A 136,224-nucleotide genomic window follows, 5' to 3' on the forward strand; every position below is an offset into this window, starting at 1 on the left:
TGTTCGAAGGGTGGTATGATGGGCGTGGTTTCACATCTTATCAGTGCTCGGAGCCTGATATTTTGTGTTTCCTGCAAGACCTCATGGAAAGAGGCAGGTCCTTTTCCACTATTAAGGTCTACCTGGCTGCGATTTCAGCCTGTCATGTGGGTTTTGGGGCTCCACCGTCAGGCAGCACCCTCTAACCCGCAGATTTATGGAGGGTGCACGCCGCTCTTTGCTGGTCATCAGGAGATCTGTTGAATCTGTCCCAGAGTGGGACCTCTCCATGGTGCTGGAAGCGCGGTCTCTGTATCCTTTTGAGCCTCTGGGGAGTATTTCCCTTAAGCTGCTGTCCCTCAAGACAGCTTTGCTCTCGGCCTTGGCATCTGCTAAACGGGTCAGTGAGCTACATGCACTCTCGGTTCACCCCTCGTGCGCCAAATTCTCCCTAAGTGGAGATAAGGTTTTCCTTAAGCCTAACCCGGCCTTCATGCCGAAATGCTTCCCTGCGTTCACGTCGGAGGTTTTGGAGCTATCCGCTTTTCACCCTCCACCCTTTGCCTCCCCGGAGGATCAGGGGCTGAATGCTCTGTGTCCCGTCCGTGCTCTGCAAGCATAATGACCAGGACCAGTGCTTTCCGCAAGAGCGACCAGCTCTTTGTTTCTAGGGCTCCCCTGCACAAGGGGAGTCCCATTTCAAAGCAATGCCTCTCACATTGGCTTGTGGACGCTATACTATGGCTTATGAAGCAAAGGGAGTGCAGCCCCAAGGGGCATCAGAGCTCATTCCACAAGGGGCTTAGCCGCCTCTTGGGCTTTGTTCAGGGGAGTGCCACTGCAGGACATCTGCTCCGCGGCCAGCTGGGCCTCTCCTCATACCTTTGAGCGTTACTACCGGTTGGATGTCACCAGAACTTCGGTGGCACACTCGGTCCTAGGGGTAGGGTCCTCTTAGCCCTTTCCCACAGCCCCGTTTGGTTAACCAACGAGGAGTGAATGGGCCGGCTGGCCATGTTCATTCCTGTCACCAAGCATTCGCATTCCTTCTTGGGTTTAGCTATGTGCATTGGTGGTGCGGGGGCCATTATCATGTATGTGTCTCATGCATGTTTCATGCCCTGCTTGTCCACAGCAGTTAGCGTGGCGGAAAACTTGCAGGGTCATGTTTGTGGGACGTGTCAGGCACCGCCTCTCTGAGGTGACCGTCCTTCTCTGGCCTTCAGAACCTCACTGTGAGTGTATTGGGCAATCGGGGAGCTGTCCATGTCTCTCCCATAGGTGGATCTCGAAACGAGATGATGAAAGAGAACAATAGGTTACTGTCGTAACCCCGGTTCTCTGAAACATCGAGTGGAGAGATCCACCAGCCTTGCCCCGCTTGCCGCACGAGAAGCGAATATACTGACTGAGGAATAGCAGTGCGCCCAGCTGTGATATGCCCGTAGGTAAGGGGGTGTGGCCTCACCTGGCATTGGCTGCGCGCTTCTGTCTGTTAGCCAGACTTGGTGCAATTGGATGCTTCTGCAGAGGTCAGGTACGGATGCCCTTCCCATAGGTGGATCTCTCCACTCGATGTTTCAGAGAACCGGGGTTACGACAGTAACCTATTGACATTACTGCAGTAACAAACCACCGTTTCCACATTGCTAATTCACGACGCATGCTTCAGTGTATTGAAGTGAAATGTGCAAAACTTTGTCCAAAATAATACTGATAACAGTGTGTGTACTGTTTATATTAAGGCGAGACACGGCAGGCAAAAACATCAGGGTTTTTTTACTGGTCAATTTTGAGATTTTTGGATATTTGTCTTCAATAACATGTCTTCTTTCAGACTTGTGGTGAAAAAAAGTCCGAAATACACATTTAGGTCTTTATTTTACTACACTTCGTCTGTTTGCGTCTGTAGATTTCTCATAAATTCAACAAAAGTTTGTGTTCTTAATCAACATACTTCTCCGCGATCTCTGCCGTCACCCTCTCATCACATGCACCGTTAGGAAGCTCTCTCTCTTCTGTACAATCCTGTTGGATCCAAATATGGTCATTTCCTTTTTATCAGCAACCAATCGTGAAAATAAAAAGACTGAATGCGCGATCTCATTGGCTGATGATAAATCTTTAAAGCCCGTTTTGGTTTTCTCAAAATGACCTGCTTCAGCCATTTGCAGCTATGAAAAGTTTGGCGGCTGCAGCAGCCATTTAGGTTTTGGCTGAGCCGGCTAGCCAGCCAATAACTTCATCAGCCAGCCATTATTCTCAAAACAAATGGCTTCGGGCTCTAATTGGGACCGAAACTCACTCTTCAAACCGTTTATAGCTGAAAGAATTACGCCATTTGCGGGTGGAGTATCAGCCTCGGTGTGAGTGTTGGCGCCAACCGTATCAGCTTCAGACGTGAGTCCTACGTCGTCGACAGCCGAATCTGTATTATCTTTTTTATCTCTTTTTCTTTGTTGCGGACGTGAAGACATGCTGACTGTTTTGCAGAGCCACTGTCAAAAAACAAAAACGTTTCTTTTGGTTATCGGGTCTAGATAAAGGTTTAAAAACAGGATTATCCGAGAGCGTTGAAAAACGTGACCGTTCAGCAACCCGACATAACCGGAAGTCCTCAATCAGATATCTTGGTGCCCTGCGATTTGGTCTCAGGTAGTATCGAGGGGTATTTGAAAAGTCAGAGTGTTTTAGGTCGGCGGTAGTGTGCCGTGTGCTTCTTAGTATATTGTCCTGAAACAGGTCTGAATTTGGACCTTTTCCTCTGACGTCATATTCGTCATCAGAGGTTTTGTTCTGCTCGACTGTGAGATGAGATGGGAGTCTTTTGAAAAATAAGTCATTTCTTGTAATCAGGGCCGTTCATCCTAAATATAAGGAAAGGTTACCATATTTCATTTTTAACCAAAATAGCACCATTTATTGTTGAAAGTGAGAAAAAAATGCATTTTATTTAATGTTGCTTGAGTAAAATGTAGCCTGTTTCATAATGAAACACCCCTCTCCTGAAAATGGTCTGAGTAGGCTATTTTTTGTTGTACGTAACGCAAAGTCAAAACGCCAGTGCTTCGCGCCAGTTCGCGGTCAGCAGCGCAAGTGAGTGACACACGATGGAGTGCGCGAATTGACGCGGTAGGACCCTAGACAGTAAAAGAAAAAGTAAGTCCTATTGCTCACCACCTCCCCAGTGTGATTGAAGCAATCGATTGCCTAAAATCGTCCTGTAAATGATCTAATGAGGCCTTATCAGATGCGCGAGGACTGAGAGAATATTTCATGTCATTTACAGCAGTTGTCATGTGCACTGTCCGGCTAAAACTACTCCAACATATCGAAGATAGGATGGAATTTGCTTCTGCAGAGTGGCAGTCTTATGGTGTGTTCACACCGAACGCGAATTTAATTATTTGCGCGAGTAGATTACATACAAAGTCAATGCAAAGACGCGAATAGACGCATCATTTGCGCCGGGCGTTGCGAATGACGCGAATTGGGCGACGCGAATGCCGCGAACGTCCAGCCAGAGCTTCACGTCAGCCACCAAGCCTTCTTCGCAAGTTGAAAACTTTGAACTCGAGCGAATGTTCAAGCGTCTAACTAGACGCGATAGACGCGTATTTGATGTTGGACAGGTCGCGGGAATGGGGTTGTTTCATGACAATTTTCTTTTTTCATTGGTTGTTGCGTTAAATTGTACCCATACAATAGTGCTATTTTCTGATTGGCTTTTGTGTAGCTCGACTTACAACACAGAACGCGCTTGATTCCTGCCGGGTCCAAAGTGAGAGCGGCGTGGCCAGAGACATTTTGCGCGCTGCGGCATATTAAGTATATTGTAAATCGTTTTTCCGCGTGAGAAATACAATGTGTGGCGGGAGTGCGTGACAAAAGATCGAAATGAGTGACTGTCATGCTCAATGCGTGACACTTGAGAGCCCTGGGTGTGTGTGTGTGTGTATAGACCCCATCACTGAGTAAGTCTCTCTCAGTTAAATGTATGTGTTAATGTAGGAGAGAGAGAGAGCACACGCATGATATGAGTAGCCTATTGCAGATTTGGGGAGGGCCCATTCACTGGACCTTTTCAGGGGCCCAGTCATTTCTGTGGGCGGGCCTGCTTGTAATGCATCTTCCTGAACGACTTGCTGTCACCATTGACCCTCTGACCTTGATTATTATGTTGGGTTTTATCTCATATGGAGTCGTCAACTTTCCTGTTGAGGGTTGTCGGCAGAGTACAACGTCACCTGCCTTGATACTGGATTCTTGTGCTCTGTTCCGAAGATCGGCATACCTTTTCATTCGTTGCTTTGCAACGTGATTGTGGTATTCTATGTGCATTGTTTGGTTAGTCTACAAATAATCAGACCGAACGTTGCATACATTGTGTTTATTGCTGGGCTACGTATATCCATACCAACTTAATGAGGTCAACGGTACGTAACAGTAGGTGCACGTTTGCTGATATACTCTGAATGTTACATCACTTCTTTTTTTTTTAACTAATGAACTCAGTTATGTTGTTTCCACTTTCAGTTACTTGAGTAATCAACACCTAAACATTCACTTGGTCTGTGATCAAAACAAAACTCTATGAAGTAGACAAACCGATTGCTTCTGTCACGGTGTGGGTTCATGTCTTGTGTTCCCCCCATTACTGTGTATTTGGTTTAGTCCTGTCTAGTTTTCCCGCTCCTCGTTTGTGTTCATGTTTTCCACCTGTGTTCTTAGTTAATTTGCCCAGCTGTGTCTTGTTTCACTCACCCGGTCCTCTGTATTTAAGCCCTGTGTTTTAGCTCAGTCCTTGTGAGTTCTTAATGTTGTAATGGTTGCTGTTTCCGTGTTCCTGGTCTGTTTGTTTTATTAATAAATGTGCTTGCAATTGGATTCACTTCTCGCTTCATTTTCCCCGCAGTGTTACAGAAGAACTCACCAACACTGAATCCAGCAGCATGTTCGCCAGTGTCTCTTCTCCAGCCACCGAGCGGAGGAGAGGCCACTCTTTTGAGGGGACCCGGTTGGTCAAGTTTTGTTGGACACGTGGTGGCCGAGAGGAGCCCCGACGCCACTCTCCACGCTGGCCATTCTTTGACCCTGGGTTGGTGGTGTCCGGCCCGGGGCCCCATTCGCCGCTGGTCCCGTCCAGGCCAGAGCTTCACGTCAGCCACGTCCAGCCAGAGCTTCACGTCAGCCACGTCCAGCCAGAGCTTCACGCCAGCCACGTCCAGCCAGAGCTTCACGCCAGCCACGTCCAGCCAGAGCTTCACGTCAGCCACGTCCAGCCAGAGCTTCACGTCAGCCACGTCCAGCCAGAGCTTCACGTCAGCCACGTCCAGCCAGAGCTTTACGTCAGCCACACGTCAGCCACGTCCAGCCAGAGCTTCACGTCAGCCACGTCCAGCCAGAGCTTCACGTCAGCCACGTCCAGCCAGAGCTTCACGTCAGCCACGTCCAGCCAGAGCTTCACGTCAGCCACGTCCAGCCAGAGCTTTACGTCAGCCACACGTCAGCCACGTCCAGCCAGAGCTTCACGTCAGCCACGTCCAGCCAGAGCTTCACGTCAGCCACCAAGCCTTCTTCGCCGCTGGTTCCGTTCAGCACCAAGGCCTCTTCACCCCTGGTCCCGTCCAGCCCAGAGCCCTCGGCGCTGGTCCTATCCAGTCCAGAGCCGTCTTCGCCGCTGGACCTGTCCAGCTCAAACCCCTCTTCGCCATTGGTCCAGTCCCGTACAGAACCGCCTTCATCACGGGTTCTGTCCAGTCCAGAGCCCTCACTTCACGTCACGTCTGCACAGCCAGAGACTGTCCACGTCACGTCTGCACAGCCAGAGACTGTCCACGTCACGTCTGCACAGCCAGAGACTGTCCACGTCACGTCTGCACAGCCAGAGACTGTCCACGTCACGTCTGCACAGCCAGAGACTGTCCACGTCACATCTTCGCCGCCCTGGCCGCCTGCGCATCCTGCTCCGCCCTGGCCGCCCGATGGACTGTCACCGCTCTGGCCGCCGCCTGCGCGTCCTGCCCCGCCTACGTTCCATGGCCCATGCCCGCCATTGCAAGGCCCTGGTCCTGTTCCCTGCGCGGACCTGGCCCTCCATCCCTCCCCCAAGACCGCCTCCACTTCACCACCCTCCTGAACTTTTTTGTTTTTTTATGGGTGTCGGGAGCCACCCATAGGGAAGGGCTATGTCACGGTGTGGGTTCATGTCTTGTGTTCCCCCCATTATTGTGTATTTGGTTTAGTCCTGTCTAGTTTTCCCGCTCCTCGTTTGTGTTCATCTTTTCCACTTGTGTTCTTAGTTAATTTGCCCAGCTGTGTCTTGTTTCACTCACCCGGTCCTCTGTATTTAAGCCCTGTGTTTTAGTTCAGTCCTTGTGAGTTCTTAATGTTGTAATGGTTGCTGTTTCCGTGTTCCTGGTCTGTTTGTTTTATTAATAAATGTGCTTGCAATTGGATTCACTTCTCGCTTCATTCTCCCCGCAGCGTTACAGCTTCAGTGTAATAACTCAGTTAAATGTCTTCTCAGAAACAATTTCAGAAATGGGATATAGAGTTGCCTTTACATACATTCTCAGATTCTGAACAAACTTTTTTCTTTTTTTTTTTAGAACACATTCTCTTCACTTAACACTTAACATATTTAACACATAACGGTTGTGTCACCTAGTCCATACCACCTCTAGGGCATTATGTCCATTTCACAGTCCGACTCAGTCCATGTTACCCGTTTTTCAGGCTGTGACAAAGTCTCTGAGGAATTGTGAAGGCTGTCTGTGCCTAGTAGGGTATCTTGCCACCACTGGGACTGTGTCGGCAGTGACTTCATCATCCTCTTCTGCTGTCGATGTGTCACACAGGCCAGGGTCAAGCTTTTTGAAGAAGGATGAATTTCTTGTCACTCGATGTCCATTCCACTCAGCGGTGACCATGGAGCCTTTGACTGTGGTAACTTTGTACGGCTTGCGGTTGTATGGTGCTGTAAGTTTATTGCGCCTGGGTTGGGAGCACAACACCATGTCACCAGGTTGGAGAGAGTAATGTGCAACGTGTCGGCGAGTGTGAGTAAACCTTCATTTTGGCGTTGGCCTTGTGGATGCCAAACATGGAAAAGATTTTATCTATGACAGGGATGACAGAGTTTGCAGAGGTGGAGTGTATGACTTCCACCACGGGGTATCGGGAGTAGTCATCTATGATGACTAGCAGGCGTTCACCTGTAGGTAGTGGGCCGTAAAAGTCTGCACTTACATCATTCCAGACTGTGTCAGTCAGGTCTGACATCTGCAGAGGTTCTGTGTGCGTTTCAGGTGTGGTGGCTTGACATCCTAGACAGTTTCTGACCATTGCCTCGGCCTGTCGGTCGATGCCTGGGAACCATACCTTCTCTCTCAGGAGGGCCTTCGTCTTTGTGATTCCCTGATGTGCCTCATGGGCGAGCTGAAGTACTCAGTACTCGAGGGAGGAGGGAATGACGATTCTGGAGCCCTTGAGTATGATGTCATTTTCTTGTGACACTGTGAGCTCGCTTTTCACATGTTCATACTGTTTTAGCGCAGCGACTTTTGCGACTGTGTGCCATGCATTGTTGCGTATAAGAACACTAACCTTTTGCAATGTTTCATCCTTAAGTGTCTCTGATTTGATTTCATCTGGAGTCATCGCTTTTGGTGTGTTGTTCTGCATGATGAAGTTTACATATTCCTCAGCCACTTTTGTGGCACGGGTGTTTTTGGTAGGCGTCTGTGCTGGGATTGGATGGCGGGACATGTAGTCTGCTGGATTATCAGTCCCTTTCCTGTATTCAATTTTGAGGTTGTATGGCTGCAACCGGAGTCCCCACCGCTCGATGCGGGCAGGCGGCTTGGACCTCGGGTTGTTCCAGATCAGTTCGAGTGGCTTATGGTCCGTCACCATCGTGAACTCCTTGCCGTAGATGTAGAGATGAAAATGTTCACAGCTCCATACAATTGCGAGCGCTTCACGCTCCATTTGAGAGTACCGCCTTTCGACGTCACTGAGTGCTCTGCTTGCATAAGCGATTATGTGTTTCTTTTTTTTGGTCTTTTTGCAGCAGTATTGCCCCTAGCCCGACTGGACTAGCGTCGACGATGATCTCTGTTTCTCTGTTCGGGTCGAAATATGCCATCGTGGTCTCGCTGGTGAGACTCTCTCTCAGTGTGCTCAGTGCTGCATCCTGTTCTGCGCCCCACTGCCAGGTCGTGTTTTTTCTTGTGAGCTTTCTGAGGGGCTCTGTTACTGTGGCGAAATTAGGGATGAAACGTGAGCAGTAGTTTCCCATGCCCAAAAGACTTCTGACCTCCGCAGCATCCTTCGGCTTGTTGGCTTGGTGTATGGCGTCGACCTTCTTGGGATCTGCTGAGACACCGCCAGCAGAGAAAATGAACCCGAAGAACTCAAGTTGCGTCTTGTTGAACTCACATTTCTTTCGGTTTAATGTGAGGCCACGTTCTTTGAGTCGCTGGAATACAGCTGTTAAACTCTTGTCATGATCAGCCTGTGTCGCTCCGTAGACGATGATGTCATCGCTGAGATTCTTCACCCCTGCGATGCCCTGAAGTGTCTGATGGATTGTGTTTTGAAACACCTCCATGGCTGAAGAGATGCCAAAGTTGAGGCGCTTGTACCTTCTCAGGCCCAGGTGCGTTGTGAATGTGGTAATGTACCTGCTGTTGGGATGTAGTTCCAGCTGGTGATATCCCGATGTTAGATCCAGCTTTGAGAATATGGTCGCCCCGTTCAGTTCATGAATAACGTCATCCATAGTGGGAGTCAGGTGACGTTCTCTTTGGATGGCTGTGTTTGCTTGTCGCATGTCGACACATATGCGTACCTTGTCTGGATCTTTGGGCTTTGGTGGCGTTACGATGGGCGAGACCCAGGGTGTTGGGCCTGTCACTTTTTCTATGATATCTTCATTTTCCAGTTTCTGTAACTCAGCTTCAACTTTTTGACGTACATGGAAAGGAACTCTGCGGTGTGGCTGGCATGTGGGCTGTATGTCTGAGTTTATATGTAGTGACACTTGAAAGTCTTTCAGCTTACCAATGCCATCGAACAGCTCGGGGTGGCTGTTCACAAGCTCATCTGCTACTGTGAGGTTCACTGAGGAAGGGCTGATAGAGCGTATGATTTTGATCAACCCCAATTCGTCAGCTGTCTGGTAGCTGAGCAGGGAGCAGCCATCGCCTTTAACTACATAGAACGTCCCATCTGTTTTGGTCTTGTTCTTCGCCTCTACGCGGCCTGTGAATTTCCCTAGGATGGGCAGTGCGTCTTTGGACCCATAGGCAAGTATTTTGAGATCAGTGTGTAGGAGGCGGGGCTGAATGCCCAGCTTGTTGGATGTCACTTCACTGATGATGTTTACAGCAGCTGGCACTGTGTCTCCATACAGCTTGATTTGTGTTAACGGCTGCTTACTGTTGCTATTGCTTTTAACAGTGTATGCATAGGATTCATCGCTGCTTGAAGATGACTTGATTTGAGCTGGTTCACTTTGTGTTTCCACCTGATTGATTTTCTTTCTATAGCTTTTCTTGTATCGCTGTGTCTCTGCTTGCTGCTCTGTGTGTTGTGATTTTGACCTGCACTGTCTTGCAAAGTGGTTTTGCTTCCCGCATGCTTTACATTGTTTACCCTTTGCAGGGCATTCATTTTTGTGTGGCCACTCGCCCCCGCAGTTTCTGCATTGCGTGTTGCTGCCACCCGTTGGACGTTTTTGGTATGTCTTCTTGTGGAGTTTTCTGTGTATTTGATTCACAGCTGTTGTGGGATTTGAACCTTCTTTGATTCCCTTTGACTGCAGTTCAGAAAGTTCTAGAGTCCTGCCGTATTTAAGCAGTTCTTTTAATGTCTTGTTTGCCTCCCTCAAACCATATTTGCGCACCCTGGAGGACGTGCAGCTTTGTATGATCTGTGACTTTATTTCATTGTCTACGTCACTAAACTCACAGTATTTTGCCAGCATACGAAGTCTCGTATTACATGCATCTAGATTCTCACCGGGCTGTTGTGCAGCTTTCCTGAAGACGTACACTTCGTACTGGACATTCCTTTTGGGCGAGAAGTACTCAGTGAGTTTTGCTTTCACGTCTGCATACTTGTCAGCCTCCGCTGCCACTGTGTCGTATTTGTCGTGCACTCTTTCGCCAGCCAGATGCAACAGGAGAGCTTTCAGTCTTGGGTCCCCGGTTATATTCACAGCTGTAGTGTAGTTCTCGAACCGCTGAAGCCACTTATTCCACCTCGGTCCGACAGAGTCTCTGTATCGAACGGTGGTACGGACGGGCCGTGTGCTAGTGCCATGCTAACTGTCCGGTTGCTAACTCGCTAGTTCACTTGCTTTACAGCCGGTTGCTTTCACTCCGAACTTTCTTCCGCACACAAACGTCCGCTGTCCAGGAGACGTTTTCGTTATTGTCGATCCTCGTCGCCAGTGTGGTATTCTATGTGCATTGTTTGGTTAGTCTACAAATAATCAGACCGAACGTTGCATACATTGCGTTTATTGCTGGGCTACGCATATCCATACCAACGTAATGATGTCAACGGTACGTAACAGTACGTGCACGTTTGCTGATATACTCTGAATGTTACAGTGATCAATGTTGCTAAGGTCAGTTTTATTCGTGTCCTGTGGATTTGAAGGTAATGTGGTGTTAATCTTTCATTCTGAACAGTAGTTCTGCTGGTGGTTTTTGGGTGGTCCCATGTGGTGTTGCTCTGTAATTTCTCAGCAAACTATACAAGCACTGCTTCTATGGTTTACCTTCTGCATTGGTGGTCATGACTGTCTTTTTAAGCGTTCTCATGAACCGTTCTACTTCTCTGTTCGCTTTAGGCCAGTACAGGTTTATCTTTCTGTGTTTGAAACCAAGATATGAACTGAAATCCGCACAACAGTGACTATTGAATGGTGGGCCATTATCAGTTTTGACTGTGCTGGGTATGCCAAAAGTTGAGAATATCTTGTCCAGTTTTGGAATCACAGCAGTGGCTGGTGTAGACTTGACTATTTCCACTTCTGGATATCTGGAATGATCGTCAACTACTACCAGCAAGTAGTGACCAGAAGGAAACGGACCAGTAAAATCCACAGAGACTTCTGACGATGGCTCTTTTGGCAGATCAGACCTTTTGAGGGGTTCCGAGTGATGCTGGAGTGTGGCTGCTTGACATGGAATGCATCCTTGCACAGCTTTTTCCACTTCTGCATCGATACCAGGGAACCATACCTTTTCTCTTATCAGCTGTTTAGTCTTCACAATGCCCATGTGTCCTACATGTGCAATGTGCAAGTTGAATGGCTTTCTGATAGGGGTGGGCGATATAGCCTCAAACAAATATCACGATATTTCAAGAATATTTGCGATAATGATATTTATGACGATATGGATCTTTTTTTTGTTGTTGAAAATTTTCTTATTACGTTTATCTCACCTAAATCTTTGATCACTCGTTGCATTTTTACAATGGGGTAATTTTGTTGTTAATAGTTTACACAACACAAGGATTGATGCTTTGAATTAAATTTGAAAGAAAAATAGCTAAATTGTATACAAAATAATAAAGATACAAATAAAGAAAAACGTTTTAGGGTAGGTCTAACACTAGTATTCAGAAATACTACAGAAACTGAAAAAAGTAATCAAATGTAAAATAACACAGTCTTTTAGTTCTGATTGCTGACTAAATTAAATACATAGGCTATTAATTCTCATTCATTACAATTAAAACTATCTTGTTGTTTTGACGACAACATTAATGACAGACACATAGCCTATGGCTGGTGTCACTTTTAGAGCTAGTGCACGGATCCATTGCCGTTTTCATTATACTGTCTGTCACACTGTCACATGCGTTTTATACATAACCGACTGTGTTTATGAGTATACTTACCAAGACCGGAATTTTTACACAATTTTGCGTTTTTCCCCCCATTAAAGTGATATAATCCGCGAAAAATAACTTTTGTTACTCGCTAGCTGTACTGTAGCCTATATATGCACCCAGTGCAACTATCTCTCAGAGAGCGCGCGAGTAGCCTAGCCTACTGGATAGTTTAAAATCGCGTGAATGTTTAAACTGAGAAGACGTGAAAATGATCAACTTTAGTTACGATGTACTAATGGCCCGATGGTGCAAGAGACAATTCAGTCATGTCCCGACTCCTAAACGCGTGTAGTATCGCCGCCTGCAGCGCTTGACGCTTGCCTTGTGCAACACATTTTGAGAGACGCGAGAGAGAAGACGCGCGTCGGCAGCACCGCTGAACACTCAAGCTGTTTGTGAAATTGCTAAATCGTCATCGGAGGCTGACAGGCTGCTCTTACTCTCAGACAGGTGTTGTTGTTTTGTGCGCTATGAAACTTAGGCTAAATGCGCCATATGTCATTGCGTCGCTATCATTGATATCGCGATATGACACTTTTAAATCATGTAAAAATGTATACCGGTATTATCGTGGACGGTATGATATGGCACACCCCTACTTTCTGATACACAAGACAATGTCTTGTGACGCATTAACTGTGAGCTCATGTCTCAGCTTATGAAATGCCTTCAATTTTGCGTGGCATGCGCCTGACATGGACTGCTTCAAGTGTGTCCAGGCTTTACCTTTCAACTCTTTTATCACTGTTTGTAGGACAGAGTATTTTGTAGTTTCGTGTCGTGTTGTCAATTTTGAAGTTGACGTGTCTTTCTGCGTTTTCCGAATAGTTGTCTGTGTGTTGTCCATCCACAGGATGCCTCGACATGTAATCGTCAGGATTGTCTTTCCCTGGTTTGAATTGGACTGTGAAAGATACATCTGTACATGAAAAATACATGTGTATTTTCAGTTAACTTTAGTCAGATGCATTTACATTGTTACTGTGCCTCAGATGTAATCAACTCTATCTGTGTCTGTAAAGGTGTGAACCAAATGGCCCATACAGATTTATGGCCTATTGAAACTGAAAGGCCAATACAGGTTTATGGCCCACAGAAACTGATTGGTGTGAATGTCAAAGAAACAGCATTGCTCAGAGTAGATTGCCGGGTAGATCGATCTCCTGTGGGAGGCCCTAACAGTTTTCTATTGTTTGTAGCCCATTTGTCTTCACGTATAAAGTTCTGTCTCACAGACAGAACTTTGGGTTAAGATGGTTGAAGGGCGACATGCTAACATTGCTGCTGAAGGACTGCTACACTACAAACGTTCAATAAATTCTTTTCCCCACAAGAACTCTGGTCAAGCTTACTTATTTTATGTATTGGAGAAATCTAATACATTGGCGAGCCAGCCAAACCACTGCTCGGCCAAATACAGCTAAATCTAGCAACTGTGAACGTGTAGTGTTGCAATCTCAGTCTCTGGCTGGTGAGGATGCTCGAGGGTTATTGAAAATTAGCTCTAGTGGTTTGTGATCCGTAATGACTGTAAAGTGTGAACCATACAGATATAAGTTTGTGAGTAGCATTGTTCTACAGCTGTGAGCGCTCTACTGGCATTCGCAATTGCTTTGTTACCAGAACTGTCTGTGTTTGGCTGACTTAGTATCGCACCAAGACCAACCAGGCTTGCATCAACAAGTACTTCTTCTTTTGATCGAAGTATGCCATTGTTGCATTCTGAAATAGTTGAGATTTTAGCTTGTCCAGTGCTACTGTTCCAGCCCCCAATTCCATATGTGGTATTTCTGAATGAGTTCACGCAGTGGCTGTGTGGTTGTTGCGTAATCTTGAATGAAACGTGAACAGTATGTTGTCATCCGAGCAGACTGCGTAATTCGGACACATTCTGTGGGGCTGGGAGTTTCTTAATGGCTATTATCTTCATCGGATCTGCAGAAATGAAATTCCATTGTCTGAAAACACATATCCTAAGAAGTCTAGTTTCGTCTTGCTGGGGTGAGGTTTTTTCTCTCTATGTCTCTTGCAGCTTGCAGACAGGCGTTGTGCTCGTCTCGCTATTTACCAAAAACGATGATGTCGTCACTCATGTTTTTGACGTTTGGGATGCCATGAAGGACCTGTTGAATTGTGTTTGGAAACACCTCGGCAGCTGAACTAATCCCAAAATTCAAATGAGTGTACCTCCAGAACCCTGCATGATTCGTGAATGTTGTTATGTACCTGGAATCAGGATTAAGTTCAAGCTGATGATATCCAGCATCAGATCCAGTTTTGTGAAGAGTACAGCTCCGTTTAAGTCATGTTTCAGATTATCCACCGTCGGGGTGACATGACGTTCTCTTTTGAATGGCGCAATTGGGCATGTCCACCACGCACTGTCAGGATTTTGGGGTTTTGGTGCAACAACTATTGGTGATACCCAGGGTGTCGGACTACTGACTTTTTCAGTTCTTGCTCAACTTTCCTTCTGATATAGAATGGAATTTGTCTGTGTGGTTGCACTGTAGGCTTTACGGACTCATCTATGTGTAACTTCACCTGAAAATCTTTCAGCTTTCCGATTCCTTGAAAAAGATATTTATACTCTTCAAGTAATTGATTCACAGTGGAAACTTCAGCTGGTTGGTCAGATACTGCGCTGACTATTTGAAGAATTTCAAGTTATGTTGCAGTGTTTTAGCTCAGCAGAGAACCTGAGTGACCATCAATCACATAGAACGTGGTTGCTGTGTCCGTGTTGTTGAAATGGATTCTGGCTTGAAATTTTTCTTTCAGTGGAAGTGGAGTGGAAGAGCCATATGCGGAAATATTTGCATCTGATGGTTTTAATGCAATCTTGCGTTTTTTTTTGTGATATGCAGTGTCATCAACAATATTTACGCTTGCACCAGAATCGATGATGACCTTCACTGGCACTCCTGTGATATCCACTTGTGACTGGGGTTGTTGTTGCGAATGTTGAACTGTATGCAATTGCAATGAACGGTTATTATAAAATCAGACCATATTTAGATTCACGCCGCATATGCTGCTGTAGTGGTTGATAAAGATGGGTAACATCAGTGTTTGTTTTTGTGTTATTGATTCTTTTATACATGTCAGATGGTGAGCAATAACAGTATTGTCTCTCAATATGGCTGTTGTAGGCTTTTGTCATCTATCTGACTCAAATAATGTGTTTCTAACAGCAAACACTCAGAATAAAGTGAGATGATCTGCTGTTGATGTTGAATGGGTTGTTGAATGAGTGTTGATAGTCTGAGGCTCAGCAATATTAACAGATCTGCTGAAAACACTCTTTATTTCATAACAAAAGTTCCTGTTTTCACCTTATTTATTATGCTGATGTCTTCAGATCTCCTGTAAATGGCCACTTAAAGCTCATTTCACTGGTGTCAGCAGACTGAGGGTATTTGTTGATGATAAATATGTACATTTTCAACAGTTTTTTCTTAACATAATTTATATTTGGTAGAATGTACATTAAGTTTTTATACAGTTTTTCCATATTTCTGAATATTGTAGAATATTTTTTATTGATTAGAGTAACTGACTGGATTGCACCTGCTTATGACTATTTATTTCAGGGCGGGATGGAAATGCTCATATAGATGGTGAAGCCCTTAGTCTCAGTTTCACTGTATATGGAATGTATTCATTACCTTTGAGGACGTGTATACATGTTCGATACTGGACTCTGGAGTTGCTTTTGCAGAAGCATTTGGCTTTGTTAGATAAAATAATTTCTTGGATAGTCAATTTTCTTGCATACAAACCCCAAGACTTCAAGATATCAGGTAAGCTCCTCCCACACCAATTACATCATCAGTGAAGCTCCTCCCACATCATTTCCCAATAAATGCTGGAATATTCCCATCAGCTACGAGTGAAGATGAGCATCAAAGCATCAGGAAGAGCTGAAATCTGCAAAGACTGAGTTTATGAAAGAGGACAGTGAGAACATGAGTGATCCAGAACTCTGCAGAATGAAACACACTGAAGTTACTGAAGAACAAAGAGGTTGGTGTTTATTCTTGAAGTAATTAAGTAACGCAATTAGTTACTTTTTTTAATATTGTAATGCATACATTTAAAAGTAACTTTCCCCGACACTGGGCATTTGTTACTGGGAGAGCAACGTTAATGGCCGGTGGGAAACTCTAAGGGACAATGGCATCCACATGAATAAGTCAACTAAAAAGATTTAAACACAATAATCAATTGTTTAACTAAATTATTGGCGTCCTAACCTAAATTCGAGGATGTGAAAAAATAGTCAGATAAATACCTAATTGGAATTAAATTACTTTGAGCACCAAAAAGACTGAGCATGCAGGAAACCTTCTACCACACCATTGGATTCAGACGTTGGGACAATTGTTTTACCTTGCTTTTTAAAAATGTGTCTACTTTCTGCTATTAAACCAGGGCTCATTTTAAAATCCTTTCACTTCATATTTATCTCTTAGACATGGACTTGCCACCACTTACTGCTGGTTTATTTGTCATATTAATTTATCCACGACAGGCCTGTACTCAACAAAACAGACTCAGCAAAATGGTTTTTAATTATTGTTATTGAAAAATTCCAATAAAATATCGAGAGATTGTAGGCACTATTGTATAAATGTTAATATTACATAAATAATTGTATCATTAATCAAATATATTTAATATTTCTCACTTCAGAAACGTAATTTGTGTCTAAAATGTCTTGAAAATAATAATTGAAATATGAATGAAAACAACACCAGAATTATCATATTTTATAGCAGTTGTCTACTATTACATCACGGCTCACTTTCATATTTGTCTCTTTTCATTATTAATGTGCTGAAAATGAAATGAAACCTTTTCCTTTCATTTCAGACCTGATGGAAGTGAAGGAGGAGAGTGAAGAACTGAGTGAAGTGGAGGAGGAACATCATGTCAAACCTTTGAGTCACTCAAAGACTAAAAATACATTTTTAAAGAAAAGAAGAGCCAAGAAATCTTTCACCTGCACTCAGTGTGGAAAGAGTTTCACAGGCAAACATAAACTTGAGTGTCACATGAGAGTTCACACTGGAGAGAAGCCGTTCACATGTGATCAGTGTGAAAAGAGATTCACACAAAAATCACATCTGACCGAACACAAGAGGATCCACACTGGAGAGAAACCACACACATGTGATCAGTGTGGGATGAGTTTCACGCGATCAGCAGGACTTAAGATTCACATGACAATCCACACTGGAGAAAAGCCACATATGTGTGTTCAGTGTGGAAACCATTTCACACACAAACAACATCTTGTGCGTCACATGAGGATCCACACTGGAGAGAAACCACACACATGTGATCAATGCGGCAAAGCTTTTTTTAGTGCAACACACCTCAAGACACACCTGACAGTTCATACAAAGGAGAAGCCACATTCATGTTCTGTGTGTGGAAAGAGTTTTCCACTGCGCCAGACTTTACATATACATGAGAAAATACATACTGGTGTGAGAGAGTACATGTGTTTTGAGTGTGGGAAGACTTTTACTACAGCTCAACAATTAAAACAGCACCAGAGAATTCACACTGGAGAAAAACCTTACAAGTGTTCACACTGTGACAAGAGATTCAGTAGTTCAACAAGTCTGAAAGCACATGAGAGGATCCACACTGAAGAGAAGCCGTTCACATGTGATCAGTGTGAAAAGAGATTCACACAAAAATCACATCTGACCGGACACAAGAGGATCCACACTGGAGAGAAACCACACACATGTGATCAGTGTGGGAAGAGTTTCACACAATCAGCAGGACTTAAGAATCACATGACAATCCACACGGGAGAAAAGCCACATATGTGTGTTCAGTGTGGAAAGAGTTTCAGACACAAATCATATCTCGAGCATCACATGATAGTTCACAGTGGGAAGAAGTGGCACAGGCTTTCGCTCTGAAATCACATCTGCTTTTCATTCTGAAGAAAGACCATTTAACTGTGATCAGTGCGGTAAACAGTTTCATTGGGCTTCAGTCCTGAAGAAACACCTGAAGATTCACACAAAAGAGAAGATTCATTATTAACATTACAGCAGAAAACACTCAGAGGTGTGTGTTCAGTACACCTTTACTACAGATGATGAACTGAAAGAGTGCCAGAAAATTCACATTTGGAAAGAAGGCCATAACACTTTTAATAGAGACATGAGTCTGATATTATTTTTTAACTCGTTCTACATTGTAGATACAATGAATACACTTAGATACACTTTCAGGTATCTTTAAAACTGGACACTTCTCTTCTCTTCTTCTCTTGAGATACTTTGGCTCTTATACGTCAGTAAAGAGAGAGATCTGTCTCATTCTCTTTCACTTTTACTTAATATTTGTATTTGCTTCATGTATTTATTGATTAAACTCTTTACTCATTTTATCTTATTGTCCATTTCTTCTTCCTGCTGATTCATTTACATTTAGTCATTTTAGTCATTTTATCCAAAGCGACTTACAACTGAGGACTAAACCAAGCGAGTCATCGTGAAGAGACAAAAACAATGCAAGTGCTCAAAATACAAAGTTCAGACATTGCTCGGAGTAGCATAAGCCAGGTAAGCAAGGATTTAAAGGAAAAGGAAATAATTTTTTTTTTTTTTTTATGTTAAGTGCTCACGGAAGAGATGAGTTTTCAGTTGTCTTTTGAATGCTGTCAGGGATTCTGCATTCCGGATGAAGGTGGGGAGATAGTTCCACCAGCATGGTACCGTGAATGAGAATGTTCTGGAGAGTGATTTTGAGGCTCTGTGTGATGGCACCACGAGCCGTCGCTCATTGACTGATCGTAGGCTTCTGGTAGGTATGTAGACTCTTAGGAGCGAGTGAAAGTAGGAGGGAGCTGATCCTGTGGTCATTCTGTAAGCAAGTGCCAATGCCTTGAACTTGATGCGAGCAGCAAGTGGTAGCCAGTGCAGAGAGATGAACAGAGGAGTGACGTGGGCCCTTTTGGGCTCGTTGAAGACAAGACGAGCTGCAGCATTCTGGATCATTTGTAGAGGTTTAGTTGCACATGATGGAAGTCCAGCCAGAAGAGCATTGCAGTAATCAAGCCTAGAAATGACCAGGGCCTGGACGAGAAGTTGTGTTGCATGCTCAGTTAGGAAAGGTCTGATCTTCCTGATGTTGTGCAGTGCAAAACCTGCATGATCAAGCTGTCTTTGTGATGTGGTCTGTGAAGGTCAGCTGGTCATCAAATATTACTCCAGGATTTCTGACCGACCTTGATGGGGTGATTGAGGACGAATCTAGCTGGATAGTGAAGTCGTGCTGTAGAGACGGATTGGCAGGGAGGATGAGGAGCTCAGTCTTTGCCAGGTTGAGCTGCAGGTGATGTTCCTTCATCCATGCCGAGATGTCCGCCAGACAGCTTGAGATCCGTACAGCTACTGTGGGATCATCTGGTTGAAATGAGAGGTAGAGCTGGGTGTCATCAGCATAGCGTTAATCACAGGTTCGCGTTTAAAGTCTGATCATTTCGACGGAGGTGAATCAATCAAAGTTAACTTTAGCTGGAAGTAACATTATTCAAGAACGCCAAAACAATCTGTTACCTTAAATTATATGTTTATCTCTGTAAAGCTGCTTTGAAACAATTCATTGTTAAAAGCGCTATATAAATGAAGATGACTTGACTTGACTAGCAATGGTAAGAGAAACCATGTGCCTGTATGATGGGTCCCAGTGATGTGGTGTAAATGGAGAAGAGGAGCGGTCCAAGAACTGAACCCTGGGGAACCCCTGTGGTCAGTTGATGTGCTTTGGATACCTCACCTCTCCATGTGACCCTGAAGGACCTACCTGTGAGATAGGACTCAAACCAGTGGAGAGGAGTACCTGTGATGCCCAGAAAGGGTGGACAGAAGGATCTGATGATTCAGAGTGTCGAAGGCAGCAGACAGATCCAGGAGGATGAGAACTGATGATTTGGAAGCAGCTTTTGCGATCCGCAGGGCTTCGGTGACCGACAGCAATGCAGACTCGGTTGAATGCCCTTTCTTGAAGCCAGATTGGTTGACATCCAGCTGGTTGTTCAGAGACAGGAAGATTATACTTGGTTGAAAGCAACTCGTTCAAGTGTTTTCACAATGAATGGTAGGAGAGAGACAGATCTGTAATTCACTAAAAGTGATGTGTTTAACGTTGTTTTTTTAAGCAGAGGAGTTACCCGAGCCTGCTTGAATGCTGTAGGGAAAATGCCAGTGTGGAGGGATGAGTTGATGATGTGTGTGAGAGCTGGAAGAAGTGTGGGAGAGATTGCTTGTAGAAGATGTGAGGGGATGGGGTCCAGAGGGCAGGTGGTAGGGTGACTAGAGAGGAGAAGTTTATATACTTCATCCTCGGTTAGTGGAGTGAAGGAGGAGAGAAGGTTATTGGCTGTGGGAGAGGTTAGTCTCGGTTCCTGTGTGTGTGAAGCTGAGAACTGACTGCTGATAGTTGTAGTTTTGTTAGTGAAGAAGTTAGCAAAATCATCAGCAGTTGGCGAGGAGGTGGTTGGTGGTGGTGGAGGTGGACAGAGGAGAGAGTTGAATGTCTTAGAGGCGCTGTTGATCTTGTTGTGGAAATATGAAGATTTTACGGTGTGAACCCCAGCAGAAAAGGCAGAGAATAAAGAATAATTTTATTTCTGGAAGCCATGAAGCATTGTTTGCTTGTTGCACTTTTAATGTTGAAAATTTCTCACAAGCTTTTAAATGCCTAATTAATATTTATATTTCACCCACACATGACTGACATTGAATGAGATTGCTGTCAACAGTTTCACCCTTGATATCCAGTATCATACATTTCAAAGACTTTGTTCTAGTCAGTTTGATGTTTCATTCACACCACGAGGCTTCATGAAGTCAGAACAATTACTATAAACTTTAAACAACACAGTTTTTACAAAATAAACTGAAATTATCACTGCCTCCATCTCACCGCAGCTTTACACAACTAGCAGAAAGAGAGCAACTGGAATAAAGAGAAGCGGCACGTAATCCTTGTTGTTATTTTTGTGTGATTATGTTGATATCTATAGATGTTTTGTTTATGAACAGTATTTGGCACGTCTTATTTTATTATTATTATTTTTAAAATTAATGCCATAAACCGGAACAATACAATGAGACATAATCATTAAAAAAATACAAAGTGATTAAAGTAAAATAAAATAAAACTCCCAGAGGACAATCTTTTTTTATAACAAACAAAAGAAAAAGAACAACAATTCATTCAGACCTGAGCGATTTTGTGTGCTTTTGTGTTCGTTTGTGTGATTGTTTCTATGTTTGGATTGAGAACTGTTACTGAGTGTCAAGTCAAAAGTCAGAGTTTGAGATCTGTGAGGGGAATTGATGGGAATCGATGTGTTGCCATTTTTATTTTTTATTTTATCTCTGATGTTGACATTTATCTTTGGCAGATTACGTTGTTTAAATTGAAATGTATTGAACAGATACCTCTAAATACTTCATATTAACCCTTTAATGAGAACTGATCTAATGATGATCTAATAATTTCATTGTAATTAATGCAGTTATGAGAAAATCAAACAATGTTTAGATTAATATGGACATATAATGGTGTAGTTATTTACCTGAGTGTCATTCATGTTTTTGTATTATTGATCCATGTCACATTGTGAGCAATAACAGTATTGTAGAGTTTTAGGCTTTTATCATCTATTCTGACTCAAATAATCTGTTTAACAGCAAACACTCTGTGAGATGATAAATATATAGTGAGATATAATAAAGTGAGATGATCTGTTGGATGATCCTGAATGGCTTTTTGAATGAGTGTTGATAGTCTGAGGCTCATCGATATTAACAGATCTGCTGAAAACACTCTTTATTTCATGACAATAGTTCCTGTTTTCACCTCATTTATTATGCTGATGCCTTCAAATATCCTGTAAATGGCCACTTAAAGCTCTTTTCTACAGAGCCCCTAAAGGGAGATGGTGGAAAAATATTTGGGATGGGAGTGCAAGTAAAATCTTTTGCATTCCCTCGCAAAACTTCTGTGTTCCCTCTCAAAACTTTTACGTTCCTTCGCAAAGACATCCGCGTTCCCACGAAAAACCTATTGTGAGCTCGGACAAACACGTCCTGTTTAATGTCCCGCTGGCAGTGTATCTGAGATCCGTACGTTAACAATGCACATTCAAGGAGTTTAGTAAAGTTGGCAATATATTCACAGATCTGAACTTCCCGGATCAATAACTCTTGAGCTAAACTTTGTTGAAACACAAATGCCAGCTATTTCCAAATTATCTCTATGAGCAGGCAGTGAGAGACACGTCCTTAGGGAAAGTCTGCAAAGTGCAAATCCCCAAAAAGTGTTACTACAAAAAAAGTCATTAATGTTAAACACTGTAGTGTCACCAAATTCAGTTTACACATCAATGGTCTCCTACTGGTCATACTACAACACTTAGTTTGATAAAATGTGTTTTTAGAAATTGTTATACTATGACTTTGTAACACACCAAATTCAGTTTACACATCACTGCTCTAATGCTGGTGGTGTTAGCCCGCGTACACTGCAAGATGTTTAGCTAAGATAACATTAAATTGCCACTTTATTCTAAGACATTAGAGCATTTGTGGTCTGTATCAAGTCATCTTCATTTATATAGCGCTTTTAACAATGAATTGTTTCAAAGCAGCTTTACAGAGATAAACATATAATTTAAGGTAACAGATTGTTTTGGCGTTATAGCGGTTCTTGAATCGCAATCTGTATCGATTGGCAATCACCATCGCACACCTGCAGGTCATAGGTGCGTGGGAAAAAAGACCAATTGGGTAGGTAAAAAAAAAAAAAAAAAAACAAGGAACTCCAGCACACTATCAATACTTGCAAATGAGTATCAAAATTTTATTAGCAATGTTTTGGTCTCACGACCTTCATCAGGCATGGTCTGTCTATCAGAAACTTATAGACTTGTGCCCTCATCTAAACAGCAAGTAAAAAAGTTCACCCTAAGTCAATCAGCTACATTTGAGGCATAAAGATTAATAAAAGAAAAGTATTAAACACACATTTCAAATGATAATGTATGTTTAATAATGGTAAACACATCAACATGATAATAATGATTTCTTAAAATATGATTCCTTTCAGTAATAAACTCATCATTCCTGGGTAATTTCACTATTTTCAACATTCACTGTGCGGTTAGATAATAAAATTGCTGACTCATTATCTCGATTAAATTTCCAGGAATTCAGATGGTTATGCCCAGGTGCTTCCCCAACAAGCCTCTGCTGCCCTCCCTGCAGACTAGCTGTCCTCGACTACCGTATATGACTCTCTAGAGCACCAGATCTCCTCAGCTAATCAATTCATGAGATTAGGACTGGAAAATACACATTAAAACCTATGATTTTGCCTGGTCTTACTATTCTTCATTCTGTTGCACATGCAGTTTCTACTGTTCCAGTTAAAATTCCTACAGTATGTGCCTTCATCGTCCATTGTTTTGAGTCAAAAAATTGCAGCCGTCATCCATTAAAGCACTAGTATAAGGAATTGAATTCCATCTAAGATGCTTGGTTCCCGAGACGCAAAGATCCTCCAGCCCGATCTCACGGCAATTCGTACAAATTTTACGAGGTGGCTAATTCGTAATTCATACGACCTCACTCGTACAAATTCGTACGATTTTTGCTAATTCGTACATATTTTATGAGTTACCAAATTCGTATGAATTCGTACGAATTACTTACCCCCGACCCCGCCCCTAAACCTACCCATCACGTGGGTTTAGACAAATCGTACGAATTCGTACGAGTGAGGTCGTATGAATTAGTACGAATTAGCCACCTTTTAATCACTCGTACGAATTGGTCGTGAGATAGCGTTACATCCTCCATCGGCCTTCTCCTGGATGGCCTTAAAAAGGAAAATCCAGCAATTAATGATAAACGTTTACCTTTCACACTCCCTATAGTAGTCCATCTGATGATTTCACAGCTGCGCACGGGTTTCTTTGACCCATACACTAACACACTCCTGGAAGCAGTATTTCTTTCAGCTTTTTATGGTTTTCTGAGATTTACTGCATGTTCTAAAAATGTTAAGCCTTCCCAAGACCTTTCACTAGCTGATCTCTCACTGAAATCTAACTATTTTGAAATTCATAAACATTCTAAGTCAGATAAAGAAAAGAAAGGTGTGTTTGTAACCATATCTCGTACTTCTGAATTTTGTCCCCTCTCTTCCATGGTCCAGCACCTGAACTACCGCACTCATTCACATACCAACGAGCCACTGTTGACAAGACATCATGACAAGATGCACACATCACCTACATCTCCTTTGCCAATATTGTAGTCTCGCTAACCTCTAACCTCTATACAGCGCACTCCTTCTGCATCAGACCAGCTAGAACAGCAGCTTCTACCATCCCTTCTCCTATGCTCAATAGAATGGGACAATGGGAATCTGCTTTCCAATGCTACATTCGCCCATGAACTAATGACATATAGCAAGCCCAGAAAACCATGAGCCACCACATAGACTCAACCTCTGTTATGAACAGAACTCGCTAATCCATCACAATGTACCACTTACTCAGTTTTTTGGGGGATTGATAATACATTTCAGAGTAAACAAATTTATTTAAGTACAGTCTTGCTTCTATAGTTCATCTATGCATGCATGGTCAGACTCTGAAGACTAGCTCAGGGAACCGCGTTCCCTACCCTCTTGAGGTACAAGGGGTTAATTTTAAGGGGTTAATCCTGACTTATTGAGTTTGAACTACTTTATTGTGTAGGGGGATTTATGCCTCAAAAATGTATCTCAAACTGTATGGCAGCTGAGCCCCTTGTAGCCTAAGACTTTCGCCAAATCTAAGAATTGTCAAGAAATTTTATTCTTATTCTCAAAAGTGGTCCTGACTGAAATCAAACTGTACGACATGGATCTAATAAACTTGGGTACAACATGTATGTAGACGCTACGATGGTGACATATATTGTATCGTAGGCTACAACGCAAGATAGTATAAAAAATAAAACTTCATCAGCATGTACTAGTAGTAAACAAATAGAGCAAGATTAATCACACTTCGGCAATTGTGGTTTTTATGTGCGTTGAAAAAAAGAGGAGAAAGTGAAAGAGGAGAATATGAATGTGGTCATGGCTAGGGAAAAAGAGGCCAAATGAGGTAAGTAGTTTTAAGTTTTAGCGCCATGCCGTGTTGATCAATACGCCATTTCATGCTGCATTTGTATTGGCTAGTCAGAAGATGTAGGTCGTAGCAGCAAACAAACTGTGAGACGATCATGCTAAATTTCTTACACTATCAGAAAATGATCACAGGCTATCTTTGGTCGCAAGACCATGACAACATCCGTCTTTGAACCTCTCTCACTGTAAATAGCGCAGTTTACAGAGCTCTGGAGTTGTTTCATCTTCTGTACAGGAGTAAACACACAAAGGAAGAGGTTGAACCCAGCTGCAGGATCTTTATTGACAGTAGTGGGAAACAGGTAGTGAACAGGTTTTTGAGCTTAACCTGATCAGATGTCCATCCAACAGTGGATCTGTTGATTAAGATGGATCCATACAGGAGGAATGAATGAAGCAGACGGGAGATTATAACCACAAGGGAGATTGACGAAGATCTGAGTGTTTGAAGAAGTGGGTGCCGGTGTTGTGCCTAATTTCGACCCCCTGCCAAACTATTACCCCCCTCATTGAAGTCAGTACCTGATTGCCTAATCCCAACCCCGCCCCTAATCCTACCCCCTCCCCCACAACTAATCCTAAACCTACCAATGCTAGGGGGGTAATAATTTGGCTGGGGTCGAAATTCGGCACAACACCGGGGAGAAGTGAGTCTTTAGAGAGAGATTGTGATGAGTATACCGTATGTGCAGTATTTGATTAGCAAGTGATGAGAAACAGGTGTGTATCTGCATATCATGGAGAGTGGGCAAAGAGTGAAATGAGCCCAGTGCAGGTGTAACAGGTTTATGAGAGGAATATATTAATACAATATAAAAGACTAAAACCTTGTGAAGTACTAAGGTTGTGCACAATGAAAAATGAGTGACCTGATGCACAGGTGTATGGACGATTGGAATACACCCAAATAATTCACTTTAAATGCTAAAAAGAGGTTCATACTGGGGTTTGATGGTTCTGATTATCATATTATATTTTTCTTTCATGATTGGTGATAGTGGTAAGTTACAATCCCACTAGAAGTGGGCTGGACAATCATTAATAGAAGAGCTTCTTGCATATGTTATTTCTATCCCTGAGGCCGAGTGCATCAGTGTGGTCTATATTTGACACCGAAGTGTTTGGTTCACCCGTTTACTGTGGAGTCAGCTGTGTCAGATGGACAGACTGTAACCTGAGATGAGATTTGAACGTACTTCCTCACTTTACTCTGCACCTTATACCTACCCAGACAACCTGCAGTCAAGCTAGTGAATCTCTTTACCAAGTGCCTGTCTCCATTTATTTTACCGGGTAGAAGACATCCTGTCAAAGAGGGGGGCAAGAAAGATTTGCTGTGCACTCTCTTTGAGAGGGCAAGAGGGCAACAAGGTGGGTTTTTGTCTTTTAACATCCGTTAGCCTTGGTTTTGTCAGCCCACTGGAATTTAGCCCACGCTAACAGGATACACTGGTAAGGCTCCAGATTGTGAAGTACGTGGGACATGTGCAAAGAAATTGTTTTTCTTAGCATGAGAGGTGGCTAATTAGTTGCTTTGACAGAATGGATATTTGTGTAATTAGACATATATATGTTGTTTTGCTCCAAAAGGAATTTGCTCATGTTTGACAGACAGACATTACATGGTTGTGCAAAAACTATATCAGGCTTCAGTGCTGATACTGAAACATCTGTAGGTGCTTAAACTCCATTCCACTATTCAAAAGGTTATCCAGATTATTTTGTGAGGAAATATTTGCAAAACAGTAATCCAGTTGGTTAAAGTAGTAAGCAGAAAAAGTGTATTAGAATACAGTCTTTGATGTAGGGCTACATATTTTTGATATTTGTTATTATCCCATCATGATACTTTTCATGAAATACAATTTACATAAACATTTCCAGTGATTCTTTGCAGCACTTTGCAGAACCCTGTTCTTATCTTTCTGTGTGGGATCTGGAGTTTCTATTTGGTTCTTTGGAGTTCTTGATGTTTCATTTTAGGTTCTCCAACAGCATATTAGTTTTTGTGGGATTTAAGGCACCAGTCCGATTGTCAAAATAACTAGTTCTTTCTCTAAAAAGTTCGAAGTTATGAAATTTCCATGGAATTTATTTCCTTATGGATTCCCCCCTCCAGACTGTAAATCCTTTTTTATTGTAAATGGTACCTTTATTTTTTATCGTGTACCTCACTATTGAATGAATGCACTATAAAAATCATATTCACAAGGTAATTTGTGGAAACAATAATGATAATTATTACAAGATAATTCTTATTATCCCTTGAAACTGACACGGAGAATGAATTTTTCTGATTATTTATTTGATAAATCCTCTTCACTCAAAAAATCTGTTTGCTCAGTTTACTTAACTAAAATGAGCTAAAGCAACACAGATTGCTAAAAAATATAAAATATTTTTACTTAATTGTCGTTTGCTCTCAATTTTATTACGCCAAATAAAACGAAATTTGTCAAATGTTAAGTTAACTTAATCCAATTGTATTGGGACTGCATGAATAATTTTTATTGCATTGACTGAAACTAAGCAGTGGATTTCTATTTCCCAGTATGTTTTGCATAGGGCTGGATAAGGAGTGCACATTTTGAAATTAAGTGCTAATGTGTTTTGAGTGAAGGAAAGACCTGTTAATGTTTAATGTTCAGTTATGTTTGACATTTAAAAAAGTTTTTTGGTTACCATTGTGCTGAAGAATAAAGCTTGTGGTTAGGCTGTGGGTGGCTACATTCAATCCATTTCAATTCAATTCACATTTATTTAATATGCGCTTTTCACAATAGATATCCGTCTAAAGCAGCTTTACAGAAAATGCATGAGTCCACATTACAATTCAGTGTGATCTGTTATCAGAGGTGACTAATGTATCTCAAAAATGTTCATATACAAATCACACAGTTAGTTAACATCATGTATTAAGTTGTGAACATAATGATCACAATATAGAAAAGTTTTCATTGGTGTCTGTTGATTCAGGAGTTGGAGACGTCTCTTCACAGATGTTGGACATCTAAAGTCTTTGTAAGAGGCTAGATCAAAAACTGGAGCTGACACTCTCTAGTTACCTCAGAATGGGCATCCCGAGATAAAACAGAAAAGCAAATGGAAAGAAATTAGAGTAGCTGCTGTTCATAACATTTCAAGCTAAGATAATCATGTGCTTTTGATATGATATAACTGGAGTACAAGGTTATGAGATGCATTATGTGAATGTTTGGCTAAAGAGATGTGTCTTTAATCTAGATTTAAACTGTCTGAGCCCAAAACATTATCAGGAAGGCTATTCCAGGAGTTTAGGAGCCAAATGCGAAAACACTCTCCCTCCTTTAGTGGACTTATATATCATAGGTACTACCAGATCTTAAAGATGGATAGTAGGGCGATAGAATACATACAATACAAAGAAGCTGTACTCAATAAGCCATAACGCTCACAGAATACGTCAAATGAAATTGGTGTGATCTCATTGAATTAAGATTAATTTTAAACATCAGTACAACTACCCTAGTTTAAGTTTAAATCACTCTATTCAACTGTGTGGAAATGTGTCAGAATTTTTTTTAACTGAGACCAACAAGCATTTTTCTTTTTTTTTGAGTGAGGTGGCACTTTCAAATCCAAACCAGGGTGAAAGATTTATCCTACACCATGTGTTTCTAAATGCAACACACAGAAGGCACAACAAAATTAGCCCAGGGGCTGCTCAGGTTTCGTCGCTTCACTCTATTGAGTACCAGTGAAATGACATGTAAAGGGGTTAGGCTCAGAGCTTTGCAATGGATAAAGTCAACGATATGTTTACCAAACTTGCTCATCAAACAAAGGGTTTTTAATTTTTTTAATTTTTTAGTCGTGCTCATTTGCAACTTTACACTACACTACAGGATGACCCTTCTTGGTATTGTTGTTTAGGGTCTACTTTATGCCACAGGTTTTTGTGTATTGGATGTGTATTAAAGGTGACACGTGAGTCTTTCTCAAGAACATATTACAAATTCCACCACTAGTCAAGTCAAGTCAAGTCATCTTCATTTATATAGCGCTTTTAACAATGGATTGTTTCAAAGCAGCTTTACAGAGATAAACATATAATTTAAGGTAACAGATTGTTTTGGCGTTATAGCGGTTCTTGAATAATGTTACTTCCAGCTAAAGTTAACTTTGATTGATTCACCTCCGTCGAAATGATCAGACTTTAAACGCGAACCTGTGATTAACGCTGACGGCGTTCACATGCTCATTCAGAATAGTTATGTGCTTTTTAAAATATGTGCGCAGGTTTGTAATTCATACAACCCAGCCTAAACAAACTACTTTTCTTGCCTATAAATTTTGATACAGAATTTTGTTTTATTTTATCACTAGTGCAAATTGTAATTGTGCATTTAGACAAAATCTCTCTTTCAACAAATACTAATAAACATAATAAAGCCTTCATGCCCTGCTTAACTCAGTATTTCTCTTTTCTTGAATTTTCAAGTGTCTCCTCCTGGGCTCATCAACACGCGCTGGAGATACTGGAAACATGGCACAGTAAGACACACAGACAGATAAAAACATGCTCTTTAAACATAATAGTTTACCCAAAAATGTCAACTCTGTCTATATTTACTCACATTTAAAACCTGTCAGGCTTGCTTCTGTGGACTATAAATTAAAAAAATATGAAAACTGTGCAGGTTACCTTTTTCATGCAGTTAAAATGAACAGGTATTCAAGGTTTCATAGCGCCAGAAGTAGTTTCAGTGTGTCCCTTGCATTTAGCAACTGTAAAGACTTAATAAATACTGGTAACATTTTATTTTAATGTGTCCTTGTTACACGTTACATGTATTTACTAAACTAATACATGTAAATGATCCATAATTACATGGCGCTAACCCTATATCAAACCCTAATCCTATAAACCTATAATAAGTACATGTAGTTAATTAATATTAATCAGTACTTAAATGTATAATTACACTGTAACAGGGATGCATTAAATGGAAAGTGGAAAGATGGAAAGTATAACCGAAATACTGTATAGTGCACAGTTGTGTGAATCCACATTCATATACTTTTATGGTGTTTGTTTTTATTGGTTTGAGAAAAAAAGTGACCAGCACAGTTTCAGTTATAGACCAGATCTTCTGTAACATTACACATGTATGGAATGTGCACTTCCTCACAATGCAATGTCATTTATTATAAATTTGATTAAAGTCCCCCTGTGATGAAAATCAAGTTTTTAATGTTGTTTATGTCTATGAGGTGTTTTTCATATGTTTTAACACAATCCATGTGCAAATTCATAAGTCACATTCATAAGTCAGTATTTTCTCCTTAAAACTGCAGTGATCTAAAGATAGTCACAAAAACGCGGGTTGAAATCGCTGGTGTTTCAGACGTCACAAACTACCTTGTAAGTTGTAACCAATCAGATCAATGTGCCGGCAGGCTTTAGCATATCATTAACTGTGACTGTTCTGGAGCAGGAGTCTCGAGAGAAGCCAGGTTATCATGGTATATTTCTCTGTTGATATGAAACATCAGGTACATTTTGTCACGATGCAGCAGAAACAAGGAGGAAGCAGGATCCACATGCAGCACACTTTATTCCATAAACTGAAAACAATACAAAGACTCAGACCAGGAACAAGACTCAGGCGCAGTAAAACCAACATCGACAGTAACAACACAAGAATTCACAAGGACTGAACTGAAACACAGGGCTTAAATACAAGGGCAAACAAGCTAAACGAGATAACGAGGGGCGTGGTATACATGAACACAAACGAGGAGCGGGAAAACAGGGAACAGGACTGAACCAAATGCACAAAGACAGGGGGAACACAGACAGACATCACAACATAGCCCCCCCTCTATGGGCGGCTCCCGACGCCCAACAAAACAGGAAACAAGACAGTTCGGGAGGGTGGTGGAGCGGAGGCGGTCCCGGGGGAGGGATGGAGGGCCAGGTACGCGCAGGGAACGGGACCAGGGCCTTGCAATGACAGGCATGGGCCATGGAACGTGGGCGGAGCTGGACGAACAGGCTGCCAGGGCAGAGCAGGCTGTGGGCGTGGCCATGGCAGAGCAGGCTGTGGGCGTGTCCACGACGGAGTAGGCTGAGGGCGAGGCCACGGCGGAGCAGGCTGTGGGCGTGACCAGGGCGGGGCAGGCTGTGGACCCTCGGGCGTCCAGGGCGGAGCTGTCGGACCCTCAGGCGTCCAGGGCGGAGCTGTCGTACCCTCGGGCGTCCAGGGCGGAGCTGTCGGACCCTCGGGCGTCCAGGGCGGAGAAGACCCCTCGGGCGGCCACGGCGGAGAAGACCCTTCGGGCGGCCATGGTGGTGGCCTACTGCCCCCCCCAAAAAATGTCTTGGGGGTAGCTACGGGGTCGTAGCCTGGAGCAGGCACCGGCTCAGGACCGAACCCCGGCTCAAGAGATACAGGCAGAACCAGGGGTGAAGAGGGCTTTAGGCTGGGCAGAACCAGCGGTGAAGAGGGCTTTAGACTAAGTAGGACCAGCGGCGAAGGAAACTCTGGGCTGAACAGGACTGGCGCAGGATCAGCGGGCTCTGGCGCAGGATCAGCGGGCTCTGGCGCAGGATCAGCGGGCTCTGGCGCAGGATCAGCGGGCTCTGGCGCAGGATCAGCGGGCTCTGGCTCAAGTGTCTGCGCAGCCCACACACACCACAGGGCTGTGGCCATAATGGCCAGTGTTGCGGTCACTGAGGGCTCCGGCGGCGCATGCGTGGCGTGGACGGTCTCTGGCTGGGCAGACGCGACGTGGACGGTCTCTGGCTGGGCAGACGCGACGTGGACGGTCTCTGGCTGGGCAGACGCGACGTGGACGGTCTCTGGCTGGGCAGACGCGACGTGGACGGTCTCTGGCTGGGCAGACGCGACGTGGACGGTCTCTGGCTGGGCGGTCTCTGACTGGACGGTCCAGACGGTCTCTGGCTGGACGGTCTCTGGCTGGACGGTCTCTGTAAGGCTGACGTGAAGGAACTCAGGCTGGACGGGGCTGACATGAACTGACTCAGGGGGTACTGTGAGCTTGCGGGGTGTTTCATCGGCCAAGCCCACAGTAAAAGCTGAACCGCTCAAGTACAGGGCCAGGTCGATATACCCTTCTAGGGTCCAGCCGGTATAGTCGTCCGGCATCCGCTGAGCAATATCCGCATCGAGCCCGCTCCAGAACAGGTCCACGAGTTGGGTGTCATCCAAGGACCCCAGATGACAGCAATTCACAAAGTCCCTCACATACCACTCTATCGGCTGTCCGTCTTGGAACATTGAAGAAAGCATTCTTATTAGCACTCCATTGCTGGCAACTGCTGGATCCATCTTTGGTGAGTTCTTCTGTCACGATGCAGCAGAAACAAGGAGGAAGCAGAATTCACATGCAGCACACTTTATTCCATAAACTGAAAACAATACAAAGACTCAGACCAGGAACAAGACTCAGGCGCAGTAAAACCAACATCGACAGTAACAACACAAGAACTCACAAGGACTGAACTGAAGCACAGGGCTTAAATACAAGGGCAAACAAGCTAAACGAGATAATGAGGGGCGTGGTATACATGAACACAAACGAGGAGCGGGAAAACAGGGAACAGGACTGAACCAAATGCACAAAGACAGGGGGAACACAGACAGACATCACAACACATTTAGCAATATAGCGGATGTATGATGTATATTCCGATGTTATGATCAACTGTTCTGTGTTGTTTAAAGCGTTTCTAAGGATAATGGCAGCGGTCTGACTCTGAGATGGCGAACGGTAACATGGTTCATGTAACATCAGCAACACACTATAAGCTGTTTGATAACATAGTCAAGCAAAAGGCTAATCATATTAATTACCGTTATATGTCCGTCGTGCAGCGTATACTAAATGAGGCAAGGGTGTAGAGTTACATTCAAGCTATTTTAAGGAATGAAGACATTTTTGTCACAGGAAAAAACTTTGGTGATCAATGATGAGTTTTAAGGGATAAAATTATTGACTACAGGGGGACTTTAACAATTAGTTATGTAGATTTCTCAATCTTAAAACTCTAATGGTTATATGTGAATTTTAAATGTTTATATAGCCTACTTATGAATCCATTGTCATACTTGTTGTGACGATGTTCGGCTGGATTGCCCTCTAGTGTCACGAGAGGGCGCTCCACTTCTGCACTGGCTTCCCTTGGACTGTTTTTGCACACACCCTGAACTGATTGCGCACACCTGTTTCCACTGATCACTCTCACACCTGCATCTAGTTCCACACGCAGCTCCACACTCATTTATACCCCACTCTCACTATCACTCATGGTTAAGTCTTGTTTTACTGTTGTGGACATCACCAAGCCTTTCCGAGTCTAGTCCTGTCTGTGTTTCTGACCCATCGCCTGTTTCCTGGATTCCGTTTCATCTGCCGCCTGCCTCTGTCTTCCCGCCTGGTTATCAGACTCTGAGTATTGCCTTGTCTTGCCTTGTCTCCTATGCTGTGTCTGCTGTCTGTGACCATTGCCTGTCTGACTACCCTGTAAATAAACTCATGCTGCGTCTGGATCTACCCGTCTCTGGTTGTTCATGACAGAAGCCACACCAGATCCAGCAGCATGTCAGCCTTGTATGCCTCCCAGTCAGCCGCCGTACACCAGGATCAACTGGCCCAGTCAGCCGCCGTACACCAGGATCAACTGGATCAACTCACCGCGTCGTTGGAGAGGTTGGCCAAGATGGTTCGCGGCCTTCATGTTTCCCCACCGGGACCATCGCAGAATCAACCCGTCTCCACAGTTGTTGGCCCAGGACCAATCCCGATGTCACGCCAAGCTGTCCCGGTAAAATTCAACAGCGAGGTATTTCGACGAGCTCACACAGCGATTCCGAGCACGGATACGGGAGCTGAGATAATGCAACTTCATCAGGAGGATCGTTCTCTCGAATGGTATGTGGCGAAGTTTTATGAACTTTCTCATCATACGTGTATGAACAACGTTTTCCTAACGAACCTGTTCCGCGGAGGGTTGTCTGAACTGCTTCGCTCATTGATGCCCAACCCAGAGCCTCACAGCACTTTAAGGCGGTATATTAACACGGCTCTTCTACTGAGTGGTTCGGCTCTCACTGTGGGTGAGTTAGAGGAGGAGCTTGCCCCGCTGGTCCCGTCCAGCCCTGCCGAACCAGCACGTCACGTCAGCCCTGACGAGCCTGCACCTCGCGACAGCACGGCCGAGCCCGCGCTTCTCGTCGGCCCAGCCGAGCCCGTGCTTCACGTGAGCCCCGACGAGCATGCACTTCACGTGAGCCCTGCCGAGTCAAGTGAATCAAGTGCCAAGTCAAGTGAATCAAGTGCCGAGTCAAGTGAACCGAATCCCGAGTCAAGTGAACCGAATCCCGAGTCAAGTGAACCGAGTGCCTAATCAAGTGAATCAAGCCCAGTGACGCGCCGTCGCAGGAGGAGGAGGACTCGTTTGGCTCGCCAGGCTCTGGTGAGAGTACCCAGACTCCTCGCCCTGCCGGCCCCGCCTCTGCGCCTCGCCCTGCCTGCGCCCTTCAAGCTCCGGGAGGCCTTTCCCGAACCCGTTTACCGCCCGGAGGTTCCTCCCGTGGATTTCCCCAAGTATTTTTTGGGGGGGGGGGGGGCAGTAGGTACTCTGTGAGGGCCATGGAGGCGACGCTGACATGGACCTCGTCTGAGTCTGCTCCGCCCTCGTCTGAGTCTGCTCCACCCTGGCCTTCGCTTCATCCTGTTCCGCCCTGGCCTTCGCCTCATCCTGCTCCGCCCTGGTCACCGGCCCAGTCTGGTCCGCCCACGCTCTGCGGCCCAGGCCCGGCTTGGCTACCTCCTGGTCCCGTTCCCCTGCACGGGCCTGGCCCTCCGTCCATCCCCCGGGATCGTCTTCGCTCTGCCCCCCGCCTGGATCTTCTTTGGAGCGTCTGGAAGCCGCTCCTTAAAGGGGGGGTTATGTGACGATGTTCGGCTGGATTGCCCTCTAGTGTCACGAGAGGGCGCTCCACTTCTGCACTGGCTTCCCTTGGACTGTTTTTGCACACACCCTGAACTGATTGCGCACACCTGTTTCCACTGATCACTCTCACACCTGCATCTAGTTCCACACGCAGCTCCACACTCATTTATACCCCACTCTCACTATCACTCATGGTTTAGTCTTGTTTTACTGTTGTGGACATCACCAAGCCTTTCCGAGTCTAGTCCTGTCTGTGTTTCTGACCCATCGCCTGTTTCCTGGATTCCGTTTCGTCTGCCGCCTGCCTCTGTCTTCCCGCCTGGTTATCAGACTCTGAGTATTGCCTTGTCTCCTATGCTGTGTCTGCTGTCTGTGACCATTGCCTGTCTGACTACCCTGTAAATAAACTCACGCTGCGTCTGGATCTACCTGTCTCTGGTTGTTCATGACACTTGTTTTGTCATAAACTCTACAACGCTATTTTCTAACTCTTTCAGGGTTCCGAAAAAAACATCAACTATGTCCCTAACTATATCATCATGTTCCCGTGAAACATCCTCCTCCTCTTCATCATCATCTTCCTCAACAGTGCTTCAGCAGAGACACTCCACTTTAGTACAGCCTCTCTGCATCAGTCCTCAAATGGTAAGAACATTAAAATAGATAAAATTATTTCTAGTTTTTACAGGTAATCAGAGTTGTTGAAGCAACTTGAATGAAGTGAAGCCTCTGTCATTGTAGGGTTTAAGGACTGTAGACAGTTGACTTTAACCAATCTGCCATTTTAGGGTTGACTACTCTAATCTGAAAATTATGAATATTATTAAATCTTTCTTTAATCTTCGCTTAAACCCTCTTTCTTTACCAAAATGTCTTTAAATGTGTGATGCAGGTATATGACAATGTCCTTCTCAGGGTTTGCTCTTTTATGTAATGCTTTGTGATTTATAAATTAATTGCTTGCTTGCTAATGCTGTTTACACCGCTAATCAAGTCCTTTAGGCTTATTTGAAAACTACAGGTGTGTTGGAGTTAGAACTAAACTGAGTTTTGCAAACCTGCTCTCAGCTCATCAGGATCTTTGCCTGACCGTACTACATGTATAAAGTACAATAGGGTTTTTTTTTTTTTTCGTACCAGTTTCCACATTCAAACATTAAACTTAGAAGTGTACGTTTTTTTTTAAAAGTGATAAAAAACTCTCACATGAATCCACCATTTTTATTCGACCAAAGCACAGTGAGTTGTGGGCCATATTAGCCATTATCAGTTCTGTTCCTAATCAAAGTTTAGCTCCAGTCCTGATCAAACATGCCTCCCTGTAATAACCAGGTTTTGATGTGTTTAATTATTTGAAATATCAGATCAACACGGGTTGTGATTTGTCCCACATTTTAAAGACCTACACATAGTTAAACAAACACATAAGGATTTTGCAGTGTAGAGAATACTAATAGCAAACTATAGAAATCAATTTCACAAGAAGTAGTCGAGAAGCTCATTTGCGCGTGATTGCATTTTAGCATCTTAGTGATGGAGCTAATCTCTGCGGGACAGTGTCTCTCCAGGACCCGAGTCACCTCTGTAGTGTCTGTGTTTTGCATACAGTATATAGATATATTTTTTTTAATAAATAACCGTACTTCCAGCCTAAACAGATTGTTGATCTGTGTTTTTGTCATGGTTCAGGTTCAGAACACAAATCATGGTTCAGGAAATGCTGGAGTTTCTCCAACATATGTCAAGGTAATAAACAATGACATAAACCTGAAGTTGCCTGGATCAGTTTCAGGTTGTGATTTGACGCTGTGAGCTCTGGTGTGGTTGTGTCCTGACAGCGTCTCCATGACGTGAGCACCGTGAAGGGGCAGCTGGTGGTTCTGGAGTGCAGGATCAGAGGAACTCCTCCACTGCACATCTCCTGGTTCAGAGAGAATGAGCAAATCCTTGATTCGGCAGACTTCCGTATTCTTAGAAAGAGTGAGTGGAAGATGCAGCATTATTTGACATTGTTTAAAGGAATAGCTCACCCCAAAATAAAAATGCGGTCAATGAAAGTAATCTTTACCCAGCTCTTTTCATACAATAACAAATCATAGTGACTATGTCTGGGAAGCTCTAAAAAGAAAAGAAAAAAAAATGCACCATAAAAGTAGTCCATATGACTTGTGTACTATATTCCAAGTACGGGAGCTTTTTGTAAAGACCAAAATTTGAGTGTTTTTTTTTTTTTTTTTGTGACACTTTGGCATTTGTGCACTATTTTTAACCTGAATACAACAGATGGAAAACACCAGCATATATACTATAGGTTTAATTTTTCAAGAAATTTCATTTGAACTGTTGCTTTAAAGATATAGGTATATAGGTATAATAGGTATAAATCACCTTCTATACAAGTCAATAAACTAAAACTGTTTCTTACTTTATTTTTTGTCCTTGTCAGAGGCAAGTTCAGCTTCTGTTCCTGGTGAGTAGACATATCTCTCAAATGGATGGTGCATAAAGGGATGGACTTATTCGTCTTTTGAGAGATAAACAAACAAGAGTTAAAAGCCTGACAAATATGTGTGTTTTATTGCAGAGGAATTGTGCACCCTAGTGATCACAGAGGCTTATCCGGAAGATTCTGGGATATTTAAATGCACAGCAACGAATCAGTTTGGAACTGCAACATGTAGTGCCATGCTTGAAATATATACAGGTAACTTGATTGTTTGATTCAATGCATGCTTACAAATAAATCTAAATGAATGTATGATGTACATATAATTATATTAATATTTTACAGAAGTGCATTATAACACATGAATGGAAAAACACAAAAATAAAAACACAGCTTAATTTTCTTGACACAACATGATGACTCCTGTACACACAACAAACACAAAAGCCCATGTATCTCGATGGTCCCACACAATCTGGGCCTCAGAAAGCGTACGCATAACTAGAACACCTGTTATTCATTAAACTCTCCACACTGTTTATTGTACCAAGTTTAAATCCATTCCATGGAATTCTGCAGAGAAACAAGGCAGCAGATTCCATTTGGGCCTAATAATGAATTGATCTATTTTACTGATACATATGTATATAATTGATCTATTTATCTAAAACGACAAGTGAAGAAACATACTACATTCATTGTTTAAAGGAATAGTTCACTTTTCATCATTTACTCACCCTCAAGTTGTTCCAAACCTGTATGAGTTTCTTTCTTCTGCTAAACACAAAGGAAGATATTTTGTAGAACGTCAGTAACCAGACAGTTTATGGACCCCATTGACTTTTGATAAAACATAATATGGAAGTCAATGGAGCCCATCAACTGTTTGGTTACCCACATTCTTCAAAATATCTTCCATTGTGTTTAGCAGAAGAAAGAAACTCATACAGGTTTGGAACAACTTGAGTAAATGACGACAGAATTTTCATCTTGAAGTGAACTAATCCTTTAATAATATAATTGTGTTCTTTCAAGACCTAGAGGAGGTTTTCGGAGATGAGGATGAGGATCCCTCTATAAGCTCAGCTGGACTAGAGCAAGATGAGCATCCCTTGTTACTACAAGAAACACTAATTCCTCCTCCAGAATGGCCCGACAGTTCTGAGGAAGAGACTGCCACCCCTGCAGCACGGTAGGAGATTTCCCAGCATCTGAGGCATTGCTAGAAGTTTAAGATGCAGAGGTCAACCAAAGATCAGATTTAAAAGCACATTTGGAAAGTACAGTAATGCTACAAAAACATCTGTAAAAAAAAAAAAAAAAAAAAAAAGTGCAGATGACTTCTTGGCTTGGTTAGGGTTAGGGTCAGGGTCATTTGCTGTCAGACAGGGAGTACAGAAAGCCAAGAAGTCCAGAAGAAAAAGCCTTGCAGCCACTGTTCAAGTTTTTCTCATCTAAGCTGCTTAATTGAAATCAGTTTATATGCTTTAATTTGTTCATTTTATATTATATAATCTAATAAAGAATTCTTCCCACTTGGGGATTGTTAACTATAACGTTATAGTTGTTACAGTTATGTATAGATTAAAAACAAGAAAGTTAATTCACATAGAAATGTAATCATTCTCGATTTCATAAATATATGAGATTTGCAATGCGATGAGATTAACATTGAATTGTGTGCATATTTTTGGATCTCTTCGTGTGCATTTCTGCATTCCAAGCTACATGTGGGTTTTTAAGTTAGTTATTTGTCTGGTATTGTTTTTATGTAGAGTGTGTTCATGCATTTTGATTCTCCTGTTATCGCCTGCGTTTGATTATAGACTTTGTATCAGCACTTCCTTGTGTGTAGTGTGACTAGAACACACCAGAAGCCTGTACAACCAGTACCCCCTGATAAATAATAATAATAATAATAATAATTAATAATAATAATAATAATATAATATTATATATTATTATAATATAATAATATATAATATTATTTTTTATTTAATTAATAAATAGGATAAGTTTATATTACATACTGTTTCTTGACATTTATTTTGGATTTATTGTCAGTACTGGGTGTGTGTGTGTGTGTGTGTGTGTGTGTGTGTGTGTGTTGTGTGTGTGTGTGGTGTGTGTGTGGTGTGTGTGTGGTGTGTGTGTGGTGTGTGTGTGGTGTGTGTGTGGTGTGTGTGGTGTGTGTGGTGTGTGTGGTGTGTGTGGTGTGTGTGTGTTGTGTGTGTGTGTGTGTGTGTGTGTGTGTTTTACTGGCTACTGTGTTTGTACGGTCAGTTGTTGGCTACAGAGAACATAAAACCATCACAATTATATCAGGGGTTTTCAAACTTTCTATAGCAATTTACCTAGATATAATTAGAGATAGTTGGAACAAGTTCCTCAACGGTGTTAGAGATCAGAAATATAGACAAAAGTTCTGAAATTTCAAGTCAAAAGTTCAAAAGTCAAGTTACATGATAGAAAAGATTGTAGCGGGAGATAAAAATGTTACATTTGTTCACCTGGATTTGTCACTAACTCATTTGTTTGAGGTATCCACCTTTTTTCCTACGCTCCATGACGCTTTTCACAAATTATGCAACTTCCATTAAACTGTAAACAATCAGAGAAAGGTTCGCTCTATGAACGCAATAATAAGCATTATCAAAACTGGGTACAATGAGACATTATTTTACTCACCCTTCAACCATCGAACATTAACAAGAAAATGTAAAAATGTTAAAGCATCAGCAAATAACAACAGTGCTCTTAGCATAGATATTCTTGTCTGATAATAGAACAATAAGGAAAGTTTACAGCTCATTCAGTCAAACTGACTGATAAAGATTATTTGTAGTTCAACCTTTGAAATGATTTGCTTCAGTCTTTTTGAGTAGAACTTTCCCAAACTGGAAGTGCCTCCCGTAATCTAAAATGAGTAGGCTGTTAGGAAAAAGGTGAATATAAAACAAGCTACGATAATAGATGGTTTCTTTGTCAAGATTTCTCTGTTCTGTTTATATTGAAATTCGAAGGCTTCAAGTTGCAAGTAGGAATATTTTGTATCTATTGCCCTCCTATTCCCATACTTCACTTATCAAAACTATAATGTGGGCAATTAACAGTTGGCAATGAGGCTACCATCAAAGAGTGGAGGTTCTAGCTAGACAGCAGTCTTCATGTCACGAGTATGTTGGTTTCTTTGCGTTTTGGTTTGGTTTTATTCTGTTCGCTTTGTGTTGTCAATCCTTGTTTGTTTCCATGGTTACTGATTATGTTACGCACCTGTCTCTAGTACTGTTGATTAGTCTCCTTGTGTATTTAAGCCCTGACTTTTCCTTGCCTAGTGTTAACTTTGTTATAGCATGTAGTGCTTGGTTTTCCCTGGTGTTCATTAAAAGTCAGTTTTAGATCTGGCATGCATCACCCACTATCAAGACACGTGTGCCCCTGGACGTGTCTATGCCAAGAGTGGGTGCTGTGCCAAATGACTCTCCATTCACCATCTGCCTCAAAGAGGAGGTCAATGCCAGCCCCACTCCAAACCATAGACTGTAAAAAAAGATGCACAATGCAACTTCACTCTCTTCCATTGTAGAAAAGTGAAGTCGCCAATGTCCCAATATGGCGCTGACATCATAGCAGTAGTGAGCGTGAAGTGGAGCCGCGGTATCAAGGCCCTGCACACATTCCCACAGAATCATTTAGTACAGTTTACTGCAGAACAAGTCATTATGTCGGTGTAAAACATACAGTTATGGAAATGTAAAAAAAAATTATGTAAAAAATTAAAGTTAAAGCTCCAATCTCCTCCTTTATATATCCCGGAAAGTTTAAACAAACACTTGAACTTACATCAGCGTGATAAAAAAAAATTACCTAAAATGGCAGAAACCATCTTTGGAAAAAAATGTATTTGAAGTGTAATTAGATTTAGTTTGTCTCACATCCCATTAGATTACTAGTCTGGGTTTCCCCATACTGCCTTCCCGCAGCGCGATTTTATTCACGCTGAAAGGCAGTATGGATACCATGGACCACATTTTCGCCTAATTTAGGGAACCAATCACAGAACGGGGAGGGAGCAGCAAGACGATGACGCGTCTATGCGACACACCGAAGAAGTTTGTTTATACCTATGGATCAAACATGGCAGTAGACGCGAAGTTGCCTTTCGATGCAGCCTTACGGCCGTTTCACACGTAGGTTTCACACCGCAAGCGTGAGCGGCATTTGAGCAGCGCGTCAGCGTAACTACATCGTCACTGCAGCTGCAGACGCGCGAGAGTATTCACACTGGAAGCGTTTGTACAGTGTCACAGCAGCGGCTCCAAAGCTACATATCGTTAGCCTCATAGCATAATTGCTTAAGTCATTTTGTGTTTTTTCTTGTTTTCCAAAGACATTGAAATATGACTTCGGCATTATATATAAGCGAGCAATTCTTTACAAAGACAACTATACATTTGTTTTTAGAAGTTGGTCATTTTATAACATTGATAGTCTTGAAAGTTTGTAATGGGGAGGTGTACAACATTCGCATGAGTTAAATTTAATACAACAAAACAACCCAGAAAATGGCTCCAATCTATTAGTTTCAGTCATACTTTCGATGTTTACAAGACCGCAACTCCGCGGATAAAAAACAAAACACACAAATAAACCACACACTCGGGTTTGATTTGGGTTGTGCTAGCCTGTAGGTGTCTGTGTGTTAACGTTACATGAACTAAAAGAACGTTTATATATAATATTTTCTGGCTAGTTTACTTTAGTTTTTTTTATTTATATAATACACAACTTTCACCCAAACTGAATAATTAAAAACGTTTTTACCGGGTAAATCTTCTATAAATATTTTAGAGTCTTTATTTTCTTTTATTTGCCTACTCAAGTTCTTGTTAAAACTCACTAGACATGCTAATTCTGTGCATTTTGGGCACCTTTTGTGTGAAATCACATTTATTTTTGTCCATCAAAAGTGTGCTTTCACTTTAATTTAGCGTGAGCAATGCAGCAAAAAACAGATTCGAAACCCCCGCTTCACTGCTGCTCACGCGCCGCTCCTGCTCGACGCTCACGCGCTGCTCCCGGTGTGAATGCACTCATTGCTTAACATGCACGCCGAAAAAAAATACGCGCCGCTCACGCATGCGGTGTGAAACGTACATAATGTGAAAATCTACATTAATGATTGATGGATTGGACAATATGATTCCTCAGTCTCCTGTTGACGCTGGTCCTGCCTAGCTCCAAGTCTTCTGTGTCTTTGCTGGTCCCACCCATCTACAAATCTCCTGCATCTCTGATAGTGCCACTGCTCCCTTCAGTTCCTCGGCTCCTCCTCTGTTTACTCCACTCTGCTGCGAGGATTCACCTCGGGTCTTCCTGTCACCAGCTCCGCCTTGGCACGTGGACCCCCTGTCTCTGCCAACCCCGTTACTCCACCTCGGCCCGTCAAACAGTCGGCTCCACCTTGCCTTCTACTTCCCTCGGCTCCATCTGTGACCATTGTCCTCACAGCTCCACTGGGCTCCTTCGTCCTTCCGGCTCTGCATTGATCAATTGTCACTCTCCCCACACCATGGACTTTTGGGCCTTGGGATGAACCTCGTCCCTCCTCCTTTTCGGCTCCATCAGGCTCCTCCTTGGTCCTCGGTCCCACCGGCTGCGCCTCAGTCCTCAGGCACCCTGGCTCCCCCTTAGCCGCTCGTCACCGCGGCTCCACCTTGGCCTCCAGTGCCCGGTTGCATAAAGCACCTTAAGTTTTTCCCTTAAGTATGATACTTAAGGGGAGATTTACCCTTACCTAAGAGAACAACTTAAGGGTGTTGCATATAATCTCTTAAACGGTTCTCTTAGGTAAGGGAAACATTTAAGTGTTTCACGACAGCGATCCTGGATTCACGTTATAAAAGTCTGTTGTTGCCATAGATACGCAAAACACTAACATGTCGGAATATCACGTGTCAGTCCAGTGACGCTATCACGCAACACCGCGTTAGCTCCGAACGTGGCGGCAGTTTGTGTTGTTCACCGTCTCATGCTTTGGCATTTGTTTAGGTTTTGTGAATGCACTTCTGGCTCTGTGTCTCGAAATACAGCTGAGTATATTTCCATAGCATACCTGTTTTCTTCTGTCATGATTCCTTTTAAAACACAGAATCAGCTCGTTCTCCTGTGAATTTTTTGTCGGCCACACACTCTCCGTGCGCGCACTGACTTAACGTTGTGATAGTTTACATGCGAGTCGCGTGTAATGACAGACAGACAGCCGTCTAGTTTGATAGCGATGTCAAATATTGCGCGTCGATCAAATCGGTATTCTTGCAACAATTTTTCATGGATAAATTGGTCCAAAGGGTTCTCCCTATTCCCTATGATCTTCAGCTGGTTTCATAAATTCAGCCATGTCGTCTTATTTTTGTCCGCGTTACTCTTAAGGTTACGATTTCCTAACCTTAAGTTATACTTAGGGAAATTACCGTTAACCTCCTGAGACCCGAGAGTTTGCCTGGTGTGCATTTTATAATTGTTCTTGCTATTTGGGATAAGTAGGACCTAATAAATATAATAACTAAAATTTGTTTTTGTACAGGAAGTAGTTTTTGCAGAAAATGATGTCCTCATGTGAGGACAGTGGGTCTATGATTTACCATATGATGTCCTCGTGTGAGGACACATACTAACAATAAAAAAAAAACTTGTGGTTGTAAAATGGTTGTAATTCAAGAATGCTTTGGAATATAGACATATGGTTGGTCTTATTTTTAAGAAGACATTTGCCAGATTATTGTAGAAGTGAAATTAATTATGAAAGTGAAACAGAAAAAAAGTTATATAAGTTTGAGTTTATGAAAATATAGAATGTAAAAATATAATTATTTATATTTTATATAAAATATATATATATTATAAAATATATTTTACTCTAAAACTGCTAGAAAATTAAAGCCAAAAATCTAAACAAGTTGTGTTCCAAATTTTAGGTTGATATCTCAAAAAATGAGCTTTCAGTAAGATTTTATTTGGGCGTAGAACCAAACTTTTTCACTAGATGAACAGCCAGCTTCCTTACTGACCATATAAGGGTGTCTCCATTTTCATATGTTTTGAGTGATCTGAACCATGTCTTTCCATAATTTCATACAATTTATTAAGTATACATCCTATTCAGAAATAGTATGGGTGTTTTGGCAGTATTTGATTTGATTTCAACCTCTAATAAACATAAAAAGAACACATATGTGTGTTATAGCTCGCTGCCGCATCACAAATCGAGAATTCATAATATTTTTCTTTATATTCTAAAAATTTTCAGACCTTTTTTTCTGATAACATTTAATTAGTGTTATCTTTTGAACTCTTGGCATGAAAACAAACTGAGGTTTCTACCAATCTTTCATGATTTTTCATCTTTTTTTCTATTTCAAAATAAAGGCCTAAACACGCCTAATGTATATGAAATATTCTTGTTGCAAATTGATAAATTACTGTTATTCTGTAATTTATTTTAAAAAACAGCCACCAAATATGAAAACTAGAGATTGTAAGCTTTCAAATAGTTTGTCAATATTACTTTAGGTTTTTACCAAGATATTATTGTTCTAAATATATATGGGCAAACGTCCCACGTGGGACGGTGACAGTTAAGGGGATAACGTAAGTCCCAATGTCCTCAAACGAGTACTTCATATTTACTGATGTCCTAGAGTGCTACTATTACTAAAATATGTCAAATTGTAATCCCCATATGATGATAGAGACAATATTGTACATAAATACATTTGTTTCATTCATATAATTTGAATACATTTTTACCTGGGTCATTTTTCTTTCGGGAACTGGTGTAGAAGTGTTAGGGTTAGGGTTAGGGTCATTTTCTTCTCACTGACATTGGTGTAATGTTGTGATATCACTACAAGATGGTGTGGGCAGTGCCCCTAAATGTGGCCAACATGTCTAAGATTTACAAATTTGACTATCATTGTGTCAAGAGGCAAAAATGTAATGTCCTCATATGAGGCCGCAGGGTCTCAGGTTTTATGCAACACTTAACGATTACTTAAGTGAAAAAACAGCATTTAAGGGAAATTCTAAGTGTTTATGACGTTTCACTTAAAAAAACCGATAAGTAACACTTAAGGGTATTTTTCTGCAACACCCTTAGGTTTAAGGGAAACATAAGGGCGACTTTAAGGGAAAATTACACTTAAGGTGCTTTATGCAACCGGGCACAGGACCTAAAGTGTTGACCGCTCTCTGTGTCTCCTTGGCTCCTCCTGGTTCTCCAACTCTCCTGGCTCCACCGCTGGTGGTAAGATCTCTGACTCCACCCTGGCTCCTCCCACCATCGGTTTCGCAGTGGTCCTTTATCCTGGCTGTGCTCTTGGTCATCATCTGGATCCTCCCTCCATCATCTCCTCTGGTGGTTTCCAGTGGTGGAGGAAGTACTAAATCTCAGTACTTAAGTTAAAGTACATATAACCAGAGACATATTTACTTTAGTGAAAGTAGAAGTATCACAATGACAACCCTACTTAAGTAAAAAGTAAAAAGTACCTGATTTTAAATGTACTTTAAGTATTAAAAGTAAAAGTACTTGCATAACAATTTATTCTCTTAATGTCTATATTCTAATGATTAATAAAACAGTTAATCCTAACTTATTCAACCTAATACTCCTATTATGATGTTCAATAATGATGGAAAAGCCGTTATTTTTTAAGTTTCTGTCACCATTTCTGAACAAGCTTGCAATTAGGCAATATACATCACATCAAGCTTAATGTGACGGGGTTTGGCTGTAAACGCGATAATTCTGAACCTCTTGGCTTGCCATACTAATCCTAACCAAACGTAGAATACACACGCACCCCACACCACTAGTAAATCTACCCTAACCTACCCATGCGTATCCTATGCACGTAAAAACTAATTTCCGCGTATAAATTGCACGATAAACGCACTGCGTGCCATAGAGACGCATTTAGTGTGACCGGGTTGATATGGCAACCAAACTTCACTGGTGAGACAAACGTGCGACGAACGGACGGTCAGGATGACGTTTTGGCAGGGGAAAAACTGTTCAGAAAATGTAACAGAACGTTGTAGAAATGTAGTGGAGTAGAAAGTATAACAATTGCTGCAAAATGTAACGAAGTAAAAGTAATAAGTATGCCCTATTTATTCTACTTAAAGGTGACCTATAATTCAAAATTGAATTTACCTTGGTATAGTCAAATAACAAGAGTTCAGTGCATGGACATGACATAGAGTGAATCTCAAACTGGACTGTTTTCTTGTTCTCATTTAATTCACGTTTATGAAAAACACCCCTGAAAAACGGTCGGTTCTCCACACAATACCGACTGTGACGCAATAGTCGGGATCATTAATATGTACGCCTCCAAATATTTGCATAATGCCAGCCCTCAATGCCAGGCGGAACTGCGCAGCCGACGCATGGCAGTTGCTCAGTGTGGATGTACACATGAACACAAAAGTATTTTTTAGTTCCTTCATCTGAGCCTCTGGAGAAACAATGGGTTAATTTTATTTTCTCTGGAAATTTCCAAACATTTCACCGAGTGTTTGGAATGGAATGGGAATAGAATGGACTGCATTTATATAGCGCTTTCACAGACCCAATGGCCACCAAAGCGCTTTACATTTTGCCTCACATTCACCCATTCACTCACTCATTCATACACCGACGGGCGACGGCAGCCATGCAAGGCGCCATCCAGCTCGTCGGGAGCAGCTGGGGTTAGGTGTCTTGCTCATGGACACCTCGACACTTGGCCAGGTGGAACCGAGGATTGAACCACCAACCTTCCGGTTTGTAGACAACCTATATGAACCACTGAGCCACTGCCGCCCCAACTTGGGCCAATGCAGAGCTGGCCTCGGATCGAGCTACCAAGCAACACTTTCTGATGTGTAATTGTTCAAGTTCAGACAGGTAATCTTTCTCTCAAAATCGTTCAATACTGTTTATGCATCAGTAAGTCAAGCCAGTGACTATACAGAAAGCGATACAGAAAGCGATCAAAGAACAATCTTTCCACACAGCGCGAGTTTATCTGGACACTTGCCAAACTCGTTATGAAATCAATGACGCACGTTACTGCACAACGAAGCTCTTACTGTATTTACATCATCGTGTTTGCATTGGTGAAAGCAGAGAGAGTGCAGAAACTGCTTTGCAATGATAAGATCTTCATTCTCGCGATCAACAGACTGTCCTCTGCTCAATGCTCATCACGGCAACATTTTATGTGATGGGAATAGATCTAAATACTTTAAAAACATCTCACGATTCGTTAATCTCGATAGCTGTTATAGTAAAAACGTATAATAGCAGTAGTAAAAGTATTCGGGAGAGAGTTTCACATGTAATGCGTTGCTATTTCATATGCAAGCATGTCAGCCAATCACAGCAGTGGCCGCGGTTACACTGAATCCCACAGCAGACACGCCCCTTCAAACAGAGTGTTCAAATCAGAGGCTAAAAGCAGGCTAGGAAAAATGCCATTTATTTCTAAATTATGATTATTTTTTATCTAAAAAACATACTAACATTATAAGGGTAACCCAGGAAACATTATAAAAAAATTAAAAAAAACATTCTAGGGCACCTTTAAGTAAAGTAAAGATACGTGAAAAATTTACTTAAGTAAAGTTACATTCCACCACTGGTGGTTTCCATCCGTCAGCCCCTCCTTGGTCACAACCCTGTCAAGCTCCACGTCCTCTTCCAGAGCCTCCACCCTCCCTTCTCTGTTGGACTTTGCTATTTAGTTACAGTCCGAGAACGTGTCTTTCGGGAGTTTGAAGTTTGTTAGTTTCTTTGCGTTTTGTTTTGGTTCTGTTCCTGTTGTTTGTTTCTATGGTTACTGATTATGTTTTGCACCTCTCTAGTTCTGTTGATTAGCCTCCTTGTGTATTTAAGCCCTGAGATTTCCTTATTTCCTTGTCTAGTGTTTGCGTTATTTTATAGCGTGTAGTTCTTGGTTTTTACTGGTGTTCAGTAAAAGTCAGTTGTATCGTGGATTAACCCTAAGCCTAACCCTAACCCTAACACTTCAATTCAAGTCACCTTCATTTATATAGCGCTTTTAACAATATAGATGGTTTCAAAGCAGTTTTACAGTGATAATAATAAGAAATTAATTTCCTGGTTCTGGTAAGAACTCGAGCTGCTGCGTTTTGGACCAGCTGTAGTTTGTTTATTAAGCGTACAGGGCAACCACCCATAATAGGATTACAATAATCTAGCCTTGATGTCATGAACGCATGAAATAACTGTTCCGCATTTGACATTGAGAGCATATGACATAATTTTGATATATTTTTAAGATGGAAAAATGCGGTTTTACAGATACTAGACATGTGACTTTCAAATGAAAGATTGGTATCAAAGAGCACACCCAGGTTCCTAACCGACGACGAAGACTTGATAGAGCAGCCATCAAGTGTTAGACTGTATTCTAGGTTATTACGTGAGGAAGTTTTTTGTCCAATAATTAGAATCTCTGTTTTTTCAGAATTAAGTAGTAGGAAATTTCTAGTCATCCAGTTTTTTTATATCAGCTATGCATTCCGTTAATTTTGTAAATTGGTAAGTTTCGTCAGGGCGTGAAGAAATATAGAGCTGAGTATCATCAGCATAACAGTGAAAACTAATGCCATGCTTCCTAATGATATCTCCCAGGGGTAGCATGTACAGAGTGAACAGCAACGGTCCTAGTACTGAGCCTTGTGGTACTCCATACTGAACTTGTGATTGATGAGACATTTCTTCATTTACTGCTACAAACTGATAACGGTCAGATAAGTATGATTTAAACCATGTTAATGGTATTCCACTAATGCCAACATAATTTTCCAGTCTATTTAAAAGAATGTTGTGGTCACTGGTATCAAATGCAGCACTAAGATCGAGTAACACTAATAGAGAGATACAACCACGGTTTAATCATAGCCAGCTTAAATGTTTTTGGTATGTATCCTAATGACAAAGATGAATTAATGATATTAAGAAGAGGATCTATGACCTCTTCAAGCATCTCTTTCAATAGCTTAGTTGGTATAGGGTCTAACATACATGCTGTCGATTTAGATGATTTAAAGAGTTTAGAAAATTCTTCCTCTCCTATAGTAGTGAATAAATCGTTTTTTTCCTCAGGGAGACAACAATGCATTGCCTGATGCGATGCTATAGTAGACTGTTGCATAGTTATAATTTTCTCCTTGATATTATCAATCTTGTAAGTAAGGAAGTTCATAAAGTCATTACTTATGTGCTGTTTGGAAACGTCTGGGGTTGAAGCTTTATTTTTCGTTAATTTAGCCACTGTTTCAAACCTAGGGTTTTGTTTATTTCATTTCTAATAGAGTTTAAACATAAGCAGATCTAGCAGCTTTTAAGGCCTCTCTGTACGCAATCGAGCTCTCTTTCCATGAAATGCGAAAAAACTCTGGTTTTGTTTTCTTCCAGTTGTGCTCCATTTTTCTGGCTGCTCTCTTAAGGGCCTGAGTGTGCTCGTTGTACCATGGCGTTGGATTATTTTCTTTAATCTTCTTTAACCGCAAAGAATAAATCTTACTTCACAACAAGGATAAATCAAGTGAGCAGATTTAATCAGTTTTCTATGTCTACAGTGTGTATTATCCGTGTGTTGAATGGGTGGTTGCTCAGGAATGGAGGGGGCGTATGTCTGTTGCTCACATAGTTTTCTATAGATAAACAGCCCACCAGTATCTCATTGAGTGAACAGATGCCAAAGAATCGCACAACACCTTTCAAACCAACTTTACTGGCTAGCAAAATCATTTCAAAGATCAGGTAAGCACAATATTTCTAATCTGAATTATAATCTTTTACACTTTCTTGAAGTTAGAATTACTAGAAAATCAATATATCTGTTTTAACAACTTTATTAATCCAACATGTCAATGTAATCATTCTTTTTAATGCATAACCAGTCCTTATTTTGCCTTCCTTTTTCAGTACATAAAATAAAACGTCTTCTTTGCTTTTTAAACTGTAAATTTGACTCCTGTTGGTTATATAATATGATGACTTCATCGCTGAAGCTTTTTGACCTTTAACTCATTGCTGTGTGTTTGTGTCATATAGGATGCACTGTTAGTTTAGAAAGTATTTAATATATTATGTTAAGCATTTGCTTCTGGTGATGTGATAAAGACAGTTTTTTGTCATTATGTACAAGGCTAATATTTTTATGTAAACATGCAAATTATTAAAATAACTAAATAAAAATGTTTGATTTGTACAGTAAAGAAACATTTTAGATTCTATTAAGATTTCTGCACTTCTTTCTTCACTAATAAAACAAGCAAATTTGTGAGACTGACTCAAATTTCTTTGTACAGACGCTCAAATGTTTTTCAATTTTAACTCAAGATGCTCTTTTGAATATTCTCAAATCATGCTGGATAACATGATCATCAGGATTGGTTCATGTCAGCTTGAGTGCTGCTGTCAATAAAGCAAAAGGGACATGTCTGATATTAAGACATTCTCAAATTTATGGTCACATTCAAGTTGCGATACTGATTATTTAATTCATTTTGGAATGTACTAACATTATGGGCAGTAACCACCATGTAAAACGTTCATTGTTGATCAGAATGGCACAGCTGGTAACGTTAAAATGTCTGTTTTATTTAATAAATATTTATTATATATTTAAACCTTCCTTGGAAATAAAATAATATGAATATCAATATAAACCTGCTTTTAAATTGAGCAGTGATTTCAACATCTCACATTTATACATTGTTCTAAATTATTGAACTGTTACCGAGAAGTAAATGTCATTTAGTGCACTTAGACCCTTATTCACAATGACCTCCAAACAGGGTAACTGAGTGCCAGTGTAGCTGTAAATGAACTGCACCTGCCACGTCTGTCAGTCGCTGCCTCATAACACTTTTTTTAGCCACATGGCTTCCTCCCAGGGACACACCAGCACCAGCAGTATACAATGTTACGAACCACTGTCATGTTCATTCAAGGGTAAAATAGATTATATAATGTAAATTACATTTATTTTGATTTGTACTTTAGGTTAAAGTCATTAAATGGAAGTTGCAATAGTCTTTTTTTCCCTATTGTGAAGTATATCCGTGTGAAATAGCTGGAACAAGAACAAATGTTGGGCGGGGCTTAATTTTGTCCATGGTGAATTGATTGGATGGTTGTGGTTTGCTATTGGTCGATCACGAGTGAGTGACAGGTCATCCAGTCTTTTTTGATTAAAGATTGAGTGCACATGAATTTAAAAAAAAATCATGATATGCACAGATAATATAATAATTATAACAAATACATGTCCCACAAAAAAAAAAACCCCAAAAAAACAAGAATTGTCCATTTTGATTCCATGGTAACATTAATTCAGTAATAATTTCATATTTGTGAATATCACCACATGGCAACACCGTTCATTTCATAAAGTTAAACTATACTAAACTTTGCTTTACCATGGTCTCTGTCGCTCATGTCACTTTTGTTTGAATTAGGTCACTTGGCTGCAAATCATCAGTATGTGTGTGTCCATTTTTTTTTTACCTGAGTAACCCAAGCCAAATATTTCATTCCAAACAGGGTGCTGGAGTCTGGCATCAAAAAGGTTGAGTCTCCTGCAGACACAGAAGGCAAAGAGAGTTCTGCCAGTCAGGTGACTGAAGCTACACAGCTCTCCTCAATGATTAAACTTGATCCTCCACCGACGGGGGTTAAAAACAGTGTTCCACATCCATTCCTTTCCACCAGCAAGCTGAGTAAACCAGTGGAACCCAGAGCCAGTGCCATGAATGTGGCTGACCTGCCCACCTTCTCGCCATCACTTTACCCCCCCAGCGCCTTTCATTATGAGCGTCCTCGTCATTTCATTCAGTCCCTGCCCAGTTATCACACACCCGACAATGAGATCAACAAGCCGAACAATCTCAGCTCCCCAGCTCCAACCGCTGCACAGTCGGTGAGCCCAACTCAGCCTGCAGCCACTCGCACATCAATGTGCTCCAGCATGACTTTGATTCCTAAAGCACAGCCTGCTCTGAACAGTGAGAACCTGTCGCCAGCAGCTTTCCTATCATCTGTCCTGCCTTCACTACCGAGCTCCCAGGCAAAATGCATTTCCATACCTCAATCGCCCTCTCCCAGGCGTTCCCCTCGATCACACAGCCCATCGCCAAAAGCCCAAGAACAACCCCTGTCTCCTCTAAGTCAGTCACTGAGTCCCGCTCCTTCAACTGTCCAGCCTCGGATATCTCCAAATTCCCTGAAAGCACCTGCTCCACCTCAAAAGCCCCCACCTGTGTCTCAGATTACCTACACACCCAACACGTAAGTGTGTTATCACAGAAATTATCTGAAATTTGAATTGCATTGAGGATTTTTAAAAATGTAACTATATTTCAAAATGTGCTCAGATATGCAAGGATATGTAATCAAAATCCAAACAATTTTCATCCAGAACTTCCAAGTGGTGTCATCCACATACAATTTGTAGCTCTCTGTCAAAATTTGTTTGTATTTTACTTAAAGCGCTTTAAGAGAAACATCTGAAAAATTTTGATAAAGTTGATACTTTGAAATCTCAGAGCAAAAAAGAGCAAACTTTAAGCAATGCAAATTTCCCATGTTTTGTTTTTTCATAGCTTGCCAAAGCCGATCTTGAAGAAGACTGTTTCCCGACCAGCGTCTCGTGCCACAGATGAAGACATTCAGGGCTCAAAAGATGCTCTTATCCAAGACCTTGAAAAGAAGCTACGAAATAAAGTTCCCCAACAAAGGAACATTCAGGTATCTAAAGATTTTCCTGAGTGTATGATCTGTCTATTGGTAAAAAAAAAAGTGCTGCATTGAAAATCTAAGAATAAGTGCATTTTTGTCCCAACAGCAGAAGATGTCTTATGAGGAACGGATGGCTAGAAGATTGTTGGGTGCAGATAGTGCTGCCTCAGTATTTGATCTTGAAAACTCCTTCAGTTCACAGCCTGAAGAGGTATTGTCGTTTTCAGTTATTGGATGTTTAATATAATTGCCAAATACCAAGTCTCTGTGCAATCCAAGATGACTGATCTATGGTTATGGCTATATTCACACAGCATCATGTTTGTATTACTTAGTACTGTGTTTATACACAGACAGTTGGATTAGGAAAGAGATTGACAACAATAGGTTACTGTCGTAACCCCGGTTCTCTGAAACATCGAGTGGAGAGATCCACCTATGGGAAGGGCATCCGTACCTGACCTCTGCAGAAGCATCCAATTGCACCAAGTCTGGCTAACAGACAGAAGCGCGCAGCCAATGCCAGGTGAGGCCACACCCCCTTACCTACGGGCATATCACAGCTGGGCGCGCTGCTATTCCTCAGTAAGTATATTCGCTTCTCGTGCGGCAAGCGGGGCAAAGCTGGTGGATCTCTCCACTCGATGTTTCAGAGAACCGGGGTTATGACAGTAACCCATTGTTCTCTTTCATCATCTCGTTTCGAGATCCACCTATGGGAGAGACATGGACAGCTCCCCGATTGCCCAATACACTCACAGTGAGGTTCTGAAGGCCAGAGAAGGACGGTCACCTCAGAGAGGCGGTGCCTGACACGTCCCACAAACATGACCCTGCAAGTTTTCCGCCACGCTAACTGCTGTGGACAAGCAGGGCATGAAACATGCATGAGACACATACATGATAATGGCCCCCGCACCACCAATGCACATAGCTAAACCCAAGAAGGAATGCGAATGCTTGGTGACAGGAATGAACATGGCCAGCCGACCCATTCACTCCTCGTTGGTCAACCAAACGGGGCTGTGGGAAAGGGCTAAGAGGACCCTACCCCTAGGACCGAGTGTGCCACCGAAGTTCTGGTGACATCCAACTGGTAGTAACGCTCAAAGGTATGAGGAGAGGCCCAGCTGGCCGCGGAGCAGATGTCCTGCAGTGGCACTCCCCTGAACAAAGCCCAAGAGGCGGCTAAGCACCTTGTGGAATGAGCTCTGATGCCCCTTGGGGCTGCACTCCCTTTGCTTCATAAGCCATAGTATAGCGTCCACAAGCCAATGTGAGAGGCATTGCTTTGAAATGGGATTCCCCTTGTGCAGGGGAGCCCTTGAAACAAAGAGCTGGTCGCTCTTGCGGAAAGCACTGGTCCTGGTCATTATGCTTGCAGAGCACGGACGGGACACAGAGCATTCAGCCCCTGATCCTCCGGGGAGGCAAAGGGTGGAGGGTGAAAAGCGGATAGCTCCAAAACCTCTGACGTGAACGCAGGGAAGCATTTCGGCATGAAGGCCGGGTTAGGCTTAAGGAAGACCTTATCTCCACTTAGGGAGAATTTGGCGCACGAGGGGTGAACCGAGAGTGCATGTAGCTCACTGACACGTTTAGCAGATGCCAAGGCCGAGAGCAAAGCTGTCTTGAGGGACAGCAGCTTAAGGGAAATACTCCCCAGAGGCTCAAAAGTATACAGAGACCGCGCTTCCAGCACCATGGAGAGGTCCCACTCTGGGACAGATTCAACAGATCTCCTGATGACCAGCAAAGAGCGGCGTGCACCCTCCATAAATCTGCGGGTTAGAGGGTGCTGCCTGACGGTGGAGCCCCAAAACCCACATGACAGGCTGAAATCGCAGCCAGGTAGACCTTTATAGTGAAAAAGGACCTGCCTCTTTCCATGAGGTCTTGCAGGAAACACAAAATATCAGGCACCGAGCACTGATAAGATGTGAAACCACGCCCATCATACCACCCTTCGAACACTTGCCACTTACAGCCATATAGGGATCGCGTGGAAACGGCCCTGGCCTTCTGAGTAGTGGCGATTACATGTGGCGGGAGCCCCAGTGCATTTTGGTTCGTCCTCTCACGGGCCAGGCCCAGAGAGCCACCCTGTCCGGGTGGGGGTGGTAAATCTCCCCGTTGGCTTGGGACAGTATGTCCGTGCGAGGGGGGAGGCGCCATGGCTCGGCGTATAACAGAGGGATTATCTCTGCCAGCCATGGGGCTTTGGGCCACCTGGGTGCTATCAGAATGAGAGACAGGCCGTGCTCTCTCACCCTGGCCAGTGTGAAAATTATCAGGCACAGGGGAGGAAAAGCATACAACAGCACTTTGGGCCATGGGTGGGCCAGTGCGTCTGCCCCGAGGGGCGCGTCCATGTCCTTTAGCGAGAAGAACATAGGACAATGGTGATTTTCGCGCGAGGCGAAAAGATCTACGGCTGCCTGTCCAATCTCATCCATAACCTCTCCACTATCTGCGGGTGAAGACGCCAATCCCCGTGGATTGGGTTTCCCCTCGATAGCAGATCCGCGCCTCTGTTCCGAATGCCCGGGACATGAGTCACGCGTAATGACAGAAAAACCTGTCTGCTCCACACCAAAAGCCTGTAAGCTAGAGCGTGGAGTTTCGACGAGCGCATGCCACCCTGACGGTTGATATAAGCCACTACCGTGGTATTATCGCACCGTACTAGAACAGGATGTCCCTGCAGGCAAGGCAGAAAATGATTCAGAGCTTTCCAAATAGTAAAAGCTCTAAATAGTTAATGTGCGCTGAACGTAGTCTGCTCAGCCACAGACCGTTCACCGTTCTGCCTTCCTGGGTGGTTCCCCAGCCTGTTAAGGACGCATCTGTCGTCAAAACTTTTCGCATCATACCGTCCGGAGGGGGGGTTCCCCGTGCGTAAAAGTTCTCGCTCTCCCAATGGCGCAAGGCCGCCGAGCAGGCGCGTCATCGTTACCGAGCGGCAGAGATCGCAAATCGGGCGGAAATGTAGTGTACAAAACCCATTTCGTGAACGTTCTCATTCTCAGGAGACCAATGGCACAACTTGGATAGATGAAGCCATGAGATCCTGCAGCCTGAGGCATGTGCGATATTGTACTCGCCCCCGCTCGGGCCGGAGCGGAGCTGTATGGGCCCAGCTGGTTCATTTGTGATGCAAAGGCGCCATCTAGTGGGAACACTAGAGGCGACATGCAAGGGTTTGGAGGGATTTCCTCTCTCTGCAGTGAGAAGTTTTCTTTGCGGAGAGAGGTCTTCTCTCCAAAACGAATTCATTTGATTCGTAGCTTTGTGTGTTTTGTGTTGGGCAAACACTGGGGCCGAAGCCTTTATTGACAGAGTGAGGGAAACATAGTGTGGTGTCCACTGTGCTGAACTTTCCCTCACAAGGTGCCCCCAAAAGTGGGAAAAACACATATCTCCTGAACACATGAACTGGGCAGTCTCAAGTGCAGGCAGAAAAATAATATCCGCGGAGAGAGAAACTCTCTCTGTAACGGATTTATTTAATGCGTTTTTTTTTTCAAGTGTTATTTAGTTATGTGTGTGTTTTGTGTTGGGGAACACAGGGGCCTTACACACACAACGTCCACTAAAAACACATCGGCTGGACAGCCGCAACTGAGCTGTGTGAGCCCAGTTGGTTGATTTATGAGGCAATGGCGACCTCTTGTGGACGGACTCAGGGCGACATGCATGGGATCAGAGAGATTTGCTCTCTATGTTGCCGCTGGCAGATATATAAATCTGCACGAATTCATTTGATTCGTTTATTAAATGTGTTGTTTAGTAATGTGTGTGTTTTGTGTTGGGAAACACTGGGGCCGAAGCCTTTAATAACTGGGTGAGGGGAACCAAGTGCGTGCGGTGTGGTAACACTGCTATGTACTTTTCCTCACGACAGCCCCCTCCCCCGTAACTTGTTGTTGTGGGGGGGAGGGGGACACACACACACAACGTCCACTAACATACGGGCTGGGCAGCCACGAGAGGGGATTAACCGACCGTAGGTGGGAGACCCTGTTAGTTAACGTTACTCCCAATGGTCGAACAACAGGCAGGCCGCTTGCGTTCGGGACCGCCTTCCTAGGAAGGCATAAATTGAAAACCTCAACACGTAATCGTAACAAATCAAGGCCCGTGAGACCGTGTTAACAGTCTGGCGGGACGCTCCAGCCGTTCAGACTGGGCGGTGGTCCCAGCGTTTACCCGTCGTACATATTCCTATCCTGGTCGGTGGCGCTCTGTGGAGCTGGCCACACAATGTTGAGACGAACGGCCGCTCGCTCACAAACTTCCAGGAGGATGGACGGAGGCAAAGCCGCGTGAACGCTAGCCTAGTGAACGCTAAAAGGACCGCGTCATCCCCGTCGCCGGAACCGACCGGTTCGTCAACGAGAGTGAGGTTTTCCCGCGAAGATGTCCTCTTCAGGGAATGCGGATTGGGCTGATGTCAGCTCAAATATTTTAGAGAGGTGGCGCTCCGGGAGTCACCTCTCTAAAAGAACTCGGAAAAATCCGTGGCGGGCAGCCATGTAAAGGAGGAGCAGGTGAAGGACAGCGAGAGCTCGGGCGGCTCCGGATGCAAAAAACACAGCGGATAGGCTGAAGAAACGACTGTCACTCACGTCTGGCGGAGGCTGATCTGGCGATATGTCCTGAACATGGCCAGCCGACCCATTCACTCCTCGTTGGTCAACCAAACGGGGCTGTGGGAAAGGGCTAAGAGGACCCTACCCCTAGGACCGAGTGTGCCACCGAAGTTCTGGTGACATCCAACTGGTAGTAACGCTCAAAGGTATGAGGAGAGGCCCAGCTGGCCGCGGAGCAGATGTCCTGCAGTGGCACTCCCCTGAACAAAGCCCAAGAGGCGGCTAAGCCCCTTGTGGAATGAGCTCTGATGCCCCTTGGGGCTGCACTCCCTTTGCTTCATAAGCCATAGTATAGCGTCCACAAGCCAATGTGAGAGGCATTGCTTTGAAATGGGATTCCCCTTGTGCAGGGGAGCCCTTGAAACAAAGAGCTGGTCGCTCTTGCGGAAAGCACTGGTCCTGGTCATTATGCTTGCAGAGCACGGACGGGACACAGAGCATTCAGCCCCTGATCCTCCGGGGAGGCAAAGGGTGGAGGGTGAAAAGCGGATAGCTCCAAAACCTCTGACGTGAACGCAGGGAAGCATTTCGGCATGAAGGCCGGGTTAGGCTTAAGGAAGACCTTATCTCCACTTAGGGAGAATTTGGCGCACGAGGGGTGAACCGAGAGTGCATGTAGCTCACTGACCCGTTTAGCAGATGCCAAGGCCGAGAGCAAAGCTGTCTTGAGGGACAGCAGCTTAAGGGAAATACTCCCCAGAGGCTCAAAAGGATACAGAGACCGCGCTTCCAGCACCACGGAGAGGTCCCACTCTGGGACAGATTCAACAGATCTCCTGATGACCAGCAAAGAGCGGCGTGCACCCTCCATAAATCTGCGGGTTAGAGGGTGCTGCCTGACGGTGGAGCCCCAAAACCCACATGACAGGCTGAAATCGCAGCCAGGTAGACCTTAATAGTGGAAAAGGACCTGCCTCTTTCCATGAGGTCTTGCAGGAAACACAAAATATCAGGCACCGAGCACTGATAAGATGTGAAACCACGCCCATCATACCACCCTTCGAACACTTGCCACTTACAGCCATATAGGGATCGCGTGGAAACGGCCCTGGCCTTCTGAGTAGTGGCGATTACATGTGGCGGGAGCCCCAGTGCATTTTGGTTCGTCCTCTCACGGGCCAGGCCCAGAGAGCCACCCTGTCCGGGTGGGGGTGGTAAATCTCCCCGTTGGCTTGGGACAGTATGTCCGTGCGAGGGGGGAGGCGCCATGGCTCGGCGTATAACAGAGGGATTATCTCTGCCAGCCATGGGGCTTTGGGCCACCTGGGTGCTATCAGAATGAGAGACAGGCCGTGCTCTCTCACCCTGGCCAGTGTGAAAATTATCAGGCACAGGGGAGGAAAAGCATACAACAGCACTTTGCGCCATGGGTGGGCCAGTGCGTCTGCCCCGAGGGGCGCGTCCATGTCCTTTAGCGAGAAGAACATAGGACAATGGTGATTTTCGCGCGAGGCGAAAAGATCTACGGCTGCCTGTCCAATCTCATCCATAACCTCTCCACTATCTGCGGGTGAAGACGCCAATCCCCGTGGATTGGGTTTCCCCTCGATAGCAGATCCGCGCCTCTGTTCCGAATGCCCGGGACATGAGTCACGCGTAATGACAGAAATACCTGTCTGCTCCACACCAAAAGCCTGTAAGCTAGAGCGTGGAGTTTCGACGAGCGCATGCCACCCTGACGGTTGATATAAGCCACTACCGTGGTATTATCGCACCGTACTAGAACAGGATGTCCCTGCAGGCAAGGCAGAAAATGATTCAGAGCTTTCCAAATAGTAAAAGCTCTAAATAGTTAATGTGCGCTGAACGTAGTCTGCTCAGCCACAGACCGTTCACCGTTCTGCCTTCCTGGGTGGTTCCCCAGCCTGTTAAGGACGCATCTGTCGTCAAAACTTTTCGCATCGTACCGTCCCGAGGGGGGGTTCCCCGTGCGTAAAAGTTCTCGCTCTCCCAATGGCGCAAGGCCGCCGAGCAGGCGCGCGTCATCGTTACCGAGCGGCAGAGATCGCAAATCGGGCGGAAATGTAGTGTACAAAACCCATTTCGTGAACGTTCTCATTCTCAGGAGACCAATGGCACAACTTGGATAGATGAAGCCATGAGATCCTGCAGCCTGAGGCATGTGCGATATTGTACTCTCGCCCCTTCACTGAACTGAGACAGACAGTCCATCAGCGAGCGAACGCGCTCTTGAGAGAGACGCGCTCGCATGGAGACTGAGTTCAATTCCAAGCCCAGGAAAATGACATTCTGACTGGGAGTCAGATTGTTTTCGCTCGCATTCACCTTGAACCCGAGGGATGTGATGTGCGCGAGCACCCGGCCGGTGTCCAGCGACACCTTCTCCTTTGATTTGGCTATGATGAGCCAGTAAGTCAGAATTCTCAGCCCTGATAGTCTCAGGGGCGCCACGCCCCCTCCGCACACAGACAGAAAGTTCGGGGACTCAAATTGCGCCCGAACGGAAGAACTGTGAATTTGTAACAAACGCCTTGGTAGGCGAAACGAAGATATTTCCTGTGTGGAGGGTAGATGCTTATGTGAAAGAAAGCATCTTTCAGAGCGACTGATGTGAACCAGTCGTTCTGCTTTATGGCACAGGCGAGAGAGGCTTGTGTCACATTCTGAAATTGAATTTCCTCAAATGTTTGTTCAACACTCGAAGGTCCAATATAGGGCGGGGGGGCGCCACGCCTTTTGGAACATGAAAATACCAGGAATAAAAACCATGGTTTATCAGATTGGGTGGCACCATCTGAATCGCTCCCTTGTTAGGAGAGAGGAAATTTCCTCTTTCAGAATGTGTGAGGCGTTTTCTTCTGTGTGAGAAGAGAGAACGCCGTTGAAATGCGGAGGTCGTATTGCAAACTGCACCTTTTAACCCTGGGTTACAGTACGCAAAAACTCACCTCGGGCGCTGAAACGGCTTGCCAAGCCGCTTTGTGACTCGCGAGCGCCCCCGCTCGGGCCGGAGCGGAGCTGTATGGGCCCAGCTGGTTCATTTGTGATGCAAAGGCGCCATCTAGTGGGAACACTAGAGGCGACATGCAAGGGTTTGGAGGGATTTCCTCTCTCTGCAGTGAGAAGTTTTCTTTGCGGAGAGAGGTCTTCTCTCCAAAACGAATTCATTTGATTCGTAGCTTTGTGTGTTTTGTGTTGGGCAAACACTGGGGCCGAAGCCTTTATTGACAGAGTGAGGGAAACATAGTGTGGTGTCCACTGTGCTGAACTTTCCCTCACAAGGTGCCCCCAAAAGTGGGAAAAACACATATCTCCTGAACACATGAACTGGGCAGTCTCAAGTGCAGGCAGAAAAATAATATCCGCGGAGAGAGAAACTCTCTCTGTAACGGATTTATTTAATGCGGTTTTTTTTTCAAGTGTTATTTAGTTATGTGTGTGTTTTGTGTTGGGGAACACAGGGGCCTTACACACACAACGTCCACTAAAAACACATCGGCTGGACAGCCGCAACTGAGCTGTGTGAGCCCAGTTGGTTGATTTATGAGGCAATGGCCACCTCTTGTGGACGGACTCAGGGCGACATGCATGGGATCAGAGAGATTTGCTCTCTATGTTGCCGCTGGCAGATATATAAATCTGCACGAATTCATTTGATTCGTTTATTAAATGTGTTGTTTAGTAATGTGTGTGTTTTGTGTTGGGAAACACTGGGGCCGAAGCCTTTAATAACTGGGTGAGGGGAACCAAGTGCGTGCGGTGTGGTAACACTGCTATGTACTTTTCCTCACGACAGCCCCCTCCCCCGTAACTTGTTGTTGTGGGGGGGAGGGGGACACACACACACAACGTCCACTAACATACGGGCTGGGCAGCCACGAGAGGGGATTAACCGACCGTAGGTGGGAGACCCTGTTAGTTAACGTTACTCCCAATGGTCGAACAACAGGCAGGCCGCTTGCGTTCGGGACCGCCTTCCTAGGAAGGCATAAATTGAAAACCTCAACACGTAATCGTAACAAATCAAGGCCCGTGAGACCGTGTTAACAGTCTGGCGGGACGCTCCAGCCGTTCAGACTGGGCGGTGGTCCCAGCGTTTACCCGTCGTACATATTCCTATCCTGGTCGGTGGCGCTCTGTGGAGCTGGCCACACAATGTTGAGACGAACGGCCGCTCGCTCACAAACTTCCAGGAGGATGGACGGAGGCAAAGCCGCGTGAACGCAAGCCTAGGGAACGCTAAAAGGACCGCGTCATCCCCGTCGCCGGAACCGACCGGTTCGTCAACGAGAGTGAGGTTTTCCCGCGAAGATGTCCTCTTCAGGGAATGCGGATTGGGCTGATGTCAGCTCAAATATTTTAGAGAGGTGGCGCTCCGGGAGTCCCCCGGTAGCGCGTCATCATCACCGTGTCTCTCCTCCGAGTCAGAAAGGCCGAGCACGGCGCGCTGTGTCGTGCAACTAAAAGCCAGCTTAGTAAAAGCTACATGGGCAGCAATTACAATGACCGCAATTCCCCGGGTTCTCCAAAGCTTGAGCGTGTTAAGCCCAAGGAGATCGCGCAGAACGAGAGGGTCCTTATAGCGGCGATGAGAGCACCACACGCGGCCGGGCAGGCTCGTCGTGATAGGCTGTTCCCCGGGGGAAGCGGCTGTTTAGACGGTCACATAGCCATGGGTGGGCCAGCGGTGAAGAACTCGGAAAAATCCGTGGCGGGCAGCCATGTAAAGGAGGAGCAGGTGAAGGACAGCGAGAGCTCGGGCGGCTCCGGATGCAAAAAACACAGCGGATAGGCTGAAGAAACGACTGTCACTCACGTCTGGCGGAGGCTGATCTGGCGATATGTCCTCCTGAAGACTCGAAAGTGAGCAGCGTAACGTTAATCCAACCGAACTGTGTCAATGCAGAGATCGCGAGAAGCGAATGTCAACTGAGGAATAGCAGCGCGCCCAGCTGTGATATGCCCGTAGGTAAGGGGGTGTGGCCTCACCTGGCATTGGCTGCGCGCTTCTGTCTGTTAGCCAGACTTGGTGCAATTGGATGCTTCTGCAGAGGTCAGGTACGGATGCCCTTCCCATAGGTGGATCTCGAAACGAGATGATGAAAGAGAACCACATCATATATCTGAAGAGACTCCCTCAAATCTTCAAGAGTCTTTTCAGTTAATTTGATAAATTCTTTATGAATGGACCCGCAACTTTACAGCTATTTTTCAATCTATGTCATTGAGTATGTTTACATGTACACTCATAATGTAAATGTATCATAATGTAACTTTACCTCATGTAAACACAATACACCAATCGAACTACTACGATTAAGCTCATAATCCTAGTAACCATAATCGCAGTTCAAACGGGTTGAGTTAGGCAGGTCATTCCACCAGCTTGGAACAGTCTGGGTAAAGTTCAGTGAAAGTGATTTTGTGCCTCTTTGGGATGACATCACAAGGCGCCGTTCACTTGCAGAACTCAAGGCTCTGGATGGCACGTAGGTCTGAAGTTATTAGTTAAGGCAGGGATGGGCAACTTCGGTCCTGGAGGGCCATTGTCCTACAGAGTTTAGCTTCAACCCCAATCAAACACACCTGAACAAGCTAATCAAGGTCTTCAGGATTACTAGAAAGTTACAGGCAGGTGATTTTTTCAGGGTTGGAGCTAAACTCAGAAGGACAGTGGCCCTCCAGGACCGACGTTGCCCCTCCCTGAGTTAAGGTATAGGGGTGCAGACCCAGTAGTTGTTCTGTATGGAAACATCAGTGCCTTGAATTTGATGTGAGCGGCAACTGGCAACCAGTGCAATTTTGTAAGGAGAGGTGTGACGTGTGCTCTCTTCGACTCGTTAAAGACCACTCTAGCGGCAGCATTCTGGATTAGACGTAGAGGTTTGACTGATGCTGGAAGGCCTGCAAAGAGAGCATTACAGTAGTCCAGTCTGGATAGAGCAAGCGCTTGGACAAGGAGTTGTGAAGCATGCTCCGATAGGAAGGGTCTGATCTTCCTAATGTTATATAAGGTAAAACTGCAGGACCGGGCAGTTCTTGCAATGTGGTCTGTGAAGTTCAACTGATCATCAATCACAACTCCAAGGTTCCTGGCTGTCCTGTTTGGAGTTATGGTTGATAAACCTAGCTGAATGGAGAAGTTGTGATGTAGTGTTGTGTTAGGTGAGAGACCACAAGCAGCTCTACCTTTGCAGGGTTTTGTTGAAAGTGGTGGTCCTTCATACAGCAAGAAATTCCTGTCAGGCAGGCTGAGATGCGAGCAGCTGCCGTTGGATCCTCTGGTTGGAATGAGAGGTAGAGTTGTGTGTCAACAGCATAGCAGTGATAGGAAAATCCATGTTTCTGAATAATAATAATAATAATGTTAATTCATTACATTTATATTGCGCTTTTCTCAGCACTTAAAGTGCTTTCCATAGAAGGGGGAATCTCCTTAACCACCACCAATGTGCAGCATCCACCTGGATGATGCGACGGCAGAAATACTTGACAGCGAATGGCAGATCCTAGTGATGACATGTAGATGAAGAGAAGTGGTCCAAGCACTGAGCCCTGAGGCACACAAATATCTAGATGTTGCGACTTGGACACCTCACCCCTCCACAACACCCTGAAGGACCTTCCAATTCTTAGCATAATCAGAATAATAAAAAATTGCATGTATACGGGAGTGAAGAGGTTTGCTCTGTCATGTAAACATCTTACTGCTATTAAGTCCTTACTCTGATTATTGAGAATAATTGCATTAATTGTGCACATGTAAACATAGTGACTTAACCTCTCTCGGTGATGGCCGATTGACCTCTACTTTGGCTTCCTCATTGAAAGGAGAGCAGGAAAACTGATCAATCACCTGATTAAAGTGGGCAGGATTAAGGCAAAGTATAAAGTATAAAGGCCTGGGTATATTTCACTTTTCATGTTCAATAATTTGCGTTGCTTTCATACTCAATTGACTGAGAGTGGATGGATGCGCACAGTAACGAATCAGTGTCGTAAACAGTTTTTGGAACCATTTGCAAAGTTTATTACATTTATAAATGGAACTAAGTTCAAACTCAATCCAATAATCAACGTAATATTCTAGGACTCAAAGACTCAGTAAAGACTTAAAGACAAGCAGATCAATCCAAGCAACACTGTAACATGTGCCTTCAAAAGACGAAATGCTATGCAGCGACAATGGCTTTATACCCTCAGTGCTCAGGATCTGTGCATGTGAACAAGCTAGAGTGTCTTATATAGAATACATGTTACATGATTAATATTACAGTATACCTAAATAATGCCACAAGCAAAGCTAAAACACCTGTTACTCAAGCGTGGCAGTTTATGCACCTATACTTTGTTTCCATTTGTTACCATCCCTCTAGTTGTCTAAAACAGGAATTTTCTAAGCCAGAGCAAATAGATAACAGCCTCTCCGTGGGCCTAAAATAGCATGTGTACAATCCATGTTCTCTTCAGCTATCCTGTTCATCATGATGCTATTATTATAATACCACATGTGTACATACACTTTAAGGCCTCAATTCCCTTAGTTTGTCTGTCTATCTTGTTTAATGTTATTCAAAGTATATTATTATATGCACTATTCTAACAGCCAGGGTCTCCAGAAGATCACCACCCTGGAGGAATATGGTAAATGTCATTTTGCATTAGGAGTATCAGTTTGGAGTTTGTATCTGAAGTTCATGAGTGCATGTACACCTAACAGTTCTGACACCTGAATGAATACTGGCTGACATTTGTGAGTGCAATAAATATTGAATGACAGTAACACTTGATGGTTCCCTTTAGACATTCTGTTGACTAGAAGTGCCTATAAGTCAACTAACTCTCACTAGATTATTAGTAGACGGTCTGCTTAATATCTGCTATCAATTTATTTTGATGCTCCCCAACAAACTTTCTGCTGACTACAAGTAACTTTGAAAGTACATCATGTCAACTTATTTTACTAACCCTAATCTAACAGAGTCTACTAATACTCTAATGAGAGTTAGTTTACATGTAGGAGCAACATTACTTATAGTCAGCAGAATGTCTTAAGGGGACCATCAAAATGACCAAAGAGTAACCTGAATGACTTTCTGCCACAAGCCGAGACACACACATTGGGCAATCTAACCGTCTCCATTGACTTTGTATTGTGTGAAGCTGCCTCCTTGTCATTTCTGACTTTCTGACAAAAGTGGATACAGGCAATTGAAACAGAGCGCAAGGTGTCATATTGCTCTGAGAACTACCTTACGCCCACTGGAGGGGAACGTAATCGGCGACAGGGATAGCTTAGCTTACAGAATAAAATATAATTTGGATATTTGACGTACCAGTGACAAAAAGTTTACTCCACACGTAGTGTATTTTTAGTGCATAGTGAGTGTCAGGATCCCACAATGTACCCATTCGTTCCAGCTGATCCTTCACATCTTATTGCCTGTATCCACTTTTGTGTCCTTAAACGCTTGTTTTTTGGTGTTGACAGCTTATAAAAACATATTTCTGGGGTTCACCCTGTCACATAGCAGCTTTTAGACATTTTTTTTATTTTTGTTATAAGTCAGAAATGACAAGGAGGCAGCTTCACGCAATACAAAGTCAATGGAGACGGTTGGATTGCCCGGTGGGCGTGGTTTACAGATTATGATGCGTGTCACTCTGTCTCTATAGGCCTAAAATAGTTCAGAAATAATAATATTTGTCCTTGCTCAACATAATGATTTTATTTGGTTGAATTTCTGTTCCATTCAGTTAATTTCCTATAGAGCCCCTAAAGGGACATGGTGAAGGGAACAAATATGAGATGGAGGAAAAATTATTTGTCAATGCTTTTGCTTTCTCTCACAATTGTTTTGCATTCCTTCGAGAAACTTTGCGTTCGCTCGCAAAGAGCTCAAAACATTTTGCGAGTGAATGTAAAGTTTCTCAAGTGAATGCAAAGGTTTTGCGAGCGAACGCAAAGTTTCTCGGGGGAACGCAAAATGCTGATTCTTTTCCCTCCCATCTCATATTTTCCACCAAGTCCCTTTATAGAGGCTCCCTAAATTTCCACCATTTTTTGTGCAGGTCCAGAAGAAATCGTTCTGGAGGGGACAGTACAGAGACCACCCAAGAGAAGTGTTTTGCTCCTCGTTTTATACAAGTGCCACAAGATCTTACTGTTGAAGAGGGACGATTCTGCAGGATTGATTTTAAGGTAGGGATGAAACAGTTTTGACGATAAACCATGATAAAAATTCCCGACGGTTAGTATTTCGGTTTCATATTTTAATTATCATTAAAACCGTATTTGATTATTGCGATTTAAATACCGTTCAGCATTAAGCAAAGTTAGCAACAGTTTCACACAGCATAGGTTTTGTGTGAAAACATGAAGGAAGGCAGAGTGCTGAGAAAAATTATATGAAAGATGAATTTTATCACTGTATCTCTTAAGGCCCGTACACACCGGGACGAATATCGGCGCGCGTTATTCGCCAGCGTTTTTCAACGCGTTTTTTGTGTTCACACCCAAGCGATTTTCGCTGACGATGAGCCGAATGAGCCGAGTGAACATGCCAATTCATTCCCTGACATTAGATGGCGCTTAATGTAAAACAGAAATAGTCCTATTTTGTAGTCGCTGTCGCGTTTGTCATATAGTTCTTTATGTTCCGACACCAACGAGACCAGCAGCTCTACATTCATCTTGCCTCGCATCTTCCTCGTCTTATTTCTCCTCGGCAGTGTAGACGCTACTTGGCGTATATCTTCTTCGCCGTTACGTATGTGTGCTCGGCAAGACCGTTTTGTGTTTGAGCGCCCCCAAGTTGTGTTTTACTGTAACTTCAGAAGCTCCAGACACGTGAGCAAAAGCGCCAATCTCATTGGTCGGATAGTTTTTGATGCGGCGCGTCAAACCAAAAAAAACGAACCCGAGGCGTTTAAAAAAAAAAAGACGCTTTTACGCATGCCGTTTTTCGCGTCGGTGTGCACACTCACATTGGCGCCCTTTGTTTAGTCACGAGGCGTTAAACGTCGGCGAATATTGCGCACGAAATTCGTCCCGGTGTGAACAGGCCTTTAGGAGGAACCGACTGTCTTTAGAAAAGTTTTGATGGCAACCAAGATAGATGCAAGGTTAGGTGGAGTCTAACAGAGTCTAGAGTTTATGAAAAATTTTAACCGAACTAAAATTGTAACAAAAATCTTAATGTGTGTTAACGTCATTTTCAGATGATTTCAGCTTGTAAAAAAGCGTTCACGTCTTCATAGAGATTAAAATTACAGCTTGTAAGATGGGAATTTTCTGAGATCTCCTACTTGCACCATGAGCGGCTCCAAACAGAACGTTACGTATTGTCATCACGAGACTACGGTCATTACAACATGGTGTGAACGCAGCATTAGTAGACCAACATCTAGCTTTTCCTAATTTTTTCCTGCAGGTTGTTGGTTTGCCAACCCCAGATATTTCTTGGTATCTGGATGGGAAACCCATCCGACCTGATGATTACCATAAGATGCTAGTGTGTGAGAAAAGTGTCCACTCCTTCATTATTGAGATAGTGACCATTCATCATGCTGGTGTATATGAATGTGTTGCAAAGAACCGTGCTGGAGAGAGCCACTTCTCCGTGCGCTTGGATGTGATTGGTGAGCAGTCTTTTCTTACCTGTATAACATTACCTGTAAACTTTTATCTTCTCTAATAGTGTGCTTGTGTTGTAATTTCAGTGTTTTTTTATTTTGAAATAAAGTGCCTTGTGAAAGTATTTATTGTTTCATATGTTGCAACCTTATGCTGAAATGCTTTATTTCTTTCACATAAATATGCATACTGTACTTCATAGATTCATTAAAAAGCAAACACTGCCTTTCCAAATCATATTCAATCATGTTGTTAAGTTTCAAGTGCCACACAAAAGGGTTTGAATGATTATGCAATATAATTATTTTATTTTTTACTAAATTTGCAATGTTATCACAAATCAGATTTTTGCTTTGTCATTATGGGTTATCGAGTGTAGTTTGATGAGGGAAAAAAAGAAGAAAAAAAAACATTTAAAGCATTATAGAATCAGGTTGCAACATGAAGAAAAATGTGGAAAAATCGAGGGGAAAAAATACTTTTGCACGGCAAACAGTTTCCAGTCATTTTATCAGATGATGGAATGTTTGATCATGATTTTGTTTTCCACTGCATTTGTGCATTGGTAACTACTCTGAATATTAAACAATAACCACTGTCTTACCTAATGCAACATAATTACACTCACCTAAAGATTATTAGGAACACCTGTTCAATTTCTCATTAATGCAATTATCTAATCAACCAATCACATGGCAGTTGAAAGAAAGGTGATTTAAAGTAACACTATATAGTTTTTCAACCTTCATAATATATTTCCAAGACCCTTGTGATGGTACATCGACTTACAATAGGTTAAATGACACGTCTGCCATAGCCTGACGGGGTCTGTATCGCTTTTACTTGCACTATGTAACTTTGGGTTTCGGGTAGTAACCCGAGGACAAAAAGAACTACAAAATTCGACTGCTTTACGGCATACGTCACTTCCCCCACCACTTCCTCAAATTGTCTGTGGCCATTGCAGACATCCCAAGTCTCCCGGGAGTCTCCCGCATATTGATAGCGTCTCCCTGATGCCCGCAAATTAGTTCAAATCTGCCGGAATCTAGAGTGCGCATGCGAGACAGAACATACTGCGCGCATAACATACATAGCGCGAGCACGTCAGAGAGGGAGAGAGCGAGAGACCTTGCGAGTGTGCCTCACTCGCAAGGTGTGCACACTTTGCACACCTTGACTTCTTGCAGGTTGGGATGTTTGCCATTGTTGATTCCAAAGCGGGTGCTGGATAAACAGCGAGCGTGCGCGTGCGACAGTAGGCTGCGGAAGGCTAAATTATTTACGACAGCGGTAATGGACAATTCTGCTTCCAACCTGTATGGCGACCGCTGAGGAAAAGTTACTTGGTGTTGCTTTAAGCAATTTTGAGCGTGGCATGGTTGTTGGTGCCAGACGGGCCGGTCTGAGTATTTCACAATCTGCTCAGTTACTGGGATTTTCACGCCCAACCATTTCTAGGGTTTACAAAGAATGGTGTGAAAAGGGAAAAACATCCAGAATGCGGCAGTCCTGTGGGCGAAAATGCCTTGTTGATGCTAGAGGTCAGAGGAGAATGGGCCGACTGATTCAAGCTGATAGATGAGCAACTTTGACTGAAATAGCCACTCGTTACAACCGAGGTATGCAGCAAAGCATTTGTGAAGCCACAACACGCACAACCTTGAGGCGGATGGGCTAAAACAGCAGAAGACCCCACCGGGTACCACTCATCTCCACTACAAATAGGAAAAAGAGGCTACAATTTGCAAGAGCTCACCAAAATTGGACAGTTGAAAACTGGAAAAATGTTGCCTGGTCTGATGAGTCTCGATTTTTGTTGAGACATTCAGATGGTAGAGTCAGAATTTGGCGTAAACAGAATGAGAACATGGATCCATCATGCCTTGTTACCACTGTGCAGGCTGGTGGTGGTGGTGTAATGGTGTGGGGGATGTTTTCTTGGCACACTTTAGGCCCCTTAGTGCCAATTGGGCATCGTTTAAATGCCACGGCCTACCTGAGCATTGTTTCTGACCATGTCCATCCCTTTATGGCCACCATATACCCATCCTCTGATGGCTACTTCCAGCAGGATAATGCACCATGTCACAAAGCTCGAATCATTTCAAATTGGTTTCTTGAACATGACAATGAGTTCACTGTACTAAAATGGCCCCCACAGTCACCAGATCTCAACCCAATAGAGCATCTTTGGGATGTGGTGGAACGGGAGCTTCGTGCCCTGGATGTGCATCCCACAAATCTCCATCAACTGCAAGATGCTATCCTATCAATATGGGCCAACATTTCTAAAGAATGCTTTCAGCACCTTGTTGAATCAATGCCACGTAGAATTAAGGCAGTTCTGAAGGCGAAAGGGGGTCAAACACAGTATTAGTATGGTGTTCCTAATAATCCTTTAGGTGAGTGTACATGCAACACAATACATTAGTGACCACAGACATATGACACGATGATTGTGAAAATACATGTAACTGTCGACTGTATCTCCTCAGCTCATGAACAGTTGTGTCCTCCCACATTTGTGGTGAAGATGAGGAACTCTCGAGCTCTGGAGGGAGACGGCGTCAGGCTCGAGTGTAAGGTGACTGCGTCTCCAACCCCGCAGCTGTACTGGAAGAAAGACAAGGAAATGCTGCGGATTGACCCCATGAGAATGAGGTCTGTGTCACCATTATGGACACTTATTTTGATATTCTGTTTTGTTCCTATACAGTATCCCTGCCCTGTTTCCTTTGTTTCTGAACATGTCCTCATTTGTTCCTATGGTTACATTATTTGCACCTGTCATTTACGTGCTCGTTGATTTATTTCCTGAGTACTATAATTAAATACTGTTCTTTCTGATACCCTTTTTCAGGTACTACACATTACAGTCTGACACAGTTTTATACACTTAAATTAATTTTTTTGATCCATTTTGTGTGCTTTTTGGACAACTGCTTAAAGAAAACATTCACACAAAGAAGGAAAAAGATTCTGTCGTCATTTAGTCACTAAGTCGTTCCCCACCCATGACTTTCTTTCATCTGTGGAACACAAACGCTATTTTATAGTTATTTAACTCTACAAAGACGAAACAAAAGCACCATAAATGAAGTCTCATGTGCTACATTCGTAGTCTTTAAAGTTTAAAGCTTTGTGTGAGGAACAGGACAACATTTAAATCAGTATTCACTAGCAATCGTCCCCTCATCCTCCTCTCAAATCTCATTGGCATTCACATCCACTCAAATGTCACAGCACATCTTAATGTCACTAAAATGTCAGAACAAATGCTTTAGTCTGTTAATAATGTCTTAGAGCTGACCATCTCCATTCCCCTACACCAGGACTAGGCAAGTTCAGTCCTAGAGAGCTGCTGTCCTGCAGAATTTAGTTCCAACCCTAATCAAACACACCTGAACAAGCTAATCAATGTCTTCAGGATTACTAAGGCTATAGGCAGGAGAGGTTTTTTTCAGTGTTGGGGCCAAACTCTGCAGGACCGAACTTGCCTACCCCTGCCCTACACTGAATGGTACTCAATATATGCAGCAAAATTACTTCTTTTATGTTCCACAAAAGAAAGTCATGTTTTGGAATGGCAAGTGGGAAACTTATTAAAAATGTTTGTTTCACAGATCTTCACACATGTTCTCAGTGAAATTGTTTGTTTCCAAACTTCAGATATATGGCACCAGATCTCTCCACTCTGCTCCAAAACAGATGATGGAGTTATGATCTTTCTTGAATTCTCCTCCAGTCTAGTGCACAAAAATATATATAATCAGAAAGTATTTAATGAAATCAGACAGAAATTAAGACAATGACCCAAGAAATCCCCATGGTCATAATGTTAGAGATTCTTCCATTAAAGTTTACTCTAATTGTCTGAACAGTAAATGATAGTTTTTAGGTGAAAGCTTCATAAAGCAGTCTCTGTTGACATCTGCATGTTTGGTATGTCAGTCTTTCTCAGGACAGTTCAGGAAAGCAGTGCCTGATCATCGATCCGGTGATAAAGTCTGACGCAGGCTGGTACACTGTATCCGCCATTAATGAAGCGGGAATGTCCACATGCAATGCCAGGCTGGATGTGGCCAGTAAGTGCATGTACTCTATTTACCTTTTTATCTTGAGACTTGTTCGAAAGTTTGTGAGTGAGTATTATTTAGCTTTTTTCTGAACTTTTGCTTAAACGCTTTGCATTGGCATTGTAAAACATTTTTTATTGATAAAGTTAAAAAGTATATGAATGCATAAGGATTTGTAGATTGTATAGGAAGGTGCTGTAAATGGTCACCATTTCTTTTCCATTTTAATCACATTTTACATAGCCCTGTTTGACAAATGAATTTATAAAAGTACAAACATTCCAAGTTGTCTTTCAATTAAAGGCGCAGTAAGTGATTTCTGAGAAACACTCTTGATATTTGATATTGAGTTCACACGTATATGAAATCAGATATAGTAAATTTATGCTTGTCCGGGGGAAATTTGGCCCGAACCCAGAGTGCTCCCCCTCCTTGCCTGGGATAGAAAACCAGCCAAGAGTGAGGTGATGGGGTGGTGGAGGGATGCTGTGCAACTGTCATGGGACATCGGCGAGGGAAGGCTATATTTATACCGGCTTCCTCTTGTGCTGATTGGTTGATTACCTGAACGTGCTCCTCCAGAACTTTGTTACATAAAACTTCATTTGAAATTGACACCCAAATAAACATATTTGTAGCTCCACCCATTACGTCCAGCAAGGGGGAGCTGGACATCAAGTGCCACCCATTGGCTCTGCAGTGAACAGCCTCTCGAAAAACGTGTTAGGCGTGTGCGTGTAACCGGTCCTACTCAACCCGCTCCCAGCGGGATTCAAACTGTGGTCTCTGTCGTGGGAGGCGGACGCTCTATCAAGGTGGCTAAAGACCGCAACCTCTAGCATCAGTCGCTGGTGCACCTCTTGAGATCAGGGGAGTGAGGTTTACACGCACAGCTCTTATCTAGTGGACTTTGTTTTCAAGCGCTCAAGTCACTCACACATGTGCTGTTGTGAGAAGACAAAAACTGGGCTGCACGCGGATGGTGTACGCTGACATCCACAACACTCCTGATGACAAAAACTGACATAAATTATGTGCACGGACCATTCAAGTAGATATAGCTGCAGACCAGAGAAATCCAAAACAGGCGTCAACTCGAAAAAGAGGCCAGAGGGCCAGAGTCTCCACATGCAAATACGTTCACTTCCACTAAATGAAATTACATTTCAAAATAAAAGTTTGTAAATTAAACACTGTTTTTTGCTGAAAGATTCTTACGTAAAATTTAGGCATATGTTAATTACCGTTATAAAACATGATATATAAATAAATATGTTGGTATAAATAAAAGTATTAAAAAATTTTATCGACATATAGCCAATCAAACTTTAATCTTTAGGAGGGCAATAGATCAGTGAGAGGGGGGTCCTGGAGCATGTGTCCGGTGGCGTTCGGACAGGGACGAAGGGACCTCTCTTCCCCCCAAATTTGAAGCTCTGGTTCCTCACCCCCTAACCAAGATATAAGCGGGAATCCTGTTTCGGAGTTCACAAAGTATGGGGCGTGCTGAAAAAGATGGAGAAAGATCTTTATCATTGGTCGCGAAAGCTGTCTGTCAGGGTGTGGGGAAGGGTTAGGGGTCAGTTTCTGTTGTAGTAATTCACCTTTCTGCACGCCCATTACTCTGACCTTCAGCTATCCCTGTCTCCATGCGGAGGCATTTTAGTGCTGTCAGCAGCACTGAGAGGAGACAGAGTTTTGCAGTGCAACAACAACAACAACATATCTTGGTTGATCTGAAACATAGCAAAACCAAAGTTACTCACGTATCAAGCAGAACCAGAGCAACTTTGGCATCCGTTTGCAGGCCTTCCCGCTTAGGTCTCTTTCAATATTAGGTAGCTTTGCCATTATTAATGCAGGTCCTAGTTCTTGCCTTATAACAATTATTTTTCCAGTTATATTCCTCTTTGGTAATATCTCAGCCATCTTTCAACAGTCTTTCTACAAAGGTCCCACTTGCTCACTCTCCTCCCCATCATGTGTGTACACGCCCCCTACTGCTGATTGGCTCACTCTCTCCCCTCCCCCATCATGAGTAGACACGCCCCCTACTGCTGATTGGCTCACTCTCTCTCCTCCCCCATCATGAGTAGACACGCCCCCTACTGCTGATCGCCTCACTCTCTCCTCCCCCATCATGAGTAGACACGCCCCCTACTGCTGATCGGCTCACTCTCTCTCCTCCCCCATCAAGAGTAGAAACGCCCCCATACTTAGGGCTGCAACTAACGATTATTTTGATAATCGATTAATCGGACGATTATTTTTTTCGATTAATCGATTAATCGGGTAAAACGTTCAATTCGATTTTTTGTTTATTATGACTAAATAAAACCCGGTTACACTTTATTTTAAGGTGTCCTTGTTACAGTGTAATTATATATTTAAGTACAGAGTAATATTAAGTAACTACATGTACTTACTATAGGAATAGGGTAGGATTAGGTTGAGGGTTAGTTGTATGTAATTATGCATAATTTACTGTTATTACTACAGTAAGTACATGTAACATTTGTAACAAGGACACATCGTAAAATAAAGTGTTACCTAAAACCCTAAATTAGGATATTTATGTGTAAAAGTGTACTTTAAAAAGTGCAAAAGCCACACATTGAGTTTTACAAATATCAATATTTGCATTGTTTTTAATGATAATTGCTGATGGCAATGGCAAGTTCAGATGTGAAGATATAAACTAAAAACATCTCAAATATATAATTCATTTAATTTTTATTTAAAATGAATTGAATTATAAGGATAATTTGTAAAAATAAATATAGAAAGACTGAAAACAAGCGTGTGAACATAGAGCCGCAGTAGATCGCGTTTGAAAAACAATTAAAACTTAATAGTAGACAAATGCTATATCAAGAGAACGTAATGGAGGTACGCAGCAAGCTAACAGGCTTGATTAAAAAGACAGGAAAAATGATGCATTAGTGCACAAACATTCGCTGAAAACCACTGAGTACAGTGACTAAAAAACAATATTTTACTGCTGCTGTTATTAACTGCCTTTATATTTAGTGCTTTGCTTTGTAAAGACCGTTTTAATTTAATATTTCTGCGGTAGCACTATTTTAATCCATCACTTATGTTGCGAGCGAACTGATTGCGCAACCTGATGCTCGAGACGCAAAATACAGACATCCCAAGTCTCCCGGAAGTTCTGGAAGTCACCCGCATATTGATAGCGGCTCGCAAATTAGTTCAAACTCCCGGGATTTGAGCACGAAAGCAAGAGCGCGCATGTGAGACAGAAGAGACTGCGCTCCAAACCGTGTAGCGCGAGCGCGCGGCAGAGCAACGGAGGGAGAGAGACCTTGCGTGTGTGCCTCATGAAGCGCGTGTAAGACAGAGAGCATCCTGATTGGCCCGTTTCAACCAATCACCAGTAAACGCTCCCTGTGACATAAGCAGACCAACTAATCGATAATGACATTCGTTGACAACGATTTTCATAATCGATTATTATCGATTTTATCGATTAGTTGTTGCAGCCCTACTGCTGATAGGCTCACTCTCTCCTCCCCCATCAAGAGTAGACACGCCCCCTTCTGCTGATAGGCTCACTCCTCCCCCATCATGAGTGGACACGCCCCCTACTGCTGATAGGCTTACTCTCTCTCCTCCCCCATCATGTGTACAATCCCCATCCTGCTGATAGGCTCACTCCTCCCCCATCATGAGTGGACACGCCCCCTACTGCTGATAGGCTACAGGATTGTTTTGGTACTCGGTCCAAGCCACTCTGTTTTTTCTCTTATTATTTACACAGCCAGGTCTGTGTACAAACACAATATTTTTTTCAGCACACACAAAACAGATATCTAGCAAAAAAATGTCTTGGGTGTTGATTTCAGTTTTTTACAGCATCTCTCAGAAATCACTTACTGCACCTTTAATGTGATCTCATAAGATTGCATGTTTAAAATGAGTAAAATGTTGTTTCAAATATTTTTAGATACATACTGCAGGACAGTGATATCACTGAATAGCATGTTACTACTCAAATATTGAATTATTTTCTTTTAACCTGAATTTGCCAGTTTATTGCTTTGTCTCTCAGCCCTAAATAGCAATGCCAATTTTCTTCTAGCTCGAATGAACAAGACTACCCCTCCTGCCAGATCGATGAAAAGCTTTCCCATCGTAAGCCAGTTTTCCACGTTGAGCACCGAGCCTCGTCCTCGCCACACCGCCCCTCTGTACGAGAGTGAGGAACTGTAGACACTGAAGGGCATCTGGAGACATTATGCAGGATTTACTCTGTAAATGACCCAGTTAGTGTAGTTGCTCCTTCTATCAGTCAAATTCACTTTATCCAGTGCCTCTGATGTTTTCCCAAGGAATGATTGGAAAAAGTTTACTATTCCAGTGGAATCAATAGCCTCGTCCCAACACATGACTTTACTGCTACACTAGTTCTGTTTGCTTGGTTAGAAAAATCGATGATGACCAGTTTCATGTAAAGCTACATATTTGTGAACCCCCTATACAAGGAAACATGTATTTTGTTTCAGATTTACATAAATTAGAATAATGCCTTGATTTCTTTATCATCTGTAATGTGTGTTGTTGATGTAATGTTTCTCAGCTGTGGAAGCTGAATATAGTGTGTGTGCAGCGTCGTCACTGATACACTCTGACGTACACTATTATGTTATATGTTTTGAAAAGGAAATTTTTGCTACTAGAACAAAGGATATGGTCAAATATATTGATTACAGTCCAGAACACAGATATCATTTGTGTTATACATGTGACATGGACATTTGAGTAAACTTCTTTGTGAGAATACTATAAATTTATCTCTGAGGTGTTTTTTTATGACTATCACGTCAAAAAACTGCAACGATGATGAGATAATACAATACAAAATCATAAAAACAACTGCATAATCAACTGAACTACTGTCATTGAGGAGGATCTAGCACACTTATGGCCAGTTCTACAGGTTAGACTGTGTAGATGGAAGTAGAAGAAGTTAGAAAGGCTCTTTTCCAACAGATTTATTACAGAAACATTCTATAAACAAATTATGAAAAAGCCAAGGCGAAAATATTCAGTTAATCATAACCACGTGGACTCATTCATCACATGATTTCTGATCCTTTTCAATACAAATACAGTATCTGTCGTACACAGGACTCAGTGTGAAGTTCCCTTTTATAGCTAAACTTTGATAAAAATGAAATACTGTTGTGACAATAAAAAGTTCTACACAGGGCATACTACACAGTTACAGTGCGCATGAAGAAAAACAATTCAAATTGGCTTTCACACACTCATCACAATGCAGTTAAGTACTATAGATATGGCAAGGAATGGACATCTTCATAGCTAAAGACCCAAGTCAGGTCCATTCTTCATCAGATCTCCACATCACTTTCTTTATCATTATCATGGTCGCCATCATAAAATTCATTCGCAGCTTCAGGCCTGTGAGGAAACAGACGTAGTTGGTCAGGATATTCAATATGCAGTCAAGCAGCTGACATTCGTCAAAATGAAGAGACCAATGCAAAATTAGAGGTTTCTTTGGATTTACTATTTATATCTGTGTTTGAGTAAAACTTTTTTTTCTGAAAAACTACTGACAACATTTCTTCCAAATTTCAAGGTAAACCACGTCATTTAGAGCATTTATTTGCATAAAATCAAATAATGCAAAGAAAACAAGTTTATGTTCGTTTTTAAACAACACAATACTAATGTTTTAACTTAGGAAGAGTTCAGAAAGCAACATTTGGTGGAATAACCCTGATTTCCAATCACAGCTTTCATGTGTCCGATTCTAGCCTTCCTGAAGAAGCACCAGAACATCACCAATCCTCCACCCAACTACACAGTGTGTGTGTGTGTGTGTGTGTGAGACTGGGTTGTAGGACTCTCCAGGTCTCCGTCTAACCATTAGAGGAGCAGGGGCCTGATGTAGAAACGTTGTGTACACACAAAAAGGGCATTGGAATTTGCGTATGCAATTTTCCACGCACATATCAGGATTTATTCAAAAATAGACTAGGCGTAAATATGTGAAAATAGGCGTAAATATGTAAATATAACAAGCTGTGTTATAATGTTTTAACCACAGCGAGGATTGCTTGTGTCATGGGTAACGCTTCCTTTTACAGTCCTGTTACCCATTTACTTACTATGTACTTATTATAGTAATTATAATTACTGGGTAATAACTAGGTACTAACCCTGAACCTACCCCTAACCCATGTACTTACCTTATATTAGCCAGTACTTTCTAGGCAAGTACACGTAAGTACTGTACTGTAAAAGGAAGCGTTACCGTGTCATGATTGGTCTGATTCCGCTTTAAATTGTGTTCTTCTAATTAGCCGAAATATTGTCACGTGAATAATGATCAATGATGCGCAGATTAGAGGATGACACGGGAGTGGATTTTCACTCCTGTCCCGTCCCACTCCCATAGAAAGAAATCTTGTCCCGTCCCACTCCCAGACCAAAGTTTAAAAAATAATCCCATCCCATCCCGCTCCTGGTTAATTGACTCCCACTCCCATCCCGCTCCTGTTTAAACTGACTCCCGCTCCTGTACCGCTCCCATTTATTTTTTTTCTTCAATTAGTGCTTAGTTAATACATAGAATTTGATTTAATCTGCTCTCCATCCTGTTTTAGACCAGCTGCTGAGCCCCTGTTTCTAGATTTTCTCCAGAAAATGGAAGACGGCAAATAAAAGAAAAACAGTACATAGTTCACACCATGTCTACAATAGTTTAATAAACCCAAACAGCACATAAAGCTGGATTTTACTCATTTATTGTTGAGTAAACAATATATTTATAGTTTACATTTATAGTTTCTTTTAATTACATGTTAACGATTTTCATAAATTATGCTCTTGCATAATGAGTCCATCTTAGTTATATGTTGCTGTGTAGGAACAAAAGTGCATCTACATTGTCTGGATTGAGTAGACATGTCATTACTTCTGACTTTGCACTGTAAATCATTTTTTGCCACATCGACTTCTCCGCGGCTGTTAGCTCCCTCCATCACTGCTCTTTGAATTCCAGCGGTAAGCCGTGACAAAAAGCACTGAATGGCTTCTGGGACGGCTGGGTCGAGTAGTTATTTTTTAATTGCGTTACATTGTAGGCGTATTAAAAGGAAACTACAAAATGGTGCATTTACTTTTTTCTTTTTTTTGACGTCTTTGCTATTGGTTGATTCCCGCTCCCGTCTGCTCCCGTTAACCATTTATCCTGTACCGTCCAAATCCCGTGATTAATAGCAAAGATGACTCCCATCCTGCAGGAATCCCACGGGAATCCCGGGACCCGTGGGATTCCCGAAAAAATGTCAGCCTCTAGCGCAGATGGCTTAGCAACAGAGCCTAGACGGCATAATGCCAGACACGAAGGACTCGCTCGGTGACAGAACGGTCCATTGGCCGGTTTGAATAAGTCCGATGACACAGTACTGTACAGCCTCTAGACAGTGGCCGAATTATAACCCCTTCCCAATATTATGAAAAATACCATGTATTTGAAGGATAGACTTTGAAGGAAACTGTAAGATATGCACATTATATTTTTAAAATGTTTTGTCAGTGATGTGCTGAGTAAGAAAATAATTTACAATGCAAAAATAAGGCCATTAAAAACGTATAAACATTCCAAAATATTTGATTACCTTATGGGCAAAATTGCATGCATTTGATTTGTGTAAAGCAAAAAGGACTAAAATAGTAATTAATAATAAAAACTATTTGGCTAGTGGAAAAGATTGGGAATAATTCTTCTCTGAAATGTCTTTTATACAATATTGATTTATTAATTCTAAACCAAGGCAAGAATATAGCCTACTGAATGATTTTCAGCAATGTAATGTGACAGCACACAGTCTGTATCATATTTTTTAATGTCTTGTGTTAAACTTGGTATCACGTGGATGGGAATATGCATGGAAATAATAAGCAGATGATGTTATGCATAGTAAAACTAGGCTCTGTAATCTCCACATATGGCTTCGGGGTGGAGATGCTTCTATCCTCCGCTGACTGGGTTTTATAGAGGGTATTTTGCGCAGGTTCTGCCGTACACGTGGTTTAATAAATCTGAAAACTTTTGTATGTACGCAAATTCTGTCTTTTGAGCGTACGCACACTTTTAGGATGAAAACTACAGAAAGTTTTATACATGAGGCCCCAGGTGTTGGGCAAAGCTGAAAACTGAATCAGGAAGATCTGTCTTTATGACGGACACATATATAGCATTTATATAGTGCTTTTTAACAATATAGATGGTTTTATAGTAGCTTTACAGTGATAATAGGAAATTACAGTAACAGAGATTGTTTGGGCTTTACACTTCACTTTCACTTCCATAACTCAAGCCACGTACAAGGTTATCCTGGGGAAAAAAATGTCTTCCTTCTGCTCCGACTGGTTTTTCCCGCAGGACAAAGCTCCAATCCACACAGCCAGGACAATGGAGCTGAGGATGGAGGAGCACCAGATCAAGACCCCGTCATGGCCGTCACAATCTCCAGACCTGAACCACTGAACACTTCTGGAACGTGATCAAGAGCTTCACCAGACATTAAATAAAGACAAACTGCTGGATGTTTTTCACCAGGAGTGATATAAAGCAAATGTGCCTCAGCAATGTGACCGACTGGTGGAGAACATGCCAGGACATAAGCCGTGACTGGAAATCAGGGTTATTCCACCAAATATTGACTTCTGAACTCTTCCCAAGTAAAAAAAAAAAAATTAGTATTGAGTTGTTTAAAAATAAATTTAAACTTGCTTTCGTTGCATTATTTAAAGTCTAAAAACAGTTGTCATTTTCTGCAAATAAATGATCAAAATGACAATATTTGTATTCAAAATTTGGAAGTAGTATATATAGTAGAAGTTTGGGGTCAATTATTATCATAATTTTTTTGATAAAATAAATAAATTATTCGAGACTTTTACGTTGTTCCCAAAAATTCAATTTCAAATAAGTACATTTATTTCAAATAAAAATCCTATTTTTAAATAAATTATCTTTATGCTGTAACTTTCTATTCATCAAAGAATCCTGAAAAAAGGATATAATAGTTTCAACAACAATTAAAATGCATAGCTGTTTTCAGCATTAATAATAATCAGAAATGCTATAATGCTAAAAAATTCTATAATCAGATAGAATGATTTCTAAAGGATCACGTGACACTAAAGACTGGAGTAATGCCAGGATAAACGCCATCACAGGATAAACTACATTTTAAAATATATTACAATAGAAAACAGTTATTTTCAGTTAAATTGTAATACTAATATTTCACAATATGACTGTTCTTGCTGTGTTTTTGTTCAAATAAATGCAGCCTCGGTGAGCAGAAGACTTCAGAAGAACAGTGTTAGTGTTATAATCACCTAGAGAAGTTCTCTTCGGATCCTCTCTCATCGGGATCTGCCTCATCCGGCCGCTCGTAAGTCAGTATATCAGAGGGAACGTCATGGATCTGAACACTTGGTGCATGATTCAACATCTTCAAGTTCTCGAACACAGTTTGACGAATCTGCTCCAAATACTGCAAAACGAGGTAATAAAGCACTGGTTAGTGGCCACAGCGCTGAAGACGGTCTCCTGAACACCAATGAAACGTTGAAGCACCACCTGAGGTTTCTAACAAATACTCCAACCTTTAGAAGTATTTCTACAAATGAAATCAGAAATCATTTTAATTTACAAACCCCATTTGGGTAAGCCTGTCCTTGAAAATATTCAAATGCCAGATTTATGTAAAAAAAAAACTAAAGTTCAGATGTAAACTTGCGGAAATGCTTCTGTTATGCATTACTATCATTTAATACAAAAATGTCAAGTTTAATTTAAAAAATGCACATGAATTTGAGAATAGTGTAGTATTTTTTTTTTTTTTTTTTTTTTTGCTTTATTGACAGCGTTACAAGATCTTCCAAAGATCATCTGAATACAAAACATTTTTAATTGATCTTTCATTATTATTGGTTCTACATTGAGATCCTCGACTCGTTCATTCCCAGGTTATAAAGAGTTTGCGTGTGTGTGGTCTGAGACGTTCGGACCCTACTGTACGTCAAGACAAATGTAAATGTAAAGACATGTTTGTAGACACAAACAATATATCTGAGGAAAATAATGCATACTTGTCTAGAGTTTTGGTTTTCTATCCTTGTGCTGACATCTGGGTGAAGTGTGAAGTCTGGAGCAAAATATTCAAAGTATTCTGTGCAGAGGACAAATACAGAGATGAGAAGATATTTTACAAACATCAACACAACAGTAATATGGGGCAGTATTAAAGCAGTGCTTGTAACCTACAGTAGATCAGGGGTTCTCAAAGCAACCGTGAAGCCGTATTCTACAGACGAGAGGCTGCGTTTTTATCATCTGAAACGTGCTGCGACCGGATTTATTTAATGCATTTAATGTAGGAAAACGTAGACACTTTAAGGTTTGTATAGATGTAATTCTCAAGTCTGAGAGGCAAGTATACGCCGAGTTTCGGTTCATTTCTGTGACACGCTCCAAAAAACAGTTCGAGGAGACCAAGAGCCTGAAACGGCAGGAAGTGCTTCCTTTTGTTTTCTTTATTTTACAAAAGCAAAACGTTTAGTTATTTTGACTGTACAAAATAGACCCTTTACAGTTTTGAATGATGAATGATTTTGAATTACTCTCTGTATGCTCATGAATAAGTTTTCCGCTGCTATAAGTAAAGAAAGCCTTGCTCTCTGAACATCACAGCCTGTTCATCATCAAACTAAAAACCCAGTCGGCCAAAAATAGACATTTATTTGGCTCAATTTGTCAGCGTGACGACCGCCTTACCGTCGCACTGGTGTTTGTTATCCAGACAGATTGTTTGCGCATGTGAAGGATGCCGTTTTATCTGGATATTGGAACATGAGTGAAGTACAAAGCATTGTTTATAGGGCTGGGTAAAAGATATTGATTTCTCCATTTTAATCGATTCTTATTTTTATGAACCAATAAATCCCAAGAATCGTCTATCCTGTTGATGAATGAAGCGCGCCTCCCATCCAATAAATTGCAAAAAGCTTTGTGTTTTTACACTTTTGATATGAAACAAAGTCTCAGATTTCAAATGATGTCCATTTTATTCCGAAATTAAAAAAATAAAGCATTCTGGCGCTGTTTAATGTGCCGTGACAGATCGCTGTGGCGCCTCAGTTCAAGAGAAGCGTCTCCACTTTAATACCAGTTACAGCAACAAGTAAACATTAATGAACATCAGAAGGTATGTTAAAAGATACAGTACAACTTATGGAAATCCATATGTCTCATGTGAGCTCAATCAGTGTTTCAAATGCGGAAAGACAGCTTGTAAACAATGTCACATAACGTCACATTTAGCTCAGAAAAACCATATTCAGTGGCCATAAACTCGTTAGTCGGATAGAAAAATTAATTCTCGAGGAGCATTTTGCTAAAAATATGTACTATATTACATATTCATTATAATTTTTAATGCTCTTCAATAATGCATGTTTGAATAAATCCATACATTTTTTATGACAGCCATCATTTAAATGTTTATACTTCAAAAACCAAATTGGAGTAGAAATATAATTATGTAATTGTAAAGCTAGTATTATAACTATTATTATAACAACTTCCTTGAGTGTATTAAGTGTTTGTATACAAATCAGTAATTTTAACCTTCAATATTATAGTAATGAATTTAATTGAATTGAATCGTGAAATTTGTGTCAATACCCAGCCCTAATTATTGCCATAATAAATAATAGTTTAGCATCCAAATACACGTGAATATGGAAACATGTATTTGTGCTGAATGAGAGATGAGTGCATAAATTAGTTTATGCTGAATTTAATGAATAAAATAACCTTAATAAATACCACTATAATTTATGTTTATTTTATAAAATAAACATAAGAGGGAATAAAATACTTGTATATAATAATGTTTGTAAACGAGTTTTATTTACCGGTATTTTACATTATTTTTGATGTTTTGACGTTTTTTTCTTCAACAACTTAAGTTTGACCTGGTGTTGCTGTATTATTAAGACCTTTTGCATCAATAAAACAAGCATAGTGTGTCCACAACTCCCACCCACATTAACTTATAATAATAATAATTATGAGCTCTGTAATAAAAAAAAACATTTTCCACCCAATGAGGGATCCCTGGCCCCAAAAGGTTTGAGAACCACTGACCTAGAGGACACTAATTCACACAACCACCACGAGATAATATGTAACAGAAACATGGAATAATTCCTGATATCTTTTCTCCAGAGTTGCTGTCTTACCACTATATGGTAGTTCATCACTTATGGACTCGTCAACAAGCAAGGATGTTTCAAATGTCCTAAAAATGAAAGCTATGATGCATTAATGAAAATATCAGAAGATAATAGTCAGACAGCATTGATATTATATACTCAAGAACTTAAAGGGGTCATTTTGTTTTTAATTGAAAAAACCTTTATGTACTATGAAAACTAAAAAGCAAACAAAATGAAAAAAAGACCAAAGAGCATTCTTCAGAGAAATCTATGGCTAAACCGTTTGCTCTCTGGTCTGGTTTTGAAACACTTTACACTTTTTTTCACTTTTCTTCACATGCAATAAGTGAAATAAAAGGTACATTTCTGATTTATATTTAATGGCTAAAATTGAGGGGAAAAAATCTATTTCATAGAGAGTAGCAGTGTTGGTCTCGGCGATGCCTTCTTTCATAAAAACATGCCATTAAACAAACATTGAAGATATAGGCTACTGTTGTTTCTACATTAATTTGGAGATTAAATGTGAAATTATATCAAAAACTTTAATGTTAGGTACGATTAATCGTGATTAATTACAGAAAAATGAGCAATTAATTAGTTGATTTTTCTTTTATCGATTGACAGCACTAATTTAGAGATTTAAATATTGGTTGGTTTTGTTCTAAGCGAGAGTAAGCGATTATCAAAAAGTATTGATAAAAACAAGACTGTTGTTTGAGGTGAAAAGTCTGATGGTCTGAGTGTTAAAAAGTAATTAAAGGATTTGGATGATGGTCGGTTTTATTGTAAGTGAGAGTAAACAATTCTCAGAAAAGATCAATTAAGATGCAATTCAGTTGTCTTAAGTGAAACATAGCTGTTGTCAAAGAGTCTGATGAGAGTTTAACGGTTTCAACATTTAATTTGCAGTCATTTAAGCAACGATAGTGTGAAATATGAAGTGTGAAACGACCACCATTCAACCCGAAAAGAGTAATATAACCATTCCAATGACTCCGAAGCTGTTCGGTTGAGATAAAAAAAAAACCTGCATAGTTCACCTTTAAAAATGACTAATTTTCTAATTACTAAATCTTCTAAATGACTAATTTTGCCCACCTCTAGTAGTTTAAAGAGAGTCAACACTTTAATATGAGCAAACTAGAGGTAAAGGCCAATGGCAATGAATTTTCACTTTAGTTATTCAGACTTTTCACTCATGCTATTATTAAACAGGAAGTTTAAAATGTTATTGACTTGACAGCAAACCCAGAGCCTGTGTGTTTGTTTGTTTGTTTGTTTGTTTTTAATGGCATGCCAGCTTCTGTGGCTATTTTCATGGTGATATAAAATTATGGTAAAACTATATCATGTGTACAATTTATTTTTGTTAAAAACTCTTTATTAAAAATTTATAAAGAGAGAGAGAGAGAGAGAGAGAGAGAAGTATAATATGACCCCTTTAAAATGAACTTTTTTCTCTTTTGATGATTTACACTAAATGTAGATAAAGTAATAAATGAATGAACGCACCAGCATCTAGCAACGTTTCGCACCGTGTAGCCGCCTCCACCCAGCACAAGCAGCGGGATTTTGAAGCCCTTCACAAACTCCACACATTCTCTACAAATACACGTGTTTCAAATGAGATTATCAAGGAGTTTTACGTTCAAGATTTCAAAATGGGTTTGGAGTCTCTTACCCATGGCCTCGTATGCTGAGATTGAAGCATCCTAATCGATCACATCCTAAAGAATCTGCTCCACACTGCAGACGGGACGAGAGAGATGAGCAACCGATACAACGGCACAATATTACACCTGACGGAGAGTGTGTGCTCTCACCTGGAGAACGATACAGGTCGGCTGATAGAAGTCCACCACCTGCTTGATGACTGGCTGAAACAGCTGTCTATAGCCTGAGAATACATAAGAAAAAACTGCTTAAATCCTCTTGCTCTATGTTTGCATGAAATCAATATTAGTTCGCCGCTTTACCCACAAACTAGTGCGTTTTCACACATAAGGCTGTTTTTTCTTTACTACCTGTCCAAAACATAGTTTCTTTATTCAGTCAGTGAAGGTGATTGAATGATATTTAGTCCATATTTCACCCAGTAAAACAGCAGTCTATGGCTTTGCTATTACGCCTACATGATCCGAGTGAAACTACGCTTTTTCAGACTTGTACGTTTAACTGTATGAAGACTCAAATGTGAATATTAGACCATAAATCAACTTACTCTGGTCATCAATGCCGTCTCTCAGTGGGACATTGAGGCAGTAGTAGCGACCGCTCTCAGCTCCCACCTCATACATATCACCTTAACACACACAACAACAAAAACAGTGTATTATTAGTACAGTGTGTCCGTGAAGATTAAGCTGTTTAGTTGCTTCTTTTTAAAACATGAATTTATCTTTCCAATGTGCGATTAACAGCTAAAACCAGAGCTCTGAACAGGTTCAAGATACGAAGACAAAAATGAGCGAAATAGCAATAGGAACATAAACAAAAACAATCAAGTTTCATCAATCAGAACAGAAATGCTTATTTGAAATGACCATTAACCGGTTATATATAATAACGTAATTTTATCGTTCTTTTTAATATTTTAATTTGGCAGTCAACCAATCATGAATTCAAATAGTACGGCCCATTCAAATGAGACGTTGAAGCATCTGACGTGAATGTAATGCGAGTGAAAAGTCATCATTGATAAGTCGCTGGCATTAACTTTTGGATCTCAGGAGTTTTTCCGACGATACATCACCAACCGTTGAAGGAATTAAAGTGAAAATAAATGGCAGATTATATCCAGCATGGTGTGCTTTAACCTGCCATTTTAGCTGGTTTCAGCGTAGAACCGCTAGTATTAAATAAATAAATAATAATAATAATAAACAAATTAGCATTATGACTTTATGTATACTCACACTTGCATGTGTCATTATATTAACATTTTAACATTGAAGCTCTTCTATAAAATATAGGCAAAACTTCTTTTTTTTATCGTTTTTTACCGTTTTCGGAACGGTAATGGTTACAGAACGAATTCAATGACTGAAACGTTAAAATACTGATTCTGCCTGGAGTGAACCGATTGATTTGATTTTTTTTTAAGCCTTGGCTGAACCGAAAGTGCACAACACTGTATAGATCATGACTTATATCAGAAAGTAAGTACATCATACCAGTTCCTGGGAAAAAGTAGTTCCCATATTTGTGGAAGGATACAGTCATGACCCTGTCTGTGAGATAAAATGCTTCCTGTACACCATCACCATGATGAATATCAATGTCAATGTAGAGCACACGTGGATGATACCTATCAGAGACAGACACAGTGAAGATATGTAGAGATAAGCTGTAGCCCACGTGTTCATTCTATTCTCCATATAAACCGTTTCATAAAGCATTTAGCTAATGCTATCATTACGGATGCAGTTTTTCCAAGGTCATATTAAAAGTGTGTCATTTCCACACCACTATCATCAACAAAAGTAACTGCAATAATAAAAAGACTGTTGTCAAACAGGTTTCAGGCACTAACACTGGTCAAACAAACAGGCACTTCAACCTCAAACTCATGTCATTGGTTGAGCCAATGCTATTATGTCTGCCCTATTCGTTACAAAACAAACAGGTTGCAGTTTCGTTTGATACTCCGAGTAGTGCGGAAATTCATTTTAAAATAAGAATTCATCACAGGTGTGAGTGAACAGCAAACAATCAAATTAAAATGCAAAACATCAGGAGTATCTCGTTATTTGGTGTGATGTCACTTCCTGCCCATCTCTCACTTACTTCAGGAGTTCAAGAATACTGATGACGATGTCATTCACGTAGCAAAATCCAGACGCCTGAAAATAGAAAATAAAATCATTTATTTGTGTTCACATGATGTTCTTCCAAAGTGCAGGTAACTGTGAAGATGTGAAGAGAAATCAGACGCTCACCTCAAACTTCTTAGCATGATGTAAACCTCCAGCCCAGTTTATGGCAATGTCACATATCTATACAATGAACAACTGAATTAGTCTTCATCAAAAACAATGCAGGAATTCAAAGAGTTCAAGATCTGTACTAATCTGTACCACTAATCATGTTTTCTTTTCTTTTTTTTATTACATTTAATAAAAAAAATACAGTGTACAAAATACGAAACACGGGGTATTTGCAGGGTTTTTAAATCAAATGAAAGGCTTTTTCAGACCTTTTTAAGGCCTGCAGAAATAAAATGAACACCGTATAAGCGGGTAGAGCAACGTCTATGGTGACATACTAAACCATAAAATGACTGTAAAAACAAAACGCTTTACAGTTCAAATACAGGGTGGACAAAAACAAAGTTGAATCAAATGATAAACCTCACATTTCAGCCTTTTTCTAAGAACCATATTTAAGAAAAGGAATGAAATAAAATTATAAATGATTATTTATATAGATTTAAAATATATTTTTATATATAGTGCTGTGCAAAAATCCATTTCGAAACATTCCAGGTAAAAAAGAAGAAGAAGATTTCCAATGTATAATTCATGTGTAAGCGCCACATTTCCACCACCTGACCTTGTGGTTTAACTGAGTTGCTCCTTGCAAGGAGGCGCCTGTGTATCTCGAACAAAACTCAAACAGACCTGGAAAGACAGGACTAAGAACAAAAAAGGACAACTTATTAGAAAAGTCTTATTTAATTAAACATTTAAAAGAAGAACTATATATTATAGCAAGCAGAGTTGCTACTTATGTTCACATTCATTAAAATACATTTAGTTCGTAACCTAAAACTTTTAAATCTTAAGCCAAAATTTGTATAAAGACTTCAACAATGAAATGATTTTAAAATAGTTAATTATAAAGGCATATATAGTAGGGCTGTCAGTTAAACGCGTTATTAACGGCGTTAACGCAAACCCATTTTGACAGCGTCAATTTTTTTATCGCGAGATTAACGGTCTTTTTGGCCTAGCAAACTTTGTAGTTTTTTTCACATGCTTTTGCAACAGGACGCGGCATGCGCGAGGACGTTGTGTTGCTTCGTCGACCAAAGCGCAAGCGGATCTAGCTAGACCGGAAACAAAACAACAGGCATGACGCCGCACACACTCGTTTGGGCTTGCGAGCCGGCCAAATAGTAGGTTAGCGTTATGTTTTGAGTGGATGACGAGTGCGAGACTCCGAAATGGATGCCAATAAGATTCTGAATGGAAAGTTTACTTTTAAAAAGTTGCCAAATGGTCCCATTTGACGAGACCAAAGTGATCTGTGTGTTTTGTCGTTGTGAACTGAGCTATCACGTCCAGTCTGAAATACCACTTGATGATGGCCAAGCACACACACACACACACACACACACAGCTGATGCGAATTCTCCGCCCCCTCGTCAATATCAGGACCTCGTCAGTATTTCTTTCACCCTTTTATTGATGGACAGTGTTACATTGTGTGAGAGATTATTTGCTCCAAGTGAGAATGTTAGTGTGAAATTGAACACTGTATATGTCAATGTTGTTTTCAATAAAAAACATTTGCACAAAGCAAGCCGATCCACTTTTCCATGTTGATAAGAGCATTCAAATGAGAAAAAAATAATGGGACAAAAAGAAATCATTTTAGAGACATTTAGAATAGATAAAAATGTGCGATTAATCGCGAGCTAACTATGACATTAATGCGATTAATTGCGATTAAATATTTTAATCGTTTGACAGCACTAATATATATATATATGGGAAGACTCACCAGTCATCTCCTACGTTGAAGGCGTTGAGACTCTTGGTGAAGCCCTGCATGTTGTTGGGACTGACCTTCTGCAGGAAGTCGATGTAATCTTCCGAGTGGAACCGGCACATGTCATGCTGGGATGCCTTGTATGGTTTGAAAACCTGTACAGAGAGAGAGCTTTGCTCATGAGCATCTGATGTGATTCGCTTCTTGTCAGAGAAATGTGATTGGACTAAACAAGTGCTGAACAGGGGTGCGTTTCCCGAAAGCATCGTTAGCCAACTATGGTCGCAGGTTCTGTCGTTATCAGCAGTTCAACGAGTCGGTGTTTCCCGAAGCCATCGTTCCAACGAACATTCGCAAACGGCATCGCAGAGTTGTGGAACGACAGATCTCGTCCTGTGGTTAGAAGCAGAGTTTCTAGATTGCATGACATGTGGACTTGATAAATCCTTATCTTGAGCAAAATAAGCAAGCTGACATTCAGTCCAAACTGAGTCTTTTATTTAGAACACATACAAATGTGTTTTACGTCTTTGAGTTTGTCAAGAGATTTAAAGCACAGTTTTTGAAGACTGCGCATGTGCGAACGTGCTCTACTATGTAAGAACGAGCCAATGATTGAATCTGGAAATACAGCGAAATAACTGAGAAAAATGAGAAATAATCCTCAGATTTATATCAAAACATCTAGCGTTAATTTGATCTCAAACAGTTTCATTAAAATAAGTGATTACTCCACCACGTGCGTGATGTCATAAACCAACGTGGTTGTACGGCCACTTTGCGACAATATGGTTTCGGGAAACAGTCGTGACTAGCTAGTTGATTTCTTCAACGATGCGTCGTACTGTGAAGCGGCGAGTTACGTCGCTGTACGGGAAACACACCCCGGACTGATCATACCATCATCTTCTTGTAGAGTCCATAATGCAGGACAAGGCTGTGTGTGAGAGACAGTCGGTGAGGCTTCATTGGGTGTCCTGCACCTGGAGCAAAAAAAACAAGAGGGGAGAATAATAAAAAAGTGCTTTCTGTAGTTCACCTGATGTTCTGCCCCTAAATATCACTCATAGCTAATGCTGTTGCCTAGCTGGGGTTGTCCATTACGATGTTTTCACTTTGTACTTACACTCATCATTATTGGTGTCCTTTACATGAAAATAAATATTTGTTAACCTATTACATGCAAGTAAAGTGTCTACTTCGATGTTTCAAATAACTTTTGTTAAAATAAAATGTCAAAATATGGGTGAAATAATGTTCCAAACTGCAAAATTGTAATTTAGTGTAATGGTCCAAACTTTGATTTTACCATTACATCTTTAAATAAACAGACAAAATACCAAGATTTATTCAAGATTTATTCAAGATATAGGCTGAGATTTATTAAAAACACTACGTCTTATTGTTTTTCTTAAGTATTGAAATAACCAGGAGACTTTTGTCCCGAATACGCAGTTTGTTAGAGGTCAGAGTAACAGGAAACATTTTGAAATCATATAAAAAACTGAAGTTACACTTTATTTTCAGGTGACGTAGTTACTGAGTAATATTAATTAACTACATCACTGTACTTAGTAACCTAGTTACATGTTACTACATGTATTTACTAGTAATAATGGCAAATTATGCATAATTTACGAGTAACTAACCCTAACTCTATAGAGTTATGGATAGTTACTCATAATTGTGCATTATTTATAATTAGTAGTATAGTAAATACATGTAGTAACAAAACTGATCATTCGACAGTCCGTGACATCATCAATTCAGTGTAACAATAGTTTGAACAAAAATCTTCTAAGGAATATTATTAGAACTAATTTGATGATACATACTTAATACTAAAAACATTGCAATAATGGAAACAATGACAATACTAGTTTTGACAAAACGTCATTCAGAGTAACAAACCACGATCATTCAGTGTAACACATATATTTATGTAAAAATTAAATAAATGTACTTATTCTCAGTCGTACTTATTAAATTATTTGCAAAATAATAAATTAAGAATATGTGGGCCTACTGAATTAAATTAGATTTTACATGAATTTTATTTCCTCCTTACAAAAACGTATTGCTTACAAATGGGTAAAACCTAGTCGTTTGAAGGATATTAGCAAATAATAAAGTTTGATACAATTAATTATCATTTGTAATGTCTTTAAATTGTTGTTTTTCTAAATTCCTGACAATGATTTTTTGTATATAAACTATATTTAAACTGAATGACATTTCAGTGGCTGTCTTCTGTAAACTGTGGAAAAAAAATGTATGGTAGACATTATTTATTTTTCTCAGAACAACTGTAAACACATTCTAATGTACAGAAATAAAGATAACATTTAAAGAGGTATTGATGCTTGAAACCCCATGTTCACCCACTTATAGATGTAATTACAGAAATTAATAACAGCTGTAATTTGATGCAGGCAAATGTTAGTACATATTTGTTAAACACACCTAATATAAAGTGGGACCGGATTTGACTTACTGTTGTCAAATTCTGTGATAAAGATCATAGTTATCAATTCTTACATGGAGTTCCTCTTATAAACAATATATTACAAGACACTATAGACTTGAAACAGGTTTTAACAATGAATCACAAATAGTATCGCATATAATCTTTCTTACTTTATCTGTGAACTGCATTTCAACTTAATATGATTTTTCTAAAAGTCCACCATGACTATATTTACCAGTGACTGTGAACTAATGACGCAAAGATGTTTTGAATATTTGAAAACTTTTGAATATTGTCCAATCAAGATGATTTGAACAGGATCACCAGGTTTTTTCATGTCAGCTTTAGTGTTGCAACACAACATAGACATATGTGCGTCTTAATGAAAATTATAATGCTGTATTAAATTAATGAAATGCACAATAAAAGCTTTTTTTTTTTCTTTTTTTTACTTTTGGTTCCTGCTGTATAGTGCACAAATGTGCAATAAATATATAGCGTGATTTTCTGGCATACCAGTTTAAGATCAAATCAAACGTCCCTTATAAAGTAAAGAGTGAGCATTTGCAGTGTGTTCATTGATTAGCCACATCTGCTAACAGACACAGATACATCTTACCATAGTGAAAATTCCCCACGTCTGGGTCGTAGAAATATGCCGTTCTGGTCGACATTTCGTCACAGAGTCTAAATAAAAAAGGGCGGTTTCTGGCACAATGAAATATTTTTTTTTATTATTATTTACTTTCTGCACCCAACTGTCGCCATCTTCATTACAGAACCGGAAGAACTCCCCCAGTCTTCTTCGTGGCTCCTGCTGCTGCTGCTATGAGGAGATTATGGAGCACAGCGCCACCTAACAACTAGTAAAGCAAATACACATTTCAATTCGATACAGTAGCACTAGCAGTAGCATAACAATGACATTTTAAAACTTTGAATAAAAATAACAATAATTATTGTTATTGATTAATATCGATCAAAGGGTGAAGTTTTGGCTGGCTTGAATGGTCCAGTTGGTCCAGGCCTTCCCAAACTCTGTCAGCTGAACACCTTTGATATAAAATATTTAGCCCTACCATAAGTAGCCAACTCCTGAGACTTTAAGTCAACATTTCTATAATTTAACAATATATGTTTATGGTTCTCTTGTGGATAGTTACATGCCATGCAGGTAAATAAATAATTACATTTAAAAAAATTATTTGGTTATAGTCTGACGCCTCATTACTAACATGAACTAATCGTGAGCAATATATTTGTTGGTGTATTTGTTAATCTTTGCTAACATTAATTAATAATAAAAATACAGCTGTTCTGTGTTTGTTCATGTTAGTTCACAGTGCAATAACTAATGTTAACAAATACAACTTTTGATTTTAATAATGTAATAGTAAATGTTGAAATTTACATAAACAAAGATTAATTAATGCTGTAGAATAATTGTTAATTCTTAGATCATGTTAACTAAATGTAGTTAACTAATGAAACCTTACTGTAAAGTGTTACCAATATTTTCACTTTATTTCGATTTTATTAGATGTTTTATTTTATTGATTTAAGGTATATGTCTGCAAGATTTGGCCCCAAAAAATATATTGTAACTATTTTGTCATAAATTGCAGTTGCTATTTGATATAGGCTACATTTAATCAAAAAGAGGCCTTACTCTGATGCCAATGGAAATACTTTTTAAGGATTTTCACACTCTTTACAAAAACCAAATAAAATCTCTTTCAGTGATCAAACTGATCAGTTAAAAAAAAAAGAATATAATTTGAATGGGATTTTCTGCCATTGTTCTCTACAGATCCTCTCAGTCTCCGTCAGGTTGGATGGGGGCCGTCAGTGGACAGACATTTTCAGGTTTCTCCTCTCCACCACCTGATCCCTAACAAAAATAGGTTAAAACATTTAGCTATAATGATCCCGTTAAGTTATGAAAACGTTATTTCTGAGTGTTCTCTGAATGTTCAAAACATCCCTTTTTTAATGTTTTAAGGCCAATTCAAACTACACCCACAGAAGGCAACAGATACTTTGTTGTTTTTGTTGAATCAGTGTGCTACCCCTGTCTGCATTGTTCGGCTCTGGTTTTTGATGATTGAACTTGTTGAATCGCCCTTTGTCAGGTCGAGGACGAGGAATGTCTGAGAAGTGACATGCTGTAATCTGGTGACTGTCAGCGTTGGTGATGGACAGTCTCTGGTTTCCCCCAGACATGACGCTTGGAACTGAGGTTCATCAGACCAGAGAATCTTGTTTATCACAGTCTGAGGGGCTTTTAGGTGCTTTTTCTTTAGATTTCCAGCAGGTGTTCATGTGTCTTTACTGAGGAGAGGCTTGAGTCTGCCAACTCTGCCATAAAGCTTAGATCTGTGAAGAAGTGGTTTTATTATCATCACTTGTTGCAGTGAGTTTCTCCCATTTCCCACTTGTGATCTCTTGATGCCAACCACAGTGACTATCAGGCTCTTGGTCACCTCTCTTACCATGGTTCCCTGATTGCTCAGTGTGGCCGGGCAACCAGCTTTATGAAGGGCCCTGGTTCTTCCAAACTTCTTCCATTTAAGAATTAGAAAAAGGCCATGTGCTCTTATAATGCTCTGGATATGGATAATATTCGAATTGTTCCAATCCAATCTGACTTCTGACCTGTAATGCTGCCTGAATCATAATCACACACTGTTCGTGCGTTGGCCAGAGGAGAACTGGGTTCTCCCAAGGTTTCTTTCTCCATTCTGCCCTGATGGAGTTTTGGTTCCTTGCGATTGTCGCCTTTTTCGCCTTTGTTGCCTTTGTTGCCATTGGCTTTTGGCTTGCTTAGTTGGGGACATTAAATTTAACATTTAATTTAATATTCAACAATAATATTGATCTGCCTGCATTGACACGATTAAATGAGAACTGAACTGAGCTGGACGATGACATCACGGTTTACTCCAGAGTGGCTATATATATATATATAAATGAACTAAATTAATAACAGCAAAAATGAAACGTCACTGAACTAAGCTGGACTGTGACGCTATTTTCTTCTGGAAACAAACTTTTGTGCATTATGTTCCTGTTATCTCTGTAAAGCTGCTTTGGAACAATCTGTATTGTAAAAAGCGCTATATAAATAAATGTGCCTTGACTCTTAGGAACCTTAATTTTGTTTCGTTTTTTAGCCTTCCTGAGATCTGTGCCTCAACACAATCCTGTTTCTGAGCTATGCTGGTTCTTTTGATCTCATTGTTTGGTTTTTGCTATGCATTTTCAGCTGACACTGTGTGTCTTTGCAAATCATGTCCAATTAATTGAATTCGCCACAGATTTAGTCCAATCCTTTGTTAAATTTAAACAGCCATACAAAATAGCAACATTTTATTGTCAATAAATACCTGCATTTGGGTTCACTAGCATCTGTCTCTAAATCTGGTTTATTTCTGACAGGGAAATCATTCAGATGTATTCAAATTAGCCTTCTGGGAGGGGGCGTACTGTCACAAATGTCACAAATACCATCATACGTACGCACATGCAACGAGCGGATCTCGCCCAGCACACAGCATTGTTTTGAATGTTCGGTAAATTCTGTTGAAGGACTGAAAATGAACATAGACATTTGCTTTCCTGTTCCAACCCCCTATTATTTGTCAAAAGGGCCATTTCTGCGGACGATACTCAGATTTATGTACCAGTGAGACAGTTATACAAATTCATTTATTGCTTTATCAGCTTGTCTACAGGACATTAAGGACTGGATGGCTGATTTTTCTTTTAAGCTTAACGAAGATAAAACTGAAGTAATTGTGTTTGGCCCTGGCAGCGATGATGTGAAACAATCTTTGAAATCGACCCCTTTGTCGGGCTTTGTTTTTGATAGCAATTTAAAAATGGACAGTCAGATAAACTGGTGGTGAGAACTAGTTTTTTTAATTTACGCCTCTTAGGTAAGACCAAACCATTTTTATCAGTCACAGATTTTGAGAAAGCACTTACAGCTCTGGTATTCACTCGTATGGACGATTGTAACTCCCTGTTTTATGGAATTGAGACGAGATCTCTAGCCTGTCTTCAGAAAGTCCAGAATGCTACGGCTAGGATGATCAAGTCTGCAAAAAAGTACGACTTTTTAAAAAAAGTTACACCACTTCTAATTTCCTTGAAATGTCTGCCGGTGTAACGGATTGGTTTAAATTATGTATAAGATTCTCATACTTGTTTTTAAGGCTTTTCACAATCAGGCACCTATGTATATGTCCGATATACTGTCATTATATGCTCCACCCAGATCCTTGAGGTCGGAGAATCATCATCTTTTATGTGTGCGTAGGACTAAATACAAACAAAAGGGGGACAGAGCATTTTCGCGAGCGGGTCCAAAACTGTGGAATGATCTCCCCCTCGCTATTAGATCAGCCAAATCACTAACTACTTTCAAACTGAGGTTAAAATCACATCTGTTAAACGCTGGGTGTGATCTTCCTTGAAGGTTCGATTGTAACTGTGTCTGTTTTATGTCTTGCTTTCTATTTATTTCATATATATATATATATTTCTTTTCCTTTTCTTTATGTATTGATGTCGTTTGTGATTGTAAAGCACTTTGGGTAACCTGTGTTTTAACTAGAAAAAGAAAGAAAGAAAGAATTTGTTATTCTTAAAGGCACAGAGGTGATCCAGGCCTGTAGGCCAAGATGTGTGTACAACGAGGTTCTGCTTGTCACACCTTTAATATGGCGGGGGAAGCTTTAATCTGCTAATTGGTCAGTTTGCTCTCTTTTGCTTTTTTCTTGGCTTTCCTCTGGTATCTCTGGCTCAGCCCACATCAAGACCTCAGGGGTGTTCGACATCGGCTGGATGAAACCGATCGGCGAGAGTTGCCACATGCAGGCGGAGAGGAGCTGAAAACTAAAACATGAAGGGAGAAATTTCAGGTTTATGTTCTGTTTTCTTGGACTTTTAGGGGCTGTTTACACCTGGCCACTTCATGGGTTTTCTCAGATCGGATAGCTATCCGATTTATCAAAACGATTCCATTTACACCTGGTCACATAAATGTGTTTTTGCAAAACGGATATAAATCCGATCTTCAATTCCCGTCATATGCAGATTTAATGGAGTGCACGTCACCGAAAGCAACAGATATTGCTGCATTTTATTGATCATCGGCTAAAATTTAAAAATCAAAGACTTTCGATCATTTCGTTTCTTGAAGATATGTGTCTGCGACTTACTTTCACTTTGATTTGCGATAGTTTGCGCCGCGTTGGCTTGATGAATAGATGTTCAGCTGCTCATCTGAGGTGATGCGTGTCGCAGTAGCGTCGTCATATCTGACTATAACATGACATATAGCCTATAACACGCTCTCACACGTTTATTTTTTAGCATTTTTGGGAGGAGTAAAATGTACATATGTGGTTTCAACAACCAGATGCATTTACACTTGTCCAGTTTCGTCTGGAATGCGGCCCGGACCTCCTCCTGAAGTGGTTTGAGCGATCGGATTCAAATCCGTCTCAAATGCGTTTCAGAGGGCGTTTACACCTGGTCTTTTCACGATCGGATAGCTATCCGATCACAGAAAACGCATTAAGTGGCCAGGTGTAAACAGCCCCTTAGTTTGCATGAACTTGTTTTCCTGTGTTCTGTTCCTGTTTCCCCATTTTCCCACTCTTCTTTGTTACTACGGTTACTGATTTAGTTGCACATTTAGTTGCACACCTCTTTATAGTTTTCTCCCTTGGTTGGCCAGTGTATTTATAGCCCTCAGTTTGTATATTCTCTTGTGAATGTATACTGCTGCATTTAGCTACAGCAAGTAAGCAAGCTAGAGAAGAAATGCAGATTTTTTATTTGTTTGTTTGTTTGTTTGTGTGGGTGTGTGTGTGTAATTGCATTGGTTTTAGTGTGTGGGGTGGTTAAGTGCTTGTGAAAGAGGTGTGTCATCAGCTGCTTCTTGAAAGATGTGATGGTCACAGCGGTTCGGGAGGAGGTTGGCAGCTCATTCCACCAGAGAAGAACAGAGAGGGTGAACGTTTTGGAGAGTAACTTTTTGCCTCGTGAAAAAACAAGATGTCGCTCATTCAGTAACCTTTGCAGGCAGGAGGGAGTGTAAACTTTTAGGGGGGAACTGCAGTAGGGAGATGCCGTTCCAGTGGTAGTTCTGAAAGCCAACATTAAAGCCTTAAAGGGGACATAAGATGTAATATAAGTCTCTGGTGTCCCAAGAATGTGTCTGTGAAATTTAAGCTCAAAATACCCAACGGATCATTTATTATAGCATGTCCAATTTGCCCCTATTTGGGTGTGAGCAAAAAGCCGTTTTTGTGTGTGTCCCTTCAAATCCAAATGAGCTGCTGCTTTTAGACTGCACCTGGATGTTTCTTGACATGGCTGCCCTGGCTATCTGGAAACCCTCGACGAATCCTCAGCACCACACAGGCTGGGATCACCACGCATATTTGCTGTCCATGGAAACATCCACATACTGTACCCTGCACAATATTAATGTATTTGTAAATAGTTATTATTGACTGTTATAAACTAACTTATAAGAAAACATGCAATGCTAGAATGTAAATTTCTATTATATTTTATAAATAAACACAGAGTTTACTTACTGAATGTTGGTTCTGTCTTCACTGGTTTGACCATGCATTGTCCTTTCCTGGCCTTTGGAAAGTTTACTTTGTATAGTGGATCTCCTGCCGATTTTTTTGTAATAAAATGCAGCCAGGTACAAGTAAAGAGATGAAATTCAGGAAAAAGGTGTATACAAATGTGAAGTTACAACTACTTTACCTGCACATCATTCCAAGAAATGGAAAGACCACGTTTTGACTTAGTTTGGTGACTTCCTTCAAAATCTTCTTGTTTGCCAGAACTTTCTCCAGCTTGTAGAAAGCCTGAGTTCCTACAAATGGGATAATGTGTTTTGATTCTATGACTCACAAATAAAATGAACTGTAAGTTGATTTACTATGAATAATAGTCCCTTCATTTTGTTTACTCGTGTTGAGAATTAGCTCAAACCTTTTCCAGATATCATACCGGCAGTTAGCCATTTGCTCCTGTCTCTGCTTTTCCTTTGAGCATATAGACAAGCTGGAAAATGTGGGTCCTCGTGTATGTTTGTCCTGGACATGGATCAGAATCGAGGTCCATTTAGCCATTCTTTCAAGCCCAGTGATTGAAGATGCCGCAGTCCAATATATGTGGTTTTTAAAGCTGCGCATCCACTTCCATATTTTATCACAGTCTTTAAACATGCAAATGTTCTCAACCTGCTTCATAATTCCTACAAATGTAAATAAATGGAACTTTTTGCCTCGTGAAAAAACAACAAGATGTCGCTCATTCAGTAACCTTTGCAGGCAGGAGGGAGTGTAAACTTTTTGGGGAGAACTGTAGTAGGGAGATGCCGTTCCAGTGGTAGTTCTGAAAGCCAACATTAAAGCCTTAAAGGGGACATAAGATGTAATATAAGTCTCTGGTGTCCCAACAACGTGTCTTGGGACACCAGAACTGTTGCCCAGTAACCCTGGACCCTGCAGCTAACAGTCAATCACAAACTTGTTCCCCATGTGTTTTGTTTTGAAATAACTTTTAATTTCCAATTACAGCTTTTTCAAGGAGTCACTTAAGGTTTTCAGTTGGGTGCTAGACTGACAAATCTCTTGGGAAAGTTGGCTGCAATCCTTTTGAGAACTGTGCTGCATGCTCTGAATATCTTTCTACACCTCTAGCTGTAATTGTACCACCATGCATAGGACTTTGGAGACTACAGTAAGTTCACTTTTCTGCAACTCTCCTGTTACTATCACCTCCTAGGTTTTTATCAGTTGATCTGTGTCCTCTTCTTCATGGTATTTATGAGCAGCGATCATGTTCTAAAGCTGCAGATGGTTGGATTTAATCTTAGCAGTCAGTTTCAATCACGGCATTGTGCTGTGAAATGGTTGTTGCAAGTTTCTGGGTGAGTACTTTCAAAGCTATGTCCAGCTGTTTCAGGTAATTAAATAGATAATCCCAGTTCCCTTGTACTTGCTCAGACAACTGATAAATTTATGTTCCAGGAGTTGGGAGAAAACCAGGCAAGTCATGCTGGGTTCCTGAAGAAGGATGTTAAGCTACCGAAATGCACAACTGCATGGAGTCCATTGGTGGAGAAGCATTGCCCCATGGTGGTGGAGAGGCAAAATTACCTGGGTTCTTGGAGTGGGACTATGGAACTTTGTGCGTGAGGAGTAGAAGGTGGGAACATGAGGTGGTTGGAGAGTAGATTGTTGTGGGGTTTGTTCCAAACATGGCCGGTTGTGAGTTGCAACGTCTGGAGGATCAGTTTCCCCAAAGTGGATTGTGGTAGAGGGGTATTAGGCATGTTTGAAGTCTGTGGGCAAATCAATGGTCTTTTGTCAAATGTTGTGAAATTAAAAACCTTTAAAAAAAACGACAGACTCAGAGCTGTTACAATTTCACAATCCAGAAAAATAAACTATAGAGTGATTACAGTTTCACAATGGCTTTCAAATTCACAACAATTTTCCCACCAACAAAATTTGCTGAGCACACCTGAGCTCATTCTCAAGCAGCGTTCGTGCTCCTATGGCAAGCCGTTTTAACTTTTATTCATTTCCAGGATATGAATTGTTGATATCAACAATTACATTTTTGATATCAACAATACAATTTTTTGATATCAACAATTACATTTTTGATATCAACAATTCAATTGTTGATATCAACAATTGAATTCTTGATATCAACAATTAAATTATTGATATCAACAATTGAATTATTGATATCAAAAATGTAATTCTTGATATCAACAATTGTATTTTCACTAGTGAAATGTCACCATAGACTGCCATTCAAAATCAATTGTTGATATCAAGAATTGATTTCTTACTAGTAGAAATATAATTTTTGATATCAATAATTACATTGTTACTAGTAAAAATGCGAATTCCTGATATCAATAATTAAATTATCACTAGTCTAAATGTCTATTCTTGATATCAACAACTGAATTGCTACTAGTAAAATGTTTCATTTTTGATATCTGAAAATGTATTTCTGATATCAATATTATTTCAGATATCTAAAATGGCTTTCTTACTAGTAACAATCACATTCATGATATCAGAAATTAACATTGTCACTAGTGAAAATTGAATTATTGATATCAAAAATGAACATTGTTACTAGTAGCAATTCAATTGTTGATATCAAGAATAGACATTTCAACTAGTGACAATTTAATTCTTGATATCAAAAATAAAGGTTTTTACTAGTAAGAATTGTATTTCTGATATGTGAAATTGGAATTTCAACTAGTAAGAAATAAATTCTTGATATCAAGAATTGATTTTGAATGGCAGCCTATGGTGACATTTCACTAGTGAAAATACAATTACAGATATCAAGAATTATAGTTTTTACTAGTTGCAATTCAATTGTTGACATCAAGAATTATCATTTTAACTAGTGAAAATGTAAATGTTGATGTCAAGAATTAGCATTGTTACTAGTGAAAATGTAATTCCTGATATCAAAAATTGCCATTGTTACTAGTAGAAATATTATTCCTGATATCAATAATTATAATTTTAACTAGTGAAAATTTAATTGTTGATCAAGAATTCATATCCTGGAAATGAATAAAAGTTAAAACGGCTTGCCATAGTGCTCCCGCTCTTCTCACACCAGTTTCCCCTTTGCCCTGATTTTCTGTCTATTTAGATCTCATGTTCTTTTCCCCTCTTTGTCGGTTTATTGTTTGTTCGTTCATGCCCGTTATAGACGCATCATCATAGTGAATTACTGCTGCTTATTCTTGTCCTGTGTGTGTATGTCAGACGAGAGATTTCACCTGCTATCCTGTGTCAAGCCTGATAGTCTGTGCTGCGGTTTCTGCCGAGTGGAGTCTTTGCTCATCGTTACCAGCGTACACTTCCTGACCGCAACTACCTGACCGCCTTTCATCCTGCCTGGTTGCAGCCTGGTCCTTGGGTTTCGTTATCCTGTTCTGCGTCCGCCTAGACGGCCGGTGACCGGCAGACAGCCTGTGTTGACATTTATTCTGATTTCCAATAAACCTCTGTTAATCAGTTTTCGCTTTTGGGTCCTTTTCAAACTGTGACAGAATAAACCGACCATTATGGACCCAGCGAACGATACAACCATTCGTTCAGCTGTTGAACTGCAGGAAGCAATGCTGGGCAGACATGCCGACGAATTAGCTGCCCCCAAGCATGCCGTGGATTCACTCATTGCCCAGGTGTCGGATCTGACTGGTCAGCTACACCCCCTGCACCAAGACCAGTCCTCATCTAGGTTGAGACACACCTCCGAGCCTCGTATCAACAATCCTCCCTGCTACTCTGGTGAGCCTACTGAGTGCATTTCTTACCCAGTGAGAGGTGGTGTTTTCTCTTCAGCCACGTATGCCTCCGACCTTGCCAAAGTTGCATACCGTAAAACTTCAAATAATAGCCGAGTCCCAAATAGACGCCTGTCTCTTTTACACGCCTGGTGTGGCTGCAGGTTTGGGGAAATAAAGGCCGGTCTCAAATAGAGGCCGGGTCTGTTTTTTAGTTTCGGGTTGTATTTAATCCTCTAAAACCGTCAGATCGTCCGCTTTTTGGCGCCGGCCAAAGCAAATTGAGTGATGTAGAATGACTGCTGTGCCTGACAGGGCGCGTAACAAGCAGAGAGAGAGAGAGAGAGCCCCGGCCGCGCGCGCGCACTCTCAAGTCTTCAAACAACACGAACGCTGTCTTGCTCTCTCTCCCTCGCGCATATTAATCAAAATCAATTGACGCGATAGTAAAAGGTCGGAAGAGACCGCAGTTTCATGTGGAGCGTTTGGAGATTTTTAGAGATTAGAGACAGGCCTATACACTCAATGAACATCTCAACACTACATTATAAAGGCCTGTCTCATATAGACGCCTGTCTCAAGTACAAGCCGGTGCAGTTCTACGATTTGGGAAAATAAAAGCCCGGGCTACTATTTGAAGTTTTACGGTATGTGGTGTCCCTTCTTACTAGCCGAGCCCGGGATTGGGGAGCAGCAGTCTGGGAGGCGGGAGCTGATTGCTGTGAACAGTTTAATTTATTCAAGGAGGAGATGTTGAAAGTTTTCGACCATTCTGTCTACTTTCTCACCAGCTGGCAGCACTTCGTCAAGGAAGACGCTCCGCAGCTGATTATGCCATTGACTTTAAGACTTTATCTGCCACCTGCGAATGGAATGAGGCAGCACTCATGGTACGCTTATTGGAAGGCTTGAATGAGGAGCTGAAGGATGAGATTTTTACACAGGAGATGTTCCCTCATGCCTGGATGAGTTGGTGGAATTAGCCATTCGTTTAGACAAACGTTTCGATTTACGCCGACGTACTCGTGCTGACGTCAGGGGATTCCAGGGATCCCCATTCACTCAAACAGCGTCACCTGAACCACACCTAGAGCCTGAGCCAATGCAGCTAGGGAGAATACGCCTCTCCTCCGCTGAGCACCAACGCCGTATTCGAGAGAGGTTGTGCCTTTACTGCAGTGGTACTGGACATTTCGCTGCCACATGTTAAATAAAAGAGAGAGCTCGCCAGTAGTACGGGGAATATTGGCGAGCGCGACTCCACTATCCCCATCCTTAAAGGATGGGGTACCACTTCTGTCCCCTGCTCTGCTCTAATTGACTCAGCGGCTGAGGGAAATTTTCTCGATGAGACGTGAACACGGTTTCCCCCTTCATGAATCAAGAGAGACATCCATGGCCTTCGCCCTGGATGGCCCGTTCCTTCTAATATTCACCTGGCCACCGCCCCGGTGAGTCTCACCATGTCTGGCAACTACCAAGAGAGAATTTATTTTCTTGTGTTTCAGTCACCTAAGGCCCCCATTCTCCTAGGACACCCATGGTTAACACAGCACAATCCCCAGATTAACTGCTCTGATAGTGTTTTGGAGCTTGTCTTGTCATACCAATTGACCTATGGCTAAACCACGCCCCCAAACGCGATGAGCCAATCACAGTGCGCATAGCTAACCCAATACACTCGGACATTCTCTGCTTCAACGTCCATTGAAATGCATTGCAGTTAGTCAGTTTTCATTCGTTTTTATATGTTTTTCGTGTTATTTTAAGTTTAAAAACATGCGACTCCGACACTAGGTATCCCGAGAGGCTGGGCGATGGTGTGTATTTCTTACCCTTTCCCAAGCCACATCTCAACCGAGAAAAGTGTCTTTTCTGGATAAAGTTATGCGGTAGACCACAACACCAACTAAACGTGGATAAAGTAAACAAGGATGCCTACATCTGTTCTAAGGTAAGTCAACAACTTATTTGAATGTTATCTTTAACATCTCTAACGTAACGTTAGCATAACATTAGAAAATGTTAACGTTAGCTTCTAGCTGCGTTGTACATCATGTCACTTAGTTTTATTAACGTATCTGTAAATAACCGAGATAACAAATTTTAGCAATGTTGTGCTGAATGATTCATGTAAATACTGTAGCACCAAACTAACGGAGAGGTAACTTACTCTTGGTAAAGATGGGTATAAAAAGGGTAGTCCTGGAAACGTATGCAACTTAGACCTGTACATGTTTAATTTGATCATGAACCATTAATTACATATTGAAGCACAACATTTTAGACAACTTTCTACCAAAACAACTGGGGAACTTTATGTAGCCTTTTCACTCCTCTTCAACATAACTAAATATTCAAACTATTTACATAAAGTGTCAATAGACAAGAGGTCAGAATGTTCAAAAGGTCATTGATTTGTGCTGATTTAGTGTGAGTAATAACTCATAATAAAATGCAGTATTTTTTGTTTAAGCATTTTGTCAATGGAGGGCCCAGCACTGAGTTTCCCCATCCTCACCAAGCTACAAGGACTGGATCTACTGTAGGACAGAGGTGTCGTCCATCTCCAAAAAAGAGGTACCTCAAACGCGTGCACACATACATGAACACACACAGGTTCAAGTCACACTTGATCATTGATGACATAATATCAAGCTGAAGGCAAAAATCAGAAAAAGGATCTGCAACACTGTTAAAAAAAAATCCCAGCAGCTTTAATAACAGAAAACATTGGGTTTTGAGAAACACGTAGAAACATTTTATGACATATTATGAATCCAATTAATATTGATTAAAACATAAAATAACCAAAACACATTGATAATGAAAATAATTGTTTCTTGCAGCCCTAATGATGTCATTTTTCTTTCATTTACAGGTGTGCATCAGCTCCCAGAAGGACCAAGAAGGACAGAAAAATCAGGAGAGAAGGTGAGATCTATTTTTTGGGACAAAAATTATTTACATGAAATTCATGAAGCTTTGCAATCTTTGAATTGATGAACAGGACATCTTTGTGAACTCTCTCAATGTACAGTTGTACAGTACAATGTACAATCTGCTCTTGTGTAAAGGACAAAATCACAATAATCAAGACCACTTAAAAGCAGCTGCCCTTGGATTTGATAGTAGCAGCTGTGGCTTTTTGATACTTTGATGTCTTGTCCATTGTTGATGACATAGAAGTCTTTGATAGTTGAGGCAGCTTCTTCTATGGTCATGTCTCTTGATCCAAAGGGGCACTTAATTTCGATCAGTCCAGTTTCCCCATCATCACATATAATAGCATCCGGGGTTGCACCAAGAAACGGTAGCTCTGGCTGTAGCATTAGGCCAGCATCGTGTACATGTCTAGATGGATATTTCTCTTGGTAGAGCTCCTTTGCCTTTGGCTCACTGGCAGTGCCATAGCTCGTTGCCTTTGAGGTGAAGGGTTTAGGTAGTACATTGACTGGATGAATTCCTCTGTAACTTTTTTTCTTTTCAATATTTTTCCAAAGTTAGAGGCTTTAAGGCCTTCCCTCACGATCTTTGTGCCATTTCTCAAGTTTGAAACTCTGATTGACTAGTTCAGTAGGTGTTGGTAGAGAGATGTCTGGGGAGAGGGGCCTGGGGATGTTGTCGGCACAGGAACAGGATACGGGCAGAGATGATGCTGGCTTGTTTAACACAGGAAGCTACAGGAAAAGGAAATTGGAAGGAAAAAGAAAAGTTATGATAAATACAGAAACAGCAGAAATTACAATATAACTAATAATAACAACATATGAGAGGGAGTTCTCTGTTGTGGTTATTAGCACTGGTGTGCTGCGGTCTTAAGGTATGCTATTTAGTCTATTCATAGTAAATCATTAATTTTTCCTATTTTTCTAACACTATTTTCTCTTCCAAATTTTAAAAGCATTTATGTTCTATGGCTTCACAGTTTTCATTGTTTTACTTGTTTTAAATATTATGTGCTCTATGAAGTGTACACTTTAGTTTGAATAATTTTACTGAGATGTTGGTTGGTTTGTGACATTTGGCTTGTACCAGAACATCTTTGTTTTCCTTCATTCATTTTAAACCATACATTTATATTTGCAGTGCTGCTAGAGGACGAGCAACCACCCGTGTAACAGCAGCCAGAGGAAGTGCCAGAACATTTGGACCAGCATCCGCCACTGGAGCTGCCCTCAGGGGAAGGGGAGCAAGAGCTGCTGACATTAAGAACTATGCTGGCTCAGAAGGATGCTGAAATTGAAGATTTAAAAAAAAAAATCAGACACTAACAGCACTGACACCAGATGTCACAGTCTTCGTCTGCACTGTTCTGTCTTGTTTGCACTATATCTCCCAGAATCCCTCTTGTCTCCACACCTGATCTCACTCCCTCATTTCCTCGTCATCATCTGTCTCACCTGTTTGCACATCATTAGTGTTCATTGGTTTGTGTATTTAGTTCCCTCTGTTCAGTCATTCCTTGTCGGTCTTTGTTTATACGTCACCTTTGTGTGTATGCCTTAACCTGATCCTGGAAATAGGAATAAATCTATGTTTGAATTGGAACCTGTCGACCATTGTCTTCTTCAACCCGCACATACCCGTGACAGAAAGACCGACCACCCTAAGTTGGACGATAGGGTAAGAATTCTCGTCCAGGCTGAGAAGAACCGACCATAAAGAAAGGAAAAAAGGGAAGATGGAGAGCTGGAAGCAAGCCTTTGTGGGAACCCGCCAAGCTGTGTTCCGTGGGAACCGTGGAGGTCACAGGGGAGGATATGGGCGATAGAGTCCAGTTAAACCAGAACCAGTCATCTGCACAGTTAAGTTTAATTACGAGTTTGATGACTTCACCGATCTTCCTCCTCTCATCGGTCCAGAAGTGCCAGAGCCCTCTTCGCCGCTGGTCCTGTCCAGCTCAGAGCCCTCTTCGCCGCTGGCCCTGTCCAGCTCAAAGTCCTCTTCGCCGCTGGTCCTGTCCAGCTCAGAGCCCTCTTCGCCACTGGTCCTGTTCAGCTCAGAGCCCTCTTCACCGCTGGTCCTGTCCAGCTCAAAGCCTTCTTCGTCGCTGGTCCTGCCCAGCTCAGAGCCCTCTTCGTCGCTGGTTCTGTCCAGCTCAAAGCCCTCTTCGCCGCTGGTCCTGTCCAGCCCAGAGCCGTCTTCGCCGCTGGTCCTGTCCAGCCCAGAGCCGTCTTCGCCACTGGTTCTGTCCAGCCCAGCCAAGCCCTCACCGTTGGTTCCGCCCAACCCAGCCAAGCCTGCACCGCAGCTTCACGTCGCCTGCCCGCCTGCGCCCCACTGCAGCCCTGCCGAGCCTGAGCTTCCCTGCACGCCTGCCGAGCCTGAGCTTCCCTGCACGCCTGCCGAGCCTGAGCTTCCCTGCACGCCTGCCGAGCCTGAGCTTCCCTGCACGCCTGCCGAGCCTGAGCTTCCCTGCACGCCTGCCGAGCCTGAGCTTCCCTGCACGCCTGCCGAGCCGGAGCTTCCCTGCACGCCTGCCGAGCCTGAGCTTCCCTGCACGCCCGCCGAGCCTGAGCTTCCCTGCACGCCCGCCGAGCCTGAGCTTCCCTGCACGCCTGCCGAGCCGGAGCTTCCCTGCACGCCTGCCGAGCCTGAGCTTCCCTGCACGCCTGCCGAGCCTGAGCTTACCTGCACGCCTGCCGAGCCGGAGCTTCGCGTCACGCCGGCCGAGCCAGAGCCTTCTCCGCTGGTCCCGTCCAGTCCTTCAGAGCCTTCTCCGCTGGTCCCGTCCAGCCCTTCTGAGCCTTCACCGCTGGTTCCATCCAGCATAGCCGGGCCTTCACCGCTAGCCCAGCCAGAGACTTTCCACGTCCCGTCTGCCCACCCTGAGACTGTCCACGTCCCAGAGCCTGTCCCAGAGCCTGTGATTCCCCCCAAGAAAGTTTTGGGGGGGGGATATAGGCCGCCCGAAGGGGACTCTCCGCCATGGCCGCCCGAAGAGGACTCTCCGCCATGGCCGCCCGAAGAGGACTCTCCGCCATGGCCGCCCGAAGGGGACTCTCCGCCATGGCCGCCCGAAGGGGACTCTCCGCCATGGCCGCCCGAAGGGGACTCTCCGCCATGGCCGCCCGAAGGGGATTCTCCGCCATGGCCGCCCGAAGGGGATTCTCCGCCATGGCCGCCCGAGGGTCCGACAGCTCCGCCCTGGCCACGCCCACAGCCTGCTCCGCCCTGGCCGCCTGAACTTCCTGATCCACCCTGGCCGCCTGCACTTCCTGCTCCGCCCTGGAGGCGTTGGACTCCTACAGGCCACACTCTCGTCAGCCTCCAGGGCGCCCACCCCCCCCCCCACCCCTATTGATATTATACGGCGCGAGGTCGCGCCTATTTGAGGGGGGCGTTATGTCACAGTCTTCGTCTGCACTGTTCTGTCTTGTTTGCACTACATCTCCCAGAATCCCTCTTGTCTTCACACCTGATCTCACTCCCTCATTTCCTCGTCATCATCTGTCTCACCTGTTTGCACATCATTAGTGTTCATTGGTTTGTGTATTTAGTTCCCTCTGTTCAGTCATTCCTTGTCGGTCTTTGTTTATACGTCACCTTTGTGTGTATGCATTAACCTGATCCTGGAAATAGGAATAAATCTATGTTTGAATTGGAACCTGTCGACCATTGTCTTCTTCAACCCGCACATACCCGTGACACCAGAACTCCTGCACCACAGCAATATTTCAAACTATTTCCGGTACTGCACTGGCTTCAGTGCTCTGTGTTTGCTGTGCCAAATAGTTATACAGCTCCACAAACCTTTGTCCCATTAACATATAAGAGGGCTAATCGTGAAATAAATAAAATGCCACTTACGTCACCAACTTTTGCTGGTTCTCATGAAGTTGCGCCAAAATTTAGACTTAAAGGATCTGGCTTACAGATTTCAGATACCAGACACTCTTTTCAACTCATGGGTCGATTACATGTTTGGTGTACTTGGTGAATTACCTGTATGGCCACATAGAGACACCATCATCTCCCAAATGCCAGATAAATATAAGATCAACTTTGGAACAACTCTAGCAATACTTGACTGCACAGAAGTAAAGATTGAGAGGCCAAGTTCGTTAGTACTGCAAAGTCAAAGTTTCTCAAACAACAAGTCAACCAACACTCTGAAATCACTGATTGCATGTGATCCACGTGGCGCTATCATGTTTACATCGACTCTTTTTACTGGATCATTGTCTCACAAAGAAATTGTTCAGAAAAGCAAATTCCTAGAGTTGCTGAAAACACTCATGTCTCATAGCTACCTGAACAAAGATGATGGTGTAATGGTTGACAAAGGATTTCTCATTGAGAAAGAATTGGAAGAAATTGGACTGAGAGTAAATATCCCCCCTTTTGCTCAGTCAAACAAACAGATGTCTGCCGCTGATGTACACAAAACAAAAAAGATAGCTGCTCACAGAGTTCATGTGGAGAGAGCTATTGCCAAAATAAAGAAATTCAAAATTGTATCGGGGAGAATACCCAACATCAGGTTGGGCAACATAAATCAAATTTAGTATGTTGTAAGCATGCTCTCAAACTTTCAGCCTCACATATTATAGGCTAGTTATCCTGTATTTCTCTGTGTTGAGCAAGGGATTTAAAAATGTCAAAAAGATGGCTCATCTGAAATAATTTGATTGTATGTATATATGTGTAAAGACTTTTTTGTGACTGGAATAGTTGTATTTGTTGATAATCTACTGTGATTAGCTGTATTAAGTGTTGCACATTTTGACCTCTGGGGGTCCCGCATACATCATTATGAGATATGATGTAGAGGAATGCAAATTGCTTAAATGTTTTCAAATGTAAATAAAAATACATTGATCAACTGTTAGCTCTCATAGTCTACTTATGTAGATATGAATATTTGAACCATCTTTCCTACAGATACTGTGCAGACTGTTAGTGTATTATTTACCTGGTAACTCAAACCATACCCGATTGGAAGTTCCTTTCCCTGTACTGTCACCCTAGCAGCTGTCTGATTGACTAGGTAACTTATTGGGCCCCCGGTCATGTTTTTTATGACCTCATATACCTCTGCTCTCACACCTGACTCTTTCCTAAAAAAGGCAGCAAGGTTGTTTTAGGTAATGTATTGCAAAACATGAGCTTCATAGTCACCTCACAATGTTAGTCATACTTGGATATTGTACAGTACATGCAGCATCACAAAGATGAAAACATTTCTCTGAGTTCATGAAGAATGTATGAATGAATGAAAATAAAACACACCGACTGTTTAACTGCTGAATAAGTACTTTGCCCACCACTGTGTACTGTACATGACCACAACCTTTTATTACCTGTTTGGGTTGTAGGAGTAGATGACCGGCTTCTTTTTCCGTTTAGCCTTTGCTTTGGCAACAATGACAGACGTGATAGGTTGGGCGCTTGTGATCTGCTTGCCTCTCGGCCGATGCCACTGCTGGGCCTGACTTGTACAGGACAGCTGATCTGTCCCCCGCAGCCGGTCAACATAGTGGAACAGACCAATAATATGGGAGCAGTAACCCGGTTCCCTATGGATTCAATACCAATGATCAATGACATGGAACTTTTTACTGTTAACGGATGTTTAGCAAAGCCTAGTATATTACAAAACGCTGCTTTAGCAGAAGAAAAATCTAGCTATGCTTAGACGGAGCTTAAAGCTAGGTTTAGCCTATTTTACAAGTCACGTAAAGTTAGATTAATAAATTGAAAGTAATAATAATACATTAATAAACTGAAGGTAAATCACACTTCTTACCCTGCAGTGCATGAACAATGCTGATCCTCTATCTTGTTGTCTGAGATGGTGATGGCAACGAGATGCAGTTTTTCACGTTTACACTGTGACCTGTACATTTTTGCCTGGAGCTGAAGCTTTTCATTGACCTTCTCAACAATAAAATTATTTATATAACCCTCCAATGCACAATTAAGGCCCTTTTGGTGACTTTGAGATGATATATACTCTTTCTGCCTAAATAATCAATTGCCTCCTGTGAAATATCTCCTACTGTGACAGCTGCCATAGCGCCTCTCACCGAATGTTGACAGTTTGTCCGAGGGCGTGGCTTAGCCATAGGTCAATTGTCTTGTCTCTGCTGTTCCCTCTGTGTCGGTTTTTCAGGAGGAATCGATTGATTTATCTGGCGTTCCAGAGTACAACGATCTGCGAGCGGTGTTCAGTCGTTCCCGGACCTCTTCTCTCCCTCCCTATCGCCTGTATGATTGTAGTATCGACCTTCTCCCTGGCACCACTCCTTCCTGCGGTTGCTTGTATTCCTTGTCCGCTCCTGAACGTGAGGCGTTGAGAAGTATCTTGATACATCGCTCATGGCCGGTACCACCGTTCCTTCCTTCCTCTCCTGCCGGAGAGGGATTTTTCTTTTGTGAAAAAGAAAGACGGCTCCTTGCGCCCCTGCATCGATTATCATGAGCTGAATGACATCACCATTAAGAACCGGTATCCTTTACCACTGATGTCATCAGCCTTCGAGATCCTGCAGGGGGCAAGGATTTTCACGAAGTTAGATCTCCATAACGGGTACCACTTCGTGCGCATCAAGGAGGGGGATGAGTGGAAGACGGCGTTTAATACTCCGTTGGGGCACTTTGAATATCGGGTTTTACCGTTCGGGCTGGTAAACGCCCCAGTCGTTTTTCAAGCGCTCGTAAACGATGTGTTGAGAAACATGCTCAACATTTTCGTCTTTGTGTACCTGGATGATATCCTAACTTTCTCCCCATCTCTCCAGGTACACACCCAACACATGCGTCGCGTATTACAGCGGTTATTAGAGAATCGTCTCTATGTTAAAGCCGAGAAATGCGTGTTTCATGTCCAGTCAGTTACCTTCCTTGGTTTGGTCGTGTCTGCGGAGGGCATAAGCATGGACCCTCCAAGGTTCAGGCTGTCACTGACTGGCCTGACCCCATTTTCTTGTTTCCCTTCCAGGAACCAAAGGTCGCCGTTCCCTTGGTCCAGGCTTTTATACGGCGCTGTCGTTGCACTTGGAGGAGGGTGAGGTCAGCTCTGTGCTGGACCAGGGAATGCCAACCGTATCGCCAACCGTCGCCGGTCCAAAGCTCCCAGGTATGTGTGTGGACAGAGAGTTTGGCTCTCCACACGCAATTTACCCCTTCAGGCGCCCACTCGTAAACTGGCTCCCTGTTTCATTGGGCCTATGCCATCACTGAGGTTATCATTCTGGCGGCTGTATGGCTCAGGTTGCCACATTTTCTCAAACGTATCCATCCTGTTTTCCATGTCTCGTGTATTAAACCTGCAGTCCGCCTCCGCCTCCTATTGAGATGGGGCAGAATGAGATGACTTCCCCTTGCAGCTAGGTCTTGGCATGACAGGGTCTTCAGCGTCTGACTGTCAAGAGGCAGTTTTTCTTGTAGACTCATGGCGTAGTTGGTGTAGGCCTCATGATCTTACTCTTGAACTCTTTAACCAGTGGGTACTTCCTCCCTAGTTGATCCACAATATACATGGCCTCTGAGCCAACAAATGGTACTGCAAGATGGGATTCTGGAGACCTTACGTTGACAACCTTTATCTTCGCCCCAGGGAGATTCTGCCCCTTTCTGTCAACCAGAAGGTCTGGCTTGATGAAGCAGGTGAGAAACTCCCTAAACAGTATTTCCTGTTCATCATGGAGCTTGTGAACTTTGGGATTCTTGGACTGAAAAAGGATGACATACTGCTTTAGGATGGGTAGGACAGCAGAGTAAAGTACAGCTTAAGGCAGGTTATCTTTTCCTCAAACAACACCTGCCAAAACATTATCAAAGATTATTCATCTCTGGAGCAAATCACTACTGTGCATTGGCTATTTATAAGTATATAAGGCTATAAAATGTAATAATAATAGACATCTCTGAGGATCCCCTCCCCTCCTCTGCTAGGATTCACTGGGGTTTTCTCTCACCTTCTTGCAAATTCTGGCCTTCCTCCTCCTTCCTTCATCTGTAAAGTTCTTGGACCTGGACCCCAGCTCCTGCCATAGCTCCTTCGCCCAGTTCCTGCCTGCATCCTGCACTCCCTGCTTTTGTAGAGCAGCATCAACAACATCGTTGTATGTACCTTTGTCTTATTTATTCAAGAAGCCATCGTAAAACACAACAAAAGCATTCCACATGTGTGTCCACACAGACATCAAAGACTGAACTTGGTGTCTAAACTTTGGAACAGTCTTCCTAACATTGTCCGGGAAGCAGACACACTCTGTCAGTTTAAATCTAGACTAAAAACGCATTCATATAGGATTTAATTTAAAAAATATCTTAATTTGTGTTCCAAAGTTGAACGAAGGTCTTACGGGTTTGGAACAACATGAGGTTGAGTAATTAAAAACAGAATTTTCCTTTTTAGGTGTACTGTCCCTTTAAGGTTGGAATGGGTGGTGCATCTACTAAATACTGACTTGAAGAGGATTACTCCTTATGCAAACAATTATTTTGTTCAACAACTGTAATACATTTGAACCATTTTGTAAAATTGTTTAACTTCAGCTGAATAGTGTCAAACAAACATACATTCTCTAAATTAATTTTCAGTGTTGAAGCATGAAACTTCCAATTCAATTATTAGTTTACTTTTGCAACATTACGAGTAAATTCAAGTAATGTTACCAATCAAACACAAAATATTAACTTATATATTATAACTGCCTTAACAGAATTTAGAATGTTGTACCTTAATGCTGTGCATTGCTGTAAATGAAATGGGTTTAATCACAATCCCAGTAGCCTGTTTCAAACCTTTTTTAGAGCTTACTTCAATTAATGCTAAAAGTAGTGCATCCACACATATTATATTCTAGACCCTAGATCCGTGTCATATATAATTGTCATTAGTGCTCTGTACAGCTGTCTGTCCAATAAGCCTTTTCCTAAAATATCTTCATTCTTCATTATGTCCACCCCTTTCTTAAAGTGATTAAATTGTGTATCACGATATAAATTATACTTACTACATATAAAAAGCACATGACATGCATTTTCAAATACACCACACACATCGTATAATCCATAACACCATCTCCCTGTGTGTCCCATCTAATTTTTCCACTTATTCATTACCTTTTTCTTTAAAATCGATTTTGTCTCTTTTTTACCCCATAGGTATTTTAACATCCACCTCTCTCTTTTCTATGCTTTTTTTGCTAGTTTATCAGTAACCTCATTACCAGAGACCCCAACATGTGCTGGTACACAACAAAAATACAGCACTAATCCAGCCTCCTTCAATCTGTATAATGATAAATATACTTCCATTAATAAATCTTCTCTGTCTGATTTTGCATGTAATACTAATTGAAGCAGAAGAAGAATCTGAGCATATTGCCACTCTGTTTGGTCTGACTTGTTCAACCCACTGTTGTCCTATTATTACATTATAGCTGTTAACTGCAGTGTACACAGATAACTCATCGGTCAACTTCAAACTAATTTGTATTTTAAATTCCAGAATATATACACACCCATTCCAACCTTTTGACTGACAGGTTCCTTAGAACCATCTGTAAATATTTGTAAAATTGAATAAAATGTGTTATTTAATATAGCATTCACCTCGTTTCCAATATATTCTTCTTTGGACTTGTCTAGTAAGCTCAAGTCAACAAGCGGTTCAGGGACTTTCCATGGTGGAGCATCAGTAATTTGTACATTAGGACAGAAGATCTTATTGTCCATGCCACAATCCTTTGCCCACATGCTACTCTTTCATCCAAAACTATTTCCTCCATCATATGAATATTCCCAGCACTCCAATATTTTCAGAGTAAGATGATTTTTCACTGATTGTTGAAGATTCACCCAGCATGTCATTGCCAGTTTTTCCCTTCTAAAATCTAAGGGCATCTCTCACATTTCTACCCCAATTGCAGGGGATGTTTTAACTGCTCCACAACATATTCTTAGTGCTCTGGATTGAATATATCTATTTTTTTTCAGTAAAGACTTGGTTACCAAGTTCAACCCGTATACAATGCACCCATAATCAAAGCAAGAACGAATCAATGCTTGATACATGCACAGCAATGCACTGACTAGCTCCACAATTGTAACTAGCAACTGCATGCAATTTAAGATCTTTTTACACGTTGAGTCAATTTTACTAATATGAATTTTCCATGGTCATTTTTCATCAAACCATAAACCAAGGTATTTAAAAACGGGTAATCTTTCCAATGTTTTGTCATACAACTTCAGATTTAAATGTGCACGTGCTAATGTCTTTACTGCTCAAATGTACTCAGCTGTGCACGTGGTGAATCAGTCAGTTTTTTATTTTTATCAGTCAGTCACAGTCACTCCTGCACTCCAGCTGGCGACCGCTTGCCTAGAAATCCGTAGCATTTTAGCTTTTTCTTAATTTTCTCAACCTTACCGATTTTTGTCAAGCATATCGACTAATCCAGAAAGATGATCATAATCCTCCCGAGAAAGCGCATTTTTTACAACACTAAACGATGAGAACCACAAATAAATTCAAACCTGAAGAAACTTCGTCGAGAAGGTAAATAAAAAAGTTGGATAGTGATAAGTTTACTATGTTGTAAGTTTACATTTGTTAGTTTAACTAACTAACTAACTAACTAACCAACTAACTAACGTTAGTGGTGGTAACTAGACAGTAACCTGGCCTAACGTTAGTTGTCCTACTTCGTTGTAAAATAGGCCTATCTGTATATTATCAGAGTATTTTGATTTGGCTAAACTTTTACTTTTACTTCCCTACATTAGGATACTCGACCTCATTACACAAATCATATCGTTCCTTGTTATTTCGAACTGAAGAAATCGCCACTTGATGACCGATTCATGAGCGAGATGATTCTCTCGTCTTGAACCTGTTCGCGAATCGCACTGATCCAGTCGCTGCAGTTCTCGAGTCAACAACTCACTGATTCAACGATCCGATCGAAAAGAGCCGAGGAAAGCGAAGCTTGAACCTGCGTGCAGGCACGAGAAGTAAGTGACTAATGAATTTTAGTATTGTTTATTGTACGTGAAATCATATTTACGTCATAAATATGTACTAGTGAATAGTAGTTATTTTTTTAAACTAAATCTGCTGTAAAAGGGCAAGCTGTTTGAAATGCTTTATGTGGATGCCCTCATTTCATGTCACGTCAGAATGGCGATTTTAGGTCGAATAACGCAAATGAATTGAAGGCCCATGCATTTTCTCCGCTGTTGTAGCAGTTTCAAATAATATAAAACTATATTGTGTGTTTTGCATAGCGTTCCTCTTAAAATGTAAACAAATTTTGCCCCATATTTTGTATTACAATATTTTTCGCCACATATTTGCAAAAAAATTGTTTTTCACCATTTTTAAAATACGCGTTTATTGTTTTCGTCCTTGAAATGGTCTATGCATATTTCACCAGTTTGACATTTGAAAGATACGTAACTTAAATTTATGTTTTAGTGGTTGTTTTGAGAGTGTATAAGTATTTGTATTATGTTCAAAAATGTGCTTATTAATTTGCTATATTAAATGTCTGCATTTCTCTAGTGTTGGCTAGAATAAGTAACGTTATATGTTTAATCGATCAGTACTTATAAATAATGCTTAATTGAAACAAGTACTAGCTAGTAATATTTTAATTATGGCATCTTTTACTCAAGTATTTGATTTATACTTCGTCCACCACTGAAACGAACTCTTATAGTCAATCATGTCCAGTTGTCCCAGTTATTTAACTGCTAATCAGGTGATATTGCAATTTTCGCTGAGCAGTACACTTATTTTTGATATTTTATTGTTATGGAACTTTTTTTTTTTTTTTTTTTTTTTTTTTTTTTACATGATGAATTTTTATAGGAGCATAGTTTTTCTAAACATATTTGTCAAATAAGGAACAAGTCAGACTTTGTCTGACCAGCACAAATTCAACATGTTATTAAATCAAAGCAAAGCAAAATTACTGCTTCACAACATCATCCTTTGGTATATAAAAAAAAAAAACTTGTGATAAAGACATTATCTCATCTGTAACTTGCAAATTAGATTGAACATATTTTGACTTAATACCTCCACAATCAGCTGCACCTGCCTTTAAGAGAGTGAATATTGATACTTTTTTCTCTCTCTCTCTCTACATTTAAATATCTTTTTTTATTCACACTTTGTGATATTTTGACCCTTGTCCATGTTATAAAATGTTTTTAACTAATGATTAAATAATTGTTCAAATGATAGAAGCAGCATTGAACATGAAAATAAAAAGATATTCTGCTTTTATCTGAAATGAGAGAGAAAATATCTGCAACTGTTATGAAGTTGGATTTTTTTGTTCACGAACAGCCTGAAGGTTTTGCAGTTCAGAAGATCAACATGCATCGGAGAATACCTGTGAAAGGCCATCATAATCAGATCTTCAACCCAAATGAGATGAATACTAATCCAAAAAGCACAATTCGGCAAAATACTGGTAGTGACCAAATTCGCCGTCATAAGTTGTCATCCTCTCAGCTCATTCACTTTCTGAGGAGTCAAAACCCAAAACAAGCGTCTGAACTGGCTTCATCGGCTGATGAAGTCGAATATATGACAAACATAACTGAGGCGTCATCAAGGCTGATGCAGCAACAAAACCTTAATGCAATGGCATCTATGGATCAGAGAGTCGTGGCAGTGACCAGTGTGGAGAATAAAGTCATTTCTGAGGGGAAAGTTTCTGAACCCATATTTGCTGAGAAAAACATCAGCGTTGATTGTGTGGCCTATCACTGGATGATTACCACAAATAGTGAATTGTGGGACACTGGGAATATTTTTTCAGACCCAAATCACTCTACGGCAGAGCCATTCCCAAATGAAATGGTCGATTTCCGTTTCCAAGATGACTGGAAAGTTGCTAACCTCTCCAGCCAAAGGTCCTGTCCCTCAGAAGAAGAGTCGTGCCCTAAAGGCTCCAACACACTGACTGATGAACCTGAAGATGATGACGGTGTGCATGTCCAAATCCCAGAGTTTCAGAGTCGCAAATTTGAGGAGATCCCAGTTGTTATCACTCGCGTTGTTCACCCAAACAAGTTCTTCATCCAACACGAGGACACAAACCTTTGTGAACTGTCTGAAATCATGCTGTAAGTAGTTTAATATGGCATATCTATATTTTTTTTTACTACTGTCTGTACAGTTCAGGTACTAGTGTGTCTGTTTCTGTTTTCTTTGATTACGCAGTAGGAATAGCAGTAGATCTTTTGCAGAGATGAATAGTGTCCCAGATATTGGGGCTTATGTCATGGCATGGTTCCCCAAGCAGGAGGTCTGGTGCCGTGGCCAGGTCATCAAAATATTTCAGTTGAGTAGAGGTAAGACAAAGCTGTTTTAAATGTGCAATTTTCCCTAAAATGTATATTTTCATTATCCTGTTCATTATTAATTTCATCTGTGAAATGCATTGGTTTTTTCCCCCCTGCTGCCCGTACCCCGCACCATACCTTTTTCCCCCCACTCATACAAGGTATGAATCTGAATCTTCATTTTTAACTTCTAATTTTAGCATTAATTCTGTACAAAAAAAAAAATGTGTCATTGATTAAATGGACTACGTTTACATATGCACTGATAATGTGATTATTTACAATAATCAGATTAACTAACTTGCGGTTATGTTTACCGCCATTCTTCACAAACCTCAACGCACAGCACAAATGAACTCGTGTATGTGTGTTACTGGCCGGAGTTTTAGGGGCCGTTTACACAACACCGCTTTCAGCTAAAAATAGCAAACTTTTTAAATCGTTTTTGTCTGTTCATTTACGCGACAACAATGCTTTGGATGCCTGAAAACGTAAACTTTTGAAAACGGTTTCAAAGTGCAAGTTTTGAAAACAATACCGTTATTGTCTCTGTGCAAACTACAAAAATGTGAATCTGTGAAAACGATGACGTCATACACGTGCAGATTACGTGCATGGCATGTGCGTTTGCCGCAAGTTCTCTGTAAAGACTGCACACATAAACCTTTTTTTTACAAAAGCCGTGTTTCGACCGCAGGGACCAGGGTCTAAATGAAGTTACGGGTAAATATTTCCCCCTCCGAAAGTCCCTGCTCGCGAGGTAGTACTTTTTCAAAGTTCAGGAACTTCCGGGGGTGGGACTTGTGCTCTGAAAATGCTGATTGGTTGAGTTCACGCTGCATTTTGATTGGTTGACTCCACGCAGCATTTTATTTCAACCGCCATTTTTAAAAATGTTTTCCGGTCCGTGCAGTAAGAGTTGTCTGTCTGCAACTCTGGAGTTTAATAAAAAATACGGCCACTGGACCGACAACGAGCAGTCGCGCGCAGTTCTTACGCCACCAGACAAATTTGCATAATCTTCCCGGTACCTTAGACCGGTACCGGCAGGGTGTCCGCGGGGTTTTAAAAAGTATTAAAAAGTGATAAATCAAAATTGTCAAATTTAAGGCCATTAAAAGTGTTAAATGTGGTCTCAGAGGTATTCTTTTTTCCAAGTTAGGTATTATTTTTTCAGACTATCAGGTGTCCAGGGCTTAATAATCCGGCACCGTGCCGGATCTCCGGCGTTCGGCTGTGAGGACAAAAAGAAAAAGGGGAACTTGCATGCGGTTTAATATTTTCGAGTCAATTGATTTCACCTACCAATCATATGAGAGGAATGCAGCTCTAACTAACGTTACAAGCCTATCAGAAGCAGAGCAGGGCGGGTCCTGGCAACACAGTGTTATTGAGATCCATATGTCACGTTAGCGTCGTCGGTGAAAGCATGGAGCGCAAGTTCATGAAGCCTGGGGATGATGTCCTACCCATGGGCGTAATTTCCTATGCGGACAAGGGGGACACTTTCAAATTCGTTTGTTGTGATTTTTAACCGCACACCGTCATTGCCACGGAGGAGCAGGACCGAGCCTGTGTAAAATAGCTCACTGAAAGTTCTAATGAGCAGGTATAGCGGTTGCGACCATAGACTGTAAAAAAAAATAGATTGCGACACAGTCAGTGATGAAACGCCAGAAACAACAACAGGTGACGAATGTCATCATGGATGAAAAGAAAGAAAGGAGATGTGAGTTGGTTGATTCAGGAAATTAGCTCAGGTCAGGATCATTTCAGACTGTTAGCTAAATATTTAATGTAGAACATTTCTGTGTAGTTACTAAAAAAACATTCGGTGTAACGTTAGGCCTACGTTACCATGAAAACGAGTCCACTTCAAACCGCAATATTTTCTGTCAGCAATGTATGACAAGTGCTGACAGCAACGTTAACTCATGCGATTCATTTTTGTCCAGCTTTGCAATTAACGCAGCAATGCATCCGTTCTTTCTGTCATCCTTTAGCTAGGATTATGATCACGCTCTTATTCACGCAACTGCTTTAATGCGCGACAGTGACAATATACGCGCTGTCAGTGAATGTCCTCCTGACACACGACGCACAGAAAGACGCGCGCCAGTATCGAGTTCTCTTTCGCGCTTGAACGAACAATAACACACACACATTTATGCCAAAATGTCCGTTTTGTCGAGTATCCTCACAAGAACCGTGTTAAATGAGTTAAATAAAATCTTAAATGGAAGTAAATGGTAGTGAGAGAATGTGATGCGTGAGATCCTGTCAGCAGCGGCAGATCTTAAAGTGACAGCAGCCATTAATTCTGTCTGTCTCAGTAAAGTTAACCTAAAGAACAGAGAAAGTTACTTACTCACTGCTCTTGACTAAAGAACGCTTGTAGCTTTGATAAGGATTAATCTATATTTAATTTATAATTTATGCAGTGCGGACTGTTTTATAACCATATTCAATTTCTGTATGGCACAGGTAAATATGACATGTATTATGGGTTTAAGAGAGGATTGTTTTAAGTTCACTTAAATTATACGTTTTTATATTTTTTGAAGCCTAATAAATGTTTAAAATTTGGGGGGAAATCATTTTCATCGAGACATCAGTAGCTATAATATTAGTAATACTGACATCAGTCTCTAAATCTATTATTTTTTGTATAATTACATATATATGTATTATTTATATATGTCAAAATCTGTGTAAATAATAGAAAGGTCGCTGATTAATACTTGCAATTCAGTGTCGTGATGGTTTAAAAAAAAATCTGAAGGTAGTAAAAAAGGTATTAAAAAGTAGTAAATTTAACTTAAGGATTGCTGTATATACCCTGGCGGTGTAAACGCTACCGGTCTGGGGCAAAAAAAGTTCCTGGGACAAATTGTTCCGGCTCATTTGGGTGGAAACACGGCTATTGTGACATCGCCAACTACTGGCCTGGCATGAATAATACAGCGTTTTTATTCGTTTTCACGGATCCTTGTGAATGGGGATCGGTTTTACAACATTGTCATCTGTTCAAAGAAAACGGATCCGTTTTTTTTTTTTTTTTTGTACATCATTGCCGTGTAAATGTTCCCTTAAGGCCTGGGTATACTTCATTTTCCACGTTACACTCCGTCTCACACGGAGTTGAGCATGCAACCCTTTCCTTAGGCCGTGAGTGCAGAAAGATAAGCGCACACGCGGAACGATCTAGTGAATTTTGTTTTCAAGCGCTCAAGCTCAAGAAAGGCTCTATATAAAATAAACGTATTATTATTATCAAGTCGCTTGCACATGCGCTTTTGTACGCGCAATTCAATACGTCAAAATTACTTCATACCGACGGTGCGCAGACGTGTATGCTGAAGTATACTTTGGGCTTTAATGTACTAAACACATTTCTATGGACGTCTTGGGTTTATTTTGGTGATGCACCTAAAACGTCTTTTTCGCTGTTTTTCGGCCCTAGTGAGTAAAACCTATTCAAATGTATTTCAAATGCATTTATTTCCTACTAAGTATTCTACAACCCATTAACATATTTACTGACACATCACTTGAGACTTACTGATATAAATATTATAATTAAACTTTATTTCGAGTACTTCTTTATTGCACAAATTCTTAATATTAAGCCTAAAATGTGTTTTAATATCACTATTAGTAAGGATAGTATGATCACTGTATAAAATATCAGTCTTTAAATGCAAGATATTAAAAGTGTATCTAAATTATACTTGCAATAGTTCCACTTCCACTAGCACAGTCAAATATACTTCAGTGTATCTTTAGTTGGACCTCAGCACTATTTCTGGATAGCTAAAGTGCATTAAGTACAAAATTAGTTGTTCCAATATACATGTATTTATACTTGGTATACTAAAATGTATTTGAAATGCATTTGTTTTATATGTATTTTTTCACTAGGGTATACTGCATGATAATCATGTCGCGCAACGTTGTCGACATGAACTTAGTTTCTTCAGCAGCCCAAAAATGTGATGCCGCCTTTACCGCTGTTTACACATCATTAGCGCATCATCCACGGTCATCACAAGCACATGCGCACTTCAGGCAGGGTGGAATAGATGCCAATAAAGTGTTCACTTGGTTAAAATATGCCACATTTTACAATGTTTATGGTTACTACGCTTATGAGTTTAACTGGACCAATTTGAATGAGGTATTGTTTACGTTTGGTAAAGTAAAAAGTTTAATCCCAATATTGGCTAAATCTCATAATCGTATTATGAGTGTGCTGGTAAACGTGGTCAATGATGATGATTTCTGCACAGACATTAAGGTGGAGGTCAGGAGGATTGACTATGGAGACGACGTTTGCGTGTCTCTTCGGGATATAAAGGAAATGAGTGGAGAAATGGCATCCAGACCCGTGCAAGCGCTGCAGGTCTCACTGGCAAATGTGAGTGACGCTATTTTGGGTCTGACGATACACGAGCTCACGAGATAATGCACGATATTGGGTTCACTACTTTTAAGAAATCTTCAATGATTATATGACTAGAAGGAAAAATGTCTTTAATTCGACTGAAAGTCACAAAATGCAAAACAATACAGGTGTTTAAACAATAAACAGCCTTTAAAATGACTTGCAATACATCTATACTAACAATGTGGCAATAATTGATTCAAAAAGTATCAAAAGCAAGTAATAATTTTGTTTTTTTGAACAACTGTTTAAATACATAATGTAATATCTATCTATCTTACCATTTCAGTCGTATCCGACTGATTCTATGGCTGTCTCTTGCCATACACATACACTCACCTAAAGGATTATTAGGAACACCATACTAATACTGTGTTTGACCCCCTTTCGCCTTCAGAACTGCCTTAATTCTACGTGGCATTTATTCAACAAGGTGCTGAAAGCATTCTTTAGAAATGTTGGCCCATATTGATAGGATAGCATCTTGCAGTTGATGGAGATTTGTGGGATGCACATCCAGGGCACGAAGCTCCCGTTCCACCACATCCCAAAGATGCTCTATTGGGTTGAGATCTGGTGACTGTGGGGGCCATTTTAGTACAGTGAACTCATTGTCATGTTCAAGAAACCAATTTGAAATGATTCGAGCTTTGTGACATGGTGCATTATCCTGCTGGAAGTAGCCATCAGAGGATGGGTACATGGTGGCCATAAAGGGATGGACATGGTCAGAAACAATGCTCAGGTAGGCCGTGGCATTTAAACGATGCCCAATTGGCACTAAGGGCCTAAAGTGTGCCAAGAAAACATCCCCCACACCATTACACCACCACCACCAGCCTGCACAGTGGTAACAAGGCATGATGGATCCATGTTCTCATTCTGTTTACGCCAAATTCTGACTCTACCATCTGAATGTCTCAACAGAAATCGAGACTCCTCAGACCAGGCAACATTTTTCCAGTCTTCAACTGTCCAATTTTGGTGAGCTCTTGCAAATTGTAGCCTCTTTTTCCTATTTGTAGTGGAGATGAGTGGTACCCGGTGGGGTCTTCTGCTGTTGTAGCCCATCCGCCTCAAGGTTGTGCGTATTGTGGCTTCACAAATGCTTTGCTGCATACCTCGGTTGTAACGAGTGGTTATTTCAGTCAAAGTTGCTCTTCTATCAGCTTGAATCAGTCGGCTCATTCTCCTCTGACCTCTTGCATTAACAAGGCATTTTCGCCCACAGGACTGCCGCATACTGGATGTTTTTTCCTTTTCACACCATTCTTTGTAAACCCTAGAAATGGTTGTGCGTGAAAATCCCAGTAACTGAGCAAAATTGTGAAATACTCAGACCGGCCCGTCTGGCACCAACAACCATGCCACGCTCAAAATGGCTTAAATCACCTTTCTTTCCCATTCTGACATTCAGTTTGGAGTTCAGGAGATTGTCTTGACCAGGACCACACCCCTTAATGCATTGAAGCAACTGCCATGTGATTGGTTGATTAGATAAGTGCATTAATGAGAAATTGAACAGGTGTTCCTAATAATCCTTTAGGTGAGTGTACATAGGCAATGGTTTTTCCAGGGTAGATTGCCAGTTCTTATAACGATATAAAGCAAGCACAAGGTTTTGCCACAAGCTCAACTCCGTCATGCTGATATCATCAGACGGCTTGTCACGGTTTAATATGGCGAGATCTTGTCATACCCCTAACCTAACATTAATATTGTTGTTTCAGGACTTTTTTTTTTTAATACATTAAGCTGTTCTAACTTGTATGGTATAGGTGAGGCCAATATTTGGAGAAACCTGGTCTTTTGAAGCGATCAGCTGGTTCAAAAGCAAAGTTCAGAACAAGACCCTTTATGCCAGGATTTACCCGGAAGGAGAAGTTGAGCTCTTCATGGAGAAGGGAAAGATTGGTGCCATGAGGTAAGGACAACCCTATTCTCGTTCCAATCATGTTGACAAGCGTTACAGTGAACCCTTGCTAATCCCATCTAAAAAATGTTACTGATTATTCCTACCTGAGCAAACTGCTGTTATCAGACAAGTTTGTTTTATTCTTGTCTGATGTAAATCTAAAGTCTGTGTGTGTTTGGTTGTATTGTTTAAAATCGCAAATCCGTTGCAGATAAATTTGTGTTTTTCCTCACATGTCCAAGTCTTTAAATAAATCTTTCTAAATGATGCTGTGTATTATGTACCAACCCTCATTTTGAAATGGACAAATGCTACTGGGTCGATTATTATTTATAACATCAATTAATTCACTTATTGTCAGCTCATAGCAGAGGTATAAGCATGTTGTAATAAGCATGTTGTAATGAAGGTACAATGATGGAACGGCTATGATCAGTTTTTACACAAATTGTGGTCTGTTTTAAATGAGACTTTTCCTTTTAGATTTGCCTTAAGTGCATTTGCCTGGCTTCTAATCCCCAGTCTCAGCAGTTTTGAATTGATAGTAATTCCTAATGTTTGTCCTTTTGTGTTCGACTCCTTTAGGAGAGGTGATTCCCTTTCTGAGAGACTTGCACAGAATAGATTTGCCATTCACAGATGTAACCAGCACAAGGGGTTAAAGAGAAGTGAGTGGCGCCTTTAAGTGCCGGGATACAACATGATGGACGCGAGTTCTTTATTGTAACATTTCTGATGTTGTTTCCCAGGTGATGTCCAAGAACGAGCCCGAAAACGGTCCTCCGAGTGGGAGAAGTATCTGATCTCCTGTTACCGTTAAAACAGGAAGTGATGTTGTCTGTTCCGTCATCCCCAAAGTTTGTGCTTTTAACGTTGATGCGTTCTTCTCAACCTTATACATACTTTACATTATGCGCCTTTTACAATGCAAATTTAGTTGCATGTGTTTTTACTTTCACTTAGTTTGTGTACAATGGACATTAGTTACAAGATAGGTTGTATGACAGAAGATATTTGGTGATGTTCATTGCTGTAGAATTTGTTCTTTTTGGTTTAGATGTTTCATAATTAAAAAAAAAAGGAGTTCTAAGATAGAAGAATCTCTGATTATTTGAAAGAAGTTCACTGTGGTCTTTTTCTTTCTGAAATATATTACTGAAACATTCTTTGTTTAATTGAATACGCAGATATACATTGTCGCCGCATCATGAGACACTTACAAAAGTATTCTGTCTGGATGTTAGCCTGATTTTTATAGCATGTTGTCATGCCTCGAATAACTTTTAATTTGAAGAAGACAAATCAGTAATTACAACATGCAGTGGTTTCATGATCAGACGAGAATAATAACAAAAAACGTCCTTATCTTTGGGGAATTTTGGACTGTCCTGTGCGGAGCGTGGATGCTAATATGAATGTGCTCACAGATGATGACAGTTTAAGGGAAATATTCGCAGTTACAGATTGACGCCAGACCTTTCCTTCCCTCATATCTAGCAGATCCTCTGCATTTGTAGTTGAGAAATGATGCTTAAGATTGTATTGCTTGAAAATGGTGGTTAAATTGCCAGCACCAGTTCTGGTTAGAGATTTGAAACATCACGAAAAGTGATTCGTCAGCCTGATTTAAGGATAAAACTCATGAAGAGCCATAAAAAGACTAACGCAATGGCCAAAGTTTGAAACACCTGCTTTAAAATTGTATTCGCCTTCTCAATCTAGCATATTTAAGAGGTTTCCTGTTGAACTGTTTTTGCACTGATGTCTTTGGTTTAAAAAAAAAAAGAAATCTGTTCTAAAAGTTACGTTTGGAAAAGCACTCAATAAAAATCTGTTTTCTTTTCACTCCTGAAATGTTGTTCTGCTTGTCAAGCTGATCCGATGAATGAACTTTGACACTCTTTCCAAACATGATGGCAGTTGTACACTGAAAGTCGCTCTCAAAACTTCTCACGTCACAACAACCAGACAGAACCATCACTATCTCGTGGCAATGTGTAACCATTTTACATTTTTGCAAATTGGTGACTAATTCATATTAATTTGTACATTTTTGTCTGCTCATGCCCAAGTGGTGTTATTGTTCGGGGTGGACCTTTATGCTTGGCTTTCTCTCAAAATTGTATGTTTTCATACAATTCACATTTCTTCTGAAATTGCCAACTTGTACAATCATTGTAAAATACTTTAATAGTTTCAGAACGGGATGACAGAACTCAAACGCCAGGGTTAAAGCTATTCAACAAAATGCAAAAATGCGCAAATATTTATTTTACTGGTGTCCCATCTTCAGATCTTGTGTCATTTTTTTCTCTCGTTAAAATTCTGTCTGAAATCTGTCATTTACATAATATGAATGATTTCGCCACAGATTGAACCTAGAAATATACACAAAAGCCTGACAGTGTTATTTCTCAAGTCGACCTTCTTTGATAAATTGTGCTGTGTTTGATAAAGTGAGAGCGGGTCAGAAACGCCCCTCATTTCCTCTCCCTGCCAGGCACAATGAATAATGTTGCTGCTCATTGTGTCCACACAGATTCTTTCTTCTGCCCTGGGTGGGTGGAAATCAAGGCATTTGATCTGAATTCTGAAGAGTCTTGTTAGCCTCCATAAAGAGCAGCATTGTGTATAAATGGGTTATATAAGTGCATATGACAGCCATGGTGCAGGGTTGTGGCTAGTAGCGCGTAAATGCATTGCGTCTGCAAAGGGCATGCTGACCATTAGCGAGGCCAAAAGACGATTCCTGGAAATGTCTCTTTATTATCTCAGCTGAAGGTAAACCGCTCTATAAATCAATTTTATACCATTATCAAATATACTCAGTTCTCAGTTCAGTTATTTTTGGACCACATCATAAAATTGAAATCCTTTTTGCAAGTGGGAATTTAGATTCTTTATGTAGTTTAAATGGATGAATTGCTTTGGATATCCTGCATTTGGAGGTTATTGTGTGGGTCCGACTGTAAGCTCTTGCTATTGCCCAGGTTGTCTTGTGTCAGGTGACGACATGCGGTAGACCATCGCCTAAGCTCTTAACCAGCTCCAAAGTGACCAGAACATTTTTGTCAACCAAGTATCCAAATGCCAAGAATACAGTGTGTTGTTCTTCATGTTTGGACCTGGTGTACAGCATAAGCTGCTTTCTCACGGGCTGAACCTGGTAAATTATTGCTCCGATTCAGAATTATGTGCAAGGAAAGCTTTTTGATTGAGCATTATGTTGCATCGGTTTTTAGGATTACATTCATCTTTAATGTTGTGTAATTGGCAGTTTATAAGTGATTAGTCATGTTGTGTATGACATATCTGAATATGTACTACCAGTCAAAAGTTGGAATAATCCTTTTATTTTGACTATTTTTTAAATTTTAGGTACAAAAGGAGTTCTTTTGTTCCAGCAATGTCATAGTAGAACCATTTTGGTTCCCCAAAGAACCTTTCAGGGATCAGATCTTACAGGGTTTTTTCTTAGTGTGAAGAACATTTGGTAACACTGACACTAACTAATTCAACCTTATTGTAAAATGTATTAACTAACGTGAACTAACCACGAGCAATACATTTGTTAATCTTTGTTAACTTTAGTTAATAAAAATCCAGCTGTTCATTGTTTGTTCATGTTAGTTCGCAGTGCATTAACTAAAGGTAACAAGATTTTAATAATGTTTTAGTAAATGTGGAAAAGGAGTGGCACTAACAAAGATTAATAAATGCTGTATATGTGCAGTTCATTATTAGTTCATGCTAACTAATGAACCTTATTGTAAAGTGTTACCGAACCTTTTTTGACTATAAAGAACCTTTTGTCCAATGGAAAGGTTCTCCGTGGAACCATAGATGCCAATAAATAACCTTTATTTTTAAGAGTGTAAAGGCATTGAAACACCACAAATGGAGAAATGGAAATTACGTACTGTTCAAAAACAAATCAAAACGATCTTATATTTGAGCTTCCAACTTCCTGGCTAGTGTAGTGTAAGTAAGACTCGATGCAGAGTTGGGGAGTGTTTTGAACTCGATGAAACTGTCGAGAACCATGTAAAAGTCATTGTGCTTTGGATTCTCTTCTCTTTAGTCTTCAATCCAACCATGAATTGGGCTTCGTTTTATGCCGTGATCAGTGGTGTGAACAGGCATTCGACGGGCATCGGACGCATCTGGCTGTCGGTCATCTTCATCTTCCGGATCATGGTGTTGGTCGTGGCGGCTGAGAGCGTGTGGGGAGACGAGAAGTCTGGGTTTACATGCAACACTCAGCAGCCCGGCTGCAACAGCGTGTGCTACGACCAGTTCTTCCCCATCTCTCACATCCGCCTCTGGGCTCTGCAACTCATCCTGGTCTCCACGCCGGCCCTGCTGGTCGCCATGCACGTCGCACACCGCCGGCACATTGAGAAAAAGATCCTCAAGATGTCCGGCCGGGGAAGTGAAAAGGACTTCGAGAACATAAAGAGACAGAAGTTCGAGATCGCCGGTGCTCTGTGGTGGACTTACATGATAAGCATCATTTTCCGCATCATTTTCGAGGTGGTTTTCTTGTACATTTTTTACTACATCTATCCAGATGTCAAGATGTTTCGTCTTGTGAAGTGTGACTCCTACCCCTGCCCCAATACAGTGGACTGTTTTGTGTCCCGTCCCACAGAGAAGACCATTTTTACTGTCTTCATGCTGGCGGTGTCTGGAGTTTGTGTCTTGCTGAACATCGCAGAGGTTGTGTATTTAATAGGTCGGGGGTGTATCAAATATTTTCAAGGAGCTGTAAGTCAACCTAAAGGACCGTGGCTCACTCAAAAACTGCCAACCTACAAGCAGAATGAAATAAATCAGCTGATATCAGAGCACTCGTTCAAGCCTAAATTCAATGTTGGGCGTAAACCTCCCACAGACAAGAGCGAACGCTGCTCTGCTTTCTAGACTTGTTTCATCCAACTATCAGTTATTAAAGGGTTAGTTCACCCAAAAATGAAAATTATGTCATTAATGACTCACCCTCATGTCGTCCCAAGCCCGTAAGACCTCCGTTCATCTTCGGAACACAGTTTAAGATATTTTAGATTTATTCCGAGAGCTTTCTGTCCCTCCATTGAAAATGTATGTACGGTATACTGTCCTTGTCCAGAAAGGAAATAAAGACATCATCAAAGTAGTCCATGTGACATCAGTGGGTTAGTTAGAATGTTTTGAAGCATCGAAAATACATTTTGGTCCAAAAATAACAAAAACTACGATTTTATTCAGCATTCTTACGTCTTACGTCACTGAACGCGGCTTGACAACAGAACCGGAAGACAATACAATGCTGAATAAAGTCGTAGTTTTTGTTATTTTTGGACCAAAATGTATTTTCGATGCTTCAAAACATTCTAACTAACCCACTGATGTCACATGGACTACTTTGATGATGTCTTTATTTCCTTTCTGGACAAGGACAGTATACCGTACATACATTTTCAATGGAGGGACAGAAAGCTCTCGGAATAAATCTAAAATATCTTAAACTGTGTTCCGAAGATGAACGGAGGTCTTACGGGCTTGGGACGACATGAGGGTGAGTCATTAATGACATAATTTAAATTTTTGGGTGAACTAACCCTTTAATGGAATGTGGGTGTCTAAAATCATATTAATATATCGTCATTGGTTTGCTCTTTTAGTGCAAGGCTTCTCAACTGGTCCACTTTCCTGCAGAGTTTAGCTCCGACTCGAATCAAACTCACCTGAAGAAGCTAATCAATGTCTTCAGGATTACTAGAAGCTACTGGCTGGTGAGTTTGAGGCCCTGTCCACATTATTTTCAAAACCGCAGCTTTTTCTATGCGGTTTGGCCTTTCGTCCACACGCAAACGCAGTTTCATGTCATTGAAACCGGACTTTTTTCACCTACCAGGGTGAAGATTTTTTACAAACTCCGGTTGCAGTGTTGTCGTGTAGACGGTGAAACCGGAGATTTTAACCTTTTTTCCAGGCTTCTGATTGGCCAACATGGCTTTACGGTTATGGTTATATCGGCACCTGTTATAGAGCGCTTCATAGCGTGTTTTCATGTGGACACGATTTTTTTGTTTTAAAACAAAGGAGGAAAACCTCCGTTTATAAAAAAAACCCGTGTACGTGTGGACTAGGCCTGATCAGGGTTGAAGCTGAACTCTGCAGGAAAGCGCCAAGTTGAGAACGCCTAGTTTAGTGGCCCCTCTACATGTGAGGAGTGATCATGGGGAGATATATGCTGGAGAACTGTGAAAAAAGTGTGTACGTCTGCTCAGACCCTGACGTGGCGATACACACTTTTCCACATCAAAGGAGAGGCTGATCACTGCAGAGTCATGGTGGAGCGTGAAGTCCAGCTCCCCCTTTCTGGGTGTAATTTGGGCGTAATGGGTGAAGGCCCAACCACACCCTAACCCTACCATTACTATATCCCTCCACCCATTAGATCCACAGAGGTGGAGCTGGACGTCATCTGGCTCTTCAGTGAGCACCACTTGCGTCAAAGACCGTTTTTATAAATCTGTGCATACGCACGTTTCATAAATGAAGCCCCAGATTGTACGCAAACACTGGAGAGTGTATCAGTTTGTCTTTTGCTTCCGTACTAAAGTTTGGTGACCTGCATATTCATGTACAAAGATATTTGACCAAAAGAGGGTCTATCACAAATTGACTCTTTGGCTGAATCCGAAATCGCCCCCTATAGCCAATTATAGTGGTGTCCGAAACAATAGTGGACGTTATTGAGTGCACTCAATCAATCCCACAATGCACCGCAATAACGAGTGTAGGCTACAACTGATGTACGCTCAACGACTGTCCCAATTCGCTCACTCGTTTTCATTCACTCCTTCAAGTGAACTGTATTAGTGGACTAACGTAGGGAATAGTGAATGAGGGTTTAGGGGGCGATTTCGGATTCAGCTTTTGACTCAAAAAAGGCTCACTGTGTTGCATGTAAGTGGAGTAGATAGTATGTGTTAACATTTTAATTTTATTGTATGTTATTTAAAATGTATTATTTATTGACAATAGTAGCCCTCAACTCTACAGAGGACAAGCAGCTGAGAAAAAGATGTGTGTATGGATGAAAACAGAAGCCGTAGAGCAGCGGTCGGCATAATTGAACGGAGGTATAATCACACCTCCGGTCGGGTCAATGGACAGTCGGATCTGCGCACTTGCACAGGTTAAAATCTCATACTTTAAAGGCCTACTTAAGCACCTTGAAATTCGCAGCTTTGTATGATGCGTTGACGCAATTTCCACTGAAACAGGAAGCTAAGGCGGGACATATTGAATGGCTCCTCCCCCTTTTCAAACAGCCAGTAGCGTTTAGTTTACCTCACAGACTGCAAGTCGTACTTGACCGAACCATGAAATAAATTTGTGAATAAATTCTAGCCATTTCATTCTTAACCAACGTACAGTTGGAAAACGGAATAAAACTCGAGCGTTTGGGCAACCGAACACACACTCCAACCTGTATTTCTCCGTGAAGTGTCAACAGTCGCTTTGGCCAGGTGGTGTTTATAGCATAGGGGGCGGAGCTTTAGATTCTAGAGAGCATTTGATTGGACAGAAGATGTGATGAGAAGCTGTAGTCCGCGGTGACGTCATAAAAATCCATGATCCATTTTAGCGGAAGTGAGAGACTAACTTTTGAATGCTTATATCTCCTAAATGCGAATGTTGTCATTGTTTTGGAACACACCAGCTTATTCATAACCTTAAGGTTAACATATTCATACTAAAAGATAAAAAACTTACATTTTGATTTCAGGGGGCCTTTAATAGTATTTACCTAACTTAGTAAAACAGGCTGTGATTATGAGGAATGATCAACTCAAATTGTAAGGCCACATGCAACTTCGATATACTTTATTTAAAAGAAATACATAGATCTTTTTAGCCATTGTCACGTGCCAGTGATTATCCCTCCACGTGTGCCATAGGTTGCCGACCCCTGCCCAAGAGTGTGACATCATTGGTTGATACTGATATTTTGACGGTCTAATATGGTGACGTATACTGTGTAGTATGAACGCCCCTTAAGAATGCTACATTGACAAAATATACACTTCTGATTGTTTACCTTTGTATGTTTGACGTACAAATGTGCAATGATTTCTGGCTTAAAAGTTCATCAAAATACCACTTTACATTTTTAGTAAAGTTTGTTTTTTATTTTCCTGACATGTTTTCATCAACTTTGATGGTCTGAAAATGTAGATTTTTTTTTTTGTTGAGTTTTTCCATTTGTAGTTTTATTATAGATAGACTTGATGCTGCATTTGATTCTAAATGCTTCTTGGTCTCACAATGTAAAGTTACACTAGCAATCACATCCTATCTAACACCTTTCATGAGTCATACAATCAAATATAATTGACTGGCTGTCCTCCACTAATATGTTTGGGAATATTTTCTTTGTTGAAATCCTTGATGCAGGTTTTTGCTTGTTATATCAACTTTGTCATTAAAAGAAATGCATTATATTGTACATACATACAATACAATTTTGGATCATTTTAACTTCTTAATATGTCCATGAATTTCAAAAAAAGAAATTCTCATTCCAGAAAAAGGAGTTGGTTAGTTTTTTTATATATATATATAATATATTTAAAGGCTTTACCTGTTGTACTGAAATGAAATGTGTGATCATGATTGTTCTACATTGTACAGCCCACATATTAGGAAAGGGAATCGATATGTTTTACATCAGTCATAATATAGGTTAACAAAAAATGTGCTGTTCACTGGTAACATAAAACATTTGGCATTATCAGGACCTGCATTCTGCATTATTATACAATATATATAGCGGTTTAATGTAATACTGACAGTAAAACTCTGTAAACTTGATTTTTTTCACAGTATTTTTCATTTTGGGTGAACTATACACAATATATATTGTCACTATCCACGATACATATTGATGCATTTTTGTATTGCGATATATTGTTATACCCCTAATGGGCACCTCAAAACACAGATTCATTTTAATGTATTACCTTACTATGGTTTTGTTGTACAGAAAAAGACATTCATTACACAACCATCTGTATTTATTGAGAATATTTAGAATAGATGATTTTGTAGATCAAGTAGTTTTTCTTTTTGTCTCACAGATTTCTGCTCGACATTTGGAAACAGTACAGCAAGCCAATAATGCTTAATATAGGACGATATATAAAAGACACAGGCAAAGAATGCTGACTTGATGATCTAGCTTTCCTGGCTGTCAGTAACTCGCAAGTCACCTTATGGCACAAATCATATATTAAGGGAGCATTACAACATTCATTAAGAACTAAAGTTCCTTTGCAACATTAGTGAGGAAACAAGCATGTTATTGCCTTTTAATATCAGGAGAATTAGTTTCTTGGCAGAAACACTAGATGCATGTGAAATCAGCAAAACAGGAGGACTTCTTCTGGATGATTCCCAGCAGTTCACCCACCACCCTGTGCGTAAGAAAACACATAAACATGTCCGTAAAACAGCAGCCACCAAAATAATATGCATCTTTAACCCTGTCTGTTAATGTAGAGACATGTTTCCAAACATTCTAATCACAGTTTAAAAGCACAGAATTTAATGGAAGCTTGTTTTCGCCACAGAATAAAAAGTAAAAAAGGTAATCGCGACTTTTTATCTCACAATTCTGACTTTTTTCTCACAATTGCGAGTTTACATCTCAGAATTGCATGATATAAAGTCGCAATTGTGTGTTATAAAGTCAGAATTGTGATATACACTCACCTAAAGGATTATTAGGAACACCATACTAATACTGTGTTTGACCCCCTTTCGCCTTCAGAACTGCCTTAATTCTACGTGGCATTTATTCAACAAGGTGCTGAAAGCATTCTTTAGAAATGTTGGCCCATATTGATAGGATAGCATCTTGTAGTTGATGGAGATTTGTGGGATGCACATCCAGGGCACGAAGCTCCCGTTCCACCACATCCCAAAGATGCTCTATTGGGTTGAGATCTGGGGTCTCATTTATAAAACTGTGCG

General features: G+C 41.4%; 4 protein-coding genes and 1 pseudogene across 5 annotated transcripts; 4 read left to right on the forward strand and 1 right to left on the reverse strand.

Moving 5' to 3' along the window:
* The first annotated feature begins 15,742 nt into the window (after positions 1–15,742).
* LOC130070713 (gastrula zinc finger protein XlCGF49.1-like) lies at positions 15,743–17,560 on the forward strand (annotated as a pseudogene).
* An 8,809-nt stretch (positions 17,561–26,369) lies between these two features.
* On the forward strand, positions 26,370–77,481 carry myot (myotilin). Of its 2 annotated transcripts, none has more exons than XM_056235199.1 (17): positions 26,370–26,487; positions 29,597–29,649; positions 35,575–35,722; positions 36,767–36,823; positions 36,916–37,057; positions 37,524–37,547; positions 37,662–37,781; positions 38,559–38,715; positions 52,150–52,893; positions 53,208–53,352; positions 53,450–53,554; positions 65,563–65,600; positions 67,029–67,158; positions 68,390–68,597; positions 71,091–71,256; positions 72,547–72,680; positions 76,774–77,481. In XM_056235199.1, the coding sequence occupies exons 2-17, from the start codon at positions 29,642–29,644 to the stop codon at positions 76,902–76,904; spliced, it is 2,457 nt and encodes an 818-aa protein (XP_056091174.1). In that variant the 5' UTR covers positions 26,370–26,487; positions 29,597–29,641; the 3' UTR covers positions 76,905–77,481. The 2 variants fall into 2 exon arrangements, with proteins under 2 accessions (XP_056091174.1, XP_056091173.1); XM_056235198.1 differs by lacking the exon at positions 26,370–26,487 and adding an exon at positions 26,506–26,568.
* Positions 77,482–77,671: 190 nt separating this feature from the next.
* On the reverse strand, positions 77,672–93,933 carry hdac3 (histone deacetylase 3). Its single transcript, XM_056235202.1, has 15 exons — positions 93,764–93,933; positions 91,578–91,660; positions 90,690–90,832; positions 89,517–89,598; positions 88,904–88,960; positions 88,752–88,807; positions 88,139–88,272; positions 87,187–87,267; positions 86,789–86,862; positions 86,647–86,711; positions 86,478–86,567; positions 84,987–85,045; positions 82,833–82,912; positions 82,077–82,234; positions 77,672–78,116 (listed from the first exon to the last, which is right to left on the reverse strand). The coding sequence occupies exons 1-15, from the start codon at positions 93,816–93,818 to the stop codon at positions 78,047–78,049; spliced, it is 1,287 nt and encodes a 428-aa protein (XP_056091177.1). The 5' UTR covers positions 93,819–93,933; the 3' UTR covers positions 77,672–78,046.
* A 24,909-nt stretch (positions 93,934–118,842) lies between these two features.
* LOC130070702 (uncharacterized) lies at positions 118,843–127,182 on the forward strand. Its single transcript, XM_056235191.1, has 6 exons — positions 118,843–119,620; positions 119,718–119,848; positions 124,129–124,256; positions 126,062–126,207; positions 126,784–126,866; positions 126,948–127,182. Exons 1-6 carry the CDS (start codon positions 118,866–118,868, stop codon positions 127,016–127,018), a joined length of 1,314 nt encoding a protein of 437 aa, XP_056091166.1. The 5' UTR covers positions 118,843–118,865; the 3' UTR covers positions 127,019–127,182.
* Positions 127,183–128,751: 1,569 nt separating this feature from the next.
* Positions 128,752–131,435, forward strand: gjb1b (gap junction protein beta 1b). The gene is made up of 2 exons (XM_056235193.1): positions 128,752–128,979; positions 130,280–131,435. Exon 2 carries the CDS (start codon positions 130,294–130,296, stop codon positions 131,119–131,121), a length of 828 nt encoding a protein of 275 aa, XP_056091168.1. The 5' UTR covers positions 128,752–128,979; positions 130,280–130,293; the 3' UTR covers positions 131,122–131,435.
* Positions 131,436–136,224: the final 4,789 nt, after the last annotated feature.

Source organism: Rhinichthys klamathensis, unplaced genomic scaffold (assembly GCF_029890125.1).
Source record: "Rhinichthys klamathensis goyatoka isolate OS25496 unplaced genomic scaffold, OSU_Roscu_1.1 h1tg000414l_1, whole genome shotgun sequence".
NCBI classification, from domain to species: domain Eukaryota; kingdom Metazoa; phylum Chordata; class Actinopteri; order Cypriniformes; family Leuciscidae; genus Rhinichthys; species Rhinichthys klamathensis.

What these genes read in the sequence shown, in the direction of transcription:
- hdac3 (XM_056235202.1), bottom strand. Translation starts at nt 93,818, where the DNA reads ATGTCGACCAGAACGGCATATTTCTACGACCCAGACGTGGGGAATTTT. An exon ending in GACTCTACAAGAAGATGATG is followed by an intron (nt 90,833 to 91,577) that starts GTATGATCAGTC and finishes CTCTCTGTACAG; the next exon opens with GTTTTCAAACCATACAAGGC. An exon ending in AAAACCAAAACTCTAGACAA is followed by an intron (nt 82,235 to 82,832) that starts GTATGCATTATT and finishes CTCGTTTTGCAG; the next exon opens with TATTTGGAGCAGATTCGTCA.
- myot (XM_056235199.1), top strand. An exon ending in ATTACCTACACACCCAACAC is followed by an intron (nt 52,894 to 53,207) that starts GTAAGTGTGTTA and finishes GTTTTTTCATAG; the next exon opens with CTTGCCAAAGCCGATCTTGA. An exon ending in CCCAACAAAGGAACATTCAG is followed by an intron (nt 53,353 to 53,449) that starts GTATCTAAAGAT and finishes TTGTCCCAACAG; the next exon opens with CAGAAGATGTCTTATGAGGA.
- LOC130070702 (XM_056235191.1), top strand. Translation starts at nt 118,866, where the DNA reads ATGCATCGGAGAATACCTGTGAAAGGCCATCATAATCAGATCTTCAAC. An exon ending in GGAAAGATTGGTGCCATGAG is followed by an intron (nt 126,208 to 126,783) that starts GTAAGGACAACC and finishes CGACTCCTTTAG; the next exon opens with GAGAGGTGATTCCCTTTCTG. An exon ending in GCACAAGGGGTTAAAGAGAA is followed by an intron (nt 126,867 to 126,947) that starts GTGAGTGGCGCC and finishes GTTGTTTCCCAG; the next exon opens with GTGATGTCCAAGAACGAGCC.
- gjb1b (XM_056235193.1), top strand. Translation starts at nt 130,294, where the DNA reads ATGAATTGGGCTTCGTTTTATGCCGTGATCAGTGGTGTGAACAGGCAT.